This window comes from Syngnathoides biaculeatus, chromosome 5 (assembly GCF_019802595.1).
Source record: "Syngnathoides biaculeatus isolate LvHL_M chromosome 5, ASM1980259v1, whole genome shotgun sequence".
Taxonomy (NCBI): domain Eukaryota; kingdom Metazoa; phylum Chordata; class Actinopteri; order Syngnathiformes; family Syngnathidae; genus Syngnathoides; species Syngnathoides biaculeatus.
This window is the reverse complement of record NC_084644.1, coordinates 2,415,427-2,559,605: the sequence shown is the minus strand read 5'-3', so window position 1 is coordinate 2,559,605 and position 144,179 is coordinate 2,415,427. Positions and strand designations below refer to the sequence as shown.

The window sequence follows — 144,179 nt, the reverse complement described above, 5'->3', positions numbered from 1 at the left end:
AGCAAAAGTAGGTTGAGTAATGGCGTAATATAGAAGCGCTTGTCTTGTCTTTGTGTGGACGCGACTGAAACATCTTTTGACAAATGTTCAAGTGTGCATACAATTCCCCACTGTCAAATGCAAAAAAAAAAAAAAAAAAAAAAAATGTCAAAATGGTAGTTTACCAGGAAGGAAAGAAAAATATAAAGCATATATATTTCCCTGTGTCAAAAATCTGGAAAAAAAAAAACACTTTTTCGAGGCAATTCAATACTTTTTTTGAGTTTGCGTGACTTCTTGACAGCAGCACGGCGCACGACTGTGCAAATGTTCGTCAAGCAAAAGAGATCAACTGGATGAGTTTTGATGAGACAGAACATGAGACGCAACCCTGACCTCGACCCCTTCAAACACTTTTGCTCTTAACTAAGAATAGAAACCGTCACATACTAGACCCTCAAAAAATCTGACTTCATAAGTGTTCCTCACGACGCATAGATGAAAAAAAACAACTACACACACACATACTACAAGTGGATGCTATTATAGTAATGAAGTACAACAAGCAAGGGCCCTCAATGGCATATTTTGATTCATTTTCACTCCTTTTGGTTAGAGTGTCGTTTGGCTTTCACACAACTTGATCATGTTGACAGATTTCCTACATTTACATGGACACGGGCTAGACAACAATCAGAGTGTAAAAAAGTCAATGATCAAATTGCTACCACAGCAGTTGGGGTTTTGCTACTGCATTCAGAAGATGATGACCATATGCTCTTGGCATAAATTTAGTTATTTTGGGGAAAGGGCAATCTGGAAAGCAACAGTGCTTGTGCTTTTGTGGAAAAGATGTGACACAACTCATCAGCAGGTCTCATCAGACATCGCAAATGTACCTCATGCAATATTTGTTGAGTGCATAATGTCCAAAATAGCTAGACTATGGGGATGTTACATCATCACAGTCCAAACTTTCAGAGAGCTACACATAAACGCTAATTCACCGCCGCTTGACTCTCGTGGTATCGTCTAACCAAGAGGAGTTCAACATTTGCCTCATGTGAACTTTGTGCGCAAACGTGTGTTGTGAGTGAATTTGCACTCTTATGGCAAACTTCATATCGTAACTCCGCCGAGTGATGGCTGAGATGTTTTTGTTGGAGGAAAATAGCGTGATTGGATCATTTTTTAGCTGACTTTTTGTGAGCCCATGTGGTCCTTACCTGGGAAATTGTTTAAATCAAACTCCGATGCAGAGAGTTAAGGCCTAATATAAAGGGAATGATAAAAATGATGATAAAACAGCCACCTAGCATGCAAGAAGCCAGATGACAAGCCATGTCCTGATGTTTTTTTTTAAACTTTATTCTTACCTCTTTGAGAAGAACCAAAAACCACCACCAAGTCAGGCAGAGGCAGAGGTGACTGTACCAAATTAAAATGGCAACACTACAGCACATACGGGGTTTATGCAACTGCCCGAGGAGATGACAGGTTAAAGGTTACTCGGCGGGGAAAATAATTGCTAGAGTAACAGACACCCAAGCCAGGCAACATGCATCCATAGAGAAGACGGAAAGACAGACGTAAACGGGGACGATTCCAGGTTCCAGAGAGGCCAGAGCGGTGTTGACCAGGTCAGAGAGGATATTGACCACATGCCGCTCAACGGTGGATAGGATCAGCGTTGAGGTGGACACCAAAGTGGCCAATCAGTCACAAGCTGCACGGTAATTTTAAGATTCTACTGAAACAAAACACATTACTAATATGAGTAATGTAACCCCCACCCCCCAAAATTAAGCCAATGTTTTTGGGATGTGGGAGGAAACCGGAGTGCCTAGAGGAAACCCACACAAGCATGGGGAGAACATGCAAACTCCACACAGGTGGGTCTGGGATTGAACTGTGAGGCCATCGCTTTACCAGATGATCCACCGTGCCGCCTCGTATAGGAATATTTTGTGCAAATTCCACTCTCGGCTGTTTCAAGTTATGTCGGTAAACCTTGGAGATTTTTTATTTTTCTTCAAGGAATGTGTGCCAGCAGTCTTGAAAGTCTTGAGACAGTGGGAGGAGTTTGCTCGCGTGGAGTGGACTGAAATAACCGTCGACTGGTGCAAAATCTCATTGAGGAAGACAGGAATCGTTCGATTGCAGCAATCACTTCGAAAAGTGTTGGAACATTTTGAGAAAGAAAAGAAGAAGTTTTGTCGAGAACAGTTTTTGACCACAAATATAAAACAATTCCTGATTTTGATCAGCTCATTGTTTGATATTTATGCATTTTTTTTTTTAAAACCATTCATTATTTTGTCAGTCTCTTCAGTGAGCATTATGTGTTTTTCTTCCTGCAATCGTACCTGTTCGTGTCGTAAAGTGACTTTGGACTTCTGATTGGAAAGAAGGCAATCTGGTTGAGCTGGTAGTGCAACACTATTAGGCCACATATAACCTTGCTTTTTCCACCCGCGTCATTTTGACCAAGACATACAGAACATATTTGAGGCCAAAGAACAACAAATTGAATTTTAGTTCTGAATAAATGCGCACGGTACAGAAATGGCATTTACCATGTCAAAATAGAGTCACACCAAACGTCTCCAGTCTATTCTAAAATGAAATCAAAACGGCCCTATTCACAAATTCACAATGTTAGCCAATGCCGCCTGGTCACTAACAATCAGACACATAAACTGAAGTACGCATACAGTTCATCTTTGATGGAGAACCAGTCTCAATTGAGTGCAGTTCAATATATTGTCATTACCCTGTACAATTGCCCCCCCCCCAAAAAAAAAAAAAATGTAACGATGCTTACAGCAGGACTCGCATGGTCCTCTGTATCTCCACATTATCAGTCCACAAACGATGTGACATTCTAGTGAATCACGCTTGTAGCAAAATGTCTTCCTAACATGCGTGGGCCGCTGATGCCGGCCCACTGCTGGACTGTGTATCAGTACACAAAAGGGGAATGTGTATATGTGTGGTGCTGGCCCCGGAGGACATGGCTGAGACCAAATTACCTGTCACTGGTTGACATCACCTACCCCCCAGCCGCCCGCCCACACACGCAAAGGACAACCAATCCCAGGGCTGAGCTGAGGCTACTGTGAACTATCAGCTCAACTTGCTTCTCTTTCTTTCTTTAGATTCAGCACAGACTGAATGAAAAGGTACTGAAATGTCTCCCTCTGGTGCTAGTTACTACGGACTCTTGTTCAGATATAGACACGCAGGCATGCTTTTATTCAGCAGATGGTCTTTGCCCCTCTGGCTGTCTCTCTCGTCATTGCCACTGTCATCAGTTGAGAATCAGTACACCCTGTAAATTGCCCCCTAAAACGAGATCCCTAACACATGCACACACACACACTTTAAGTCACCCATGTGGCAAATATTCCGAGGTTGATATACAGTAACCAGAGTGAGGCAACTGAGGTCTGCTTGGGAGCGGATTGTCAAAACAACAAAAGTTGTTATTGGAAGCTGTCAAGAATGTGTGTCTTTGAAACCATGTTGTTTCTCTCCAGAGAGAAAGAATGAACTGATTGATGACTGCAAACACACCAGCTAATGTGTTTAATATATTTCACGCTGAGGCTGAAGCAGTCAAAATTGATTCTGCATTTCAGCCATCAGCGGCATCAGCACCAAAAATTCTGAGACCCCATACATAAGCCTCTTAAGGGAGCCCCCAAACTCGGCTGTGCCAAGCCACACATACACAAACTCTGGTATATTTGAGCTCTCAGTATCCGATAGCTAAAGGCAGGCCTATTAATGACCCTCCAAGTAGACTGGAGCACAACCATTACAGTTTCCTTCCTACAAGTCGCTTCACAAATCAGGCAAAGGCTGCGGTACAACAAATGTGCTACTAGGTGGCTTATGCTATTAGTGAGTCTTTTTTTTAAATCTGCATCAATATTGTCAGTAATCATTAATTACTAATTTCTCAATACAGTAAGTATTAACAGTAAAAACAAATAAAATACAGGAAATAATGATCTTAGAATTAACCAAATGACAGAAAAATGTGGTCCCTCAAAATGACACTATGCTATACTATACTTTACTTTACTATACTATACTATAGTATACTATACTATACTATACAGTATTTAAGTAATTACATATTGTCTATAAGTTATATGATGAAGGCAGTTCTCATCTGCAACGAATATTATATGTCCATTATTGTAATCCAAAGCATGATAAATTGAAGACTCCTTGAAGGAATTGTGGTTGGGTTTTCTTAAAGGAGGCAAATTATGCTTCTTGTCATTGATTTCAAACAGTTCCCAGCAATCTCAATACAATGTCTGTGTCATCCAGTTGTCAAATTAGCCCAGGACCAAAAATTACAGCACTCTTCATAGCCCCTATTTTGTGCCCCACTGAAATGAGCCTGTTTTTAGGGGGCAGTCCATCAGCACTTCATCATTTGGTTGCCAAATTGCTCTGGTGTGGATGTGGTGCATGCAGCTGACTCCCCAAACACAAAACACACCTCGCATGCTACCTCCATGTCTCAGTTGGGCACTTGTTTCAAAAGCTCGCTCACAGAGGTGGTTGTGGCAATAAAGATTTTCTTGGTTATTTAGAGTACGCACTCGATGCATCGTCAGGCCTCTCATCAGAAACTTCACCGGTGAGCTTACGTCTGAACATGTGGACATGACTGTTGGCCCACTGTAGCTCCTTAAAAGTCTTTTAATTGGGTGTTTTTGTTTGTTCTGATGAATAAACGTCTAACAGTGCACCAGCAACCGTTGTCCTCTTTTTTCAAACTTCCCTCAAGCAGAAGCGTTGTCTAAAGCTCACTCGTACTTCGTATTCTTACACGCAGACACTAATCCATGGTTTGTGACAGAAAAAAATAATAATTTTGGCCCCTCATCAGTTAAGGGACCACCATTTTTTATGACTGCGATATGCTTTAATAAACTATAATAATATGCCCCTTTTAATCCCTGCCAACTGCCAAAATATATTGCGCTTAATGCCTAGTTGATTACCTCTTAGAGCATACAATGGAAAGAAAGGGTCATAAAACTCAAATCTAACCTCCTGCATGAATCTAATCTTATCTGCACATCCCTCCGAGCCAATCTGTCATGTGAACACAGTTGAATGAGGTGCATACATGTGCGCAAAAAAAAAAAAAAAGTTGACAAAATACCGTATGCTTACACACATGGCTACACAAAGACACCCATACACACAAGGGGGAAAAAAATAAATCCTCCTTTGACCTAACAGGACTTTAGACAGACACCCATGTGTAAAGAGGTCTATCCATTCATCCATTCACACAGCCGGTGATCCAACCGTCCATTTGTTCATCCGTCCATCTGTCTGCCAATTCGTTTATCGGTCCATCGATCGCCCCGTCCATCTGTCTGTTCGCTCATCCATCAAACGTGCTTTGGAATTAGGGCCCGAGGTGGCGGCCCCAACCTTGAAGCCTGCTACAAACTACAACATTTATTTATTTACCCAAATGTGTAAAATGGCAAGCCAGAGCTTCAGAACCTGTAGGATGCAAAACCGTCCAACTAATTATCCATCCATCCATCCATCCATCCATCCATCCATCCATCCATCTATCCAGTCCATTTTCTTAGCCACTTATCCTCACAAGGGTCACGGGAGTGCTGGAGCCTATCCCAGCTGTCAACGGCCAGGAGGCGGGGTACACCCTGAACTGGTTTCCATTCAATCGCAGGGCACACAGAGACAGACAGCAATCGCACTCAAAATCACACCTATGGGCAATTTAGAGTCTCTGATGAAATCATGTTTTCGGGATGTGGATTGAAACCGGAGTGCCTGGAGAAAACCCACGCAGGCATGGGGAGAACATGCAAACTCTACACTGGCGGGACCCGGGATTTGTACCACAGTCCTCAGAACTGTCAGGCCAAGGTTCTACAGCTGTGCCACCGTGGCGCCAAAATGCACATATTATGCCAAAATGCCATAATAGTTGTTGTTCTTTCCAAAACAACTATTAGCGTAGAAGCAATTTACATAGATATTATTTTCTTGGCAGACTTTCTTGACTGTCTTTCTGTCTGGGACACTTGCCTACCGACTTGGTGGCTCTCAAGTGGCTTGCTATCGCATTGTAATTATGCTTATCCTCCTCTTTTGGGGTGAATCCCCCACCCCGCCATCCTTTCCAGCTCTATTTACCCCTTCTTTATAATCTTTATAGATCCCAAGCCAGTTGTCATGGAAACAAGGAGTACGCCAGGCACATGCCCACCCCCCCTCCCCTGAATACAATTCATTTGTAGTCTGATTCAAGCCTCTTTATTTATTTTTTTGGGAAGGGGAGGGAGGAGCAGTATTAACAGGGGTGTCTGGTAATTGTGCTAAAAGGAAATGGAGAGCTGGATGGAGTAAAATTAGAACTTTTTATTCATGCATTGAAATTATGAGGCCCGAGCGCAGAGATGAGCAATGATTGGTCGGTTTAATGCGGAAAGGAGAGAAAGAGGATTAAGAAGGCGAATGAGAGGATTTCAGCCTTCCTGTACCTTTCTCCCAATTTTCCTTTTGGAATTGGCAAGCACACAGACGTGTGACGGCGTGTAAAATGAAAGCGGAATGGCGTGCTTTCATCAGTCTAAATGTACAGTCGCTTTTCATCTTTCATCCATCCACTTTCCGAGATGCATATCCTCACAAGGGTCGCGAGAGGCAGGGTTACACCCTGAACTGGTTGCCAACCAATCGCTGGGAAACCGGAGTGCCCGGAGAAAACACAACCAGGCACGGGGAGAACATGCAAAAACCCACATAGACGGGGTTGGGATTTGCATCCCGGTCTGCAGAACTACACAGAGCTTTGCATCCACTCGCTTAAGGAGGGGTCACCATTTTTCGGTCTTTTCACAATCTACAGCTGCGCCACCATGCCGCCAGCTTTGCAGCCATCTCACCAAAAATATTTAAATATGTTTTGCTGTACACAATTTGCATCAGAATACATAAGAAGAACAAAAAAAAAAAAAAAAAAGGATGCGATGGGCCACTGTGAGTGCGATCCTCATATTTGTTCAAATTTTAAATTTCTGTTGTTATCCTTTGAAATGTCCTTCCACGTTCTGTCCAATGATGTGAAGTATTTTTCACCTCTCGCCTATCCATCAACCAGAACAGCACAGCACACATTATCCTCTCTCATTAAACACGAGGTGAGAGCTCTTCAGCCGCAACGGAGGGCTTGATTACGAAGGTTTCCAGAGCACGGAACGAGTATGTGGGTGAAAGAAGGAGAAAAGAAGAACAAGGAGAAATGAGGAGAGCAACGAGAAGAGATGACGAGCGCGAGCGCCAGGTGACAGCCGCACAGAGGCAGCCGGCTGAAAAGAGCCCAACGCTCGGGCCAATTAATTCCTTCCACGTTTTTTTTTTTTTTTTTGAGACAAAGGCCGCTGCACTTGACCCCCCGCCGAGCAGAAAGGAGAGAGTGATGGGTGAAAGCGCCGTGAAGGAAGAGCAGGTGACAAATGGAAAAGTGCTGCGAGGATCGAGAGGCTACGAGAGAGAATGATGAGAGAATGAAACAAATAGACACCCGGAGTAAAGATGGGGGTGGCTGCTTGGCAGAAATAGGTCGAGGCAGGAGAAGGTGGGGACACCGCAGCACAGCAGTGATATCAAAATCATCAAAACAAAAATATAATAAGAGAGTTAATCGATATGTCTACAATTGTTGTTGTTTTCTAACTGTTCCCGGTGCATTTATTTATTTTGTATTATACCACCGAAAGGTTTGATGGCACTTATAGTTAGTTGTTTTTATAACTTTTTTCAGCCGATTTATTGTGAAATACTAAATAAATGGACTGACCCTCCAATTGGCTTGAGCAGAAAATGTATTACATCTGCATAAAACACCAGTAACAGCAATTGATTTATTTGCAGTCAGAGTGACTGGGAACCATCCTGGGCGGGCAAAGTAGCTGGCCTAGAATCGTGCGACGCTGAACGGGATGAGCAGAAGTTGATTCAAGAATTAGTGCATTTTCATACAATGTGGCAATAAAATTTTTAGACCTTCCCAAATTATAATGGCAGCACCCGTATGTCAGTCATCCACGACTAAGCAGAAGATTCTCCATTTGTTCACATTTCAGCTTTAGCAAAGATCTCTCTGAGTGCAGTTCTAGTTTTAAAAAGAACAAAAGACTGACAAAAGTACTGTATATGTACATAGATACTGTAGATTCTGTCGATCCGGTACTTTGATGGACTTTTATTATCTTTGGCTATTTGCAATAATCAGAAAGACGACGAGTCAGCTGCCGCTGTATTACTCCATTTTCATCTGCGACAGGACAACAAATTATTGATTGAACTTGATTTTTGATTACAAATGATGACGCTATACAGCATGATAGCTGCTTGCATAATGTGGCATTTGGTTAACTCAAGCTAGCCTGACATCAATATGTACCGTAGCCTCTTGTTGCTGGATATTTATTACGAGATGAACTATATTTACTTCTTAAATTAATCTGCATAATAAGACAGAACTGGCAAGTGGATTTTATGTTCTTGCCAATTTGCACTCTCGTGATTGTGAAAAGGTATAAAAATGGTGGATGCAAAGCGCGAGAGAGAGAGAGAGAGAGAGAGAGAGAGAGACAGACAGACAGCGTTTGAGGATCCGGGTTCAAACCTGGTAACACCTGTGTGGACTTTGCATGTTCTCTCCATGCCTGCGTGGCTTTTCTCCAGGCATTCCGGTTTCCTCCCACATCCCAAAAAACATGCATTCATTGGAAAATCCAAACTGCCCGTCGGTGTGATTGTGAGTGCGACTGTTGTCTATCTCCTTGTGCTCTGTGATTGGCTGGCAAACAGTTTAGGGTTTTCCCCGTCTCCTGCCCAATGACACCTGGGATAGGCCCCAGCATGCTGACCATTGTGAGGATAAGTGGCTCAGAAAATGAATGTGTGTGTGTCTATACATATAGTTTAGTTAGCTCGTAAGAGGCTTGCAAATAATATTGAGTTTCAATATTTACACTTTGAAAGACAGTCAACTCAACATGTCGTATTATACCTGGATTACAAAGATTGCCATGTAATTATCACGTTGAACAACCTAACAATCACACCACACACAATTCAATCAGAGAAAGAAAATCCCAAGCTTATTTGACCAGGATGCTCCCTGATAGAACAGACCGAGCATGCATTGCTCAAGAGTATAAAATGCATGTTTTCTGACCTGGCAGCAAGAGATGACAGCATTAACCTGAGCTGAGATCTTCAGGTGAGTCTATTATGTGGCTTTACTTAATTCAACATGTAAATAAAAGAGTTATTTGCAGAAAAAGTGAAGCACTGGGACACAAGCGCAGGATAATATTTCCATTTTTTTTAATTCGGAAGTTAGGAAATATACATTGACGTTGTTGGAATTAACAGGCTATAGACGGAACACTGTAAATGGATACACATAAATAACTTGTCGATCCATTTCCATAGGATGATCACATTCGCCGTGGCTCCTCACCTTGTTGGCTAATCCAGAAGAGGCAAGCACTTTAAAGGGTAGGTGTCTTTTGTCCCCTCGTCTTTCTCTTTGGTGACTGATCTAATTGCCTACTGGCAAATTGGGCAGCAACAAATGAACTCCGCACTTGTGTGTCTTGAACTTGTCTCTGGTGGGTTCCCCATTTTTCATTCCGGGCTTTCAGCTGTCCAACTGCTTTCTGCCATGTTTTGTCCAATCTTCTGGGCTCTGATGTAACGCTAACCTTGAGGCGAGTTCTTCTTTCCGGAGCAGCTTTCCTATTCATTGCCGCCTTCTTCTCAGCAGGGTTGCCCCCGATGATTGTGGTCTGCATCTGTTGAGAACTTCTTTGTTGACAATCTTTGCTGGCTCAAACATTCTCATGAATCCTTTTAGACAGCTCGTGTGAAATGCTAACAGTTTCTTGCAATCTGAACTAAACAAAAGAGCTGAAGGTTCAAAGCTCTCCCGAATGTAGTAAAGCACTTTTGGCTTTGCTGATTCATTTTTGTATGCCCGAACCTCCCTTTCAAGATGCACTTAGATAAACGCACCCAGCGTAATCCTTTTGAGCCATCTTCCGCCGTTGGTCTCGTCACCCCGTCAAAACTGCAACATTTAAGAGTTACACGCGCCTCTGCCTCTGTGCATTGCTCAGTAATATTTGTCAGTGCAAACATTTGGTCAACGCATCGCCTTTCCTTCCTGAGTCTACTTGCTTGTTTTTTTTTTTATTTGTTGATGAACAGCATCTGAAAGGCTTCTGATGATGATGACCTTTTCTAGTATCTTACTTGGTACAGTTAAACGGGTGATTCCCAGCCAATTTCTGCAGACTCTCAACGTGCTATACTTTGGTATCCTTTCAATGGTGCTGTGTGATTTCTTCTTTCTTTCTTATTTTGTTTCTTTCTTTCTTTCCCATGCATTTACACAGACAATTTCTAACCTGTCTGCTTCAAGTGACAGGTCGCCTGACATTTTACAAAGTAAAAGAGAAACCCACTGAAAGACTCCAGTTGAAAACATTTTTTCGATAATTGTGCAATGTTTGCTTCAATACTAGATTGCCAGTGTTGGTTGCACTTACATACCTCTAAAACAACGGAAATGCTAAAGTTATTCCATTTCAGGTTTGACCAGTTGTGAGCATAAAATGTTAATTTAACTCTACAGGCAGTTTTGAACTTGACTTACCCAACAAATGAATACAGTAGGCCAAACTGTTACAAAAGTGAAAACAGAAAACCAAAGAGTAACACTTCAAATGATCAAGCCATGAATCTTACATATGATTGTTTTGTTTCTTTTAATCATGTCGAATTACAAATTGTAATACTTTGGGCCTTATGGGGTGCTCAAACGTATATACTTCCTGTGCAGTATTTTAATTCCTTCCAAAAATAATTTCTTTTTCTTTAGGTAGGTTGTAGGTTTTGTTGACACATATTGTATTTAGGTCAATCTTCTGTTTCAATTTGCTGAATTCGCTGCTGAAAAGAATCGGGCCAAGTAGAGTGAAACATAATAAATGATTCTCATCTTTATAAATTCATTTGATGTCATTTTCATCTCCACAACTACTCATTTTGGAATGAAACTTCTCACCACAATTGCTTCACTGTATTATAGCAGCGCAATCATATTTCCAAATTTTTCACTTGCTGTTTTTACTATCAAATATGTCAAATTATCGCTCAGTCGAGCATCGAGGAATTCTCAATCACTGAGCGCCTGTCAGAGGCGGGGTGGAGGGCTTCACAAGTCTTAACTATTACCCTTTACCCGATTTTACACCCGCACACAGGCATTAGATTTTTTGTCATTCTTTCTTCAACTTGATTTGGGCTGTGTTATATCCATATCTTACACACTATTTAACTTGGGAAAATGCAAATACTGTAATACATTGTGGTTCCTCATTTGGTGACAATTTAGTCGGACTGTGCATGAAAAGTACTGCAGTTAATTTATTTGCTTTAAACTGCCACTGCTCCCAGTTTTCTCAAATTGTCTTATAGTGCCAATACAATGCCGCTCTTTGACAAATATTTTCTTGAATATGTTCATAGATATTTTTTTTCAGCTTTTACAGTCACATTCTTTTTATGTGCTGCTTCAATCTCTTCACCGGTATAAAAATCACATCCGTGATGTTGGACAAATAAAGTATTAAATATTTTTAGACTTTTTACATGAGCAAATTGATTGAGGTGATGTGAAATTAATTATTTTGTTTTATTTTTTTGCTCTGAAGTTGTATCTAATTTTTCCAACATTCTATTGGAATTGTGCAGTATACTTTTATACTACAGGCAAGTTTAAAAGTCCAAGTGTGAGGCTTCGCAGACTTTACGGCTTTTAGCGACTGTTGTATGGATTTTGGTAAATATGGCTTTCCATCACTTGTCTCATTTTTGATTCAGAGAGTGAGAGGATGAGACACCAAGGGAAATCTTTCTTCTCGCCATTAGTGCTTCATGCTTCACTTGGCATTTAATCACCTTACTGAAGACCTGACAGGGAAAAAAAGCAAATTGTCACGCAAGAGAAACGTGCTACAAATGCCATTTCATCAGGACCACAAAAGTATTTTGTTTCACTCATTGAAAGTTGGTCAGGCCCCAGACCAAATAAATAAGAAGCTTCAGATAGGAGATATTGCGCTTGCTTGAAAGGTTTACATATGGAAACATTTTTGATGGTCACGCGATAAAACGACGTACACACACTTAACGAGCCGTCAGTGCAAGGTCAAGGCTGACAGCAGGCAGATGAAGAGCCACTTAGGGGACTCGTCTCCTGTCCGCGTCCCGGACCTTCCTCAGAGAGCTCTTTACTCAAAGAAGATTTCTATCGGGAATAAACAAGAAAGTTATGGTGGTACTCAATGTCAGCTCGAAAATAAATAATATATTGAAACGTGAGGCAGAGTAGTACTGCACAATAGTACAAGTAAGAAGTATCACAGAGGAGGAGGATTTGACAAGTACGGCCTCGGTGTTTTCCGCCTTTGCTATATTTATGGTACCGTAAAGCTTAAGAAAGATTCCCAAAGGTGTGAGGACACGATCACACTGGGGACCGAAAGGTCATCCCAAAGAAAGTTAGATTGTCTTTGTTCTCAGCATTTGATAGGATATAAAACCATGAACATGAAATCATCTTTGGTGCTAATCTATATTGAAATACAAACTTATTTATGATGAAAAAACAAACACCTTTAAGGTCTGAGAAAATGGTGTAAAAAAAAAAAAATGAAAGCAGGGAACAGGATGTTGTATTTGTGACCTATTTGTTATCCTAATTGATCTCTGACTTCCACTTCCACGTTGCACCCAAACATGTTTGCAATGCTGTTTGTTTTTTTAAACAGAAGATACAGAATAATTTTAATTCAGGACTGAATTTTGCATATAATACGATCAGAAGCAAAAATTTCTACATAATTGTAAGCAACAGTATCATACATTTAAATTCCATTCAAACTTTATAGCACATCCAAGATATACAGGCAAGAGCAACCATGAGTAGGAAGTTATTGTGCTCGATGATCGGAGGGGTGGCGTTACGCACTTGAATTCAGATCCATCGGGGAGACCTGTCAACCCTGAAACCATTACATCAGAAGACATAAATATGCATGGAAATCAATACTGATTTGGCTGTGGAGGAAAGGAAAACACATGAAGAGAACAGCTCCACGAGAATCTTTATCTTCATGAATGACTTCTATTCACTTTCGATCTCGTCCCTCCGTTGCACGTGATTCATTCTTGGGCAATATAAATACACACACACCCAACAAGAAAAAAAAAAAATGCAAATGATAATGCCTAATGGCGATCGTAGAGCAGACAGATGACAGTTTGACCATCGGCTTTGACCCTTACTACTGTTTGTATGTTTAGTAACAACATTGAGCTGCAAGAAAAGCCAATATAACACAAGCCTTTGGAATTAATGGCATTACTTTAGACATCAGTCATAATTCTGATATGATCTTCGTCTCAGTCACAACAACGGGCTGAACGGATCTGCTTCCATAAAGTCCACATAAATGCCGGAGTGAAGTGATCGCAGACATTTCACTCGGGAACGTAGCAATTAACGGATTGGTACATATTTTTGCTCAATGTTTGTGCCAATTTCAGGTGTGTGGGAAGCGCAGAGTGGAGAGCAGCACAAAGTGAACAAAAACTTAAAAAGCAAGCACAGAGAGAGAGAGAGAGAGAGAGAGCGAGAGAGATTCTTTGCAACACTGTCACACAACCAGTCACAAAGGAGATTAGAATATTGACAACAGTATATATATATATATATATATATATATATATATATATATATATATATATCTTCAAGTTGATAATGTGTTTGGCGCAAACAAAGCCATCATTCCTCTGTTTTTCCAATTTTATGATGATGGCTCTGCTGGTTAAGCTTCACGCACTCGACACCGAGCGCTCAATGTGTAGTTTGATGTACTTTAGACCATCAATGCCCTAATACATCCTTACAGAGTAGCCGCATGACCTTTATGCAACATTACTTTCTGACAACAGGCACTATAAATTCATATTTGTGATGTCGCAACTTGTCTTTGCTCGGTAATTGGTGATCCCAGTCAGAGAAAGTGCAGCCCGGGGGGTCATTTGATACGTTAACGACAGCGGCGTGTCAGTGTGTTTGCCTCGTTCTCTCGTATCCCCATCAGTTACTTCCTCAGATTGGAAAATTCCTTCTTGCACGGTGGGCAAACTTGAAACTCAATCTGGTTTCAATGTCGAGATTTTTGTTTTTCCGTTAAAGTATAAAGTATGCCTGTTATAATGCAGGTGCTGTAACGTATCTTTAAAAGTCTTTGAAATGAATAGAATAATTGTTTTCATGATCTGAACATATTTGAAGTTTACAGTGTTTTTAGCATAGAAGCTGAGCGATATGTAATGAATGGTATCGTGTTATATTGACTTACTTTGCCTCTTCTGAATCTGTTAAGATAAACGACATCTGGTACTCGGCTCTGTGTGTGCGTGGCGTCTTTTTGCCATTATGCAAGATGAATGCCTCCCCTGATCGTGGTACTTTATTGTCTTTTATGTGATCCATTCTTTGTAAAGGCCATTAATTTATAGTAAACCCAAGACAATGGTCTCTGTGATACTAATATATGCATTGTGGCTTCCATGTACAGATTTATTAAGTGCTTCCAGGGAGCAATCTTGGTATATAGATTGTGTTGTCCAATGATTCCCCTTGACCCCTCCGTGGTGATATCCTTTATTGTATTTCATCTAATACCTCCTCCTGGCATTTCGGTTTCCTTCGTCTTTACTGTTTACACAATTTTCTCATTCCATCATATACGCCCTCTCGCCATCACTTTTAATTTTTACTTTCCTCTGACAATGTCTCCCAGTCTCCATCTCTTAATTGCCTCACATAGGAGGCAACCATTTGCCTTTAATGTATACCTCACATAGCACAAACGGAAGTCTCATTCGTCTTTGTCCTTTGCGGCGCAAGCTGTGTATCAGTAACTGGGCAAGACGTTGGTTCCTATGTGAGCAACTGTACCCATATTACAGTATATTTACCACCATCGCTTGATAAATTATACCTCTAGTAAAACGGTGCTCATGCATGTGCTTTGATATTTCCCACCTGTACATAATGAAAATGTATTCTGTGTGTGTCTACTTTTCCCTTACGCTCCCAACTGACATGAATTTCAGCTTTCCCCGTTTCCAAGAGCATGTGTTTAAATGATTTTAATAATTGTACAATTTGGTTTTAAAACTTGTACTACAAAACCAACTCTTGGGTTAAGTACCAGCCAGTCAAGTCAATGACCACAGCAAATAATTGGATAGAATCCATCAATTAATCATCAATTTTTGATACCATCGTTGTTAGCCTACGTATAAGAAACAGTACATGTCTTGTAGGGAGGCCCTGTGCCCAAACCACATCAGAAAATCTGAGCAAGCTGCCAAGTGATTTTGTGCCCCATTTGAATTGACCAGCAAAAGCATTAAAGTGAGACATGAAAAAATGTGGATAATCTGTATTTGAAATATGTAAATTATGCAACAGAAAGGCACATTTCTTCGGCAAACAGCTGTTTAATTATATTTGAATACAACTCTGGGCTCGCAATCACTCTGGCAACAATCACTGAAAACACTGCAACAATTTCATTACTGCAATTTCAAGATAGAGTCAGCAATTTGCATTTAAAAAGGGAAACATGCATAATACCCTTGCTAGTGCCATCAATTGCATTTTCTCTTCTTGTTAATCATTTGAGTTAGGGTTTTAACTTCCACAACCCTTATGAGGATAAGGACACACCTTGGAAAACGGTCACGGACATGGATTTTGGAGCATGTACTCGGTAGTAGACTGCAACTCGTCTGGGAGTGCACATCACCGAGGACCACTCCTGGATCAGCAACCCCTCGTCATTGGCCAAGAAAGCTCTCCAGTGTCTTTGTTTCCTGTACAAGATGAGAAGATCCAGAACCCTGACTCCATCATGAACTCGTTCTCCAGAGGGACCACACAGACCGTCCTCATCAAATCCATTACGGTCATCCAGCCGCAACACGCTCTACGGTATAATGAGGGCACCTGAGAAGATCGTCAGAACCTCTCTTTCCCTCCTGCAGGAGATTAACCTCATCCGCAAACCCTTCCTCATCGAGAGGGATGCCACCCAGCCTTTACACAGCCCCTTCAGTCTGCTGCCGTCAGGGAGGAGACTGCCGAATCTGCGGGGCAGGACTACCTGACTGAAAGACAGTTGTTTTTTTTCACCAAGCTGTCAGGACTTTGAACTCTGTGGCCCCTCTACCTCTTCTATCCTCCGCCCACCTGAACTCTCATGCCCAACAAACAGGCACAAATGCACACACACACACACACGAACACATACACACATATCCCTAGACAGTGGTACCTGTACTGATGAAATTAAACCATTCTGCAAGTCATTTCATAATGTGAATTTTTCTTAGTTCATTTCTCTTGAGGACAAGCAGGATAGAACATGGAAAGTTAATCATAGCACGGTGGCTCCAAATTGAGCTGAGAATGCTGTTTCCTCTTTGTCAAGGTCACAGTTTAACATCTGGGTGATGATCTCTCTCTCCCTCACACAAGCAACAGGTGACACAAGAAAAATACTCCGCAGAGCTAAACTTTATTATTCTCATTCTATTCTCTATTTATATGATATCCATTTTTGTTTATCAGTGCGCCGTGATATCCATCTATGATAATTCCTAAACGAAACAAAGGACAATAGAATGCTGAAGTTAGAAAGTTCAATTCAAAGGCCATTTACTAGATTAACAACCCATAACACCAGTTTGCCAGAGAGAGAAAAATAATCAATGAATTAGCTAATTGTTTCCAATCATGATGAGTCCTGACATTGATCCACGCGCACACACGAGTGATCTCATGCAATAAAAAAGCAACAGAGGGAGTGCAGCAGGGGGAGGCTGCCTTGTAAAATACGCACAATGTGCTCAAAACAATAAAGGTCGTCGTCAACTGGTAAAACAGCAAAAAGTGGAGAACTGCAGAAGGATGGCAGGCTAGCGCACTAATGGTAGCAGTAAGTGACTAAAGTTCATTATTATTATTATTTTAATGACTATACTGGTTTTTCCTCTATTGGTTACATCTAAGTGTTAAAAAAGCAGTTCTGAAAAAAGTCACTAGTTATGGTCCAGCTCACATCCATAAACTGTTTCAATTTTGCTGTGGGACGAAATGAGTTTAGCTACCAATCACATCTTTTGTTATTGTAGATATAGTTAATACTTTGCATGAATATGAATAACAGAATAATCGATATTAATTGCATCAATGTATATGTTTCAAGAGCATCTGTTTACATGGGATGTGTATCCCTTCTCCAATCCGTATTCAATTGGCCTAGTGCTTCAAGTCCAAACAATGGTGGCACGTATTCCACATCATAAATGACTGCCCCCCCAAGAAGTCAAGCTTCATTTGCGTAGGCTGTGTGCCATTGTCTTCCTCCACACAGCTGAAAGCGGACTCTAAATTCAAAGAAGCATGTGGCGGGGTGAGCAAATTCGTGTTGGCGCCTGACCAATGGGAGTTGGGGTTGATGCCACCCGCGGTTGGACGTGAAGGGCCTCCGCTGGGTGAATGATGGTTCTCGGGCTGGCTCAAAATGATCTCGAGAAGTGCTTTTGCTCATGGCACAGTCTAAATTCTTACATGAGTTCAGCACGTAATGTCTTTACGTCCAGAAAAGGAGGACTGCTTCAACTGCAGATTACACCTTTCAAGTTGTGTACACGTTCAACTGGAACTTTGATTGGTTTACAATAAAATTTGAATCTACCAAATGACCGAATGATTCAATTTCATGCAAAAAAAAAAAAGAAAAAAAAATCATCACAGCGAATTGATAAGTCCACAGTTATTTGTCAGTCTGCAGTCTCTCCAAGCACACACAAACCACTTTAAACTTGACCGGAGGCCAAGCCAGCAGTAGAAGCGAAACATTTGGCCGCCACATTAGGCTGCTTCCGTAGTGTTATTCAGATAAAAGCCTGTGTGCATCTGGAAAACGGCCTTTTAAATGACACCAACCGCGCAGCCTGCCTTCTAAATGCTCTGTGGACATGTTGCATGCAAATTGTAAAGACACAAACTGCTCTGGAAGGTAGATATCTTTAAGCATGTGTTCATCATAAATTATCTGTGCATCAATTAGTTTTCCTAATTATAAGTGCACAGTTTCATCCATTCTTTTTACTCATCTGGCAGTAAAGATGTTTCTGACATAGGAGGGCCATTTCCCAGTTCTGTAGTTGAACCACGTAATTAACTATTCCCTTTTTTTGTCATAGCGTATACTAGTTTTGGCATCAGTCATCACAGCTCAAATATGCCACGGACTTTGGATTTAACAGAACTCTTTTCTACTTTTTCTATCTTTCTGATCTGATTTGAATAAGATAAAATAGGATAAGTTAAGATAAGATATCAAGATGGAATGATGGGCATTATAGATGACAGAGCACCAGTCATCAATTTGAGATAAAGCAACAGCCTAAACCCAGGGGTGTTATACTAATTTCTCTTGCGGGTCCCGTTGTAGTTCGGGTTTCCCTCAGAGGTCCGTTTTGACTGTGAAACATTACAAAATGTTTAATCGTCTCATCGTGTTTACATAATTTATGAACCAGAATCCAAATCAGAAATCAGGGGTCACGTGTTTTTCAACTATTCATGTTCGGTAACACAAAAATGCTTGTAATATCACATCTTGATCATTTATGATATATAACAATTTGAAATTTCAGAATCATGGAAATGGAAAGTCTAGATTTGACTTTCCGGGCCACATAAAATCACATGGTGGGTCGGATCTGGCCCCCGGGCCTTAAGTTTGACACATGTGGCCTAAACCATAATACAGGTCTTCATTTGGAAGACCAATTTGGTGTAATTTTATTGAAACACAATACAGTTCTTACAATAACCGTATCGATCGCTTGCATTCTACCAATATAGTTTTTGCAATAATCCTTTTGACAGAAAGAGCAAAAAAAAAAAGAAAAAAAAAGATTACACTTCGTAAATGAAACTGTATAAGAAACAAGAAATTCTAAAATGCATACTGCTGGACAACGTGGTTTTCTAAACATGTAGTCATATGAATTTCACTCAATAACCTTTCAACATTGCATCACTTGCTTTCTGTGACGTTTCACAACAAAAGATAAGTGGATAATACGAGAAAAAAATGAACAAGCATGAAAGTATACTTTGGCGTTGGTAATGACCCGTGGCTGTTCCAGCCTGTTTGTAGTGATTGTGACCTACCTCTCTGATGACCTGGAGACTTTTAACCCTTTTAAAGATGATATATTGCAGATAGGAGGTCTCTTTTTTTTTTATTATTTTCCTGCTGCTAAGGTGCACGGCAGATTTGTATAGCCATTAAAGGAAATCAATACTCTGCTTTTAGGTGATGATTTAATTAATGATGTGTGAGTTTACTGCAAACGGGCGTCCATTGATGAGCAGAGATAGAAGTAGAAATAGAGCAGCACATATTGCATGCAACAGTGGATCCATATTTTTCAACACATCCAAAAAGATTTTTACAGGATGTCTCATTCAATGCCGTGTCTAAATTAAACATCCTGTGGCAGAAATGACACCATTTCCCCCCCCTGAACGTCCAGTATCTCGCAACTAATAGTCTCCATTATTCATGGCCCTACAGCAGAGGTCACTGCCATGGGGTTTACTTTCTTTTTTTTTTTTTTTTTACCTCTCTAAATTGGAAGTCAAGAGAAAATGAATCGAGGCCCCCCACACACGGAATGAGCTATAGGTTTGACTTTGACTTGTCCTCAAACCGTAAAGTGAAAAGATAGTTTCATATGTCATTTGGATTGTTAAAGCTCATGCTGTATGTCAGTAGGGTTTATTGTTTATTTTTTTTGTTTTTGTTGGTTTTTACTTTAGCATCCTGATATTGGTACTTGAAATTGTAGTGTTTTGCCATATCTTCAAATAAATGCGATTTAATCAAGTCCAAAAACTATACAGAAGGACATCGCTCCACACTGACATGTATGTATTCCCGCACTACAGGGCACGTTATAATACATACTTACAGTACTCTCTGAATTTTTGGCATTATTTTGTTGTTTGGATGATTTCAATATTTGTTAAAAAGGTGGCTATTTTCTTGTAATACAAGAGTGACTCTGACTATTGGAGACAAAATTATTTGTGAATTAACAAATATGGTCAATACTGATTCTGATGTACTAGGTTGATAAATATCCTAAACAGATACCAATCATAAACTAACATTGAATAACGTGAATTGCAAAGTTTTCATCTTGAATAAAGTACACATAATGACCAAAGGGATAATTGGATATCAGGAGTTTGTGGTCTAACATGTAATTAGCAAATTATTCACCTCAAGTATTACATGAGCCAAAACTGCAATTCTAAATTAGTGACTGACTATGAGTTGCTGAATTAAGGTGACTTGGAAATGGTTGTCATCTGAGAGGTTGAGACGATTTGGCCATCAGGTGAAAAGATTCCTTCGGGCCCCCAACACTTTCTTGAATTAGACGAGCTGGTATGTTCAGTACATGTGCATAGAGTATCACAAAAAGGAGTCACGATAAACCGGACTTTCTGGTGCGTGCAACACCCTGGCAACTTAGAATTTTTATTTCATTCCATATGGGCAATTTAAATGTATCACTTAAAAATCATCGCAAAACATTGGCTCATTCAGTTATTCAGGCAAAAGCATGCATGCAGACGCCTACACACACACACACGCTCCTATGAATCATTGCCCATCTGTAATTTTAAAACATTTCAGAAGACAACTTGTGATCGAAACGAAATTGCCACACCACGCTGTCTATGATCAATTAGAATCCTATCCATATATCTCGGCCCTGATATAATGCTCACTCAACCATTTCATTATATTTCTAATTACAGCCGAATGGTGAGGTCTGATAGGCTTTTACGTCCTTCTGTAACTCCAATGTCTGTCAGGCAAGATGAATTTCCCCAAAGGGAAAGCTACATATCAACTTTTGGAAGTCCATTTACTGCATTCTCTTAAGCATGAGGTAATGTTGCAATAATACTTCCCGATATTAGTCAGTAAATTTATAGGGTGTCAGGAGAACTGCATTCCCAATCCCAGGTCCTGTATTTTTAAGTTACTTATAACAGCCCACAGTCAGATTTAGGATAATACCAGTACCAGTCAAATACCATAAACACCATAATACCAGTCAAATCAGTTCAGTCACAAATCATACAGTAACTTAGTCATTTGAACATGCATTCCATTAACATTTATTTGGAATGTGCATGCAACGCATCTTTACTATAAAAGATATATGAATGTGCTTACGCTTGAAAAATATGATAAACGTAATCAGGCCTCAGAAACATAAGCCAACTAAATACATTCACAAAGGTAAATGTGACAAATGCTTTTTGTAGCACTTCACGTTTACAGAAGAAAAAAAAAAAAAAATCAACCGATTAAAGAGCATTCTGTCAAAAGGTGTTTTCAGTACAGGTCAGTGCATTTTTCTTTCAAGCTTCACTTCTCTCCATGCAAATGAAACTTAATAGTCTTGCTATATGCTCAACGAAGATCGGTATGAAGAGTTGACTCAATCGCTCAAAAGATGTGAGAATGCGATCTTTCATAAAACCTTAAAGATTTGTGCTACGAGTGCAGGCACATGCACAGGTAGACTCCATGGCGGTGCTGGCCAAATACGTTTCTCAGCAACTGTGACCGCCGTGGCCAACGTTTTGACACTTTCAGCTCTTGGGGAGAGCATCCGCTGCAGTCACGACCTGCCACATTCTGACCCCCCGGGTGGTCACACCACCACTTTTTGGAAAGTATTACCTGCCCTGAAAAATGGAACTTTGCATGGTTGCTACGAGGTATGACAGAAGAGAGAAGACAAAAAAAAAAAAAAAAAAAAAATTCAAGTTCATGAAGGCTGAAGCAGGAGTTCAAAAGGACTGTCATTTAAAAGTATAAACAGTATAAAAAAATAAAACAATGTAATATGATCCATTAAAACAGTTTAACAGTTACAATCAAAACGGGTAATGTGGGATAAAATGTGAAAGGAAACAGGTGGGACTGGAGAGATTGAACCAGATCAGACTGACCTAGCGAGAACGTTTGACGGGCTATTCCCAAATTTAATACCAGCTCGGATTGTAATATATATTTATGAAGCTCTCCTCCGCACACTGATACCACAGTGGCGGGCGCCCACCCAATGTCGTATCCAGCCACAAACACACACATACTGTACACGCAATGCGGCACGCCGATGAAGCATCACATATTACAGCGAAATCAAAACACACTTGGATCTCAAGCACACATTTCCTCGAGGTTGGCGAGCTCCACTTCCCGCCACTTGCAAGGTCAAAAGTAACTCAATGTCTTGCTGCAATCTACAGGTGATTGAAGATTCACATCCCGAGTGTGCCACCGTGTTCATGTCTGCTCTTTTGTGCAACACGAGAACATGTCTGGCATGTGTGTGTTTCCGTGTCCCGGAATGGGGAAAAAAAAAAAAAAAAAGCCCGACAAGTACGGCTAAAGGGCTCTTCCCCTCTCACACGAGATAGATCAAGCCCGAGTGCACGAGGTTGTGCTGCCGTGCCACTGGTTGAGCGTTTGTGTGTTTGCCCTCTGGCACCAAGCCTTTTCCGATTTCTATTGCGTTCAATTGGAGCGAGATTTTGTAACTTTTGACATGGCCAGAGTTGAGGATTAATTTAACAGGCTTCATTAAATATATATACCAGTGTATTTCAAACTGCCTTTGTGTTCTCAATTATGGAGTGGAAATGTATGCAATATCGGCAGATTATTATTATTATTTTTTTGGTCTATGAACACGTGGTGTATGTATCCTTTTTGTGTATGAGTACAGAATGAAATCTAGTGGTCGACAAACTATTTTCACTCAACTGAATAGGTGAAAGCATCAATTTAACTTTAAATTTTATGTATTCATTGTAAAGATCTGCTGGCTTTGGAACATAAACAGGAGGCTGCTGGTTTGAAATTCCCTGTTCTACAAAGCAAACCCAAATGTATTACATTTAAATTATTAATGATTGATCATATTTCATCCATCACTTACCTTATTCAGGGTCACGGGGGAGCTGCAGCCGACTGGAGGCCAAAAGAAGACGTCACACTGGACTGCCGGACGGCGGCGCAAAAAAATCCAAACGTTCACAAGGTCACAAAGTGAGAATTGAAACCGCTGCCTGCACACAAGTCAAGTGAGTGAAGCGTTACACTACAAGTGATCGCACTACGACATTTTTAACGTGTGCAATTTGTGTGAAAAAAAATATTTGACCCACCAGCTTTTTATTGGACAGTAAAAATGTCAATCTCACTTATTCTACAGAAATGGAAGAATGGATATATATTATAATATGTCTGCCTATTTTGTAACGTGGTGCCTTGACATAAAATAGTTTAATTTGTCCTGATGCCACACTCATGACCCAAAACACATCAAATCATCTTTCTCCATTGAAATACTTGAAAATGCAATGATTGTGTTCCACCCTCCCCCCCAAAAAACACCAACATTAAAATGTTTTTTTTTTTTTTTTTTAACAATCCAGAGCAATGGTGAGTGTGGTAAGGAAGTGAAGAAACAGGTCCAAGTAGGTTGGGACAGCTGGCGGAAGGTGTCTGGTGTGTTATGTGACAGAAGAGGAAGATGCAGGAGATAGGCTTAAAACACTTAATAAGGGGACAAGCCGAGAGGAAAATAAGAAGATTGAAGATGGCTGGATACATAATTATTGTGTATTGTACTGTACATATCTGTTTTTAAAATTAAACTGCAACTTGCCTACGTTCAGTACAGACTCTTCAATGGATTCATGTATCATTCTATTCAATTACTAGACATGCAATAAGCGAATTCAGTATGCACACAACAAGACCGCATTTTGACTTCTCTGTCTGACTTTCTGCAGTGCTTGTTGGGATTGTGTTACATATTTCCCTTGTGCCTTCGCTCTGTTTCATATTTTTTTGAAAAGAAAAAACAAACAAAAAAAACAGTTGCTGTGTATTTGGAAAAAAGAAAAAGCCCCTCTGGAAGGAGAGTATTGCTTCTTGGCCGAAGCGCGTAGATTTGTTGCACAGAAAAATAGCAGGACAAAAATCAGCCTTGATTACAAGTAGAAACTTCACAGGAGCAAAAGAACAAAAGCTATAAAATAGTTTAGCAAAGTTTTCCTCATTTAAGTACCTATCAAAACAGTTTAGCCTTCTGTATTGTAAAACCCCACCGGTGTGCCATGAGAGCTCTTCTGGTATGCCCAAGAAATTCTCAAATTTCACCAAATTTGGCAAAATATTATTTACAACAAATAATGTATTTTTGTTCATCTCTCTATGGCAACGGCATATAAAGACAAACAACAAATGATTGTGTTTCTGTTGGATGGCAGAAAGTTTATAATTGGCTTGTGTATCCGCTTTGGGTGACACTTTTCTTTGGTGGTGTGCAGTGAGATTTTTCAAATGCAAGATATGTGCCTTGGCTCAATCAAGGTTGGGAATCACTGCTGTAAAATATTATTGATGTATTAAATGTCCCATTCTACAACACGAAAGCAATACATGAAACGTGACAATAAGTTTTGGCTGAAAATAAAATTCTCCAAATGAACAAATATGAAGAGAATCTGACTGAAACAATTACTTTAGCTATCAGAGGTTGAAGTGTTCTTTGTAGTACCGTTTGTGTACTCTGTCGCATTAGTCATCTTTTGGATTGACCAATATATTATGTGTAAATGTAATTGTGAGAAATATATTTTCTCCTCTACTTACTTACGAAGCGTCTTAAATGTAAAGTATGTAAAATGTTGTTTATGCCAATTTTATGTAAATGTTAAGATAAGGGAAGGAATACTACAAACTATTGTACTTACTGGGATTAGCAAAAGATGTAGATCCTTATTATAGTTTATTTCCTAAATATTTTCCTCTAACTGAGTGCTTGAATTTTAAACAAAGAAATGTCAATTTCCTGTTCCTGTATATAATGTTCACCGATTCCCAATCTGTTCAGCGTTATTTTCCTTTGTGAAAACGCACAATACCCATCGGTGTTTTCACTGATTCTGGCTGAGGGCAATATATTTTAATGATGAGCCGATTCTGCGAGCGCTTTGGCAGCCCGCGTAGCGATGCCTTTTGCACATGTCAGGGTCGAGGCCGAGATGCAATCGGAGGCTCATTACAGCCGGTGAGGCCAAGAGCAGAAACAGAGCACAACTTCTCCCTCCAGCACTGAATTACTTTGCCACCATTGGGTTTCTCTTTCGCTCATTCACTGCATCTCTCCCCGTCTGAGCCGCGCCACTATTTGCCTTTGATCTCGCTGGTTCCCGGCTTATCCGTTGCCTCCGTCTCCCTCAATTTCAATATCGTGTTCTCCCCCATCTGCTTCCTTACAGTATTTATTTCTTGGTGTGTGATTTTTGAGCTCTTGCCTCCCTCCATTTTTATTCCCCCTCAACACCTCTCGAGAGCACGCCAATGGGTTTGGAGTTTTATTGCGTTTGCTCGTGGTATTGAAGAGGTTTATTCACCAATAAGGTCATGATGAGCTCCAACAAGTCAAACAGTGAATCTTCAAATCCCCACTAAAACACTGCCACTCTCTACAATGTCCCCACATTTTACAAGTACAGTAAATTTTGTAAACTGTAAAAAAAGCCTCGCAAAGGAGTTGTTCTCAGTTGCCATATCTGAGCAAATACACGTGAAATGCATACAAACAAATATAAGTCAAAATGCATCACATAGCAGATACACAGATTAATGTACACTTTGTTTACTCCTTGCAATGTTTCATGTAACTGAAGCATTAGCTGGCCGTGGAGGACGCGGAGAGCTTTAAAAATAATTCTTGTTCAGAAGACTTTCTCCCATGTTTCTTAATATTGCGACTTTCGCCTCATGTTACTCTCATAATTTGTTGGGCATAGTTTAAAGAACAAGCAATCTGACCTTCAGAGATCTGACAAAAAAAAAAACATTCCAAAAGAACAAGACCAAATCCTGTGGACTTTAATATTGCACAGCAAAATGCAGACAAAGTACACAAGTATTTACATCAATGTTTAACACAACCAGATAGCTTAATAGTTGGGCTCGTTATCATTCAAAAGACTGAAAGGCCGGCCACTTGGCCCCAGCCTAAAAAATATACAATTATTGTTAAATTTCTACAAAGATGAATGGGAGCTTCCCCAGAGTCCAAGAACCATTTATCAAAAAGTTTTCCATATGTGAGGGAGACGAAAATGTAGGATTATGTTAAACGGTGAAACTTTTCTTGACTCCTTGGCCCATGTAGAGATAATGCATCCTTTACGGGGATTTGCGTCCGTCAAACAGGAGTGACATGTTATGTGAGAACTGCATACTTGGGGGGAATTTATTCAGCTGGAACTGAGCAATTGCTTTGCTCAGCCTTTTTGCTCATGCTATTTGACATAATAGAACAGCTTTAGACTGAAACAAGAATGGACTCGTAAAGACGGATTTTCAATATTTGAAAATTTGCGTCTGTGTCAGAATAAAGACAATACAGTTTGTTAAATATTTACATTTACAGACATAATGGACTTTCAGTTTCAAGTCCCGACCTAAGACAGGGGGATAATTTAATAATTTTATTCTGGGAATACACTTAAAGTAGTAAAAATAAAGGATACAACGTTGCAATTGTATTTGACATCATATTTGTATTAATTTTGATTTTATATTGGATTATGATATGCTGTAATTGGGCGTAACATACACGAATGATCGTGCCTGGGTGGGGATAGATTCATGAGGTCTGTGGACATATTTGACCACCTCATATGGTATCAAATCAGGTTGTGTTTTACAGCACCGGCCACAAGACGAAATCCTCCAATGACGCACGGCTCACGCTGTCCACGCATGCAAGACCGTCATTGCCTCTAACTTAAAGGGAATGAATGGATTCTTTGACCGGAGTTGAAGAAACCCCCCTTTGTTAAATATGACAGCTGCGCATGTCTGTGAGATTACGACAAAGTGGTCTAAAGCCTGACTACTGATCAGACTACTTGACAAATTTGGTCTTTCCCAATGGCACTATGTCCGAGTGTTCTGATCAAATCTGGCTGGCAACAGTCTACGACATCCATCCATCCATCCATCCATCCATCCATCCATCCATCCATCCATCCATCCATCCATCCATCCATTTTCAAAACACCTTACCCTGGTTTTCCGGCCATGGGACGCTGGAGCCTATCCCAGGCAACAATGGGCGAAAAGCAAACTACACCTTGAACTGGTCACCAGTCAGTCACCGGGTACATATAGGCTCCGTCACTGAATGGGAACTGAAAACACGTTGCCTGCACCAAAGTCAGGCGAGTGGACCCTTGCAGACATGACATGTGTTCCGATACCACTGCATCTCGTCTTTTCCAATATCCGGGGCTTTAGCTTGTCAAATCAAAGACTGTTGGAGAGGTTGAAGCCGGAAACGGGTCACTGGTCGAAGCGACTGGATACGCTCATAACCATGGTGATGGCAGAAAAAATACACCATGTGGATGTGTTGTGTGTGTGTGGGTGTGTGTGTGTGTTGGAGCGGGGGGTGCCTACGTATCACTAGCAGGCCACAAAACATTATGTAGCCAAGCAAGCTAGTGCTTGCACTAACGGTTGTACGTAAACATCCCGGGATCATGTCGAATCCTGTAGTGAAGTTTCGCTAAACATTGGCTTGTGGACAATCATTTTGCTGCCGTACCATTAGGTTATCCCAAATATTTCAATTTCATTGAATTTTTTGGAAGCGGCACGGTGGGGCAGCTGGTAGAGCGTTGGCCTCACAGTTGTGAGGACCCGGGTTCAGTCCCAGCCCCGCCTGTGTGGAGTTTGCATTATCTCCACGTGCCTGCGCGGCTTTTCTCCGGGCACTCCGCTTTCCTCCCACATCCCAAAAAACATGCAACATTAATTGGACACTCTAAATTGCCCCGAGGTGTGATTGTGAGTGCGGCTTTTTGTCTCTATGTGCCCTGCGATTGGCTGGCAACCGGTTCAGGGTGTACAGGGTTAACAGCTGGGATAAGCTCCAGCACTCCCCGCGACCCTCGTAAGGATGAGCGGCAAAGAAAATGGATGGATGGATGGAGGATACGCGGCAAGGAAAATGGATGGATGAATTTATTTGGGAGGCCAGAACTTTGGATTTCCTTGTAAACGTCCTTGATGTAATATCTGACACACAAATTCTCTTCAGGTATGTGAATTATCAAATGCTCTAATTGTGGAGGAAAACGATTGCAGGTACTGAAACAGTACAAACCAGTTAGTTGTCTGATGTTTTGAGCGCCCATGCCAATGCCACTTAGATGGCTACAAAATGATTCGGGGTTTTCTGAAAGAGCGCGCCTCCTTATGAAGAAATCCATAAATTCATGAGCATTCACACAAAAGAGATTGAGTTGAAAACAGTGTGTGATGAATAGCAGTGGAAAAGAGTGCAGGAGGGACCAGTCAAAAAATGGGAAGGGACGCAAAATAGGTGGGAAAGAAGAATGAGAGCTTAAACAGCAGCGTGAGTACTTGGAGGGACTCAGCATGAGTCTGCTTTTAACCACCAACAGATTTTGAGCCGGAAGACGCAAACACAAGACCAAGCCGATCAAAATTCTTTGATTCCACACACACGCACAAACACAAAAGCACAGAGACAAAATCAACTACCGAATAGGATTTAGTTAACACTAGAACAAAATGTCAAGAGCTGATGGAAATAAAAAGTAGCCCAAAAATATGTCACACTCAACATATATTCTCATTTCTCATTATGACTATTGCCTCATTGTTACATTAGAAACAATGTTTTCCGATAAAGTGGAAGTGCTGTATATAAAGTACTTTAAATGATTATTAAGTAATTATTTATGAGTTGACGCAATAAATGAACAAGCTTTGATTGACTTGTGTCTGTGGATGAAATTCTACAGAAGGATTGAGTAAGTAGTCATGTATATGAAGGCTCAATATTGTATTAGAATGGGTTGTCATTATTTTAACTTAACTATCGTGTTAATAAAATATTATATAACGTATGGCCAACGCTGACTTAAAATGACCTTTGACGTAACTGGTATGATTGACTTAATGTAAATTTACGGGGATGCTGACTAATTAAAGCATGTGCATGAAAATGTCTTTCAGCAGTTAACTGCTACAGTTAAATGATGACGTTATTCTTTGACTCTTCTTATAAAGTCCTTGCCTGCCTCCCTTAGGTGTATAATCAAATTACAACTTTTCTCAACTTGAGGTACATTGAAAATATCGTGCCTCTCCTTCGTGAGACAATGGAAACTTTTTCGTTGTCTATCTCGTTTGATGCTGCTGTCATTCTTTCAGAGGTCGTTTTTAGAGGTCGTTACCCGGTGGCTGACATTTACAAAAAATGATTATATAACATCCCTATACTTTATAGGGTGTCAAAAAAAAATGCCAAAGTCATACGCAGACTGATAATTTGTGCAAATCAGTGTCTGAACCATTGGTGTAGGGCAGGGGTCGGGAATCTGAAAATGTAATTACAAAAGACCCATACAATGGGTATAATTAGCATTTATGTAGAACCGACACTTTTAGAGTACAATAAGTTTCTGAATCCTTTTAAACAACATTGTTATAATTTTGCAAACCAACGATGACAAAAACACTTTTTAACCATGAATGTGACTACTGGTGCTGCACGGTTTTTGCTGATGGCTTTATAGTCTTTCATACGTCGTTAGATGAAGTTTCATGCAGGCGTTGAGACTTAAATCCGTTAATCGTGAACAGAATTAAATTTCATTTCATAATGGTACGATGGTGAACAGTTCTCGCCAACAATAGCATGTCTTTTATTCGTTTGATTATCTTGTCTTTATGCAAAAAGTTGTCAAAAAGTTCACTGGCAACATCAGGCACGAATGCTTCGGCATACTCGTCCATCTGTGAATGGCTTTCCAGTCTTGCTGAAAACTGTAGAACTCTCCATCTTTTTTCCTTTGAGCGATCGTTTGCACAATTAGTTGTTGCCACCTGCTCTGCGTCGGACCCTTCTGCGCCTGCGCACATTGTCTGCTACGGTGAACTACGGAAACCCCACACGGACAAGCTATCTCTGCGTCATTTGCGTTGCCTGCGTGACAGAAAACACATTGTACAGTATGCGAGCCATATGCAAACATCAAAAGAGCCAAATATGGCTCGCGAGCCATAGCTTCCCGACCCCTGCAGTGGGGTATGGTGTTCTTCCTTGGACTTCATTCTTATCGATGACATTTGACATCGGCCTGAAATGAATGAATTATGAAATGTGTAACTTTCCCACTAATGATATACATTGCAAAGTTCTTGGAAAGATATTAGCATCTCATCGGGGGCACAACAATCTCCACTGAGGACACAAGATGTGATGTGACAATGTAATTACTAGAATGTTATATGAGTTCTTTATTAGCTGGAAAAATGCTGTACTCTATAGGGGTTCGGGTATTTATAGCAGTACTCAAAACAACCTCAACCCAGCCGTGAATTAATCTATCGAATTGTTGTTACACTGCCATTATGCAATACAGCAACTGCAACATTTGAGAGTTCCATTTGATAGCTTACTAACGGCTTATTGATTTTTCCATCTATTGAAATCTTTGATGAAATCAAATGATGTTCTGGATGTGATGCTTTTGGACAGTTTCATTTTGTATTCATGTGTTCCTTTTTGCCATATCATTATTTTCATTTTTTATTATTTGTTCCTTTTTTAAATGAGTACTATTATTATTATTATGATTACAGATGAGACAGTATAGAAAATTTCTGTTCCTTTTCTCTTGAATGATTGTTAAGACAAACAATAATTACTATAGCTCTATTTTTAAAAGGTTATTATAGCAAATATATTTAAACGTTATAACAGGTCCTGGTTTTCGTATCAAGACCATCTAATTAAACCCAGGTCAAATAGTACATGTCACAGACTATAAGATGGAGAGCAGTCTTAAGGAACCGTGGTTGAGGTTTTATTTAATATCAAATGAAGATTATTCTGTCAAGTAAAGCCTTACTGGAGCGGGGCTGACGCTACAGAATTGGCTGTGAGAACCTAAGCGAATCCACTTCAACACTGGCCTATGCATAATCCCGTTACCAGTTCCGGTTCACTGTGTAATGCGCAGGACCAACGGGGAGCTTTAACCCTTTCAACCGAGAGCCGGTCTGGATTCCCTTTATTCCAAAATACTGGGGTGAGCAAGGTCTGACTCATTAGTTGTGATATATTTTTTTAGAATGCATGATTTTGCTTATACCCATATGATCAAAACATTAATTACTACCTGAATTTGTAAGAGAGGTACACTTGAACATGAAGACATGAAGGCCCAAGAGAAACACAATTCATTTTATTTTAATGAGATTCAAATTAAACTGTCAAGGATTTCAGAAAAAACATGACCATCGAACAAAACATAACCAGAAATAAATTGAAGGTTCGTGTTCTGTCATTCATCGGCTTTGTAGAAAACAATACTTCATAAATTTTGTCTGGGTAAATAACTTTTATAAGCCCAACTGTACATTTTATGTAGCCTCGTACGTACCCCTGTCATATTGGAAAGAAAGTGCAGGCAACATGTTTTTCATAACCTCTCGGTGGTGGTGGCACATTGGAATGAAATTGCATAGCTTTTTCATAACCTCGACATGTGATCATACATTTATAAAATGTGATGATTTTTTCATTTTCCCCCTATACCGATGCATGATGTACATTACTGCCTTTTGACCATTTTTGGGGGGCAAAATTGAGCATTATATATTAAAAATCCTTGCTATAGTCAATAACTGGATCCAGAAAATGTGTCCACCCTTCAGTGACAAGACGTCGACCGTTTGTTCCTCCTCCCAACTCAGATTCGCCTGAGTGGCATTTGGGTTCCCAGACTACATGGAAAAGATAATATATTTTCACGTGACACATTCAATCTCAATAACTGCAGATAGAGAGAGATAGCCAAACCCACCCAAATTGGAGAGTTGGAGACAGAATATAGGCACCTGAAATCCGCCATCCAGCTGACAATAAATGCCTGATGTAACCTCTGGCTGACACCCCAGTGGGACTCTTCGCCTTCCTTGCTGTTTGCTGTTTGTGCAAAAGGCAAAGTCAAAGGCAGATCGGTTTCCTGAGCTACAGAAGAAATCTAAATATATATATATATATATATATATATATATATACAGTATATCTGTTGTTCATCTGAGGCAATGTCATAGGTTTGGATTGCCAAAGTCAAATAAGTATGTCTGTCGCAGAGATTATTTCGTTCAAAAAATGTGACATCATTTGTATTACTAAAGAAGTTAAAGGCTCCCTGATAGATAGAGAGCAGGGATTGGGTCTGCACCCATGGGGCCCAGTTGAGCTCAGCCAGATAAGGCAGCGTAACGCCCCATCCCCTTGGGCTCACCACCTGTGGGAGGGGTTAAGGGGGTCGGGTGAACAGAAAGATCAGTGGCGGAAAAGGTGAGCTATTTTGCACGAGCGAGGGAAGAACAGAGGGTTCGGTCGACAGGCGGCTGCATGGAACATGTGCAGTGATGCGGACTCTTCAACAGTTTGTCCTGGTGAAGAAGGAGCTGAGCCAAAAGACAAAGCTCTTGCTTTGGCGGTCGATCCACGTGCCTACCCTCACTTGTGGTCACGAGCTGGAGACCAAAAAGATCGCTGATGCAAGCTGAAATGAGTTTCCTCCGTGGTGTGTCTGGCCTCTCCCTTAGTGATAGGGTGAAAATCTCGGTCCTCACACGGAACGAATTTGCATAGAGTGTGACACATATTTGTCCAAGTCATTTTTCAATGCCTCTACGCATACCACTGTATGAAAAATGGTTGTTTGGAGGAATTACCTTGGAATGTCCGTGTATTTCGAGAGTTAAATTAAGACTAAAGCACATGTTTTGAATGAGTGCCCACTAAGGCCAAGACTCATGTGTAAATTTACCAAATATTTTTCAGTTCTGCTGCAAAGCAGAGTGACGCATCCACTTCTACTGACCAAAAAAAAAAAAAAAAGTCCTTGTTGTCAGTCAAGACTGGGAACGAAAAGAATCATAAAACAGGCATGCAAAACTAGCATTATTATATTCTATCGGCATGTTATATTTGTAGGTCGAAGACAAAGAAGAGGAGGAAACCGGATCCAGCGTCAGAAGAAAAAGAGGAATGCACAGAGCCTACAACTGAGTGTAGGGACTTTGAATGTTGGGACTATGACAGGAAAAGCACAGGAGTTGGTTGACATGATGATTAGGAGAAAGGTTGATATTCTGTGCATCCAAGAGAGCAGGTGGAAAGGTAGTAAGGCTAGAAGTTTGGGAGCAGGGTTTAAATTATTCTACCACGGAGTAGATGGGAAGAGAAATGGAGTAGGGGTTATTTTAAAGGAAGAGCTGGCTAAGAATGTCTTGGAGGTGAAAAGAGTATCAGATCGAGTGATGAGACTAAAATTTGAAATTGAGGGTGTTATGTATAATGTGGTTAGCGGCTATGCACCACAGGTAGGATGTGACCAAGAGTTGAAAGAGAAATTCTGGAAGGAACTAGATGAAGTAGTTCTGAGCATCCCAGACAGCGAGAGAGTTGTGATTGGTGCAGATTGTAATGGACATATTGGTAAAGGAAACAGGGGCGATGAAGAAGTGATGGGTAAGTACGGCATCCAGGAAAGGAACTTTGAAGGGCAGATGGTGGTGGACTTTGCAAAAAGGATGGAGATGGCTGTAGTGAACACTTATTTCCAGAAGAGGGAGGAACAGATAGTGACCTACAAGAGCGGAGGTAGAACCACGCAGGTAGATTATATTTTGTGCAGACGATGTAATCTGAAGGAGGTTACTGACTGTAAAGTAGTGGTAGGGGAGAGTGTAGCTCGACAGCATAGGATGGTAGTATGTAGGATGATTCTGGTGGTGGGTAGGAAGATTAAGAAGACAAAGGTAGAGCAGAGAACCATGTGGTGGAAGCTGAAAAAGGAAGAATGTTGTGCAGCCTTCCGGAAAGAGGTGAGACAGGCTCTCGATGGACAACCGAAGCTCCCGGAAGACTGGACGACGACAGCCAAGGTGATCAGAGAGACAGGCAGGAGAGTACTTGGTGTGTCATCTGGTAGGAAAGGGGAGAAGGAGACTTGGTGGTGGAACCCCAAAATACAGGGAGTCATACAAGGAAAGAGATTAGCGAAGAAGAAGTGGGATACTGAGAGGACTGAGGAGAGGCGAAAGGAGTACATCGAGATGCGACGTAGGGCAAAGGTAGAGGTGGGAAAGGCTAAACAAGAGGCATATGAAGACATGTACACCAGGTTGGACACGAAAGAAGGAGAAAAGGATCTCTACAGGTTGGCCAGACAGAGGGATAGAGATGGCAAGGATGTGCAGCAGGTCAGGGTGATTAAGGATAGAGATGGAAATGTGTTGACTGGTGCCGGTAGTGTACTAAATAGATGGAAAGAATACTTTGAGAAGTTGATGAATGAAGAAAATGAGAGAGAAGGAAGAGTTGAAGAGGCAAGAGTGAAGGACCAGGAAGTGGAAATGATTACTAAGGGGGAAGTCAGAAAGGCACTACAAAGGATGAAAACTGGAAAGGCAGTTGGTCCTGATGACATACCGGTAGAGGTATGGAAGCAATTTGGAGAGATGGCTGTGGAGTTTTTGACCAACTTATTCAACAGAATACTAGCGGGCGAAAAGATGCCTGAAGAATGGCGGAAAAGTTTTCTAGTTCCCATTTTTAAGAACAAAGGGGATGTTCAGAGCTGTGGGAACTATAGAGGAATAAAGTTGATGAGCCACACAATGAAGTTATGGGAAAGAGTAGTGGAGGCTAGACTCAGGACAGAAGTAAGTATCTGCGAGCAACAGTATGGTTTCATGCCTAGAAAGAGTACCACAGATGCATTATTTGCCTTGAGGATGCTCGTGGAAAAGTACAGAGAAGGTCAGAAGGAGCTACATTGCGTCTTTGTGGATCTAGAGAAAGCCTATGACAGAGTACCAAGAGAGGAACTGTGGTACTGCATGCGTAAGTCTGGTGTGGCAGAGACGTATGTTAAAATAGTACAGGACATGTATGATGGCAGCAGAACAATGGTGAGGTGTGCCTTAGGTGTGAGAGAGGAATTTAAGGTGGAGGTGGGACTGCATCAGGGATCAGCTCTGAGCCCCTTCCTGTTTGCAGTGGTAATGGATAGGCTGACAGATGAGGTTAGACTGGAATCCCCTTGGACCATGATGTTCGCAGATGATATTGTCATATGCAGTGAAAGCAGGGAGCATGCAGAGGAACAATTGGAAAGATGGAGACATGCACTGGAAAGGAGAGGAATGAAGATTAGCCGAAGTAAAACAGAATATATGTGCGTGAATGAGAAAAGTGGAGGGGGAAGAGTGAGGCTACAGGGAGAAGAGATAGCGAGGGTCGACGACTTCAAATACTTGGGGTCAACAATACAGAGCAATGGAGAGTGTGGTCAGGAAGTGAAGAAACGGGTCCAAGCAGGTTGGAACAGCTGGCGAAAGGTGTCTGGTGTGTTATGTGACAGAGAGTGTCTGCTAGGATGAAGGGCAAAGTTTACAAAACAGTGGTGAGGCCGGCCATGATGTACGGATTAGAGACAGTGGCACTGAAGAAACAACAGGAATCTGAACTGGAGGTGGCAGAAATGAAGATGTTGAGGTTCTCGCTCGGAGTGACCAGGTTGGATAGGATTAGAATGAGCTCATTAGAGGGACAGGCAAAGCTGGATGTTTTGGAGACAAGATTCGAGAGAGCAGACTTCGATGGTTTGGACATGTTCAGAGGCGTGAGAGTGAGTATATTGGTAGAAGGATGCTGAGGATGGAGCTCCCAGGCAAAAGAGCGAGAGGAAGACCAAAGAGAAGGTTTATGGATGTGGTGAGGGAAGACATGAGGGCAGTTGGGGTTCGAGAGGAAGATGCAGGAGATAGGCTAAGATGGCAAAAGATGACACGCTGTGGCGACCCCTAACGGGACAAGCCGAAAGGAAAAGAAGAAGAAGATGTTATATTTGTAGGACTATGAATGTAATTGTAAACCACAATCCACCAATTTAGGCTGTCATAAAAAGTTAATTTTTCATCCTAATGAATAATATATTTGTGTGTTATAAAGTGGAAAAAATCTAAATGAATGGTCTCCATGGTCATTGCATGTCAATGGTTAATTCATTTTTTTTCGTGAATCAAATTAGGCAAAGAACTAATTGATTGTAATGGATATGAGTTGAAGTTGACCACTGTTGTCGTAAAATGCCGTCGCGCCGTGGCCCCAATCTCGCCCTCTTGCCACTGTTGGCTAATTGTTAGTCTGATTTGTTTGGCTCTCCAATGCTGCGGTTCTCGATGCTAATAGACTCATTACCGAACAACAATGTACGTCCAGATAATCCCATTACTGTAGACATTAATGAACATGCCATCCAATAACCAGCACTCGCTATTTTAATTGTGCAGCTTCAGTATTTACAGAATCGAAGTCAAATAGCAGATATGCCGTACACCAACAACTGTAACTAACAAAAAATTAAAAATGAGGAGCCAATGTGGCAAAATGTCTCTTCTGTGACAATATACTCTTTTTAAAGCTACATTTATTAGTTCAGTGTACTTTTTATTGTATTAATGCATGGCAAATCAAGGACATTACTAGATTTTCCTGAGCTAACCAACTACTCTTTGATTTGTGTTCAACTGTAGAAACTAAAGTCAAATTCCATTTCTTTCCAGAAGTCAATTTTATACTCTGTGTGCCTTTAAATGCCACTTAAGATCAGCATCCCGATAAGTGTGATTATTTTACACTTGAATTATGTGCTCATTGGCAACCTTCATAATTATTTTTTACAATCAGGCATTAATTTTTTAGGTGGTACTCAGTTTTCGCCCAGAAAATGGGCGATTTTTGTATACAAGAGGACGGAAAGGCTTTTCATTAGAGATAGGGTGAGAAGATCGGTCATCCGGGAGGGTATCGGGAGTAGAGCCGTTGCTCCTCGGTGAAGTGGCTCGGGAAACTGATCCAGATGCCTCACCGGTGAGGTGTTCTGGGCATGTCCCAAGGAGACACCGGGATGACCCAGGACACGCTGGAGAGACTACGTCTCACGGCTGACCTGGGAACACCTCAGGATCTCTCGCAACAGTTGGATCAAGTATCTGGAGAAAGGGAAGTCTGACCGCTCGTGCTCAAGCTTCTGCCCCCGTGACCTGACTCCCGATAAGCAGTAGCAGATGGATGGATGCATGGATTAAATGTTATCAGGTAATAAGACGTAAAATGACAATTTCATATCCCTTCACTAAATCGCTATATTAGTGAATTGTTTGACGACAAAAGGACTTCCTTGCTGCTTGGATGAGATTTTGTCCGGCAGATGGTTTTGACGGCCCATTCTGTTGAAATCAGAATCAGAATCAGCTTTATTGGCCAAATGTGTAAAAACACACAAGGAATTTTTCTCCGGCAATCGCTGTCCAAATGGGGTCTAAAACAAATCCAAGTATGACTCTACTCCCTTTTGACAATAGCCCATAACGCAATCAAGCTATGTACAAGCTTCTCCTTTGTTTCTGCTTTAATGTTCATGGGGTTACAGCAATATTTCTACAAACAAAGTTCTATCATTTCATTTGAGTGACCCAGCAGCTTTTTTTCGTCTCCCAAAATGAGAGCATGGTGGAATCTATTTGTCCGTGGACTTGCTGCTGATAAGATAATTGCTGTGAGAGGGGAAAACTAAATTCTGCCGTCCTGAGAGATACATAATGTAATATTTTAGAAGACACAAGGCTCTCGTAAAGCTATGTTTTGGTTTCAAAAATAAATGAAATAAAACGTACGAAAATAGAGTGGACTTTAAAAACCTTTTTTTTTATATCTATAATGAATCTCTGGTTTGCAAAAGAAGGCAAACAAATTTTATGCTGTATTTTAATGGAGATTTTTAAAGTACACAAATGCTTAAAGCTGCTGCGCTTCCAAATCAAGACAACATTTGAAGGGAACCTACAACATCTGAACTTGATGCAACCAACTACCTGTCAGTACACACACCAAAAGAAAACCCCAAAAAACTTGCATTGAAGAAACACACGAGTTACTCAAGGCTGGGGGAGTTTTGAGATGCTCATGCTGTAAAGCGCATGAATTCATGTATACATTCTTATATTCAATATTGACCTTATTGACTATGTGATTGAAGGCTTGAACAATTGTGCCGCAACCTGTGTACCAACTTGTGTTCAAGCATTCGGGCAGTTTTTTACCTTCAGAGAAGAGATCTGAACAGAAAAGCCGTGTTTCCTTTAGCACCATCAGTCGCCCATTCTCCTTAAAAAAAAAAAAAAAAAAAACAAGAACAAAAAAAAATAAACATAATGGGATACTTGAGGCTGTCTATCCATTTTTCTGCCAAAAGAGGAGGGAGCAAAAGAGAGAGAGTAAGTGAGAGAGAGAGAGAGAGAGAGCAACAGTGAGCTCATCATCCTTGATTAGGCCTGTCACCGCCAGGTAGGAGGCAGCAATTAGCCCCGGCCAGGCCTGTTCCAGTGAGACATGCTCATGCACACATGCATAATTACGCCGCCGACACAACTGACACTCGCACAGGCGCACACCCGTACACTCGGGAGGCCGACTGAATGAGGCCGGCATCTGTTAGAGAGCGATTTGGCTGCTGAATTGAAGGGGGAGAAAAAATGGCTGGATGGATGCATGGTGAGCAAAAGTGTGGCATCATGGCAGGGAGGGATGAGGAAGAGGAGGGAAAGTCACAGTGAAGGACAGAAGACGAGGAAGGCGGGGAAAGTTGATCTGAAAAGGTGGAGAAGAGGGGACAATGAGAAGAGACGATGAGGGGAGGGCCAAGGTTTTGAATAATGTAAGGCTTTGGGACAAAATTAACAGGCAGAAGAAAGGCCTTTAATGAGTTAAAGCAGATGGGAGCAAGGAGGAATCGGGAAAGAAATGAAGAATGCGACCAGAGTGAAATCGATTGAATTGGGACAAAAGAGGGGATGATGAAGAAAGACATGGGGGGGAATGAGTGATGAGGTGGTGGTTAGAGGTGGGAGGGGGGGGGGAGGGGAGCAGTGGGGCAACAGTGGGACCTGAATTTGAGAGGACAGATGGAGTAAGAAAACGGGTTTGGATTAAAAAAAAAAAAAAAAAAAAATCCGGTAGGCGAGGGGTGGGGCGACAAAGAGAGAATTGCCGAGATGGACAGCAGAGAGGAGATTGGCCATTTGGTTTTGATAGCATGTGCCAAATCGATTGGAGCTGACTAATCCAGTTATTGATGGCAGAGGCATGCAGAAGCGATGCTTATGTGGGTGTTAGGTGAGAACGTGCGTGTGCATGCGTGCGTGTGTGAGATGCTCCGCCCATTTGTGATTGGGTTACGTCTTCGATCTGAACGTGTTTGCAAGCGTGTTGATTTGAAGCTTGCCTGGACTGACGTGAGGCAAATTTGCCGCCGAGCATGTTGGGGTTTCGCTCTCTTAAATCCAAACCGTGTTACACAAATATTTACTTTAATAGAATGAGTGAGATATGACTGAATTAGGGTCAGAAATAATCTTTTTGGTTTGTTTCTATGTTTAGACTTTGACAGTGACATATATACATGTCCGTTTTGCAAAATAACAAAGAAATCACAAAAAAATGTGCTTGTAGATACACACAAAACCTTTACAAAATGACCTCATATGACATCAGCTCAGCAAATTGTGTTATTTTAAACAATATACATAATATTTTTATCCCCACAGAAGTGGGGAAAAATTACTAGAATTGATTGCAGCTGAATGCAAAGTGCATAAATCAACAGTAAGTGATGAACGTTTGTGTATTCAGTCTTCATGTGAAGGCACGCGACCTTTACGTGGTGATTGTTGTACAAATTACTTTTACCTTTCCGCCATTGAAACAGAAGCGGAGTGTTATATCAAAAAAACAATGCGTACTGCTACATTGCGACTACTTTATACAAGCTATCAGAAAACATTTCAGCATCAAGATTGCTCCGGGGGACTTACCAGGATCACCATAAGGCGACTACGGCCTGCAACGTCACAAAGAGCCACTTTTGCTCAGAGGGAGCGCTGGAATGTTAAATCACTTCATCTATAATTGCCTGCATTTACTCCCCCTTCCAGGGCAAAACATAGGAAATGCTCCCAGGTCCAATAAATGATACCACTGAACGTATTTCTGATTAGGGTCTGGGGGGGGGGGGCTGGCGAAAAGCTTTGACGCTCATTTTTCACAAACAATTTTACCGGTTTTCTTTTTTTCCCCCTCTACAGACAGTTGGCATTAGATTAGGGCAGGCTTAAGAGAGGCATAGCTGCCAGCAAATTGTGTAACTTGAAGGGCAAATGCCCCTCTGAATTTATCAACTTATAGCTCCAGTGAGCTGTGAGGGATGCTGATGACCTTAAGATACCCTCCGAAGAATGTTTTTTTTTACCGTCATTCCATGTTGCATGCACGTTAAAGTCCACCCCCACACCACCACGGCTGCACAATTTAGTCCTGGCTGTTCATAAGTGCGCTGCAAAATTGTGGTTCGCTTATTGTTCATTATTTTTCATTTGGTACTTTTCATGTTTTATTATGATATAAAGTATTGAGTTTGTAATCGCTAACTGTGACATTATCGTTAATGCACCACAAGGAAATGATTTAGACCATCAATAAAAAGTATTAAAAAAAAATCAGAACACTGCAGTTACACCTGCCACCACACACCACTCGTGGCAGAATATAAATATGACAACCATACCAAAAAAAAAAGAAAAATAATATGCCTTTCACTCACTGCTGCTGTATGTAACAATCTGTGCAAATCACTTTCAATATTATTATTATTATTACTGTTATTTATTCAGGCGGAACTCACCGTTGACCTGACATTCCCTGAAAGTATCTTGGCAAACGTCCTCGGCCAATTCAATCCGTTCATCGACTTAGCCATTAAAGAGGTCGACGTGACATGACATACAATTTCACACGGAAATGACACAGTATGGAATATCTTTTTGACAAAAGAGGAATGTGATGCCTGGCGCTTGTTTACATCACATAAGTCACAAAGGACACAGCTTTTCAATTTCAGCTGTCCACTGAGAAGATGGGAAAAGTATGACAGCATCAAATAACATCACACATGCCCGTCAGTTCCCCAACTCAAAATCGAACAAATGGATCTGCTCATCAATTGTATCAACGCAATAATTTATCAATGCACGTACTGTTCAAGCAAACAACACAACTCTAACTAAATAACAACATTGGTAACCAAAGACGCTGAGTAGGATGCAATAAAAGAAATGTCATTTCATTTCAGGGAATTTCTAAAATGAACACTTTTACAATATTGAGTGGAGGAAGAAAGATAAAAATAAAAATAAAAGTTAGAAATTGCAAAATGTTTATTTGTATCATCCACAATTAAGAACAAGCAAAAGCAATGCCCATGCATGGAGGGCATCACATTCACGGACGATAGCGCATGGACCGTATTCACTGAGGAGAACCACCACGACTGATAACTGCATCATGACAAGAACGTTAACACACATAAAAATATGACATGGTTATGGTGGCATTACTCTTCTGCCCTCATTTAATGTGACTTTGATTATCCTATAATATAGATATGGTCCAACGAACAGTTTGGATTTAATAAATAAGAAAAAAAAATAATAGGAAAGACATAAACGGCAGGGCTGGAAATATTTCTTCAATGGCGCTTGTCATCGGGCGCTAGGAGAAGTTCGCCATGGAAGAGTCAAATAGTATTTTTTTTATGGGACACCGTGGCAAGCAGCACACGGGCACATCACAAATGACAACAAAAGCAAACAAACGAACACACAAAAACAAACAAGCTCCACCATAGACAAGATTCAAACGCAGAAACTCTCGACTGTGAGAATGTAGTACGTCTTATATTATGACTTTTGCTGATTTTGTTTTTAAAACTAAATGCGTAACAAACTCTTACTTTGGTCTGTAGTTCTATTAATGTATATAAATAAAAAGAAAAGAATAGTGAGGTTCAAGGCGACATTGTGGATCAGCTGGTAAAGTGTTGGCCTCACAGTTCTGAGGTCCCGGGTTCAATCCTGGACACGCCTGTGTGGCATTTGCATGTTCTCCCCGTGCCTGCGTGGCTTTTCTCCGGGCACTCCGTTTTCCTCCCACATCCCCAAAACATGCAACATTGATTGGACATTCTAAATTGGTGTGAACGTGAGTGCGACTGTTTGTTTCGATGTGCCCTGTGATTGGCTGGCGACCAGTTCGGGGTGTACCCCGCCTCCTGCCCGTTGACAGCTGGGATAGGCTCTAGCACTCCCCGTGACCCTCGTGAGGATAAGTGGTGAAGAAAATGGATGGATGGAAGGATGACAAATGGATTGTTCAAAGACTTGTTTAATAATTTGAAGATAACGTGTGCTTTTACATGCATATGCAGTTGGGCGCCTGAATATAAGTTATAGGAATGCATTGTTATATATATTTAATAGTACTGTACAACGTACACCATTACAAACAGGTTTTGCAGTTTCGTTATTTTCACCGGCATGATATGTGTCCATGTTTTGTGTGTCACGTGACTTCCTTGATGACCTGTGACCCTTCTAATAGCGAAAAGAAAACAAAAAAATGTGTGCGCTAGTGGCAGAATGGGCCATACAGACAAAACCAAGACCCTTTTTTGAATGTAACAATTGCAGTTGGGAGTCAAGTTCCTTGAACTAGTGATGGAGGGGAAACCCACATGAGACTTGCAGAACTTGGTTAATACAAGCCAACTTGTTTGTTTATGTTTCACAGGCACCCGACAGTGTGTGTAATTTGGCTGACGTTAGATGAGCATCATTCTTGAAAAGAAAAAAAAAAAAGATTTGCTGGACAAGCAAGATATCTGCAAAGATCTTGTTTTTTGTGTGTATTTTCACTTATTAATTGATATTACTGTACATTATACTATAACTGTAAGTCTTCAATGTATCGTTGCATTTTTTTTTTTATATACTAAACTCAAACTAAGCATACTGACTGAAACGTCTCTGCTCTTGAAAAGATTACACAGATCTGAATAATTGGATCATTTGGAAAGAGCTAAATGAATAAAGCAAGATTAAGCTGTAGAATTTCTGTAATCAACGAAAATCATGTTATTGCTGTGGATCTCTGGGAAGTGAGTGAACAAAATATGAATCTTAAGCGCACGACTGCCCTTTGCTTTCGATGCCATTACGCCTGGATTAAATTGTGCGTCTTCAATCATAACAAGCTTTGCAAAGGGTGGTTTCATTCACAATATAAAAACCTCGCACAGGTCTGAAATCAATGGATCATTTGCACATTTCCGTGTCCTGTGGTCCGCGGAGTCAGATGAAATCAAAAGTCAAACGTGGCAAAATGTGCGAGCGTGCGTGTGCGCACACGTACTTCATCCTGCCACTCAATATCCACACCTCGCCCTCACTGCACTCCGCTCAACAACAAAACGGAACCGACCGCTGTGGCGAGGATCCAATTTTCAACACTCAGTGGGTGACATATGGCAACCTCCACTATGCCCACTCCGCTCGCATCGTTACAATTCAAACACGACTTCCACTTTGTCCTCGTTAAATTAGCGTTTAAAACAATGGCCGAAGGGATTTGGATGGCTGGCTGGCTGGCTGGCTGGCTGGCTGGATGGATGGATGATGGATGGATGGATGGATGGATGGATGGATGGATGGATGGATGGATGGATGGATGGAGAGAGAGAGAAGAGTGAGAGAGCATGTGAGATATATAGACAGACAGACAGACAGACAGACAGACAGACAGACAGACAGACAGACAGATAGATAGATAGATAGATAGATAGATAGATAGATAGATAGATAGATAGATAGATAGATAGATAGATAGATAGATAGATATAGATAGATAGATAGATAGAGATAGATAGATAGATTCAGAAGTTGTACATCAGAACTATTAGGTCTCGGTCACCACATAATTAAAACTTGATATATACATAAATATATCTCCCATATTTTCTTTGAGAGATTTTTTTTCTTTTTTTTTGTTTTTGTGTGTGCTTGTTAATGACATTACATCTCTTTGTAATGCCTCGCTGGAGCAGACAGCAGTCCCTCAGTAATTAAGTACAAATGCTGGAGAGAGAAAGCGAGTGAGCGGGTGAGAGGAGGAAAAAAAAAACAGAAAAGAGGAGGCTCAGCTGGTTCCTTCAACATGAAAATAGGTCTAATTAACAGTGTTGACTTCACACATGAGATTGACTCAAAGGGGAGTGAATTTCAGGCAATTACTCATACAGCAGAATACCTTTTAAAGACAATTCATTTGGAGAATTCTTCCAATTTAATAGCCCCGAGTGCTGGGCGGGTTTCAAAAGAAAATAGATGTCCTACATTTTATGAACTTTTCATGTATTTTGCCTCCGTCTGATGGAATCATCTCCCGACATGGAACATTTGAAATCAATCATGTAAAAAACACAACATTCAAAGGTAAAACACAATCATGGGAATAAACTAACTTGGCGATGCCGGCGTGTGAAGTCGTCGCATTTTGCCTGAAAAGGCCAGTTTTCAACTTTTGTTTTACATTTGTATGGAATTCAATACTTTAACATTGTGAGTGGATTTCCCCTTGTCAGCAAGTTTGTCTGACATGAGATAAACTTAATTTTTTATTTACAGTCATGTAAAAAAAAAAAAAAAAAAACATTCAGCATTTTGTGCCTCTCATTTTTCTCCATTCTTGTATTTATATGTTTGCAAGCAAACTTTGTTTTTAACCCTATCTTGCCCGAGTGCGGGACATTCATATCTCACACCTCTCTCGATCACGCCCCCCCATCCCCCCACGACCCCCCCAACTCCAAGCCAACATTATACTAGCAGAGGAAGCGATGAGGGTTAAAAGGCGACCGCGGCCTAGTCTTCCAGGAATTCAAAGGAAAGAGCTCGGGGAAGCGGGGGATAAAGACGGGGCCTGTTTAAAATTCTGACACCTCTCCGCTATAAAGTAGGATTTCTGAGCCACTTGGGGCTCGGGGAGGAGGAAAGAGACTTAAGCAGATGCAGAGGGTAAATGCAAGCCTTTGTTATTTCTGACAAGCGCACAGAATTGAAATGTCATTAACTGACTGCAAATATTCAAACTCCATCGCTCAGCCTCTGATGGAGCTTTTTACCATGTTGTTTTGTCTTTAGGCGTAAGCATAGATAATCCACGTTGTGCACGGGGAAGACGTTCTTTGAGTCTTATATCAATAATTCAGGCATATAGGTGGAAAAAAAAAATTAAACACCTACCCACATAAAATTATTCATCCCCATGCTTTTTGTAAGTTTGAGCCTTTTACAGTTACAGAACTTTTTTTTAAATGGGAGCAACGTCTTACATGTGGTAAAAGGCACTATTCATGAAACTGTATGCTTGAAACTAACTGCATCGTGTTATGCTGAAATTGTCATAAGAATATTTAATATTTAAAAGGCCAAGTCTTGAGTGGTGCCTTTAGGGTTTCCGTTAAATGCGTGCGGCACACTCAAGAAGATAGAAATGATTAGCAGTCTCGGGTCTTTTGGACTGAAATAAATAATATATTTTGCCTTCCCAAAATAATCTTTGGCTCCAAGGTGTATCATTTTTACTGTAACACTACATCGCAGTATTGGTTAAATCCTTTCCACTCAAAAGTTTGACTTTTCGTTGTGCTTCATTGAATATCAAAGTGCGATAATTGTCATTTGGCTTTGGAGAACCTTTTTTTTTTTTCTGTGAGAACGTTAAAAAAAAATATCTCAAGTGAAGGGCTCAGCCACCGTCCTCAACCTCCGAGAAATCTTCAATACGGTGAATTTGTTGAAAATTATGCAATTTCAGCAGGTTTGACATTGTGTTAGCCACTGCAAAAAGAGAATTAGCACCTTCTCTAACATACAATATTCTCTAAGAGTCATGAGGGGAAAAGGAACTTTAGCAAATCAGCTGTCACATTATTTTTCAACTTCTTAAGAGAGTTTAGTCGGTTTCTCGGGACTGCTTTGAATAGACTGATATATTGTGCGGGCATTTCAATACTTTATCATACTGTATTTTGAAAGCGTACGTACAATAACTCCTTTCTTTTGTGAAAATTTGACCAATTGATCTCCAGCACATCATGACCACAGCATCATATTCCACCACATTATCTGGAAAATGTTGTTGGTGGTGCTTATTCCCGAGTGTGATTGCCATCTCTTGACTTGTTTTTTCGCAAGATTATGCAAAACCAAAGAAGTACACAACTGGTTTCGATGGAAGTATTGTAAAGAGGCGACCCTCGACATTTTTGTGCAAAACTTGATATTAATGGTGATAAAAAATGTATTTTTCTCAATAAAAGTACATTTAACTCACTGTATATTATTTTCTGTTTTTGTTCTTTGTAAAGTTCAACAAAATGTGATACTCACCCAGAAATACGCTCCCTCAGTGATGGACTGATGTCCATCCATTCACTTTCTATCCCATTTGTGTCTGTTGGGGGCTGAACGGTGTCTCCCCTGATTTTCGGCAAAAGGCAAACTTCATTTTGGACTGGTCACGAGACAATCACAACTTCACCGCGTGGAAGTACAATTCATGCCGCCTGCACAGAAGTCAGGTGAATCAACCACTAACAGCATGTTATAATGGTGTTTTCACATTTTTCTGTGATTGATCAGACTTCTTGTTTTCTTTGAATGATGGTGGATTTTATGTGACTGGAGAAATATGTTTTTGTTGCTCTCATTTTTGACTGAAGTGAACAGTTCAGGCAGTTATCGCGCTCCGCTGCGGGTGAGATATTCAAACAACTTGTTTGGATTCATTCCATAACGCTGTCAACTTCGTAACTGTCGGAGGAAAATAAAATCCAGGAAATAACGAATAGAAGTCGACAAAACACAGGTGGGAAGAAAAACAAAAACATACTGTATTGTGCATATAAAACGACAATTTAATCGAATATCGTAACACCCCCCCCCCCCCCCCCCCCGCACAGAGAGTAAAGCAATTGGAAGTCAGGACTGTGCACACAATAAAGCAGGAACAAAAGAGGCAAGCCAAGCAGATGACAACATTTTCAGCCAACATCTTGAAGGACAAATAGAATCGTGCTGGCAGCCACAGAGCACCTGAGGGCAGCCGGCAGAATCGCTCTCCACCACCAACAACATATATTTGTCATTTAGCCCGTGGCAATTCGCCTCCCTCGAGACATTTGGAATGCCTCACCAAATGATGCCGATGTTCCCTTTCGCTGGCTTTGTGTCGTGTGCCCAAAAGCTGTGAGGCACATTCGTCTTTGGAATAACCCAATCGCGTTTCCACTTCCTCCCCTCGTGGCTACGTCGGCAGATGCGGGATGCGGGTTATTTTGCCGAACGCGCGGGATGAGAGAGTATTTGGGCTGCTATTCTTTCAGGAAATGCTAATTGGGTTTAATAGTAGATTGGAGTAGTAAGTATCAAAATGGGCCAGGGGTATTTATGTAATACATATACACTGTTCTCTACTGTTCTAATTATATATATGTTGTGCATGCAAAATTATTGTTTCATCCTTTTTTCATGGTCCAAAAATACCCATTACATAATAAATTCTGATAAATAAATGTGAAAAAAGTTTCACAGTATTTGAAAAGTTTATTCAAATTGACATCACTAGCGGATGGGGGGGGGGGGGGGTTGAGTTCTTGCTGAAGAATTTTGCCAGTCTGTTAAATCTGAAGTCTTTTAAATTGCCGTCCATTAAATCGAGGTTTCATTGTATTTCTGACCTATTGCACAGTTACTTCACGACACTTCATTGTACAAATGATTTAGATATTTCTAGTTTATATGTATATAAAAAGATGAGAAGAAGAAAAGATGTCTTGGTTATGCTACAGTTGTGCGATTTACGAATATTGTTTCTTTTTTTTTTGTCGCAATGCATCTTCGGGGGAAAAAAAATTCCAAATAAAATTAAATGCTCTCTATCAAGCAAAAGCAGCTGCAAATGAGGAGCTGTCAGCACAGCACCTCTGGACAAAGATCTGATTGGAACAAGATGGCATAAAACATGCACACAAAGGCAGTTATTATTATTATTATTTTTTTTTTTTTTGAATAGCACTGTTGTGATTATGAGCTGTTTATTACACAAAGTAAGGTTGAATTGAATTGCCGCTCTGGCTTAAATATTAAATACATGTTAGAAACATCGGCAACAGGTGGAGCACTGCCACTGAGGCCCCCTCACCCGCCGTATTGACGTTTTCATCACTAAGTACTGAACTGAGCAGCTTCGACTCCTTGACTCAACCATGTGTAAAGCTGCTGATGGGAAACGCTTACCACGTGTTCTATACTTTAGCATTACTTCTCATGCCTTAATTTTCCAGCACAGGTCTGTGGTATTGATCTACTAGACATCTGATCGGATGGAGTGATGAATGACCTCAGATGAAAGAAGTAATCCTCCGAGCTCCATCTCCTGAAATGCCACGAGATTACATCCAAACCAGAGCTTTATCATCAGTACGGATGATTTCGGGGCAGGAGGATCGCACAAAATGAAGACCCCCGTGTCAGAAGAGAGTTCCTGTAAGGTAATTTTTGTAAAGAGTCATCATTCATTCCCTCACTCGTTCTCCATCCTGATCTCGCTGTCCTACATCTCCACTCCCTCGCTTTACTTGCCCCTCCTTTTTCTCCCGCTCAAGTCCTCAATTATTTTCTGAGTGCCAGGCAAGGCACTGCGGGGGCACGGGGGACCATTTGGACTTAGTACATTAAAGAATTCATGATTTGAAACCACCACAGCCCACCCTGACGACTTTATGATATGACTTTTCGGTGCCTGAAGCTCCTTCCTGTCCCCACACCCTTTTCCACCAGACTGGCTTTCATTCCCCCCTGACGACTGACATTGATCTATCCTTGAGTCTTTTAGCTGGGGGACTTCCAGACTGTAAACTTCTGACTCCTGACCATTAAAAGAAACGGAGCAGCTGATATTTATGAACGTGTCCGTAATGATTCCCTTGTCCGTTTCTTGTGTCAGCGTCCGTAAATTGGCCTGTTGGTAACAGGCACAAATAGTCACATACATGACAGCAGACTGCTACAAAACAGATGGAGTGTCCCAGAGTAGGGGGAAAAAAAATCAATCACAAAAAAAAAACAAAAACAAAAAAAAACAGCTAGTGTAAGACAGGAAAAATCAAACAGTGCAAAATAGTCCGCAGAGGACGGCAAATACTGGTCTGGTGTGCTTTTTGCCTGTGATTTGTAATTAGGAATGAGCAATAGTTGAGACCCAATAGCAGGCTGAAACATATTTATACACTCACTCCAGCCTAATATTAATCAGAATCTGACGGGTTTAGGCTGACTGAAAATATACAGTATTTTGTTTTGGAAAAAATGCAGAAGATTGCAAATTGACAAAGAGTTGCAAAATGAATCCTCGAAAAAACCGTCCCCAATGTTCTAAATTTAGTGACTAAAAATGCGCTAGAACAATCTTCACTACTTGCGTGTCAGATGAAGAGTAAAAATCTGCCATGCCCTGTAAATACATTATATGTAAAAAGTCATACATAAATAAATTGAAAAGGAAAACACCCTTTCATCCATCCAAGCTTTTTCTTTGCCGTTTATCCTCACAATCAGTCGTGGGGAGTGCTGGAGCCCATCCCAGCTGCCGTTGGGCAGGAGGTGGGGTACACCCTGAAGTGGTTGCCAGCCAATCGCAGGGCACATCAAGACAAACAGCCACACTCACAATCACACCGACGGGGCAATTTAAAGCGTGCAATTAATGTTGCATATTTTTGGGATGTCGGAGGAAACTGGAGTGCCCGGAGGAAACCCACGCAGGCACGGTGAGAACATGCAAACTCCACACAGGCGGGGCCGGGATCGAACCGGGGACGTCAGAACTGTGAGGCCAACGCTTTACCAGCTGCTCCAGCGTGCCGCCCAACACCCTTTCATGAATGACAAAATATTTTTGCCACAATATTGTTATTATATAACACAAATGTGCATGAATATTAACATCCATCAAATCAGTGCACTAAAATGAAAGCTAAATTCTTGAATGCAACTGGGACACATCTTCAGTGACGTTCCTGACATCACTGGAAGTGGTTTGCGGTATTGCATATTTTAGTATCCATCCCATATAATGTGAATACAGGGCACCACCGATTCCATTACCGATACTTTTCAAAAATTCAAGTAGCTGCATCATCAAATTGCTCAGTACCAAATAATTTTGGGCAGAGTCAGCGGCTTGCTTGCCAATGCTGCTCGGTCACGTGACTGCCCGGCAACGAAAAACAAGATGGGGAGGAGCTAAGAGCGTCTGCTCAAGAGTTTTCCACTGGCCAGTTGATGTTTAGCGCTGACTGCTGCTAAGTCATGTGACAGCACAACATCAAAACACAAGAGGCACCACGAGCAGCGAAGGTCTCTTCTGTCCCAAAATGTGAAGTCTGGCGTCAACTGTTTGATGAAACCAAAGCAGTGCATGCAATAGTGAAACTGAATCTACTGTATCGATATTTTCACGCAGGTATCGCTCCGATGCATTACTGGCCTGAGATCAATAATGAAGATATTTTGGATTGAGCCACCATCACACTTATAGGTTAAGATGGTCTCGACCTAAGACGTTTCGACTTTACAACGCCTGTCCCCGTCCGCCATTTTGTCTGGCTAATGCTTGTCTGTGTTGTCCGGGAGTAGCTTCACATTTTTTGCCCTCCATTTTAGACATTATCGCCCCAAAGAAGAAAGGTGTGTCTTTTAGCAATGCTTCTGCGGCCAAAAGAAAATCCATGACCATGGAAACGAAGCTCAAGAGCATAAAAAGATTGGAAAAAAGAGAGACACCAGCACCACAAAGGCTTCAGTCGGTCGACCGTGGTGAGAATTATTAACGGCAAATCCTGTATTTTACTTCATGTGATGAAGGGTTCCGTTCCTCTGTCTGACACAATGATCACAAAACGAGATTCTTTGATACTTGTCGAGATGGAGAGGATTGAGGACCAGGTTCCTTCGCAGTAGCTAAGCACAGCCTCCCCTTCTTCTTCTCCATCCACGTCTCAGCAGTAATGCTAAGTACATCATCCTGTTTATTTCAATCTATTTGTTTTTTATACAAAGTATTTTGATGTCAATTCTGACTTTAACGATGGAAACCGACTTAAGTTGAAATTTGAGTTAAGTCGCTACTCTAGGAACGGATCTCAGTCGTAGCAATGAGAAGACCTTGCAGAGTGTACGGCCGACAAAGCCCCTTCACCTCACCTCGATGGCCTCACAGCGTGTCTTCCAGCTTCTTCGTCGGCACTGCTCTACCAGCTCCTGGTACTTTGAGCACTTTCACTAATTGGCTTCCTCCCTGAGATCCAGATCTGTAGAACTTGGCCTGAGGAGACTGAGGACAGCACTACATGATCTTGATGTTAACATGGTCTAGAAACTTGACTTGGCTTCACAATACCAGTCCAACGCTGAGGTGAGGAAGCCGGCTCCCGCTTTGGGGCGTGAACGAGGTTTCTCTCCATCCCTGACAAAGGCGATGTTCCATTTGCTCTGCTGTTTCCTTTGGTTGTTATTGTTGCCCAGCGCATTGAAAATGGCTTCAGCAATTGGCATCAGCACCTGGTCGTGCCTCCAACTGCAGCGGCCCTCCCCCGAGGCCTTGACTTACCACCATCCAATATTGTGTCTTTTTAGGGAGTGTGATGGGAAGCGTTTCCCATCACGCTTTGCAGGGTTCTGCCGCAACATGTGTTAGGTTGCTGTTTGCACTGTGACTCAAATCCTCGGAAATGCGTGACCTTCAGGTGCTTTGTGACTGCGTGCCAGTTGGCCTCGTGTTGCTGACTCAGCAAATAAGCGGCATTTCTTTGTATAAACTCAGCTACCTTCCAGCCGACATTCCACCAAAAATCTCGAGCTCGTCACAATAGCATATTTAATGATCACTTCACTGACGTCATGTTGAACCGGCCTTGGCGTCGATACGCGAGGTACAAATACAATCAAAGGAAGGGAATAAAAGTATTTGTCAGCGTTTAGACAATGTAGCAATTATTGGACATCACAATGTTTTTGTTTTAATGTTGTAGTGACCCTGACACATTCACAATCCACTGACGCAGGAGTTTGTTTGAATAAAAATGGTAATATTGAATTCAAAACAACAAAAAATAAAACATTCCACATTGCATGTAAATTACATAATTAAAGCACAGTGAATCCAGATAAATGAACAAAGAAAGAAAGAACAAACACACGATCAAGAATTCTATATTTCGCCCTACTGTCCGTATTTCATCGTCCTTCTTCTTCCGGTTCATGACGTCACCACAACACATCAACTCTGTAGCAAACAACTGTGCTTTTTGACAACCACAGAAAGCAATATGCTCATAATCGGCAGCATACATAACAAACAATTCACGAATAATGTATCCTATAAAATGAAATCTGCGGAAATATTTCACCGTAACCAGGCACTAAGCACTGGAGCCTACCCCAGCTGTCAACAGGCAGGAGGCGGGGTACACCCTGAACTGGTTGCCAGCCAATCACAGGGCACATAGAGGCAAACAGCCCCACTCAGAATCACACCGAGGGGCAATTTAGAGTGTCCAATTAATGTTGCATGTTTTTGGGATGTGGGAGGAAATCGGAGTGTCCGGAGAAAAGCCACGCAGGCACGGGTAGAACATGCAAACTCCACACTGGCAGGGCTGGGATTGAACCCGGGTCCTCAGAACTGTGAGGCCAACACATTACCAGCTGCAGCACCGTTCCATTCTTTATGTAATATGAAGTGTTGACTTAATGTGGCAACACTGCATCTGTGCCAACTGCACAAATTTGTGCTTCTCATGAGGGGATGACATCAGCAGTATATATCTCTTGTACTTTATTTTAAAATGTGCCTGCAAATGTACGACATCAGCGACGCAGTTGGGCAGAGCCTTGCTCAAGGGCGACCGCCTGCCAATTTCAAACCTGAGCCTCCGTTTCCGTCCTTGAGACACTTTGTTTGTACTGTATACCGCATCTCTTGAAAGTAAGTAAACTTTAATTTCTCAAACAAATAATTGAAATCATAGGTGTGCTGATTGCTTCAAACAACATTGACAAATTTACCGCTGGTTTGGTCAATATTGGTTTTGCATAAGTACTGTACGCTCATATTCAATTCCAACGGGTTTCTATGTCAAGATGTTGAATGCCGGAGGGACAGAAGTGTCGCGCATTAAGGCAGCGTTTACCTTTTCATTCAAGCCTGAGGTGCACCAAATTTGAATGCCTCTGTACAGGCAGTTTCACTTGAGAACGTGAGATCTTTGAAATACAATGGTTATACAGTGGCATCTGCTGGCCAAACTGAGTACTTTCATTCCCATTCAAAAGTTCCGTCCATTAAAGATTGGCTGCTGGTGTGTGACATCTGGTTGCAAATAAACATTTCTCCAGGGGGTCTTTGTCGACTCTGCAACACGCTGGTTGTACTTCGCCGCGACTTTGTGAGGGGGGAAAAAAAGAACATTGATTTTGAAGAAGTGGGAAAAGAAAGACCCGCAGCTCATTGCCGTCGTCAAATCCAGTACCGCATGCCCCGGTGTGTCTCAAATATAGGAGACTTTCTTTCTTGGCTTGGCTGGAATGCCTCATTCAATACAAGCTGTCCTCATTGTGGGCGGCGTGCTACTCTCAGTGGGTCTTCCTTAATGACCATAATGGAGGACAAGACCGTTTATTACTGCAAGGGGTAAGGTACAGTATGTATACAGCTACAATTAAGGAGAAAAACATCCCATGAGCTCGTGGAGGACAGTAATGCGACGGCGCGAGTGATGAATGTTTAGGGAATGAGTCTCACATACCAATGGGAACGTCTTATTACCTGAAGAGAGCGGGGGATCGGTCATTGGAGTAAATTTGAAGAACGAGTGGAGGACTGAGGATAGGAGGGAGAAGAAGAGAAGAAAAGATGTTTTATTTTTGTTTTTTATAATAAGAGAGTTACAGAGTATAAACTCAACCAACAGAAAATCTCTGCAATGCACAAAATTACTCCAATCTTCCCAAAGTATTAACATGTAGATACAATCACTTTCACATAATGAATTTTACAATCATTTAAGTTTACATGCATGCATATATTTGACCTAACTCTCTCTCGCTCTCTCTCTTTAGTCAATCTACGTTCCTACCCTCACCTATGGGCACGAGCTGTGGGACCGAAAGGACAAGATCTCGGATACAAACGGCCAAAATCAGTTTCCTCCGCAGGGTGTCCGCGGTCTCCCTTAGAGATAGGGTGCGAAACTCGGTCATCTGGAGGGGCTCAGTCACCACATAGAGAGGAGCCAGATGAGTTGGCTGAGGCATCCGATCCGTATACCTCACAAACACCTCCCGAGTGAGGTGTTTTGGGCATGACCCACCGGAAAGAGACCCCGAGGACGGCCCAGGATACGCTGGAGAGACCGTGTCTCTCGGCTGGCTTGGGAACGCCTCGGGATCCCACCGGAAGATCTGAAAGAAGTGGCTGGGGAAAGGGAAGTCTGGGTATCTCTGCTGAAGCTACTTCCCCCGCCACCCGACTTGGAGAAGCGGTAGAGAATGGATGGATGGATTGATGGATCTCTCTCTCTCTCTCTCTCTCTCTCTCTCTCTGGATATATATATATATATATATATATAGCAAGACAGAGAGAGTGAAAGAGAGAGAGAGAGAGAGAGAGAGAGAGCAAGACAGAGTGAGTGAAGGAGAGAAAGAGAGAGAGCTAGAGAGAGAGAGAGAGAGAGAGAGAGAGAGAGAGATTTAATGCTTATCTGTCGAAATATTGCATTATGTATTGCCATGATTATGCTCCTTGTTGCGTAATCATGTAGTAGTAGGTAGTAGGTGGTCAGTGAAATCGCAATTAATCTGACAGGTGGCCGTGAATTAAATATGTTATGGTACCTACAAATGAAAACACAAACCTGTGGCCATGCATGCGTGTCTAGGTGTGTATGTGTGTGTGTGTGTGTGTGTGTGTCCCTTTTTGGCACAAGCAGTGTAGCACGGATAAATATTTCCGAAAGGACAGCAAATGCCAATGAGCTCCTTAATAGCACTATTAGGCTCTGACAAATGAAAATAGTAACTTACTTTAAATGGAGATTCATGAGGGTCAACAAGTCCATTCCTTGAGCCTTTTTACCAGAACATTCTTTTAATTACGTATGGCGGTGACATTTTGAACTGCAGCTGGTCCAACTCGGACATTCTTAGGTAGGTCGATAGGTCACCGTGATGCAACCTAAAAAAAGGAGGTGAGACTGTGGAATTTGAAAGATTAATTGTTACTGTTCTTACACTCACAATATTTTACAGAGCCTTAACAGAAAGTATCTAATTGAAACAAATGATAGAGACCTACAATTGAGCAAAATCAATAGATAATTTATTTCTATACGTACTAAACTCCTAACTTTATCACGAAACAGAGGGAGCAAATAAATGCAAACAACCTGTTGCTCATGAACTTGTCAGTTTGAATGACATTTTCTTTTCTGTGAAATGCAAACAAGTTATGCACACGCTCCTTTCATCAAAATTGGGCATGTTCACAATAAACTATTGATGCATTTTCCTTGGAATAAAGAAAAGACTGTGTCTGAAAAATCCACCTTTTATGTAACAGCAGTTGTTCTCTGAAGTGACTGTATTGTGTCTTACACAATCAGAATCATGCTGGAAAGTTATTTTATGGTCCTCGAAATTAGAGGTTGAACTGATTAGTCGACAACATTACGACTCCACACTCGTGTTTTGCGGTCAGTCAATTTACAGGAGATGACATTTTACAACACACGGCGTTGCTCTTTGACATGTTGCGAAAAATGAAAATGATTCCTTTAAAGAAGGAAAGCGTGGAAAGTCGATGGGTGAGGAAGATCCCATTTGCGGCATGCTGATATGCTGTCAAGGAACGATGCAATTTATTTCCCATTGATCCTTGTCACGATAATCCGAAATTCCGAAAACGAGAATAAAATGTCATGGTACTTTAGCCAATGTGACATTTCTAGAACAGGGGTTATGATCTTTATCGCCACGTCTGTGTGTGTAGAATGCATGCATCCACCGACACATGAATGTTTCTCTGCATTTAACATTTAGGTAAACTGAATATTTTTTTTGTGCATCAAAGCAGGTTTTTATTGTATTATTGTTAGTGTATGTAGGCAGATTTTTTTCAAAAAGAAAGTGTACCCGACTGTGTGCCACGCAGAGCATTTTAAATGTTCGACTCGATAATCCCCATATGGATGCGGCGTGACAGCAAAGCTTTCCATTGATATTATTGTCATCTTCCGTAAGCAAGGAGGATGGCAGCAAAAATGGGAATAACATTCAGTGGAAGAAGCAGAATAAGTCACAACTAACATCAGTTATCTGCTGTATTGTTGTTGTTGTTGTTGTTGTTTTCTTTTCCTGAAATAGATATGCTAATCCAATGATATCTTTTTTTTTTTTGATAGAAGGGGCAAAACTGCCAGCAGGTATTCCATCTGATTTTGCCCAGAAGAGAATCACATTGTTGTAATCTAAATGCAAGCAAATCCCATTGTTATAATGGAAATGGGATGGAGAAAGTCAGTATTGATGACCTCCAAGGTACACAATGTTACTCATTTAGTAAGTTGAGGCAACTGGGAACCATGACATTCATGTACTGTTCAGTATATGTATGTATATGAACTATTTCTTAGTGTCGCTAGGATTTGTATATACGGGTAATTATTGGGTGTTTTAGCACTCGTGTTGCATATTTAGCCTTTCAAAATACAAAATAGAAATTCAAGCAGACAGCGAGTGAACTTCAGATTCCACCAGGAAGTCAACATATCAACATTAAATGTGAAAGTGATTCACGCAGAGAGACGTACTGTAAGTAGACCAACATAGATAGATGTATAGACATCTGTGGAGACCCAGCAGTCAGTCAGATGTGACATCTGGGCGTGGTTGAAATACATCTTCCAACCTTGGTCCAGAGGAAATATTGCTTATCTCCTTCGCTTAATGGGGGCCAGTGGGTAAATATTCCCGTGCCCAGACCAGAAATGTGTCATTTCAAACAACAGAGATGAAAAAAAAAAACTTGATTCATCATTAACTATATACTATTTCTCCTTCTCATCCAATAATATGCATAGTTATATTCCTATTTATTTTATTCATCTTGTCATATTTTTCCTTAATTTTTGTGTTTCCAAAGAAAGCAAGAAGATGACCGCAGGGCATCACCCAAGCGCCCTCTACTGACGAGCCACCACCGCGTGCAGGACTTTATGAGTCATCTTTCGGAAAAAAAGCGCTTCAGGTGTAGCGTTTACTTACTTACCTTGCAGTGTGGCACTATAAGAGCACATCATTGGCACTATGACTACTTCAGACCCAAATGGACAAAGCGAATACAGTATCATGTACAGTCGATCCATCACTTACCTACAAATATTTCTCAATTTTTCACTCTGTGTTTTGGTCCTTTTCATTTTTTCTTTCCTTCGTTGGGTGATGCTGGCCTCCATTCATCTAGCCCTGATGCTCAGCCACCTCTCTAATATCACCCCCCCTGCAGCCATGTTTGGGACTCTGCAGGGAAGGAATCAATCTTAGATTTATTTTACCTCCAATTTCCAATTTGAGAAACCCCCGCTGCTGGAGGCGAATCGTCTTCAGGTCTGATCGAGTGAGTCGTCCCGTTAAATGAAAATACGTCTCGAAGAAAAAAGGCAAACAATTCCATGGTGCGCTGTGGAGGTAAATAGAGTAGCAAGAGTGCAACATGGTTTGTGTTTAATACATGGGCAAAAAAAACAAAAAAAAAAAAACAAAAACAATTACTAAAAATCTATGTTGCTCGTCTTTGCTACATTTCAGTTTGTGTCATTATTTTATGGCTTTTGTCGCTCTTAGGGCATTGGTCACAACAGTAAAAGCTCTCTTGGTCTAGTGTTAATATTTTACCACTGAAAAGACTTCAGCCTTCCTTATGTCCGAAAGCATGACACGCTTTCTTTGTGCCGTGCAGAACTGCAAGCTTGGTTCCATACATACATGATCATAGTACACAACCATAGCATCCATTCTGAGATGCTCTGTATTTGCCAGAGACAGGTGTTGGATTTGCTTTCTGAAAAAAAAAAAAATAATAATAAAGATCACCTTTGAAAAGACTACAGCTATAGCTGCCCTAGATAGGAGGCAGCAGGTGCACGATGACAAGAAGGAAGCGAGAGGAGTCAGGCATGTATTTTCGTGCATAGGAAGCAGCCCAGGCGTCCCGGCTGTTGAGAGGCGAAGAGGAAACTGTTGGCATCGTCAGGCTCCTGTAATTGGACGCGCTCTGGTGCAGCTAGTGAAGCGTGGTCGCCTGTCGCCACGCGGTGACAGTTGCTTGCTTGTCTGCTTGTATAATAGCAACTGAAACGCACACAAAATTGATTGCATTCACTCAACAAACAAGATGTTAAGATGACCGCTAAGACTACAGAAATGTTTCCAATAATCTGGACCGGTCATCGACACAGCAAAGTTTCGATTGCAGACACACCCGTAACCACGGCAACGCAATGCAAAGCAAAAGGGGGGGGGGGGGCTGCCTTCTTACAGATGCTTTTGTTCTCAAGCGCATCCCTTGGAGACTCGCACGCATGCAACTCTAATCCCCGGTTTGAAGCTTTTTCATTTAAATTAGCAATTACAGAGATAGGAGCACCGAGAGAAACAAAAATCACAGTGGAGAGAGGCTGCAGTGTGAAATCAATGACAGATGCAAGTGCAAAACATGAAACACTTGGATCCAGAGGTACTGCTCAGTGGGATGTTTCATACAGACCAAATGAAATGAGGATTTTTGGAAGACTGCCTTACGCTCAAGTCAAGTTCAGCGCATCTCAGTCTAGCGACGGAAACGGAAACTTTGTGTTTATGACTGCCCTGCGAGCCACGACATTGAGTCGCTCAGTCTAAAGATAACCACTCAGTCTGGAGGTGTTGCTAAAAGCAGGTGTTAGTATGACTCTAAAAGACCGCCCATAAAACAGACTTACAATATATTAATACAAAAAAAAAAAATGTGGGCTTTCTTGCTACTTAATTTGCCTGTCCTCAGCAACCAATCAGAGGAAAAATCCCCCAAAAAGTCTCGGTTGAGAGATGACTGGCGTTAGAAGCTCAACATTGACCAAGGCCATCAACCCACGATGACCGTGAGTCATGAAAGTTGTCCCTAGCAACCCTCAGTGCACACGTGCAAAATACACCATAGAAGAGTCGGCTCTTTAACTGCTCTTAACGCTTGATCACAATCCGTTCCAGAAAACGGTTTGAAAAGTGAATTGTTCGAAAACTGAATTGATGTTTCCCATTACAATGAATTTAAAAAGAAATAATGCGTTCCAAGCCTAAAAACAATGGCTTTTAAAGCAATTTTTTTAGCTTTTCCTGATAATAAACTGTGTAGTAAAAATACATGTATAGTTTAAATACTTTATATGATAAAATAATTTAAGAAATATATTTATTTTTTGCTTAAAATGTGTGCTTTAGTAGTAGAGTTCGCTCGTATGGGAGTGCATTGCTGTATTTGTTCAGCTGGCCTGGCCGCGCACAATATGTTATTTCGAGTACCAATTTTCGTTCGAAAATGGAAGCAAAAAATCTCAGAATTTTCATTCAAAAACTGATTTTTCTGAAAATGGGGACATTCGAAAACCGAGGCTTTACGATAAAACAATATTTTGAGACGGTGTCTGCAGTATCAGCATAAGTGGCAAGGAAATGCTGCAGCCACACAACTCTGTCAAAAGAACTCCCTTACTAGAATATCGATCTTTTTATATTTTTCATCCTCCTTTCTAACAAAATTCCAATTAAAATTTACATATGAAAAGTTATAATTTGGAATGTATTTGATCCAGTTAGGCCCCATTTTATACTGTTGAACTTATACTACTATGACCACTACTACTAATACTCCTACTATTAATAATAATATATTAATAACTACTATCATCTGCCACGCTATATTGCATCTATTAAAAAACATTTTCTTTTCAATGTAAATTTCAAGGTTGCATCCACACAACCACAGTAGTGTTCCGCACAAGATTATGTTCAGAATGTTTTCAGTGCTTTGTTTGAAAGAACCCTCAACAGTGTGGCTGCAAAGACTGTAAATGTCATAACATTTTAATTTCCGCACAACTTTTGGCAGCTTTACCCCCATCAAATGCTCCCGTCCATCGGAGCATCACAGTGTTGTCCCCTTTGGTCAGCAATATATGAAATACTGCGGAAGTCAGAGATTCCTGCTGCGGAAAGATGACAAAAAAAATAAATAAATCAATAAGATGAAGAATGGACACCGTATCCAAGGATAAGGTTGTTCGGATGGATAGATAGCTCTGGCCAACATCTCATCCATCACCAGTTGTGGCAAACGGGACTGCACCAAAAACAATGCAGATGTAATCATGCACTTAGCTTGTCACATTTTTTTCTATAAAGAAAAAAAGTGCATTAGTTCACAATAAACTATCAAAAATATTTGTTAGGTGAAGCAATGCAAACCCAAATAAAGTCAAATTCATAATGACACAATGTTACAAAGGACAGCGTAAATTATTGCCAAATTGTGCGCCCGTGTGCGTACGTGGGTGCAAGAATATTTATGTGAAATAATGATAAGTAACTCTTACCAGGACAACGTTATTACCAGATTACAAAAGGTTGTCCAGTAGATGTCAGCAATGTTGCCAAAAGGAACTTTTAAACTGTTCACTGTCTAGAATACTGTATTGTACTTCTACAATAGCTCACAATATATATATATATATATATATATATATATATATATATATATATATATATATATATATATATACATACAAGGAAACTGATGAGACAACAAGGCACACCTGGACAAGACACGAATGGACGGAGGTACCTGATTGGTTGACACAGGGAAGAGGGCTGACGAAAACAAGCCTAATGAGCAAAACAAGAAATTGACAACAGGAGAAAAGCATGACATCATTTCCTGTGCTGCTTATGCTCACAAGGGTCACCGGAGTGCTAGAGCCAATCACAGCTGTCATTGGGGAGGAGGCAGGGTACACTCATAACTGGTTGCCAGCCAATCGCAGGGCACATCGAGACAACCAGCTGCACTCACAATCACACCGAGGGGCAATTTAGAGTGTCCAATTAATGTTGCATGTTTTTTGGGTGATGTGGGAGGAAAACGGAGTGCCCGGAGGAAACCCACTCAGGCACGGGGAAAACATGCAAAGTCCAAACAGGCGGGGCCGGGATTGAACCCGGGTCCTCAGAACTGTGAGGCCGAAGCTCTACAGCTGTTCCACCGTGCCGCAGAGAAACATGACATGATAGAAAAAAAGCTAAGTCTAATCAACAATAAAGTTGCAAAATAAAAAAAATATAATTTCTCCTAGTGCGTTCATTCTCCATGACACTAACACAAATCCATCTCAGTTTCTCAAGCATTCCTTTTTTGTCGACACCGCTCATGTTATCAGCATTTTATTACAATGCACCAGAGGGATCTGTGAGCCGGGATGAGGCCGTCACTTTTCATTCACACAAAAGCAGACAGAAAAAAATAATATTAATAATATTCATACACTCCAGTGCCGGCTCGACTTGCTTGTATGGCTGAATGAATATTACAAACTTGGAATGGCAAAATACAGCATAAACAAACTCATAAATCCATTCAGTCAGTCATCTTGCGTTCTGCCTCATGTGAGTCGCGGGTGTGTTGGAGCCCATCCCAGCCATCGTCGAGCAAGAGCTGCGGCAGACCCCAAACTGGTCGCCACCCCTTTGCAGGGCACACATACCGTGAAGAAAATAAGTATTTGAACACCCTGCTATATTGCAAGTTCTCCCACTTAGAAATCACGGAGGGGTCTGAAATTTTCATCGTCGGTGCTTGTCCACTGTGAGAGAGATAATCTAACGAGAAAAATACAGAAATCACAATGTGTGATTTTTTTTTAAACTATTTATTTGTGTGATACAGCTGCAAATAAGTATTTGAACACCTCAGAAAACCAATGTTAATATTTGGTACAGTAGCCTTTGTTTGCAATTGCAGACGTCAAACGTTTCCTTTAGTTGTTCACCAGGTTTGCACACACTGCAGGAGGGATTTTGGCCCACTCCTCCAGACAGATCTTATCTAGATCAGACGGGTTTCTGGGGTGTGGCTGAGAAACACGGAGTTACAGCTCCCTCCAAAGATTTTCTATTGGGTTTAGGTCTGGAGACTGGCTAGGCCAGGCCAGAACCTTGATATACTTCTTAAGGAGCCACTCCTTGGTTTTCCTGGCCAGTCTTCAGTGAATCGACCAGGCATGTTTGGGGGAAGCAGGAGGAAACTGGAGTGCCCAGAGAGAAGCCAAGCACGCGTGGAGAGAACAGAGATTTGAACCCCAGTCCTCACAATTGTGAGGCAGATGCGTTTGTTAACTCGTCGCCCACTGTTCTGCCCAAACTGAAAATTTCATTTTTTTCCCCAACAGTGTCTTGACCATGATTGATTGCATTATATAATCTGAAAATGACACATACATCCCGGAGGGCGATCTCTTTACCGATTGGTGATAAATGATGTTAACTCTGTGGGGTTTTGTGTTTTCAACACTTTTGATTTGATATTTTTATTTCCCCAAGTTTGGGCTAAATTATTATTCTCTGGTGCACATGGAGCAAGACTTTACAGTAAATCTTGTGATTTTCTCTCCTTGTTACCGATCCAGATTGCCAACCCCAAACACTCACAAGCCACAAACATACAGAACATACCTGAAGTGTAAATCCTTTCTTTGCTCACCCACTAATTATCTCTCTGGAAGCCGTGAGCCATATCTGTTTTTTTTTTTTTTTCTCCTTCTCTTCGTGTAATGAGCCGTGGCCCGTTATCAGTCATTACAGGAAGCCTGATTATTGGACTGGCATTCTGCACACGTTTCCACAGAACTCCCTGAAGGTGACCTTTTCGTGTCGCCATAGAAACAGCCTCAGTCTACGCTGGGATGCTCACCGTGTGTAAACGCGACAGAGGGAAACAGACAGCGAGAACAGGAAATGAGTTTTTGTTACAACAAAAACTGCATCGGAATATTTCACTGCAAATATTAATTTTCAAATGGTAAGGCGAGGTCTCCATATGCAGTTTACTGTGTGCATTACCGTCCATTATGTTGAAGGTAAACGTGTACTTTTGCAGGCAGCGACACTCATGAATAAATCACTTCCTGGCCACAACATGAACAACGTCTACACATTGAGATTCAATCAAGAAGTCAAATTTTTGAGACACTGCAAATATCGTGAATTAATACATAATTATTTTAATACATCTCTGATGGCGTGAATCAAAACTGATAATAGTTTTCATTTTATTTGTCACAACTGTATACATTGGCTTCAATAGATTGGTCCGGTTCAGCTAATAAATATAATACAATAGCAATGAACGCTGACTTATTGAAGCTATTGTATATTGCTCATGACGTTGATTGTGGTGCAAATGTCACTTTCACAGCTATCCCGAGACGAGGACTTGCTGAATCAGCATCGTGTACTTAGTTGTTAATTCTCGCGAGCAGCAAAAGATAACAGCAGGTTTAGGACCTCGCTCCACAGAGACTCAAATCTTATCCCCACACGAGCGATCCCTTAGCAACTCCACTTAAACAGGAACAAGCATCCAACGAGCCATCTGGTCCGTCATTGTACTCGTAGCCATTGTCTGCAGTTCTGCCGAGATAGAAAACATCAGAAACGGGATATGAAAGTGAATTACACTGCATCTTCAACTAAAAACATGTTTGATCCAAAATCTAGGTTTAAAGTCACTTTTTCAACATAAAACCTTCATGATGTAGAATTATTCCATCCATTTTCTTGGCCGCTTATCCTCACAAGGGTCGCAGGGAGTTCTGGAGTCCATCCCAGCTGTCAACGGGCAGGAGGCGGGGTACACCCCGAACTGGTCGCCAGCCAATCGCAGGACACATCGAGACAAACAGCCGCACTCACAATCACGCTGAGGGGCATTTAGAGTGTCCAATTAATGTTGCATGTTTTTGGGATGTGGGAGGAAGCCGAGTGCCCGGAGGAAACCCACGCAGGCACACGGGGTCCGGGATTGAACCCGGGACCTCAGAACTGTGGGGCCAATGTTTTCCAGCTGTTCCACCAATGTAGAATTATTTTCAAATCCTAACAAACAAGGCTGGAAACGTATACATCTAATGTTGAGTGGATACAGCAAGTATAAGACATTATTTCATGAAAAAAAAAAAGTTTGCACGCAGCTTTTATTTAAAATTACATTGCACAGTGAGTTTAAGAGGATTACTGATAGATTAAGTCAAGTCAGCGCTATTAATTGAAAAAAAATCTTGGTAGGTCCTTTATTTTTGGGGAGTAAAGGCAATGACAAGCAATACTGTTGACTCGATGAATGACTGACTGAATGAATGAAAAACAGTCCATGTCGGCGCGATACATGGATCCTTTTATGTTGAAAGGCAAACGCTGTCCCTGCCAGTCTCATCCAGTCGTTGCCTGTTTATTTATACACGTCTCTGAATCGTGATGTTGTCATGGAGCTGGCGCATGCGCAGTAGCCACCACGCCGAGTGAATCACCGGGGGGGGGAGAAAGAGAGAGAGAGAGAGAGAGAGAGAGAGAGAGAGAGAGAGAGAGAGAGAGAGAGAGAGAGAGAGAGAGACTCTAGAGTGATGGGAGCCGGCTGAGCAAGCGGCAGCAGCAGCGAGTGATCGCTCTCCGTGCTGCTAATCAGGTAAATTGCGGTTTCAGTTTTTTTAAATGGTTCTTTTTCCGAGCGACTTGCGTGCAAATTGAACTGTTACACTTGCTAAAGACGTCGTTGATACGCGCGTGTCCAAATAAAAAAAAAAGAAGAAACAGAGTGCGTGCGCGCGCGCGCGCCCGAATCATCTCGTCCACATCTGGTTCTTGCGTTTATGGTGCGGAACATGTCCCGCTTTAAATATGTGCGCTGTTATTGGCTGGAATGCATTCAAAAGTCAAATTTGGAGCATAGCATATTAAATAAACCAATCGAGAAAAAGACACACGGGGAAAAAGATTGCCCGGAAGTCAGCCAGTCGACGATCGGATTTGCTCGAAATTTAATCGTTGGAAATGGAATTGAAAAGGCGTATTGTGTGGTCTATTTATGTCTGATGGTGGTCGGGAGGACGTCTGGAAGTCTGTTCTCAGACCAGCGTCACGGATTACGTGGGCGACTCGCGTGTGTGTTTTCGTGATGGCGTCATGGCGTTCAGCACCAAGGCCAGCTCACACAAACGCTAAAAGGAAGTACAACGAGTAATTCAGCGGATTTTGCAGGGGTCGACTTTTTACATTTAGAAACAGATATGTGTACGTCAGCTCCTTACTTTCAAAAGACCAAAAAAAAAAAAAAAAGAGGTGGCCTTTAGATTGCAACCTTGGGGTCCTTACGGGCCCCAAGACGAGAGGCGAGAGAGTATATTGGTAGAAGGGTGCTGAGGATGGAGCTGCCAGGCCAAAGAGCGAGAGGAAGACCAAAGAAAAGGTTGACAGATGTGGTGAGGGAAGACATAAGGGCAATGGGTGTTAGAGAGGAAGATGCACGAGGTCGGCTTAAATGGAAAAAAGATGGCACGCTGTGGCAACCCCTAATGGGACAAACCGAAAGGAAAAGAAGAAGAAGAAGAAGAAGGGGTCCTTTAGGGCAAATAATGATAACAATAATCACAGGGGAAGCAACAACATGTAGAAAATGAATCGATAACTAAAGTGACAGATTAGATGAAGCAAGGCAGAACCCACTTGTTGGCCACAAGAATGGAGCTCCTGTGGCCATCCATCCATCCATCCATTTTCTTAGCTGCTTATCCTCACAAGGATTCCAGGGAATGCTGGAGCCTTGCCCAGCTGTCAACGGGCAGGAGGCGTGGTACACCCTGAACTGGTTGCCAGCCAATCGCAGGGCACATGGAGACAAACAGCCGCACTCACAATCACACTGAGGGGCAACTTAGAGTGTCCAATTAATGTTGCATATTTTTGGGATGTGGGAGGAAGCCGGAGTGCCTTGAGGAAACCCACACAGGCATGGGTAGAACACGTAAACTCCACACAGGCGGGTCCGGGATCGAATCCAGGACCTCAGAACTGTGAGGCCAATGCTTTCAACCTGAGTCAACGTGCCGTCCCATCCTGTGCCATCTTTAAAAAAAATAAAAATAAATAAGTCTGGTATGATTTTTAGTTGTTTTCATTTGCGAATGTAGTTGTTAGTTCACAATTTTACCCGGGAAACACGTTTTGATAGCATGATATCAAATCATTATCATTGATGGCCTGAGCTAGCAAGCCCTTAGTTTTATTTTCTTTTTGTCATTGCACCAAGTTATCAAACTGAGTAAAGAATTAAGAGTATAACGTAACTATTACTTTTGTACTTAAGTATATTACAAAGTCTACTTTGAAGTACACGAGTTGAATATTTTTTTCCGTCTCTGTACTGTATGTGTACCTTTGATCTTAAAGACGTGAACATTTAAAAAATAAATCTTTCTTTTGAAAAATGGAAGTTAGTGAGTGCATATGCCTCACTGTTCAGAGGTTGTGGGTTCAAATGCAGGCTCCTGCCTTCCTTTCTTGAGTTTCACTTGCACACTGCTCAAAAAAAATGTGTAATATTCATTGGGACCATCTAATGGTGTCAATCACATGCAACGAGGCATCCATCTCTGCTCTTTTTTTCTTTTTTTGGAGAGATCAATTGACATTCAAAAAGTAATGCCCTCCCACTTTAATGCAACTGTTGTGGAGCAGATTTAATGATCAACATTTCAATTCCAGACGTATTTATGTACAACCAACGCATCTGTGTGACATATTTAATGTAGCCGTTTTGAATTATTTCAACATTACCCGTTAGCTATTTCACACTTACTTTAATTGCTCTAATGCTTTTGTTGTGATTGGTTCGAGATTATAGCAATCTTTTAAATGAATCTAGTAAACTGAGCGATGACAAAACAAAAGCTAATGTTTTGGATGGAGTCGTTGATTTTCGTCGTGAAAAAGAAAAAAAATATATTTATGAGACCTGGTATCGTTATTTTATAACCCATCTTATGTGGTTAGAATTCAACAGAGAGAGCAGATGAGGGTCCACGGAAGCTGAGAAAAAACATGAAACCTCTTTATTTTTGTCTATGTGTGAAGGTAGTGAGTCATGAAATTGCAGAGGGCATTCCTGTACCCGACTGGACGTGTCGTCGTCTAAACTGTTCTGAGAGAACGACAGAAGGATACCCGCCAGAGTTGTTTGTTTCCTTCAAATGCGCCCCGAGCGTGCTCCGCAACCTCTCTCAGTATGCCGGGCCTCAATATAACATCAGTTGTGAATTGGATTCATAAATAAAAATGGGCTTGCAGAGTTTGACGTTAGGAAATACAAAATGACAATTTAGCATCCAGAAACTGAGGTGGGGAGGAAAGATACATTTTGGTGAAATAATAAAAAGAAAGATAGAGCAGAAGTCAGCACACTCATCTTTGAGTTTATGGAATACTGCAAAGCTCTTTTCTCAATAAATGAGAACGGACCATTGCTTCATTACACATTTGCCGTTGTCGTGGCTACGTGTTATATAACTTTATGCGAGTATGTGGGAGATAAATGTCTTTATGAATGCATAAACGTGTTATCTTGAGATGTGTGCGAAACTGTGTGGGCAGCTTCATTCATGCGTCTCTTTCCGTTTGTTGAAGCGGGCAGACAGATGTGAAGGATGGCGTCTTGCTCAGAGATCTGCGGCTCGGAACACGGCGAGCAAGCCCAAGTCAGCGGGAACTGCCAGCAGTACGGCGTCCGCTCCTACTTACACCAGGTAGAGCAAAGACGCGTCTTTCCTCACGAGAAAGACCTTTGAAAATAAAAGACAATTCACCTCTCCGTCATTCAGTTTTATGAGGAGTGCACAGCCTCCATCTGGGAACGTGATGAAGATTTTCAGATTCAGAGATCGCCGAGCAGGTGGAGCTCTTTACTCTGGAAGGTGGGATCAACCGTCACTCTCTGCTCATCGCTCAACATGAAGTGCTGTCACATTTCAAACTAAAGCCGACCTGTAAACGTTTCCTGTTTTTTTTTTTTTTTTTTTTTTCCCCAACCTCAGGTCTGTCTCGCGTTTGGCACCCTGATCCTGTTTGCAGGCCTGATTGTCATCATCGTGGGCTATTCTACTCCAGCTCGGATTGAAGCGTTTGGTGAAGAGGATCTCCTCTTTGTGGACAGGTATGTCGTGCTTTAGGGAACAAATTATTCAGATTTATGGCATTTATTTACACTCAATCCCACATAAAACTATGCCGTGTGAATAAGCAACAACAGGCATGAACAGTAAATTGAAAAGGCAACACAAGTGTTCTTGCAGCAACATCCCAAATAGCAAATGTCTACAGTATTTAATCACATAGGACTGAGTGAGATATGATGAGATTTTTGCAGTTTTTGCTCCGTCTGTATTTTTGTATGACATCTCCGCACGTCTTGTTCTTCAACAGCCAGGCAGTCAGTTTCAACCGCGCGCTGGATGTTTGCAAGCTCACTGGGGCCGTACTGTTCTGCGTGGGAGGCACCTCCATGGCCGTGGGTCTCCTGCTGTCTGTCTTTGCCAAAAGCTACTCCAAAGAGGAATTATATCTGCAGCAAAAGTTTAAAGAGCGGCTGGCGGATTTGCACTCGACAGCCGGTAAGGTCGAGCTCTTCAGCAAGAGACGCGCTACTGTTTAAAATGCGGTTGAAACGAACACAGTAGCTGCGCTTTTGTCACAGGTACCCCCATCACGAGAGCACCAACTCCAGGGGAGGGAAAGGTGCCCGTCACACTTTCCAAGGTCCAAAACATCCAACCGGTAACCCCAAAGTCAGAAACCTGACATGAGTCTGGTTGAAGGGGGAAAATGTCGTTTGTTGGCTGAATGGTGGCTGTGCACTGCGCAGCCTTTGAGTGAGTAGACTGCGTGTATTGTGCATTAATGCAGAGACGTTATCACCTAAAAGATCAGCTTACGTGACGTATCGGGTCAACTCTTTTCACTGTTGCTCGAAAAAAAGATATCCAAGATTACAAAATTGACACATCGTGTGGATCAGCTTCTTACCAGACTCAACATATATATATTGAAGCAAGAACATAGCCCAAGAACAAATCAATAGAACGCAGCCTCAGAACAAGTCAACATTTTTCTCTTAAGTGGCTTCACAATGTGTTGGAGACGAATGCGCTGCTGCCGGAGGCGAGCAAGCAAGCCAGCATCATTAAGGCTGAGCTCCCATTTCACAACGCCCAAAGCAATGGACACGATAACCAATCGCAGCTGCACCAAATACAAATAGACGGTAGGCTCATGAAATCACCAGCACGACACTGTCGACACGTGAGAAGAAGAAGAAACTTTGTCTCTTTACAATCTATGCTCGATAATTGTGAACCGTTAGTGTAAATTAGATGATCGAGTCAGGACAGACTTCATAGTCTGACATTGTCTTGAGTAAAACCTCTGACAGGACGAGTAAAAAAAAAAAAAAAAAAAACACAGCCAGTCCGACGTAATCCACACTGGGTGGGTTCTATCAAACTTACGCAACACAGTTTGACCATTAAATAGCACAGATTTTGGAAATTCTCATCAGTCAGCTGTCATGGTAGCGTTGAGTTATTTAAAAAAAAAAAAAACAACTATGCCATCTTCTACTTTTGTTACAGCAGGGACTCTCAAACGGGATTTTCGATAATATTTTATCCTCATCTAATAGTTTGTACATTTTTGTGGAATTTGAAAATGCAGGTTTATTTTCCCCTTAACTTCAAAAGTAGCTACGATGGGACCTTACCAGTTTACCACCACAGAGGTCACCCCACTTGAATTGCACTGATTTAAAGGGGAAGGTCACGCATTGAAAATAATGTATCAAATAGACCAAAGACAAAAGGAAAGAAGAAGATAGGTCATACCATTGGTAATGTAACTTTAAAATAAAGATTTTCATCAGATGTCATTTAAGGTTGCTTATATCGGCAATTTTGAATGTTCCTGGTCACTGAGATTTTGGCGAGTCACATGACCTACGTGCACGGATGTGATGTGTCAAGTGCTCAACCTGAGGCTCGGTTACGTTCCTACACAGTTATTGTCAGCGCTGATTTCTCGGATTTATCCTCATCTGGTGAAGAAATCTAAATCTAATATATTGTTATTTCCAATGAGTGGGCTTCCCCTAAACCAAAGCATCTGAAAAGTCGCATTAAAAAAAAAAAGTCAAAAATGAAATACAGAAAATAAAATGAAACAGATCAAAGTGCCATCAGGCATGAAGTCAGCAAATTGTACCTGCGTTCACTTAAGACAACATCATGCAAAGCAGAAAGCAAAACGAAGCCCATCCGGTACACGTGAAAAGCAGTAAGACGTCGCGGTCACAAGATGAAAACATAAATTAAAATTCCATTCCATTTCCATTCTCTTCATCAAATGTCGATGGTATTTGTTCTGTCCAATTAGCGCAACGATCAAGAGTTGCGGTGCACACTTACGACTATTTGCGCAGCACTTTTTTTGTTGTTTGCTTGTTTCACGTAAACCAGCCACTGCTCACCCTGCGCCACAATCGAGAACACAAAGCTGCTTTTACGTTACCATGTCAACGGGGCTGGAGCTGCCCAAAAAAAAAAAAAAAAATTCAATCTTTCTAAATTTTCTGTTTGTGGATTCGAGGTCACTATTGTGTTTTTTCATTTATTTTGTGATTTGTATTTTGTGCATCACTGGTGTAAAAATTGCATTAGCCATGAAAATATTTGTGTAAATTGACCTTTTACTAGCAGTCCTGTTGCTACAACTACTACTCTTCATTTCTTTATCCAGCATTTTTTTAACACACAAAACACAAAGCTATAGGATCGATATTTTCAATATTAGCCAAACACAAGTGAGCTGCAATCCTCCCGTGAAAAGAGCAGAAGCCAAGATTTTAAAAGGTTGAGTGAGATTTGAGTTAGCGGGTGATCAATAAATGTGCTCACTGGTAGTTCTCATGCTGTGAATTGTGTGTTTGCTTTCATCCTTTTGCTGTCCAACGGCTGCAATTGCCAAATACGCTATTTTTTTCTCTCTCAGGATTAATGTATCTCAAGGTTGAATTGATGTAACCTAATTCAACATTTCAGTGTGTCTCCTGATGTAACTGTATTCTCTGAGGGAACTATAACAACAGATAAAGAACAACTGCAGTCAATATCCACAATGTAGTATTATATCTGTTTTCAAACAAAATAAAACATTGACTATGCTGGTCAAAGTTGTATAGGACTGTATTCACATTTATGCAGAGTTCTGAAACTGAGAACCTTTTCTCGCTCTCGCTCTCTCCTTGTGTTTATATATTATTTAAAGCAACTTTACTATAGCGGTACTTTATTACTACAGTTCTAACATGGTGTCGGTGAGCCGGCTTCATTAGTGTAGAGTGCAGTGTTCACTGTCATCATTCAGCACGGTCATTTCGAAAGTTTGCCGTACGGGATGATAAGTGCACTCTTCGAGGCCTCATTAACACAAGCACATGTGCACACACTGAAAGGGACCGCTGGACTACATGGGACGCAATTAATGACAGATCTGGAAATAGCGCCCAGAGGACTATCACCTTCGGCGGTCAGAAGTGAGTCATGGAGACCCACCATCAGCACACATACACACACACACACACACACACACACACATGCACACGCACACTTGGGAGTCTTCTGTTGCATGGATGCCAACTAAAGAAAACTTGCCGATGAGCGAAAGTACACCCATCACGCTCATACGATCTAATAATACAATTGTATTTCATTAGATGCCTGTCAGCGATGTTTCTTTGGATTTCAAGGCACCCATGCATTGAAAATATATAGTTTCCTCCGTATCATATAATAATAATTAATGGAATGGGAGTAAGAAAGCAAATTTAATTACACAATGAAGGTAATTAAGTGCATTTGGCGGAGGTTGGGGAGTCTGATAAGGAAACAAAGAATGTGCTTGCCATTTCTGCATCTTTCCTCAAGTTACAATAACGAGAAAGAAAAATTATATATGCAAATTTGCTTGATGTAACACATTGTAAAATGCAAATTCAGCAGTACATTCATTCCATTACTCACATCATGATGATGATGAGGTTAAACATTAAAGACAAAACTTCATGATAGGTGAAAACTGTTTGTACATAAACAGTGGTGAAAAGGGTAGAAATCCACTGAGCCCCGAAAGGGACATTGGAAAAAAAAAAAAAAAAAAAACTAACTGGGTTCTTATTGTAATGAGAAACTTTCTCATTGTAATGAGTAACTAGTCAATTGCATGTGTGAATGTATAAAAGACTTATTTCTTATTCAGGTAGCTACCACTAGCAGGTAAATAAGCTACGGCTACCTGAATGCAGGAAGCTGCCACTAGCAGGTAAATAAGCTGCGACCCACAGGTAGCCGTTTTTGACACTCTCATTGTAATGAGGAACCAGTTAGTTGTTTTATTTTTTTCAATGTCCCTGAGGGGATCTGTAGAAATAAAACAAAAAAAGTTTAAAAAAACATATTTGCCAAAATGTACTTGTAAAACCACTACAACGATGTCCAAATGTGAAAACTCTTTCCTCATTTGAATGCACTCATGTCACAAATGAAGATTTCCATGGTTGAGGCAAAAAACTGCAGGGGGAAAAAAAACATTTTAATTTCTAAAATGAAAAAAATAAGCCAAGCAGGGAATCCAATAAAATAATAACACAAATCACCAAAGTCTAGAAAAACAATGCTCAAAGTAACAAAAAAAAAAAAAAAAAGCAAGATTATTTGGGGAATAAAAAGGAAACAGCACAACGTACTCTTCTCACCACATCAATGAACAGACACAGACGGAAAGAAACCAGCCAATTAAAGTACAAGCTGAGCAAGCAGACAACGAGGCACCCCTGAACAAGACACAAGTGGCCGGAAGAGCCGATTGGTAGCCACAAGGAATGGGGCTAACCAGAACAGGGGGAGCAAAAGCCTAACCAGCAAGACAAGAACAAAATACAAAACCAAATCACGTACTGTACAATGTACACAAAAACACAAACCAAGGCACTCGGGAGTCTCACTGCTCAGTCTGGAAAACGACGGTGGCACAAATGTAAGCAGTGGAGCTTTTCATCATTTGGAAATCACTTCAAACCTTGAATTTGTTGGGTCTCAAAACCTTAAATGCTCTTTTCACTCTCTTGAAGCTCTATCCCAGAGCTTTTGTTGTAGTCGTTCTCCAGGGGAAGTAACAGTTGGTGACTGACCCAATGCAGTCCACTGTGGCAAACAGGTTAAAAATCCAACCGAGCGTTAATTTTTACAGTCGTTGTTCACAGAATCACATTGGGCCAAAAATAGACAAGCTGGTTTTATGGTTTGAAAGAGAATACATTACATACACTACTCCAAGACCTTGTGATTTTTTGTTTTGTTTTTTTTGTTTATTGTTAATATTCTTGTAAAATGTTGAATCCTTTCATCCAACTAACCTGTCTTTTGTTACTTGTCCTGCTTTTCCTGACTGGTTTTATGTCAATCCCAAAGATTCATGCACTTTTATCTCTCCATGATGTGGAATCTTGAGATTTCGATTTGGTCTGCAGCTCTGTTCCCAAAATGTTGGTCCTCCTATCATCCTTTCTCTGGTCTACCTATCTAATTAAATCCTTACTTGATCACTGGCTTTCTTTCTGTTCATTACCAGCGTGCTCTTCCTCGGCATCTCCATTTATGTTATGTGACTGCCCAGTTTCGTGGTCACCTGCAGAAGATGTAACTGAATTATTCTGAGCTGGATTCTCCTCCCTACTCTCATTTGAAACCTCTTGGTTGCTCTCGTCTGGACCCTTGTCATGAAGTTCCTCCCTGCACCCATTGGCAACCTCGTCCTTTTTCTCATTGGCACCTTCATCCGTCCTCTCACTTGTACACTCGGCGACATGCTCATTCTTACTCTCACTGGCAACCTCATCTCCCACTTCCTCCTTCCTCTCGTTGGTCTCCTGATCCTTGCTCTCACCGTCATCCTCCCTCTCGGACGGAACGTTATCTGCGAGCCCGTTGCTGCTGCCATCGGGAACCTCGTCTTTACTTTCATTAGCGACTTCCTCCTCACACTCATCGGGGTTCTCCTTCTGTCCATATGAAGTCGTGTCCTCGTTTGCTGCTGCCTCACTCTCATCTGCAACCTTCTTCTCCTCACTCTCATCTGACATCACTCTATTCTCATCTGAGGCCGCCTTACTTTCATCCTCGAGTTCGTCTTTCACTTCTTTTATCTCCTCTGCCTGCTCATCAGACTTTGCTGTTGCTTCACACTCATCTTCATTCTTTGCCGCTTCATTTTCCTCTTCTGCACCTCCTTTTGTGCCACTCTGTGTCTCCCTATCTGTTTTTTCTTCTTGGCTGACTGAAGTGTCATTTTCGGTTGTGTTTTCGTCCTTCTCCTCAGCCTTTTCGCCATTCTCCTCTGATGATTTGGTATCATATGAAGGAAGGTCCTGGCAACAGAACAGAAATGGTTTGTCTCTTTTAAGTCAACTGGGCATTATGTATGATTTACTAACAAATACTGTACTATTAAATATTCAGTAAAGCAAAACAAAGCAAATTTCTTTGTATTGCACATATCACACACAAGGTAACGGAATGCACATTTAAAAAGGCATTTAAATACGAGGAAAGAAAACCATATAAAACAGAAAAAATGGATAAAAAAGTGGAAAAACATCAAAATAAAAGTACAATTAAAACAGCATGCAGTTCAAGAAAAATCATTTCAAAATGGAAATACTCCAAAAAGCATGAGAAGAAAAGAAGCCGGATTCAAAAAAATTCACAATTGGGGCTGACGTCACTTCTGTTGGCAACTTATTCCATTTGTGTGCAGCATAATGGCTAAAGGCTGATTCACCGTGTTTGCTTTAGATTCTGCGCGCCACTATTTGACTTGAGTCAATCAATCTCAGAGCCCAACTGCGTTTAAATTCCATGAGAGTTTCTTTCATGTATTCAGCACCTAAATAATTATCAAACAGCTTTATAAATTTAAAATCTATTCTAAAGCTGACTGGAAGCCAGTCTGACTAAAGACTTTAGGACTTTAGAACTCTTTGTTCTGGTCAGAACCCGGGCTGCAGCATTCTGAATGAGCTGCCCCTGCTTAATGCTCTTTTGGGGGAGTCCAGTCAGAAGACCATTACAGTAGTCAAGTCAACTTGCGATAAAAGCATGGATGAGCTTTTCCTGGGCTGTTTAACCAGCTAGTGACTTGATATGTTCTTCAGATAGTAAAGGGCAGTTTTTGTCATTGATTTGATATGACTGTTGAAAGTCGGGCCAGAATTTTTCAGAACACCATGGTTTCGGACTTTGTCTTTGATTTATAAAAACAGCAAGTTCAAGTATTTCCCAACGGCTGTCATCTTTTCTTTATTGTCCAAAAACAATTGTCTCAGTTTTGTTGTGATTTAGTTGAAGAAAATCTTGGCTCATCCAGTTACTTATCTGCTTTAGACTGTGCCACAACACCTCGATTGAATTGTAGTCATCTGGAGATACTGCTTAATATAACTTTGTGTCATCTGTATTGCTATTATAGTCAAAATCAAAGTTCTGAAGAATTTGACCCAAGGGTAGCATATACAGGCCAGACAAGAGGGAGCTAAGAACTGACCCATGAGGGACCCCCAAAGGTCATTGCCATTTGTTGAGATTGAGCACTTCCAATGGTTACAGAGTAACTCCGTTCTTCCATGTAGGACTTGAATTGTACTAGGATACTAGTCCAGTGTGACTAAATAGCCATCTACTTTAGCCATTTTCAAAACCTTAGACATCATCTGATGGCTGCTCAGTGGCATGGTGGTATCAAAGGATCACCGTACTCCGGTCAAAACTGTACCTCTTCAGTTGACTGGTTTGGAGATTTAACATCAGCATTTCCATCATCAGTTTTGGAATCTACATCATCTGGGAAGAAAAAGGTGAGAGGGGAAAAAAACTCAGATGTTAACATTTGAGCCAACAACTTCATCTCTATATATTATAATCTTCTTCGCTATATCAAAATCAAACAACAAAAAGTAAGAAACGGATCATTATTATTTCAACATTACAATGAATCCAAGCAGTGCTAATTTTCCAAACTGCAAGCAAAGGGTCACTTAATAAAACCTCACAAGCCGTTTTGCAGTCCAATCGCTGTTGTCCATGACGACATTTTAGACCGCGTTGCCCATGTTCTTCAGTCCATTTGAAGGTTCAATCAATCCTGCACATCATCAACCGCCAAATCTTTCCCGGTGCATTGACTTGTTCAAATCAGAAACTTTAAGGTTAGCGCAAACACAGCACAAGAGGGACACCTGGTGGGCGTGAGGAAAACACTGCTTGTGTACATGCGAGTAAACAACTTGTCCAGACAATAGAATCTTTCCAGAGAGAGTCGTGAGCATCTTCAAAAGCTCACAATGTGCGAGTTGAAGGTCGAAGGCCAATGAAAAGTGAAAATGTCACTTGACCGTTGTCATGGTTGAATTCACTAAATGTTTCAACTCACACATACTAATATATAATGTCAACTTTTTCTTTAAGGCCATCGTTTAGCTCCCACTTTGTGTATGGTTATACAAAAAAGACATTTTCCTTCATGTTAAAGCAAACGACTTGCTTTGGTTGTAAACCTTTTTTTTTTTTTTTTCCTGGCCCAATTAAGACAATGCCCTTCTTATAGGAAATTTAAATAAATAATTTGACAAAATTGGTTTAATTTGAAGATTCTGCTTCCTTTCACTCTTGTTACTACTGATAATGTGTGTGTGTGTGTGGTGTGTGTGTGTGTGTGGTGTGTGTGTGTGTGTGTGTGTTGATGTCCCCGATCCCTTAATGCCAATCTTCTTAATGAAGAGCCCTTTTTCTTAATAAAGCTCTTATCGCGTCCTAATGTGCAACATAAAAAAAAAAAGAAGTCCCCCAGTGCGAGCAGCTGTCAAATATTTCCTGTCTGTGCCACTTAAAGTCCAGACTGAATAAAGACACCCCACTGCAACACAACAGCAGCAACACACTGATTTTCTTATTTCAAGAAATCCTGAAAAGAAAATGTTTGTTACCAGTGCAATATATTCAAAATACAGAAAATTCAGCTTTTATTTGCATCAAAGGTCTGAGGTCATCACGCACGTGCTTGGAAACACATCATGTGAGGGAATTTTCCAAGCAGCAAGAAACTGCAAAAGACTGGGAAGGGAAAATGGAGTCATTCATGTTTGTTGAAATGAATCCCCATATGCTTTATGTCCGACTTTATTTTATCCATCCTTCACGAGCGGTGATGCAATTGTATGGTGGGGGGTGGGGTGGGGGGGGGGCAATTGTCCATTTATCACTGTAGGCGCACAGTTACTACACTGACATCTTGATGTAGCAATTAATGAACCTAAATCATTCCACAGGCACATCATCACACGGCGCAAAGTATATTTCTCATTTATGCCCAGTTGGATTCCTCCAGCAAGCACGTAGCTGAGTTATGGCAACGTGTAAAACAACACAAGCGCCTGCTCTGAATGGCGACTAAGAAACGTCGCCACTCAGCAAGTGGGGCTCCTTTCACTGACCAAAGTCCTGCTAAAACATTTCATGAAGAGTATCGCCCGAAACCACAAGAGACCCTTAACTTGTTTATATCAATTTGACACGTTGAGAAAAAAAACAAAACAAAACAAAAAAATCCATCTGCTGGACACATTTTCTGATGGATTGGCCGCGCCATCTGTTATAGTCGCTCTCACAGACACCTAAGGCTTGGTGAATGTTATTGCATGAGCAATACTTCATAGGAATAAATACATAAAAATATGAGCACCTGCAGCATATCACGTAATATGGGATTAATGTTTACTCTCTATCGTTCTGTCGATCATTAGTTAAATTCAATCATATTAGCATTGACTTGTTTTGCACAAAAATACCAACAATATTAAAATAAATTAGAATTATAATAAAGACGTAATAATCACAAGATAATACAAAATAAAGCCATTACACCTAACTCAAAGTTTAATTGTTCTACCAAGTACGATCATGTGATGCTGAAAGGTATGACTGTGTGTCTTTGTTGTTGCATAACATCTTGCTTTTTGCGGACATGTTGTTAGGGGATGCAACATGGCTCCATTCTTAACACCATTTTTTTTTTTTTTGTAACATACTGTAGCTTCCTCCAGTCTTCCTAAAACACGTGCGTTGGGTAAATTGTTTCGAAAAAGTGTTTTAAAATTTTTTTGCCCATGCGTTTTTCGTCTAGGCTCCACCTCATTCTCATCTTTTAGCCTTGGTCGAGCCCCACTAGGTGGGGTGAACATTTATTTATGTTAGTACTTCTAAGACAGTGTCACTTAAAACTGAGCATCTGAGTTTTTGATGCAGCACTTCAATTGGATATGATATGAAATTTTACCTGGTGAAGTCTCCTCTGAGTGATTTTTATATAACGCAACAAAGATTGCCTGGTAGAAATTTAGTTTTCTTTTTACGCACATGCATACGAGGTGTGCCACAAAATATTTGGAATCCCCACTTTAATTTCCAAGTTGTTCCCTTTGAAGAAAAACCCCAAGCATCTTCTACGCTTTCCCAGCCTCCTCTGCCAGGCCTGCATGCGCTCCTGGAAGGATTCTTCGGGGATCCCTCAGAGGTCCGTCCTCTAAGCCATTTCGATGTCGGGAAAGAGGTTGAGGTCACAGCCGTATGAGTTGTCATGCCCTAACTCTCACCTCACCTCTTCTCACGCACTGAATTAACCAAATGCTGCGGGATGTCTTTGTCGACCATCTAACCCAAGTTGAAAGGGAAACATCGTTTTGGATCTTGGATTTAGGAAAGTATCTTTTGTGATAGCAGTCCCAAAACTTTTCTGACACACCTCTTATGAGCCTTTACCATTCCACTCCAGAATTAAGCGCTGTGCAATGTATGATGTGACATAAACATTTGCAATATTTCGCCCTTTAGTTTATACATAAAAATCCGTTTGAACATTCCGCGCTGATAGCTTGTGAATTCGATGTGTCTCTGTGAGCTGTGCAAAGCAGCTTGGATTTAAAATGACAGACATGAGCAAAAAAGTGCGCCCGTGGAAGTGTCAGATGCTACACTCTGCACGTCACAGTTAGCGCCCGTATACGTCGCTGCTGAAACACTTGTTAAGAGATAAATGTGCCAGATTAGTGCTACCACACTGCACTTTAATCCTCTAATCCTGCATCAAAGGGTCATAAAGAACCTTTTCCTGCTGCAGTAAAAAGGGGAGATGAGAGGCCCCGAATAAAGGAGGCGATACGGAACCGCGGCCATTTTTTCCAGAAATGTGAAAAGCGTGCGCACACAGTACACAAAAATCCCTTCAAATGATCTGTGCAACAGGAGAAAAAAAAAAAAAAAGTCATTTTGATGTTGCCGTCCCTCATCCTTTAGCTTCTGAGCCTCTTTTTGACTCCACTACAACAAGCCTCCTGTCCCCCAATGCTCTCTTGCTCTGACAGGCATTATAGATACACATATGCTAACATGGATCATTCCCCCTGGCAGCATCGCCTTCGATGTAACACCAGAGGTACTGTCTTGATCTGCCTGGAGAACTTGTACAGGCGCACGCACGCTGTTTTTGTCACAAGTCTAAAATAAACTGCTAAAGAAAAATGAGATTTTACATGAGAATTTAAATGGATTGACTTTCAAAACAGTCAGTCTGGCATTTTACTGTTTTTGTTTGTTTCTGTTACATGGTTGAACGGTGCATTCACAGGCAGTCAGGTATGTGCCAATGCAACAGGTGGGAAAATACATTTTTAGAAAAACTTAACATTTATAAAAATGCAAATTGAGGAAAACGAGCTTCTGTCGGTTTCAACTTAAAAAAAAATTGTGACTTTCATCCTATGATATAATGCCTCTTGGGGAAAAAAAAAAAAAAAAAGTAAAATCAAACCAAAACAGTAATAATTCGTCGCTTTTCATGACGCCTCGTGTCTCTTTTCAAGTTTCCATGTGGACAACAGTCCGCTACGTGTTTTTAAGGTTTTGAAAATACTGTAATGCTTGGCTGCGGGCACGGCCTTAATTTCACCTTCAAACTTTGATATCTGTCCTTGACTGGCAAAGGGAAATAACATAAGTGGACATAATGGGGCACTGTCATGTGACATTCGGTAAATTGAATTTGTTCCTGCTGTATTAAAAGAGGGAGCCTCGAACATGAAAAGGAGGCAGCTGGCTTTTCAGAACATGATGTTTTTGTGCGAGTGAATACCCTTAAGGCTTCAATGCTGGCCCTGATGTACCTGGCTCTATTGGAAAAATCACTCTACACTTCCACTAGCTCCAAAAGGTCTGACACAAAGGCGCTGTAATATTGTAAAAGAGAAAAGGAAAAAGAAGAAGAAGAAAAAAAAAAAGATTCTGCTGCAAAGAAGACCTTGGACTATGAGTTACTGGGTCTCAAGCAGCTCACCTTCTTGATTCGCAAAGTACTCATATGTTCACTATTATGCAGTTTTGAGGTGTTATGCATTTATTAGTTAGTATTTATGAGTTATGAGCCACCCCAAAACAACAACAATATTGTGGAAACATTAACTGAATGGGTGGCACGGAAAGCGTTGACCTCACAGTTCTGAGGACCCGGGTTCAATTCCGGTGTGACGGTCTGACCGCTCCCGGTGCTGAAAAGTCTCCTTGTGATTAATGTGCATGCGTGTATATTTTGTAAACTTCTGGCCAGTCTGAAACATCCCCTACCATGCTTCAACCTTTGCCATTTGACAAGTTGTCGCCGAGTGTTCATGTTCGCTGTGGACACCTCAGAAAGACGAACACAGCGAAAGTAGATATATGTGCATATCTTTTTATCAACTTTTGTTTTAAGGTTAGGGTTAGGATGTAAAGTAAAGTATTAGCTCCCTCTATGGAGAAGAAGGGGAACTGTGAGACCGGGGGATTTCCCAGTAAGCGTCTGCTACGTACCCAGAGTTCCCCTGTTAGTAACGCATGCGCATTCTTCACAAGGAGACTTTTCAGCAGGGGGGAGCGCTCAGACCGTCACACAGGCCCCGCCTATGTGGAGTTTGCATATTCTCCCTGCGCCTGCGTTCGGTTTTCTCCGGGCACTCCAGTTTCCTCCCACACCCCAAAAAACATGCAACATTTATTGGACACTCTAAATTGCCCCGTCGGTGTGATTGCGAGTGCAGCTGACCTGAGGGCGGGGGAACAAACGTTCTTTTTCCAGTCCACTGAGCAGTGGACGGCCAGCTCGTCTTGCTTGCCTATCCTTCATCATGTCCACATTTGCGGATTTCAGTAACATGTTCTTCTATTGATCTGCAGAGCAGCAATTTGGTGCCGGCATGGAGCAGAGGCACGTTCACATCCGCTTTGACGATGCCAAATTGAGGGCTGAACCAAATAATGGGCAATAATCGAAATATCTTCCCTTCTCCGAGCTTTCAACATGAACATGCATTTTTTTTAAATCATTGTACATGTACCCTCTTTTCTTATATTCCCTCCTCCATATCTGAGTCCCTTAACCCTTTAATAACAATTCATGTGCCCTCACTCGTGGTAATCTTTCTCTTCACTTATTCGGCTGTCATCTTCAATAAATGTTCACATTTTAGAGAAGAAAAATAAACCAAAAAACATCAAGACTGCATTTCTCTTGATGGCATAATAGGATCGGCAGTTTGGTTGCCTCCAAGACGGAGACCGAGAGCGAAAGAGAGAGCGTGAGAGAGAGAGAGAGAGAGAGAGAGAGAGAGAGAGAGAGAGAGAGAGAGACGTACTCCATGACCTTTGCTGCATGACTTGTTGCACTCGTGCCAGCCTTTTCCTCGTGTTCACTGTCACTTGCATCTGTGTTCACTCTAATGAAGCGGAAAAGTCGCAAGCTTTCTGCATTTTTTTTTTTCTTTGCCAAATTCCCACCGGATGACAGACAGTGAATAATGGCATCACGCACAAAAAGTGACCTCTCTGTCAAATCACGCGAGTTTCCGAGTTGCTTATTTCTTATTAATTCTCCGATTCCTATTTTACAATCTCCACTCTTGCTATCCAGCAAGCCATGTACAGTATAACAACCTTTTTTTTTTAAATTTCTCACGTTCTCGTCTCGTGTTCTGTCGTTTTTTGTTTTTTTTTTTAAGTCGGAATATTCAGGAAAGGTTGAATATAACAACTACACCTGAACCAGAAAAGTGGACACAATATATACTGAACAATAGCTTTTTCCCCCCTTTTTTTTCAGCAATCTAACATGTTTCTTGTATGTGTATTATTTGCTGGATATATATAGCATCACTTGCAATGTGCAATGACAGCATGAGGGCAGGGGGGGGGGATTATTTAATTTAGCTGTTGCTTTAGGTCAAAAGAGTGAAGGGTAAAGAAAAAAAATACCATTTGTAAATGATTCAAAAGATTGTGTCTATTGTCTGGTCTTGTTCCCTGAGATTTTTGTCTCCCAATGTAATCTGTGGTCAAGGTCACACAAGGGGAAATGAAACAATGTCATCTAGATTTACTTTATGGCAGGTCTAACGATTGAAGGCACAAAGACGATTTTGGGGGGAGGCACATTTAAAGGTTTTTCAGGAGCTTGGATTGTTACAAATGCAGAAATTCTTTACAAAACCTGTCATGCGCACACACTGATTTGTTCAAATGACAAAAGCCTGATGAAAGAACAAAACAAGCAAGAATCTATGACGAGCCGCAAGGTGATGTTATTGTGACTCCTGCGGTAACGGAGGTCACGCCGAGGTCAGCCAAAGCCTGTCGAGTCCCCTTGGCTGTAAATTTGCAATGAGTGTACTTGAACGGTAAATTGCGGGCACATTTACGGTATGAGAGCAGAGTGAAGGTGACGTCGTGTTTCTTGTAAAAGTGCTTCATGTCATCGTTGCCTACTGCCGGCGTCTGCCGCGGAGCAACTGCTCCTCTTAGCGGCCGTTTGCCAAGGCAGCAGGTTGCGTAAGACTGCAAGGGTGCAATGATGTCATTGCAAGCTCCACAAGACGCGTGAGCAGCGGAAAGCCGTTTGAGAGTTTCTATCCGGCTTTGTCCTTAGTAGCGAGATCATTTATTGTTCATTACAAGTGGCACTTTTGGTAATGCTGGTGGGGGCTGAAACAAGATGGCAAGAATATTGAATAAATGCACAAACATCTTGCTGTATGCGACTAGGAGGACATTTCTGTGACATGACTGACATTTCTGCACACGAGTCGGCTGACTGTGGCATAGGAAAACTACATTACTAGTGTAGGCATAGGCACACATAGGCGATAGCTGGTGCTCAATCACCTGCTCTTTTGCTCCTTTTTTCCTGGATCCTTCATCCATCTATATCAGGGGTCGGGAACCTATGGCTCGCGAGCCATATCTGGCTCTTTTGATGGTTCCATATGCCACACAGAGCCCTCGTAACGACATAATGTGCCTGTCATTTCTGTCGCGTTAGCAACGCATATGAGGCATTGTCAGTTTATTCTAGTGGGGTCGTCGTAGTTGGCTGTGGCAGTCATGTGCACAGGCACTTCTGGCAACGATTGCTCAAAGAAAAAAAAAAGATGAGAACTGCATTTTTTGGCAAACAGGACAGCCTTTGTGGGGAAAGAAAGTTCTCTGTTTCTACTGTGTCAAGACAAAATTGCAGTGATGAAATGCTCAAACATAAAGCGCCACTTCAACACACGCCTTACTGTGTATGGATGAAAATATCCTGTGGGGGACAACAGGAAGAAAGCATGTCAAGAGCTACTGCCCAGAGTCCAAGCTTGTCAGCAGCTGGATCCCAACAAGTTGAATGGAATTCCGATAACGTTGCTGGCGCTGTTGTCGTGTCACTCGAGGTGCCTGAGAATGGTCCTCAGAAGCACTAGACTCGCATGAGGGAGGCTCCGTAGTTCTCCGAAGAGAAGAAGAAGTAGAAGAAGATGACAAGAGAATGTTGGGAGCAAAAGGATGACGGGGTGATAGATATCGAAGAAGAAGGGGTGCTGTGATCAGCCTACGCCACCGGGGCTAGCGGGGGAGAACCCAAGAAGGAACTCTAAACATAGCCTTGAAGTCCCTTTGAATATCGGGTCTGGCCGGAGCAGGTCCTCGTCGCTGGTGGTTTAGCAATTGTGAGAAATGGAAAACCATTCACAGACGGGGAGTACGCCAAAGCATTTGTGCTTGAGAACTTCGCGTAAAGACAATCAAACGGATAAAATACATGCTTTGTCAGCAAGAACTGTTCACCATCATGATGGCAAATGAAAGTGAATTATGTTCACGATGAACGGATGAAAGTCTCAACGCCTGCGTGCAGCTTACGGCTGACGACATATGAAACAGAGTACAAAGCCATCAGCAAAACCGGGCAGCACCAGAAGTCGCATTAATGGTAAGAAGTACTTATGTCATCATTGGTTAGCAACATCATAACAATGTTCTTTGAAAGAATTTTGTACTTATTGTACTCAAAAAGTGTTGGTCTTACATAAATACGCAAATACACTTGTATTTAGTTTTTAAAATATTGCGTGGCTCTTTTCAAATGACATTTTTAAAATATTTGGCATTTATGGCTCTCTCAGCCTAAAAGGTTCCCAACCCCTGATCTATATTAAAGTAAAAAATAGCTTCTGTGCCATCAGTACCACCCAACATTTTTTGATATCAGACGGGCATTTCCCAAAATATGCATGTTCGGTGTATTGACGACTCTAAGTTGTCCTTACGGGTGAATTTGACTGTGAACGGTCATGTGTTGGATAGCCTTTCCACAGATCATTTAAAGATCAAGATATGCAACAATATGAATGTGTCTTACCATTGTCACAGAGGGTCATGCTCTGTCCACTTCTCTTCAACCGAAGAGAGAGGAGTCTGGCTTGAGAAATCTCCCTGACGACGGAGGACAGGGGCTCCCTCTGGCCGCCGTTGTGGTTTGGAGGCGAGGCCTTTGACTCGCCGTCCCCACTCTCAGTGCTTCGGACCAGCGACTTTCTCTGGAGGGAGATTAGGTCAGGATTACATCGTCTGTCAGGAGCTGGACAGTGAAAATGAGATTGCTGAAAAACATGCAACCATATTAAAATTAAATTGTTTATGTAGTGTCAGATTAACTTGAAAAAAGGTTAAGGTAACCACACATTCCATCTTAACCGTCATATTTGTTTTTGTTTTTTTCCCCAAAATGTGTCCAAAATTCAGGTTCAGTAATGAGATGAAATTATTGTAACAAAAAGCACATCACTCTTACATTTCCATTTTGCTTTGGAGATCTGTTGATTGGTGGCAGAGTGCCCATTTTCATCCTTGAAACAAACAAATCAATCATCATCAGTATTAGTGTTAAAAGTGGTACCATGACTGGTAGTGGTAGTAGTTGTAGTTGTCGTAATAGTATCTTTATCCCCAGTTACAATTATGGGATTTTAAATGTGATTTAAATAGTGGTGGAGCGGCCAAATTGCACTACAAACCAAAGCAGAGCAATTCACAAGTATTTCCAAAATACAGGTATTGCATATATTATTCTAACATATAATAGCAGCATGATTTTTAACACAATTAAAGAAAACAATCATGCACTGTATCATTTGTATCTTTTAAGAATTCTGCTTGCATAAGGATTGGACAACTGTTGGCGCAAAAAGATGCTCTCCTCACAAAATATTGTATCATTGAGTGTGGCGTTTACCCGTTGACCCGCCGTGCCCCTCGAGGTTTGCTGAACAGCAGGTCGGTGTAGGAGAGCTTCTTAAATCTCTCCCTGCCCACGGCCACGTAAAGCTGGCCGCTCTCCAGCTGAGTGCCGTCGGTCACCTGCTGGCCTTCATAAGTGTAAAGACTGCCACAAAAACACGGAACCAGGCCAGTCCAATGGATTCAGCTTTTGAAACAATTGCAAGATTCCAAATATGACACTTTCTCTACACTCATTCGTAAGAATACTTGTGAGTTCAGAGGTCACCAGTGGGAGACCAGAGGCAAGGACTGGTTCATCGCTTCTAACTTATCACAACAGTGTTGAATTCTTCCTCACTACACTCACCCAAATCATCCGTTTTGTACGCTTGGACAAAGTCGTCCTAGTTCGAGCACAAATGGAAAGACAACAATTTACACTTAACTACTTCAGAACTGGAAGGAAGACGTGCAAATCTCCACTATCCTGCCCTCCTGGAATGAACAAACTGATACAAAGATGCATCCCAAGACTTTCTGCAAATGGTTCCTTAGCCCAGGGCACGCAGCGTCAGTCACGCAACGTAGATACAACGCAAACAAAGCACTCATCACGATACCTTCTCACGCCGCCGAGGACTCTCAAACCCATTTTGTCTGTGATCATCTCGAGGATCCTCTCAAACTGGCACAGCAACCTCTGGTGGATGAGCAGCCTTATTGCTGGGTTCAGAGCGTCCCCGTTTGCCACCACACTGAACACAAAAACACACAAGTATGAGCGTGCTGCAGAACCGTTTACTCAAGAATTCACGTGCATCTATACGCAGATTGAGATAGCAATAGACCAATTATTTTCCATCCTGTCTGCATATATATTATATAACGGCGCATCCATGACACATTTAGTGGCACAACAACGGAGTGACATGAGGGGTACCTGCACTCACAATATTGGACATGGCTCCTTAATCGGTTTCAAGAACCGAGCAGAGACAGAAATTCGATTTGGGGGAAGTGGTTTGGCCTGGGGAAAAACACACACACAAAAAAAAACAAGTTACAAAACAATATTAGATGCACAACTAGTAAACATTCAGTTGCTCTGTGGAGACAGAAACGAGCCAACTCGGAAAAAACAATCAGAAATAACAAAAGTAACATCAAAGCTTGTGCAATGGAGACCTTTATTTTGTCTTTTTATGCTAGAGATTTTTTTTTTTTTTTAATTCCCACAGCAAGGGAAGTTGTCTCCTCCCTAAAACAAAGTCCGCTGTAATATCATTTGGGGATTGTATTGAAAAAGGTAAGGCTGGTCCCATAACAGCAAGCGACCCACACTGACGATACATTTGAGTCCTACGCAGATGTCTTAATAATGTACAATAGGAGGGCAGAAAAATAAATCTTACGTATCCTATAACTAATTATCATATTTTGCAGATAATAGTAATCTAAAATTTATATAGTACAAGGTACAGGATTCAGGAATACCAAGGAATATTTCAAAGGTTTTAAAATAATCCCTAAACACAAAGAACTTGTCAGAATCTGAAACACAGCTGCCACCTACTCAGACAGTCGAGAGTTCTTACCGCTGATTGACACAATCAGCCATGTTAAATGGGGGGTGGGGGATTTGCGGTCCTTGCGTAGAAGATTGACTACATTAATCTTAACAGGTAATCAAGTCACCACAAGCGCTCAAGGATCTGGAACAAAAGATGTCTCACAAGCAGACGGGGCGGAAAAACAAAAAGAAAAACTAAAGCAGGAGCACAAAGAACGTTTACATTTCATGCTCAACACGTTGCAGGAAATAATAAAAACGTTGGTCCCCCTCAGCTTTAAACGATAGGCGGCTTGCACCCTAGCACTTTGGAGCTGTTGTTTTTTCAGTGCCACCGTCTTGAATCCGAACATCATGGCCGGCCTCACCACTGTTTTATAAACTCCGCCCTTCATCCTAGCGGAGACTCTTCTGCCACATAGAACACCAGACACCTTCCGCTAACTGTTCCACCCCGCTTGGACCCATTTCTTCACTTCCTTACCACACTCACCATTGCTCTGTATTGTTGACCCCAAGTATTTGAATCACTCTAAAGAGGTCTAAAATACAAGAACCGAACTTAAGACTGAGTGCCAGATTTTTATGAACGCCGTAAATCCAGCGCGGTGGTCGGCGCAATCGTGAGCGAATGAGACCGGCGCCAGTCATCTCGTTGACCGTACGATAATGAGCGGGCAGGTCCATTATCGGAGTGTTCAGCGCCGACTCTTTTGCTAACAATCTTCCTATTCAGTGTGGCACAACAACAGTCTCAACAGAGACACGGCGCCATTCTCTGTGGACGAGTGGACCATTGTTACTGCTCTTAGCCGGTGTGGCAACAGACAACAATAGCGAGTGGATTAAATACAGACTCAGATGGTGATAACCACTGACAGATTAAATAGAGCCTAGCTCCTTTTTACCTACAGTCCATGTCTACCTGTACCCCAAACAAATTCACCAAAATCACATTAGACCAGCAGTCTAGCCTGCAGCGGGTGTTCGATGTTGCCTCAGCCGGCGTGAGTTTAAGTTGTCCCTCGACCGGGGTGCATCCCCAAGGGCCCATCCTCGCTGCGCCGGAACATCTAGCTAGTCACAGACCAGTTACAGATCTCTGGCAAATTGGCAAACACGTGCATAAAGCATCACACGTGTGAAAATCAGGATGCACCGGAAATTTCAGCCAAAATAGATTTGTGACTGTTTTGTCATTTTTAAGTGGACAGTGGATAACCTATTTTTACACTTCTATGACAACTAATAATTTTTAATTATTCCTTTCCTGTTAATAATGTCTTTGTGGTGACCATAGTTTCACTGTGTTTGGGATTAGGCCTATTTCCATAATCGAAGGAGACCAATTTTGTTTCAAAATTAGAAGGAAATGGAGGCTGACTATGACTTTACACTCTGCTAACATTTTTTTTTTAACTTTATTTTACCGGACGTCATGCTGTGTTTCATTACAAACATGAAACTGGAGAGCAAGATCATAGACTGGAGACTGAAATCCTGCAGTGTTGAAGTATCCGCCTGACACAAATATTCAAAGGCGCTGTTGCTGGTCTTCCCAAATGGAGGAGGGAACTGCTTGTGTTGCTCCACTGAGGATCCCATTTGAAACTCAATAAACCCAACAAAAAAACATATGACCAGCTTCAAGTTTTTTGCTTACCTGCAGCGGAAGCGACTGTAAGAGCCTTCGCTTTCTAGAGCTGATCTGTGAATAACTACAGACAAGAGAGGTACACAGTGAGTTAATGTGATCATCTCACATCTTATTCCTGTCAACTAAAGCGCTTTGTTTCACCATTTGGGGATGAAAATATCACAAAGACTGAGCGCAACCTGGACTTGACTGAATGCCTAAGTAGCAGCAAATTGATCACTTATTAGGAAAATTACAGAATTTGATTTCTGAATTAATATTTCCCATGTCATACATTATCCCAGAAATGCGGCCCATTGATTACAGATGACATTGACACTCAAAAATGCATTTTTCTAACATTCGTTTTTTTTTTTTTTTTTACAATGTTGCTCAAATGAGCACACAACGATGGAAGTTATAAATTAATTATTACATTTTGTTTTAATCCAAAAGACTTCAATCAGAAGTGAGTGGAACATTGTCAAATCGATCTGTTCACTTCGAAATGGAATTGCAGTAACCTTACTTGCCAAAAGGTCCTTATGTGATTTTTTTGGCCACTAAATTAGATAACAATTCACGTAATAATACCCTTGCTACAAATTTAACAAAAAACCAGAAGGCTCAGTATTTTGGGGATGCTGTCATAGGGGTATTAATTTAACAATGTGTTTATTATTGTGGTTGTTTTTACAGAGGCCTTTCTAATTTTTTGGCTACATGATTATTTGAGTGGCTTATAATTACCTCTCAGGAGTGCACTGCCGTGCAGTTCTACACCACTGCAAACAACAAACACGATAATAAATATGATGTTAATGTAACTCTGATAGTGTCAATCAAAACTGAACATTATTATCCTTGTAAGCCCATACATTTTTATATACAATTGCAAGAAAATAGATGTGAACCCTTTAGAATGGAATTACCTGAAAGTCTGCATAAATTGATCATGAAATATGATTTTAACAGGGTCACAACAACAGACAAGCACGTTTTCCTTATATGTAGAACACAAAAACAATTGTTTTCATTTTTTTATTGAACACAGGTAAACACTCGGCATGTAAGGTGGAAAAGGCATGTGAAATATGGCACAGAAAACCTGTTTGAACATTACCTGAATGTGTCCTGTATTTTCAAATCAGAGTTGAATAAAATCTATTAAAAAAAGACGAAAAAAAAAACCCTCTTGCATTTCAGCAATATATCCTTTGGCTTGGTGTTCACTTCTATCACTCGTCTTCTGTTAAACTTCAATCAGCACACAGATGAGTTTAAGTTCCGTCCAGGCCCTGTGCTAAAAAAGCAAACCCAAACCATGATAGGCCATGATAGGATAGATAGAATGATATTTCACAGTTTTCCCCACATAGAACATTGTGTTTTCCTTCGAAATACAGTAACTAAAATTTGCTTGTATCTGTTTATATAATATTTTGCCTGTCATGATGTGGAACATCCAAGTGCTCTTTTGCAAACAAAGCTATAGCATAGTTTTTTTTTTTTGTTTTTGTTTATAACTTCAAACATGTGGCAATTTTTTTTTGGGGGGGGTGAATAGGTTTGTGATGAGCTCTATTCGATAATTGTTCGGTGTTCGATCGCTTAGTGCTGCACTGTTGCAGACGTCGTGACAGGATGGCCACTCTCAAAGGAGAGCAGCAATAATTTTTGTGTGGTACTGAGTCTTCATGGCAGTTCTCGTTTTGTGTGAGGTGTGTGGCAATGCTTCTTGACAACAGGCAACTCAACAAGAGTTTTCTTTTCGGGCAGGCCAGGTATAACCAACACATCCAATCTCATCACATTGATTCGACTCCATCTTGGCTAACTCGGGATAAATGATGGCGAAGTCGTCAGCCTAAGGCAATGTTTCCCATCCTTCATTGATCCAAGGCAGCCCTTTCGAATTAGAGAAAGGCGACGGACCACCACCGACCAAAAATGCCACAACAAGTAGAAATACTGATATTATGATGATCCTGACTCCCAAATGTACTTGCTCAATGGGAAATAATTTAACACAAAGGTCACACACTCACAGGAAGCCTCATTTTGTTGCATGAATGACAGCACCGGTTGTACCGAGCACCTTTGAATGTTAGAGCAACAGATCGATGAACAAAGACGTGTTTGCAATGACGATGATGATATGATTTCCACAGCGGCCGTGATGATCTGGTGTGGCACATGAGGCTGCGACTGCAATCTGGTTGGGAATCAGTGGCCTCTCAGTGCTCACATTCTTTTTCCAGTCAGCGCTGTGAATGTTTACAAGGTGTGTCCAATAAGAGCAAGTTCTTGTGCAATTCTGTGAAACTCTTGAACGATAAAATGGTTCTCCGCTGTTGTGACTTAAAGGAGAATCAGGCCACATTTTATGACCAAGAAACTTACATCATCCCAAAGAGTTTGCATCCTTTTTTTCATGCAACTCAAGCTTTTGTGTCAGATTTCAAATTATGACACACAGGTGTTGGAAATCTAAGTGCATCAAACAATCACAATCAATTTGATTGAAAGGGTATGACAAAAAAAATCATGATTTATAGCAAAATACCTTAATAATTATGAGCCGCTGCACAGTAACCTTCTCTTGCACAAATCTCATTAGCCGTAGCAAGAGCTTTCTTATTTTTAGACCACAGTGATGCAAGCATCTCTCCTGATCTAATTTGCCTAAAGCTGTGACTCAGCTCGGCTTGGACTTAGCAAGTCACCGTCCGACACCACTTAGACAACGAATGGAAACAATTTTTTTAATCCGTGTGAGAAACGGAGATCGCCATTCATTTGGTTTCGATCCATTTCAAAGTGTTTTCTAAGTGGTGTGGCTAATGACAGATAAACATGGAATATTTCACACGAATTTACCCTGCTAAAAAGTTTTAATAGAACGTTTCTAAAGAATTTCTAAAGAACAATAGAACTTTAGGACCCAAGTCCTATAGAATTTCTTGTTCTGTAGAAATTCTACAGAAAATCACGGCCAAAGTTTTATAGAACAAGTTGTTCTGTACAAATTCTATACAATTCTATAGATTTCTATAGAATTTTTTTTTTTTTTTTTAGCTCGGTACACATTTTGAGACAAGATAAAGAATTTCTACATTTTATTTTATCTGTTATTTCGCTACAATGGTTGTGGAGTAATGTGATCTTTTGGCTCTTGGCACTTTGCAAACAAACGCGTGTCAGTGTGCTCAACAAAAGCAGCGATGAAGGTTTTGTCATATAAGTGACAAAACATTTCCAAACTGAAGAACTTGTTACTTACTCTAACTTTTTAAATCTCTCTCTCCCCGCAGCCACGTAGTGCTCCCCGCTCTGCAGTTTGTCCAGGCAGTCCACTTTATGTCCCCCCTTTGGGGTGTAGATGTTCCTGACGGCTCCAAAGGGCGCCTGGATGCCCCCCGTCACCTCCCTCAGCAAAATCTCAAAGTTGCTCACTCTCTTCTGGTTAATCACGAGTCTGCGGGCTTCGTAGTACGGGTCACCGTTGCGGAACATGAAAATGTTCTTCACCACCGGTTGGGAGAGAAAGTTCGGCCTCTCCGAACCCATCCTTGTGCGTAAAAAGTCCTTTTATTTCCGATCAAGTCTGATTGGAGCAAAAGATGCGCGATAAGAAATTACATGCCATCAGAAAAGCTTCATCAGAATTCCATTTTGGCCACACGGTGGTGTCAAATGATTGAAAAATGCAAAAAGAACAGAAAAGCAAGTCATGTCCGCTTCCTGCAAGAGAGCGAGCGAGCTGCGTGCGCCGCCGCGGAGCCCAAACGCGCCTCAACTTCGCGCAAATGCCTCGTGGGAGCTCATCTGTTGGGGAGGCGTTGCTATGGGAACGCAATCAACATGCAGGCTGCCACTCAGCTCTCGAGCCGGACGACCAAAAGGGTCCTAATTAGGCGAGCACGCGCTCCCCAAAACCACAGCGGCACTGCGCGAAGCTGTGGAAACGAACCACATCGGTGGTGGTGCTGGTGCACACGCGATGTTGAGCTTGAGTCCAACGCTGCAATAAAAGCTAATGAGGCATCAAGAGACCAAGTGGAAGGCTGGCTGCATGTTGCTAGTGACATCCCAAAAGCGGGACAAAAACATGTTTGTCGTCCACTCGCAATTAAAGTGCAGCAACAGGGACGGGGTGGGGGGTGCAATTCATCGGGGTCAAGTGCCACGTTAGGTGTTGCATTCATTAACAACACAGAATGCAAGCTGTCAACATCAGTTTTTCCATTTCATATACAGTAAAGTCGTATTATTATTATTTCAAATTCTAGCATGGTCGTATTCGCACATAAGGCTTATCAAAAACATATCTCGAAATAAGACCATTCCTGTCATGCGTGTATTCCTTTTTTGGACTTAACCACTTAGGTCATGCCATCTGAAATATGAAAGCTTTAATGTGGTGCATAAAATCGGACGAAAGAAATTCAAATTCGATCGTATGAAGTGGCTTTTTTTTTAATTTTTTTTTTTTTTTTGCCAAATATAACGTGCATGTAATTTGACTTTAAAACCACTTGGCAGTGCCAGAGTACAGACTATGAAAAAGCATTCTCTACTGTTCTCAAATTCTGATTATTTTGGAGAAGCTCTTGTAAGAGTGACATGAAACTAACGATGAATAATTCATTGCATTAAATAGTCAGCGCACACTGCATTACTTTTAACCCCTTCGCCAACAAAATTATCTTAATCCCAATAAATTAGATGACTGTAGGAGATTCCATTGCAATTCAGGATTATAATTCCAAAAATGAAACTCATAAATTGTAAACATTCATTCAACACAACCGAGGGTTCATTTCGACCTATATTCAAATCCATCCATCCATTTTCTTAGGCTCTTATCCTCACAAGGGTAGCAGGGAGTGCGGGCAGGAGGTGGGGTACACCCTGAACTGGTTGCCAGCCAATCGCAGGGCACATTGAGACAAACAGCCGCACTCACACCTTGGGGCAATTTAGAGTGTCCAATCAATGTTGCTTGTTTTTTTTTTTTTTGTTTGTTTGTTTGTTTTTTTGAGGAAACTGGAGTGCCCACCTGGAGAAAACACACGCAGGCAAAGGGAGAACCTGCAAACTCCACACAGGGAGGGCTGGGATTGAACCCGCGTCCTCAGAACTGTGAGGCCAACGCTTTACAGCTGCACCACCGTGGCGCCTCTATTAAAATTGTTTTGACGAATTCTTGCGTAACATTCTAACTTCCACGAAATGGTAAAAAAAAAAAAACATAAATAAGGTGGGTTATCATTAGCTCTAAGGTAAAGTCCTAAATATTTTACTCAGTGGTGAAAATTTTAATAGAACCAAAGAAATGCATGAAGTTTTCTCAATCGAAATTGTCAAGATGATCATGTAGTAATTATAAAAGATTAAAATGTCTGAATATCATAAGAATGTTGAAGGGTACTTAATGCTGCCCCTAATGCTCAAGAGGGTTTAAGGCTACCTAGGAAGAAGTAGTGTACAGAAAAAGACTACCCCCCCCCCCCACACACACACACACAAAATGTGGCATTATAAGTGTATTGGCGCAATTAAAATATAACTTTATACAATGACATTGTGAAGGTCAAAGTAGGAATCATCTCAAGACAAAATACAACAAGACATGGGTACACTTCAGGACCTTTGAACTCTTTAATGTGTTCATTGAATGCAGCACAATGTTAAACCACAAGAAGTCATCATTGAAATATTTAAAGAATATCATATCATATTTTCTTCAGGTTTTAGGTCAGACAAACGCTTGTTTGGATTATCCATTTAATAGTTGTCAAGGTCCTTAAGGCTAATTTGTATCAACTTCACAGTAACAAAGTAAATACTGTATACATACATATTGTATATACTGTGAATAAACTTATCACAACTATTGTAAAATAGAATACAATAAAATCTGTTGTTGATACATGAACTCCTAGCTACATAATTGAGCCCATAATTTACATTTCACACCATCCATTCGCAGATGAGCGTTTTATTCGATAAGCACAGTTAAAGCTTTATGCTTCCTTTGATTGAAACATGCTCTGTCAAATTAGAGATGGAATATTCAACATGAATTATTAATCGATAGAATGCAGCAGCTCAGTTAAAGTTCAATCTGGAGTTTTGTGCGTCTTTGGTTGCTGAAATGAACAAACAGTCTTGTTGGTGAGTGTGTTCTGGCAACAAAGTACCAGTGTAGATGTGGTATTACGTGCTACCGTGATATATTATGTATGCAATATTACTGTGTTGACAGAACAGTCAGCGACGACGTCGATTGCGACTTCCTGACAAACGAGCCGATTTGAGTCCCTTCCGTCTCGGGACACAAATATTATAAAAATTGCTACTTCTGATGCAGTCGATGTGTCAACGATTTCAAATGACAACTTTTGATTTTCTTCATTTAGGCACATAATACTACAAGTTCATTTTGGTAAAATTGCCCTTTTCCTCCCTTTCACAATATCGTGATTTTATCTTTACAATATTACTGTATTTCCTTGCAGAGGTGCTCATGTATTCTTAGAAATGATGAGAATAACAATAACAAAGTTGAAATATAATGTATACGTATAAAAGAAAACCTTGAAATACAGCTTAGTGATTTTCAACGTTATTCGAATTATTTGATATTCTTATAGTACAAGTGTACTTTCTGTTTCAATGTAATAATGTTGGTAGTCCCTTTTCACGTGGATGGCATTTGACACCGTACTATGCATTTATTTTATGAACATTTCAACACACAAGAAAGAACAGTTCTTTAGTTGAGCTGAGTGTTGCCTTTTTCTACATATTTTTTGTGTTCTAATTGCTTTCCTGTAAAGCCTTTGAATGTAAACAGTTGCACGTGTTTTAACAGTCATTAAAAGAAGACAGGAAAGTTATTGAAATCATATGATGTAGGCTTGTTGTAAATATTTCTAAATGATCCAATCAACACTCGACAGGTTTTAACCCCGACATTGTAAATAAACAATCTGTACTATTTCTCATCATTTGAAAAAAAAAAAAAAAAAAAAAATGAAATTGAAATGCCTGCCAGATGTGTGTGTGTGTGTGTTTTTTTTAAGGACACCGCATCCCTTTCATGTTGAGAAAATATAATATTTTTCACATACACAGTACTGCAAATATTTATGATTTAGGGGTCCCTTCTGCACCGCACAAAGAGTTTCTTCCTCACATTTCAGCTATTATTATAAGATATATGAGGTTCCTAAAACTATGGCGTGCAAAGTGAAGATAAGCAACATACTGAAAAGTTACACATCATTTCTCTGAGGAGGATTGTATTTTCAGAAGAGTTGCAGGTTAAACACCACAGTACCAGTTTCCAGTTCACTTATGTCAAACCAAAACGGGTTTACGCACATCTTCACACGGTTGAAATGAAAATCACACTACAATTTCTTACAAGGTTTTCCCCGGCACTTGAAAATGTCTCCTGCATCCGAGCGCCCCCTCTCACCTCACCTCATCTTCAAGTTTCAGACCTTTGCCGTGGATGCTTTCATCCTCCTTTCCTTCTCATCGATTTTCACCTCAGCGTTCAGACAACCAGCCAGTGATGGAGCTACGGAGGGGTGGAACAAAATTAAGGCAACGGAATGAACAAAGTAACAACAGCCACCTGACCAATGAGACGAGCACAAATCAGCCCTTACCGTGAACTGCCGAACCTCTCCATTGTCCACCAAATGATGTTCGGGCTCCGGGGTGATGGCGTAAGCCAGTCTCTGATCCGGTGAAAAGGTGGACATATTCAATATAAAGCAGAGTGTAAATGTTCTGAAAACACGACTGACACTTGACAGCGACGCCCGGTGGCCCGGACTTACGTCGCAAAACTTCCCGGGCAGGCTGCAAAGTTTGTAGATGGCGTAAAGCGGCACCATGGTCATGGAGGAAGTGGCCAGGCACCATCCCAGCCGGATCGCCCACGGGGGGAACGTGTAGCTGCCGTAGTTGGGCGGATTAAAAGTTGCAAAGCTCACCACCACCATGAACTAAGAGAGAAGGTTGTTGTGGAAAAAACACTCAGTAATCCGATAAAGTCCCATCCCCCAAAACATGCATTCTGTGTTCACTGAAAGAAGTCGCTTCCAGTTGCAAAACTTTCAGTAACTCACGCTCTTCTTCTTCTTTTCCTTTCGGCCTGTCACAATAGCGGTCGCCACAATGATCTGAACTTATTTCCTGCATCATCCTCTCTAACACCCACTGCCCTCATTTCTTCCCTCACAACATCCATCAACCTTTTCTTTGGTCTTCCTCTCGCTCTTTTGCCTGGCAACTCCATCCTCAGCACCCTTCTAACCAACATACTCACTCTCTCGCCTCTGGACATGTCCAAGCCATCGAAGTCTTCTCTCTCTAACCTTGTCTCCAAAACATCCAACTTTGGCTGTCCCTCCCTCTAATAAGGTCATTTCTAAACCTATCCAACCTGCTCACTCAGAGCAAGAACCTCAACATCTTCATTTCTGCCACCTCCAGTTCTGCTTCCTGTTGTCTCTTCAGTGCTACCGTCTCTAATCCGTACATCATGGCCGTCCTCACCACTGTTTTATGAACTTTGCCCTTCATCCTAGCGGGGACTCTTCTGTCACATAGAACAGCAGACACCTTATGCCAACTGTTCCACCCCTCTTGGACCCATTTTTTCACTTTCTGACCACACTCACCATTGCTCTGGATTGTCGACCCCAAGTATTTAAAGTCGTCGACCCTCGCTATCTCTTTTCCCTGGAGTCTCACTCTTCCCCCTACACCCCTCTCATTCACGCACATATATTCTGTTTTACTCGGCTAATCTTCATTCCTGTCCTTTCCAGTGCATGCCTCAATCTTTCTAATTTTTCCTCCACCTGCTTCCTGCTTTCACTCCATTTCACGATATCATCTGCGAATATCATGCTGCAAGGGGATCCCAGTCTGACCTCATCTGTCAGCCTATCCATTACCACCGCAAAACAGGAAGGGGCTTAGTGCGGATCCCTGATGCAGTCCCACCTCCACCTTAAATTCTTCTGTCACACCTACTCCTTCACTGTTATGCTGCCCTATGAACTATTCCAACATATTTCTCCGCCACACCAGACTTTCACATGCAGTACCACAGTTCCTCTCTTGGGACTCTGTCATAGGCTTTCTCTAGGTCTACAAAGATACAATGTAGCTCCTTCTGACCTTCTCTGTACTTTTCCACTCGCACCCTCAAGGCAAATAATGCATCTGTGGTACCCTTCCTAGGCATGAAACCATACTGTTGCTTGCAGATACTTACTTCTGTCCTGTGTCTAGCCTCCGCTACTCTTTCCCATATCATCATTGTATGGCTCATCAACTTTATCCCTCTGTAGTTCCCATAGCTCTGCACATCGCCTTTGTTTTAAAAAAATGTGAACTGGCACACTTTCCCCCCTTTCTCCAGACATATTTTTCACCCGTGAGTTTGCTGTTGAACAAGTTGGTCAAAAAATCCACAACCCCCTCTACAAAAAAAAACCATCCATCCCTCCACAGGTATGCCGTCAGGACCAACTGTCTTTCCATTTTTTTATTCTCTTTAGTGCCTTTCTAACTTCCCCCAAATAAAATGAGTCCTATTTATTGTTTTACTACATCCTGTAAAAAAAGATTACCCCCTCCCAAAAAAAATAAAATAAAAGAGAAAGAAAATGTAGCCTCAAAACAATAAGAGACGCTCACCAGGAGGAAGCAGGGGCTGACAAATTTCCAGCACAGCCTCCAGTACCTGCCCGGCCGCTGACCTATCATCTCTTCGATGTCGTCACTGAAACGGTCCACACCTGCAAACATAAAACAATTTGTCCAATAATTTAGTCTACAACACATTTGAAAACACAAAGACTTGCGTTGACGTCAGGACCAACTCAGTTACATTTTACTGCAACATCTGATTTTGTGTGTCAGCGTGGATTCAACATGCTCAATGCGAGAATTTCTTTTGGAAAAAAAAAAGCATAAGCACGATCTCACCTGTACTTTTTCATGAACTTATATTAATTTTCTTTTCCCTCCTTAAAACACGGAACGCACACTGTATCATTAGTTATCTGCGAAATAGTTTGTCAACTTTCTCAAAGAAATCCTTGAAAATTCAAATATTCCAAAAGTGTCTCAAAATGATAGATAGCAAATTTTCAGAATTGTATGCATCAAAAAATATAATTACCACTTCCAATACAGTTTTTAGAAAAGCATTTTATATGACAACAGTTTACTTTTTCTTTTTTTTTCCAGAGCCTTCCTTCCCAGAAGGCATTTCTCGCTGCTGAGGTTTTTATTGAGCTGGACACCAGAACGAAAGACCACAGTGGCCTGGGTTCAAAGGTCCTTGTCAAAGCTCTGAGAAAAAAGGAGGATGGGGAGGGTGGGGGTGGGTGGGTTTCTCACCGAGGCCTCAGGCTTGATTTATCAGGCCTGCCAAGGTCGAACCCTCCAAAGTGGGCCACTCTACCGGCCTCGCCGCCTCAGGCTGCATTAGCATTAAGTGAGCTGGACGGACATGTGAAAAGTAACCCAAGACACAAGTTCAAGTCATTCTTTTTTTCCCTCTGATCCTCAGATTTTATACACACAGAAAATACATTTGTACATTGGCAGTAAGGTAAGATAAATTCTAATTCTCCCTCTAGAATCGAGCTGATGTCATCCTGAATGGGAGAATCAAAGAACCCACTACGACCCCTAATGAAAACAACGCAGACGTAAGCAGTATTATTAATCATTGTACTCAATTAAAATACATTGGACAGCTTTCCTACTCGAAGCGACCTCGCTATCTCTTGTCATCGCAAGAACGCCGCTATAATGTTGATGTGGCGTGCAAAAATCAAGCTAAACGGCATGTAACAATGCGGGTGACCTGTGTAAAATTGAGTAGCAAAGGTGAATGGAGGTCACCTGACTTCTCAGCCAGCTGACTCGTTCATGACGAATGAGAATTTCAACTGGACCACACGCACTTTGCTAAATTCAACTCCCACAGCGGGGTTACACAACGTTACGCCGGCAGACGTCAAAAGCTGAGCAGAAGGACTCAAAATAATAATAATAACCCAACCACAAAACGATTATTAATGTCCAACCTTGATAATTGTATCCTAGTAGCAAGCAGATTCACACTTTTGTGACTGCATTTCCAATTGTTTAAGACTAATTATAATGCTAATAGTAAACATAATTGCACATTTTAGTGGAAACATTTCCTTCAGTATGTAGATTTATTTTTATTTCATTGAAGAAAAAAAAAGAAAATTATTTGTTTTATTGTTATGAATATGCACTTCAATGGCATAATACATAGGGGGCAGATCTATTCTTAATTATGAGCCCGATTTTTATTATTCAGTGGTATCATTTGATACCTATACTGTTGAGAACTTTGAAAGTTAGTTTTCCTTTTCTGCTTACAATCTCCAGAAAGTAACAACTTTGTTCTCGATCTTTCCTCCTCCTTGTTTGTAAGGAATAACTGTGACATATTCGAAATTGATTGCAATTTCCTGGAGCCTGACAATAGCCCTCAGAAGATGACAAGATGATAATGATCATTTAATAGACAGATTATGTCCCAGCCAGGATGCACGTTGGGGAGGCCGAAAACATTTGTGTGTGTTGACATTTTCGTTTCTTTACACTTAGGCCTAATGGAACTGGGTCACACCGAGTCACAGCACGTCCATACTGACGGATTTCTCATCACGGCCCTAATGTAACATCAGCATTGCTCAGCACGACAACATGAATCATCTTTTTTTGTTCCCCCCTCTCTCATCCCTCCATCTCTGCGCTCCGCTCTCAGCATGGCTCTCACCGTAAAACCATGCAATACCGATGGTCTCGATGAGCACTCCGAACAGAATGGACGTCCCTGCGGCAAAGTGGTCCAGCAGAGTAAACACGTAAATCCCACCCTGGACACAAAAAGACACAAAGTCACGAACAAAGACTTCAGTTACGTAACTCCCAGGGTTTTCATTTCATTAAATTGAGAAAAAAAAAAAAAACAATTGTGGAGATAATACACAACATAACAGTGTCAGTGTGATGATACTTGCGTTTGTAACGCAGAAGAGAGAGATGAGGAAGGTGGCGACCACAATGAAGAGGGTGAAGAGCTCCCGATGCTTGTGGAGGCATTTGAATTCATCAATCAGACCCGTAATGACGGACTCCATCCCGCCCATCTTGGACAAGAGGAGAGCACACAGAAAACCTTATACGTCATTATGAAAATCCACAGCTCATTTCATGCTACGTTTTCCCGCAGTAAAACACAATGTCAAAAGAGTAAAATAAAGTGTGGAAGCCATTGATCATGATTTATTGAATCTTTAAAAGATAATGTCCACCATAAGTATACTGCCGTCACCCAAAGCGTGCTAACCCTGTAAGAAGGATCGAGTAAAAGGCCACCTGATATTTTTCAAAATTCAGCTTTGATAAAAATAAGACAACCCAATTTTGCGCCATGTGGAAATGCATAAAATTACCAACTAGACATTTTATTTGTAATAATATATCACAAACCATAACTTTTGCCTATTAGCAGACTTTTATTTCTTAACCTGTCCTCCTGTTTGTTTGCTTGGTCATGTAGAAAGCTGGATCTGGGGGGTTGGGGGCAACATTCCCCAAATTTTAGGAAACCTCCCACCATATTAGGATGGTCACCAGGTCCCAAACTGCTGACAGTTATCCCTGTTCTGTAAATGTAGCCCTCAGTGTGGTGTATTGTATTCAAGATAAGATGAGATAAAATAAGATAAGCTGTCTTCCATAATAAAGTCCCACGTTGTAGATGTTTTAGGCAAAAAAATAAGGACGGTACGATAATATGCTGTCAGATAGGCATCTTAAATGAAGACGACTGAACACTCACAGCGCTGTCGATGCCCAACGTCAGGAGCATGATGAAGAAGATCACTGCCCACACTGATGACCCGGGCAACGTGGCAATGGCTTCCGGGTAAATAACAAACACCAATCCAGACCCTAAATGGCAGAAAGAAAGAAAAGTCGGTACAAATCATTAGAACTTTAAAACTCAACTTTACTTTTCAGTGGGACAAAGTCATTTTCTAGTCATTACAATTCAAGAACTACAGGGTATCGCATCACTTATGCTGCACTGTCCTTCACTTCCACCCACAACAGTACCAGTTGAGAGCCAGTACATCAACTAGAACCCAAAATGCAGTTGTGACAAGAAAGTAAGAACATAAATTTGGTAATTTGGTAAGGTTAACCCCTATTACTCTTTGAAATGGTTATATTCTCATAGATCTTATAATGAAAGTATGCTGGAATTTACAGTATTTGAAATACAAAAATACAGCAGTAGGCTGATATTTCAGCACCGCGGACAGCTCAGGTAAACTGTTGACAAGACACAGAAACGGTTTTGAAGCAAACAAAGATCGAAACTTGAACCAAGTTCAGATTGTTAGCAACTAACATGGACCACAACCGCGACTTTTAACACACACTGCTGTCTTTGCAACACAGATTTTCCAACACTGCAGCTGCATGACCAGTTCTTGCGTTTTGCTTCAGTCACCTGTCAGCTGTTTTTACAAATCTACATCTGTTACATTACCATGGGTCATTCTATTTGTTTCCCTAAAACTACTCCATCTTGTTTTGGTGATAACTGATGGATTATTGAACATCTGTAATAATGAAATATTTTGAGAAGGTCTGCTGTACTGTACTGAAACATCTGTGCAAAAATGTTCAACTTAAATAACTTTCACCGCTATGAAACAGTAAACATCAGCAGATGGATTTATGATGTCCGGACAGGCAGACCTCATGTAGTTCAGGGATGAAAAAGAGTTGTCCTCATGGCTGCTGATCCTCAAGGTTGCTGTCTCAGTCCATTACAAAGCAATCTTTTTAAATATGATTGTGTTTGAAAACATCATAACTTCAGAGTGCAATTTGCCGAAGACAATTGGACAATGGCGAGGCTGCCGAGTGCGCTCAGATAAGTGACCTGCCTGTCATTTTGAGTCTCGCCAAAGCTAAGGAACAAACAACTGATTTGCAACTTAGCTTCTTTTTTTCTTCTTATTTTAATAATACTTAAGATGTGAAACCTTACAACATCCTTAATTTCCACCGGTGAATTTTGACACTAGAAAGGCCGGGCAATCTAAAAGGCACAACATCGCCTTGTGAGGCGTCTCAAGTACAATGACTCTTTCATATTCCTTCATATATAACCGTACATATACTGTACAGTATATATTTAACCCAACAGAAGCTTACCGTCTTTAGCGACATTGTCCAGAGTCACATTGTGCTTGTATGACATGTAGCCAAGGAAGGAAAAGACAACAAAGCCAGAGAAGAAGCTGGTCAAAGAGTTGATGGAGCTGGTGATGATGGCGTCTCTGCGTCATTGAGAAAAAAAAAAAAAAAAAATCAGATCAGATCAGGTGACGATTGAAATTTAAAAGACAGAATGCAAGATTAGTTGTGATTAGTCCAACATTGTTTTAACACAATTGATCAATCAAGGTCTGCATTAGAATTACAGGAAACATGAAAAAAAGGAAGTTGGTTATAACTGCCACTGCATTGTGAATTGGTAACGTATGTGTGTTATTTTTTTAATGGGCAAAATTGTTGAATAACCAGGTATAAACTGATAATAAGCTTTCAATAAGACACCAAAAAAAGTAAAAAAAAAAGGAAAAAAAAAGTTGGAACATGAAAATTGAGCATGCAGGAAGGACCCTTTGTTCACCAAACATAAAAATAAAAAAATACTAGTACGGGAAAGATCATCTCAAATTGTTTATTTTTTTTTTTTTTTATATATTCTGATTACACAATAAAATGTGTATTCTCACATAACAAGCAAGAATTCTGAAGCATATGCAGTGTCATGTATCTCCTATTAGAATGATAAACTGATCAATAAGCAAATACATTAATCATTTAACAAACGACGACTGGCTGACACTCATTTTGTGTTACTAGTCTATTTAACAGCACTTCAAAATACGTCGTAGTTCACCCGCTGCCTTGCGTGCGTGCATGTGTGTGACGAAACTTGACGTGCGAGACGCTTTACCTGTAGCAGTTGTTGCTGAATTTGTTGTAGCTGGAAAAGGCGATTAGCACACCAAACCCGACTCCCAGCGAGAAACAGATCTGCGTGGCGGCATCGATCCAAACCTGGGGAGGATGGGCGACAGAAAAGGCGCACTTGTGTGAAGCGGCAAACAAAAGGCACAGGAGAGGAAAAAAGCCATTATTAGAGATAATTGCAGGAAACTCATTCAAGGGCGATAGATGAAAGACGCTGGTGAATACAGGGGTAATTTTGCAAATTGCGGCGCCATGCATATATCTAATCTAATTCTCCAATTCCCTGCAACGTGTTTCTCTCACGTTTATCTCTATTTGATATTTGGTCGCCGATACTTGAGGATCTCGTTGGCAAGCAAATTAAATAACTGGTAAGGGTAGGTTGGGTACAGTAAATAGAAAGATTGGGTCAAAACAAAATGATTGTTGACTGCATGGAAACACAAATGTTAAATTTACTTGTTTACCAAATAGAAGATGTAATTCCATAGTTGCAATAAATGGCCCATGTTGACTGTCTGTCTTCCTCTTCTGCTCGGTCATGATCAACTGAAGTTTCTGAGCCCCCGAATTTTTTCATAAGAGGCTGAAGAAGATGTTGTCTACATAATTAATCAGATCAATCCATCCATCCATCCATCCATCCATCCATCCATTTTCTTAGCCGCTTATCATCACAAGGGTGGCGAGGAGTGCTGGAGCCTATCCCAGCTGTCAACTGGAAGGAGGCGGCCCTGGGGTGCATCGAGACAAACGGCCACACTCACAATCACACCTCGGGGCAATTTAGGGTGTCCAATTAATGATGCATGTTTTGGGGGATGTGGGAGGAAACCGGAGTGCCTGGAGGAAACCCACGCAGGCACGGGGAGAACACGCAAACTCCACACAAGCGGGTCCGGGATCAAGCCCGGGACCTCAGAACTGTGAGGCCGACGCTTTTCAGCTGACCCACCGTGCCGCCTCAGATCAATGAATCATGACAATTTCAAGGACTACACTGGTACTTATAGTAATTCCTTCTGGATGCTGCTTTCCTACGTTGATAATATAATCAACACTGCTCTAAATTGTCTTATATATGACCATTTGTGTATTTCTATTCTATCCGATATCCATCCTTTTGCTGTTTAGCAAGCCGACGAATCAAATCCAATGGTTATATGTTGCAGTCATACTGCTGCTCCTCTTGTGGACTCCTCTCGCTCCCTCCTGACTCCCGTTTCCGGCGTTCCACTTGGCTCTCACCTTGGCATCACAGAGCTTCCCGAAGTCGACAGACAGGTAGGCCTTAATGCCATCCTTGGCTCCGGGCAGGGTGACCCCTCGAATGAGCAGCACAGTCAAGACCACGTAGGGCATGGTGGCCGTGATCCACACAACCTGAGAGGTGCACACGAGGCAAACACACACGTAGGTGGGACGCAGCAGATGCACGCTACAAACACAGCGAGATGACCATGCAAGAATTCAATATCCAGTTCAGACCTTTAAGCATATTGTACATATGAAAAACGTGTTCCGCCGCAACCATGCCATACATTTTAGGCTCCACATTGGCAGCGTTCGGAAGGTTGTTGTCCTCCTTTTCTAATGCAGACAATTCCCTACCTTGCCAGATGTCTTGACCCCCTTCCACAGACTGAAGTAAAGCAGAACAATGACCACCCCGAGACAGGAAGTCAACTGCCAGCGGGGGCGACCGAGATTATCAATGCCATTGCTGTCCTGGATGTGGAGCACCCCTCGCCTGTAAGAAGGATTATTCTGGTGAAAATCAGGACGATGGCGCTTCCCTTGAAAGACCCTGATTTTGTGCAAATTTAAAAATAAAATTGAATTCAAGGATTCTCAAAGTTTCCATTTGACCAAATAAAACCTTTTCTAGGTATGAAAACGCAGAGGTGACGTCAATGCGACGATTCACATTATTCCAGAGCAGTTGTGACGGATGACTAGAGATGCAGTCACGTTGTCTGCCGGTGCCTGAGTGTAAATAGCACAATGCAATTCCAGCTCAGCTTGATGCAAGCTCCAAATGTCACAACAAAACAACCGTGGGCTCGCTGGAAGAGAAAACATCTGGCTAGGACCTCACCTGGGCACATGTGCGCTAAATCAAAATGCGTACAAGAAAAACGTGAAGGAAAACTTTGCGACATAAACATCGGAGACATCTCAGCATGATGCACAGGTCAAAATGACAAAACATAGTGTCACGGACGAGACTCGGGGGTGGACCCAAATGCACGACTCAGGTGAGAGGTAAGCAGTGCGGAATAAGCCTTTATTCGTTCCAATGTCGGTTACCAGGGAGTCAGTCCAAACAAGCAGCAAGATCAGTAACGGCAGGCTTACGGGGTAGGTCGGGAGACAGGCGTTGGTCGGTACACGGGAGGTAGACGTCAGGAGTACGGTAGTGCGGGAACGAGGCATGAGAGGCAACGATCTAGCAGAGTCTCAGTCGTCCCCCGGGTCCTATACGTACTGGGTCTTAATCAAAGGTCATGAGGCGCAGGTGTGCACCTTCAGATTAGCTGGCCACGCCCAGCCCTGGCTGGAATCCAGGAGCATGACACATAGAATTACAATAATAACTGTGTGACCATGTCAATAACTCCATCCATCCATTTTCTGAGACATGTTTCCTCACAAGGGTCACGGGAGTACCGGAGCCTATCTCAGCTATCATCAGGCAGGAGGCGGGGTACACCCTGAACTGGTTTCCAGACAATCGCAGGCCACACAGAGACAAACAGTTGCACTCACAATCACACCTAGGGGCAATTTAGAGTGTCCAATTAATGTTGCAATGTTTTGGGGATGTGGGAGGAAACCGGAGTGCCCAGAGAAAACCCACGCAGGACCCCAGAGAACTTGCAAACTTTACACAGGTTTTGCCAGGATTTGAACCCAAGACCTCAGAACGGTGAGGCCAATGCTGTAACCAGTTGGTCCACCGCGCCACCAATGCCAATACTTACTGGTTATAACTGGATTTTAAAGTTTCAGTGTTCTGGGGAATCACAATTGCGTACATTTAGAAATAAAATATATTGGACTCCTTCATTCAACACAGTTTGGAACAAATCATGTACCAATAAAGGTTGTAAGACAACTTAGAATTCCAAAAACAACTACTGGAGGAAAAACACTGACTCATTATGTAATTGAAACTTAGCATGCAATGCCTCAGTCTTGGCCATGAAAGGTTTTCGGTGCTGTCAAACAAATATTAGTACGTGAAAATGAACATCCAAACTCACTCTGGTGTAGAAATGGTGAAGTGGAGCTAACTTACTCAAAGTACTCCTGAGCTGGAGTGGCCTTGTAAATGTCGCTGATTGTGCCGTTGTCAGCCCATTCGGAGCAGTTTGGACTGTTCCAAGTGTTGTTGCAGTGCACCCACGGGAGCTCAGCAGTGAACGACGAGAAGAGGTAGAAGAGAGCCCAAGAGATGATGACATTGTAGTAGAAGCCGACGTACAGGGAAATGAGGATCACTGTAAAGCCGACACCTGCCAGACAAAAAAAAAAAAGCCTGGATTGAAAGCAAACATGATGGCGCCTTCTGTCCGCTCCTCTCGGGCAGGAGGCTACGGAGCATCCGGTGCAGGAGCACAGATCTGAGGAGCACCTCCTTTCCTGAGCTGTTCGACTATTATTAGTTGTATTACTGTTATGCCAATCCAATCCATACACGATGAACACTTTGTTCACTTCAATAAAACGAGAAGTACGAAAATATCGTGTCAATAATATGTGCAAATTAAGCCTCTGGCATTTACATTTTTGCTGCAAATCCTTGTTGCATTCACACCTTTGCAAAAATTCACAACTGCAAAAAAAAAATAAAAAAGATTTTCTTCTTATTTATTTATTGTTAAATAAAAGATTATTTTTTTAGCTCACATACAGTACAGCAACGAGCTTAAAAAAAAATTGAAATGCAGGACATACCGGGGGGTTCTACATACCTCACTAAGAGGCAGTGGCATTGCTTTTTTCCCCTACAAATATAAATAAAGGTATATAATAAATAATACATTTAAAAAGTTTAGGCAAGCCATAGTGTACGGAATTCATAAAAAATGTTATGGATGTAATAGTTGTACAATAGCAATGACTTTCTTAAGATACATTGATCTTGGGAGGACAGCGGCTTGTTGATCAGAATAATTAGTCAATATTGGCATGCGAACGTATGCATTTGAATAATTACTGTCATCCCCCCCGCTGAGAGGCAGAGAAGGACATCGTGCGAAGAGTGTGATTAGATCGTCAATGTCCTGTGCGGAATCCTGACAGACAGCACATGTTCGCTGACGGGAGGCCCACGCTTGCACACACACACACACACACACACACACACACACACACACACATGCAAGGGGGAGATACACAGCAAAGAACCACCTTCAGCCCGACAAGGACAAAACTGGACATGGGGTGGAAGTCTGGTGGCATGCTGAAAAGCAACAGATGGTCTTAGCGATGCTCCGTCAATAGATTTACACAGCATGGTAAATTCAGGTATCTGCATACGTAAACAAAATAGATCAATAGATATAAAAAAAAAAACCCAAAAATATATATTAAAGTAATTAAAAATAATCCAGAAAAATTGCAATCCCTCAAAGACGAATTTGTCCTCGTCATTGTTTTGACAAGTACCTGGCGAAATTGTTTGACAAAAAAATGAAGTAAATCGAATAAAATTGGACAATCAGGACAACCGTCTAAAAGCCTAATTTTCATTTGTTTTCCATCCGAGTGGAACCAGAACCTGATGTTCCGCGAGGATAAACAACGCCTGTCGGCGGCTTGACAGAGACGAGCGAACAAAAGGGGGGCTGGCGTGCGGACGGGCAGGCAAGCAGACACACGGACGTCTAAGTATGGAAGGGAAGTCGACGGGTTGACAGTGCAGTGGGAAGCCGGATGGACACGCGCGCGGGCATTGATGGATGAAGCGGATCAACACATGCAAAACGGGTGACGTGAGGCACACCTACACAATACAAAAGGGCTACAATAATTTTAATGGCAAATAAGTATCACCAAGAAATGTCTTTGGTGTTCCCATGAAAATCTTTCAGCGGGATAATGAAACTGATTGAGGGGTGTGGTTAAATGATGCTCAGGGGAAATTAAAAAAAAAAAAGAAAATAATTGTACATGGTTTTAGTGACAACAGCAAGTTATGGATTAAAAAAAATGGTTATTGTGAACATTTCGATCCTACGGTCTTTATCGTTTTGCATGTGTCCTTCTCCACTCTGTTATTACAGGGTTACAAACGATAGCAGGCATATTTCAAGGTATCAGGTACCTGTGTAGGCTGCTGATACCAGCCACTGATACTTATAAAAAAAAATGACTTACATAAGTCCTCCTTGCCAGGAGTTGGCGCTACACTCCAGTCATTTAACACATTTATGAATCATCATTTGTGTCAGAAAGAATCCTCTTTGTTCACAATTATCTGTCATTGTTTGAAATTACATTTTATGTACCAACGACATTAATATTGTATTGTAACTCTATCAGTGAGTACTCATGAGTGAATACTCGTCTGAAGTTTTCCGTGGCATTACCACCGGCATTTTGTTTTTCTTCAATGGAGGTCCAAAAATATTAACAATTTTGTGATTTTCATCATATTGCATGTATAACTGGATGTTGTGAAGCTGGAAATGTCCACTTTGTCCTTGGGAAATGACATCTATTGATAAGCAAACGTTTGAGAAATTTGAAGAACATTTGTCAAACAGTACAGAGTCAGCAAGCTAACAGAAGAATGTTGTGGTGTGAAAGTCGGCCGTGCCCTCATAAATTGCTAACGTTGGCCAAAAATGTCCGCTCTGTCAGTAAGCGCACATATTCTGCTGTTTGCATGAACGCTGGCTCGATAATAACAATAAAAAAAAGAGCAGAGGCGTGATCAATACTAATCGTAATTTCTAACAGGAAAATACTTACCTTGTAATTAATATAACATACATGAAGTTCAATGGAAAACACTTATTTGATTTTTTTTTTTTTTCAAAAGTTTAAGTCTCAAAGGCCCCCTTGTGCTAACATTGAGCCTAAAAGTAATTGTAATTTGCAGTGATTTAAGATATCTGGATTTGGAAATTAGGGGAGAAGGATTATTTTCGTGGGCGTTTTGCCGTCTTACCTTTAAATATGGGACATATTTTCCAGACCCCTGCTGCTCCCTCTCTGTTGTACTGTCCCAGAGCCAACTCCATGTAAAATAGAGGCATGCCCGCTATCACCATAAAGAACAAGTATGGCACCAAGAAAGCACCTGTACACACACAGACAGACACATTTTTAGCTAGATTTGCAGACGTATTGTCAGGAATTCATGTTTCGAGGCACTGAGCATCCTTTGCTAACAGGGTGGGCGCTCGCGCTATTGCTACAGCTTTAAAAGCTAATGAGAGAGGCATGTTCAACAGCTATAATTAGTGACCATAATTGTTGGGGCTAATCTATTCAGAACAGCTGTGGTTGCTGTTTTATCCTTATTTTGATCTCTCAAAAAGGGTTGAAAGAATTGGGAGGGGAAGAAAAAAACAGGAGATGATGCGCCACTACAAACACAAGAAACAACTTCCACCGTTATCATTTCTCTGATTTTCTCATGAAACTAAAGACATAAACATTGTCAGCCTTTCATGTCGACAACGGGAAGCAGATTTTGCGTCAAAGTCACCTCCTCCATTCTTGTAGCAGAGGGAAGGGAACCTCCAAACATTGGCGAGGTCCACCGCAAATCCGATCACCGACAGCAGGAAGTCAATTTTTTTGCCCCAGGTTTCCCTTTCCTCCTCACCGCCGGCGCCGGTCTGAGACGTGGTCGGAGCCACGAGCGTGCTGGAGGTAAACTGGACTCCGTTCTGCTCCTTGACGAGGATCAGTTCCACCTGCAGAATGTGCATAATCCATTAGTTACCACATCTATGATGTCACTGCTGTTTTGGCATTTCAACACACTTTTTGACTTTGTTGTAGAATACAACTTGACTTTTTTGATAGCACGTACCACATGTAATGTTTAATGGTACTTAGGGACATATTTACAATTGTGGAAGCATTATATATTAAATATAAAAAAATCATTGACAAAAATGGTTAGCTTTATTTTTCATCTTCTTTATGAATGCTGCTAGCGTGCACTCACGTAGAACTACACTGGAGCAATAGAATCACAACATTTTGTATTAAATTAGATATTTTGATACAGTTCATATCCTGAGCATAATTATGTTCAAATACAGTAGAATGTAAATAACCGGTGAACGTGTTACAAAAGTTACAAAGGTTTCATGTTCTCTCACTTTCCACACAGGAAAACATTTCGTGTTTTAATGAAAAAAAATGTTTGAATCATTTCTAAAAAATGAAGTGAAGCATACATTTACTCTGAAACATATGCTACACATCTGCACTGACCTCTTTGAGACCCATAGCATTGGAAGGGTTCTTTTCTGGGGCCACGACCGATGACATCAGGCCGATGGAGACTTTCTCCTTCAGCGTGGAAAGATGCTCAGCTTTTGGGAATGGCGAAAAAATAAAATTTAAAAAAATGCTTATGGAATACAGACACAGTTGACTGCGAAGGAAATGTAGACAAAACGGAGACCTCACATCCTCTAAAAATTCAATGACGTTTTTGGCAAATTGAAATTTCAGCAAGAATCACGGAAGGCAACAAATATGATTTGCTTTCACGGCTTTTTATGGTTGGCCAGATGTGACCCACAGGCCTTGAGTTTGACACCAGCAATTTAGCACTTTCAATGAAGCCAACGTGCGTGTTTTGGGATCACGGGAGGAAGCCAGACTACCAGCGAGAGCACACCAATGCACGAGGAGAACATGTGAATGCAACACAGGCAGGCTGGGAACGGGATTTGAACCAATAGGCATAAAACTGTAAGCCTGCCGTATCAACCACTACTCCACAGTGCAGCCCGGATGTTTTACATTAAGCAAAACTGAATTCCATTTCAACACTTTCGTGCTCTTACTAGGGACTACATTGTGACTACTTCATTTTTTTCTTTGGCCTGGCGAGCAGCACTTGGGCGCGACATCGAAAAGGACGCACTCGGGAGGGAGAAGGCAACGTCCACGTCGTCGCCACAAGGCCGTCGCCCCGCACTCGTTGCACTTCACACTTGTTGCTCGCAACGCAGCTTAACAAGGTCGGCACATCATTCAAGCTTTGTTTCAATAACATTTGCACTTGTGGAAGACATTGAAATAAACTATTGTACATTTTTAATCGTACATTTTCTGAAATGTAACGTCTAGATTAAATACTTATACGATAAAGAGATTTTAAAAAAAAGTCTAAAAAGTTCATTCTAACCCCCTTTCTGTTTAGTTAAACATTAACATGCAATCAACAAAGTAAAATGAACCTTTCGATTTCACGGCAATTCACTATAAATTAATATCCACTACAAACTTGTCATGAAACAAAAGTGACGATTAAACAACATAGTATTACTTCCATATGCAAGTACTTGCAGATACTCACCAAGTGAAGAGCTGCCTCAGTTGACAATGCGCTCAGTCGACGTTCAGTCGTGTTGAGGTTCCTCAGATGGCTACAAAATCAGTATCGAATGGCCTAACGTGTTACAAGTCAAACCAGCCCAAATCAATCGAAATGATGGAATAATAATAATTTCAATAATCACAGTGACAGATCTCAGGCTAAACAGAGATAAAGATGAGAGGTGGCAGCCAAAGATGTAGTGGCAGCCTCTTTGGCTACCAGAAGACTGCGTGGTCTGCTGTGGGGATCTGTGTGCAGGACCACCCCTGAAATATGAGGAACAATCAACAACACCCGCCCCCCTCCCACACCCGGTCTCTCTGACCCCTCCCTCCCTCCCTCCTTCACGGCTTCACTATTGCTCCTCTTTACAATCCAAGTCGGTGTCAATTTCCTCTCTGATGAGAAGCGTCCACTCCCTCTGAAAATCGAGCTTGCTAAAAAGGAACATTGATAAGTAATTCGGGTTAAATTAAAATTTCCAGAACTGTTGTAAAGACTCCTCCAGAAGAGCAGATTTCAATCAAATCTTTATTTTTGTCGGCATTGCATCGATAAAGCATATGTGACCTCCGAGGAAGCGTGCAACGTCGTCCAAAGATTACAATGGATTTTATAAACTAACGTAAAAGTCACAAGAACCTTTGCAGGTGACCTGAAATTGACCCCGTCTAAATTTGTCTGCACTTGTTTAATTATTCAACATTTTGATTCTCAGAACTGTTTGAGTGTCATCGTAGTTTGCAAAACAAAGACTGGAAGAGTCACAGAAAGGCATGAAGGAGGACATCCTAAGAAATGGATGACTTGATGCTTAAGCATTATACTTCTTACAGGGGTAACCACCTAAGAAACAAACATAAATATTTTTTTTCCTGTTGTTGAGATGTTATGCAAAGATATACCCAAAAAAAAAAAAAATCAGCTAAAATAAGAATTTTATTCATAAAGCCGCAAGGAATAAAAATCTGTTTCAGATGCAAATTGCAAAAACTGCAAAATGCTGTATTTTCTGCACCATGTCAAAGTCTACTTTGTGAACTCTATGTGTCACAGTAATAATCCTAATAAAGTAAACACTCCTCTAAAGGGTGTCAATTTTCTCTCTTTCAAGTGTTGGTTGTAAATGTGGACTCGATATCGATATTCATGTGGGAAAAAAATCCTCAACGATTCGCCTTTTCACCTTCAAAAGAAAGCTGCGACGCAGAAACTTTTCCAAAATAACTAATAACTAATAATAATAATTCACAGTACTGATATAGCACTTCTCAAGGCACTCAAAGACACTATGATAGCACACATCATTCATTCACTCCACAGTCACGGCTTGGCTGCCATTCTGCAGCTACGGCCACCTTCAACCAAAACCATCAACAGTAATATATATTTGCTCGTTGGGATTGGTGTTCGGGAGTCGAATAAAAAGAATGTCAAAATGTAATTGCATCCTTTGAATTGTCTTTGTGCGGAAAGATGTTTGACTACTCGGGTGAAATGTCTTCTGGGGCTCTTTGGGTCTAATTATGCGCTACACTGTATCTATTTTGAAGTTCCGACCAATACTTGTACATACACGTATGGTCAACCTCAAGATGTTGTTGTATCTGAATTCATCTCCTCTAACTCAGTCCCAAAATATGTAACAATGACACATGTACCCATCTCGTTGACTACAAATCTCATGAGTTGCAATGTCCAGTTGACCTAGAGTCAGTTCTGACAGCTCCACCTCACCAATTTCTGGTTAAACCATAACAAGACATAAAGCCCTCCAAATAACACAATCAGCCGGCTCCCCACGGACAGATTTACGATCTTTATGTTCGGAACGACAGCCTGTTGCATGCAAGCCAATCAAAAATGATTAAGCAGCCACTAAACAGCCGCACACCCTGAAAGAACAATCATCCATCGAGCCGCTGGCCTCATATCAAAAATCATTGGGTCGATGTAAGCTGTGCTGGGTGTGAGGGTTTTTTTTCCTCCCCCTCCCCTGATGGTTGACAGACAAGGCTATAATCGAGTATCTTGTTTTGCTAAACGCAACAGCTGTGACCCAGAGAGAGGAAGGGCAAGGGAGGCGGAAAAGAGCAAGACGTGAGGTAAAGGGACAGAAAGGACACCCCGAAATACGAATGGCGAGTGAAATGAGGCAGAAGGACAACAAGTGGCGCCATGAACGAGCTCAAGTGTTTCACATTTTGTCACAAAGAATGCAATCTCATGCACTCAACAGTCAGAAACAGCCTTGCAATCAGTGATATTCCAAATATTGCAAATATATACAATACAGAGACAGTTATTGCTTTTGTTTTTTTGTTTTTTTTAATTATTATAACATGTTGGACAACTGAGAGATGTGTGTAAAACGCGGAGAAAGACGCATGTAAGGAATGAGGACACATTCCTTGTCTATTGAGGCTGTTCTAATTTAGACAATTAGAATGTTGGCCCAAAACTCAAACTACCAGATTACCTGCTGAGCAACCCAGTGGGGGCTCACCCATTCGGCTGCAGTGATTTAAGGGATGCTGGTGGATGTAATGAAAATGTCCTCTCATCAATACCTTCAGAAAACACCAAGGGTTTGTCTTGCTTACTTAATTCTTGAGAGATGTCAAGAAGCATACAATCGGTTTCAGTTTCCGACGGTAAATAAAAAATTTAGGGTTAGAACAGAAGAGCAGAACTCAAATCTTAACCGTCTCCATTTCAGCAAATTTCACACAGGCATTCCTACAAAAGACAGTCCCGTCTAAGTATGTTTTCTTTTGAAATTTAATCCAAGAGCCACATTCACAAGTTACATCATTGCAGCCCTTAACAGACAAATGCAACGTAGCTTGCAATGACTCCTCATCAGAACACATTTCTAAAATAAAACTCGAGTGTACACAAAGAGGTGATGTAAAGCGACAGAGGAAACCACCAGCAGTGAACCATCAGAAAGACGAAATCGCCCTGTCGAGAGTACACAACGTCTTTCTTCTTCGGCTCGGTGATGGCCAAACTGTGTTTAGCCAGCAGCGTGAATATTAACAAGAACGGCAAGATGGAAAATGCAGGAATAAAAGGGTACATGTATACAGGAACTTTTACAGGTGTATGTACAGACAGAAACACAAAATGTACACAATAGTGCTAAATGAACACTTCTGCGAGTATGAAATTTAAAAAAAAAAGGGGGGTACTCGTGTGATTTAAAAACATTCGATTCAAAGTCAAGTCCTTGCCACTGTGTTTGAGTTGTTCATAGTCACATCTCCTCTCCGGATGTAAAAAATATTGTTTCCTTCACATTTACATTGAAATTGTCTACCTAAACACCCGCTAACATGAAATACATTTCCACTGTGTGGTGCAAGCATTTCTTACTCATTCAAACCTAATAGATGTTGCCAAGTTTGCAAAGTCATTCATTCTCATGCCGTAAATGTTTGTTCCAAGACAAAGCAGCAAAGTCTCTGTAAAAGCTGGACTTTAGGCATTCAAACAACCCAAACTTGCTCTAAAATAAGGGAAATGGTGCCGCTTCATCTAGAAATACAACAGATATACTATTGCTATTAAAAAAAAAAAAAAAAAAAAAGAGTAAACAAACTTAACATGCTTTATATGTGAACTTTCTTGACAAAATAAACAGAACTAAAGTGCAAGCCCAAAGACTCGGGAGAAAAAAAAAAAAACAAAGCCATATCGAAAGTATTGCGACTCAAAATCAAAACTTCATTTGATAATGCGGAGGGTTCATTTGTGTCCTGCGGCCCGTCATCCGGTGAAGGCGCCACCTCAAGGCGGGACACTTTTGTACACGCAAAGCCAGTCGACTTTAACCCACACCAGTAGAGCGACAACAACCAAAAAAAAAAAAAAAAAAAAAAAAAAAGAGGATAAAGTGTATTGGTTTTTTTTTTTTTTTTTTAAACCAAAACTAAACTTCAGTTTGCTTTGAATTGCTTCTGATTGTGACAAGATTGTCGATACATTCTCTTATCAAGGATTAAAATTAGATTCAAGGCGACTGGTTTCTCTACAAAGTCTGAATTTAGATTGGGAGCAGTCAACTAAGCAATAAATGGAATATAATAATTGGACATTACATTGTGGTTGAAAAAATACAGCATTAAGTTGTAGAATTACATGAAGAAGAAAAAAAAATGTGGCTCATTTTTTTTCCATCAACAATACAATCTGTAGAGATCACAATGATCTTAGTCATGGCAGTATTAAAAAAAAAAAATAGACATACACATCAAATATTCACAAAATGTCCTGCATTTGGAATATTCAACATACATAACAGAAGTCCTTGAAAGGCTGAAAAAGAGGAATATTGCTTGACTGAAAGCCATTACAGGAACATGCGAGCATAGTCTTCAGTGGTATATAATCTACCATATTATTTATAAGGATATGCTAAAGTAAAAGCAAACCCTCTCCGCCCCCAAGTTTAACCTGCTCAACAGTGTTGCTAATATCCCTTTTATATTTTTAAACAAGGAAACCACGGCATACATACAAAATTACGTTTCCATTTTTGGGCAGTGATTGAAAATAGGATAATTGCATCATGCTTAGTGTAATTTCAGGCTGGTTCTAAATATGGTCTTCGTACTAGCCTATAGGGCTTGCATGTTAGTGTACTGAGAATTTATACAAAAATAAGTATTAGCATATTATTTTCTTCAAGTGATTGAAGAGATTTATATTCTGCATTGAATAGGAATGATCATAATGTATGGCAATGTAAGGCAGAAAGGGAATTTGGAATGACGTGTCCATTTAAAAAAAAAAAAAAAAAAAAAAAAAAGCCACCCAATCCACAAAAAAGACAAAATATACGTACTTTCACCGGTCACATCCTTGCCCCCCTTCGCCTTTGTAAAGCCATTACACCACCGACTAAAAGGGACGATACAGACATAACAGGTGACATCATCACCAAACACATTTTTGGTCCACATTGTGTCATTTTTAACAATAAAAAAGACACTTGAATAAATGAGGGAGTGATTGGGCAGAACAGTTGTGATGTCCTACCAAAAAAAAAAAAAAAAAAAAAAAAAGACATGCACAGAACCCAGTCAAATATTTTGACATCATATTTGTCTTTTGTGTTCCTGAACCCTGAGCTAAATCAAAATTATTGTAGAAATATATGTATATAACAAGCTTGTAGCAAAACATTTGATCAACTCAAAAGGTCAGAGTACACCTCAAATGTACCTTGACGCGGAAAAAACACTTTGCTTCAAGTGGTACAATTGTCACTGGTATACTCGCGTGGACCTTTGTCATGTAAATATTCCTCAATACTGCCCAAAATTCCTCATGTCCACACTCTCTCGCCAAAAGGCAGCCACCATTACAAAAGAAAAAAAATAATAATCAAAATGTGTTGCTTTCATTGTCAAGGCTTGGTTTCCACTCTCTTGAAACATGCACAGCCTATTCCGCTAACAAAAACAAAAAAAAATGCCCTGACCTTTAACAAGTGCCCTTCAAGTATTTATGTATTTGAAACAGCCAACGTTGGCCCTTTAACAACCCTGACTATGAAAAATAATAGTAATTAATATACGTCATGTAGAACCCTACTTATGAAAAGTATCGGACACAACACTAGCAGAAGGGGAAGGTAAACATCTCAGCTGTCGTTACTGAAATATAGTCCCTTTCAGTTGAAAAAAATGCAACCGTCTACCGAGCGCGCGCCACATGACACCATCTTGCCGGGAGAGATGTTTGCTGCCCCACGAGCGCACCCTCAACGCTTTCAATTGTGTTTCTTGAGGAGTCCGTGGACTGTGCTGTCAGGATCACTGGGGCTGAAGTCGGGGCACATGCCGTTAGTCATTTTGTTGTTGGCAGTGTCGTGCACGTGCTGAGAAGTTGCCTGTTGGTGTTGGCAGGGACCGGCGAGGAGGTCAGAATTTTTAGGGTACAGGTACTCCTCGGCAAAGTCAATATGTTCTTCCACAAAGGTCTGGAAATTCTCTGTGGACACCACGGGAGGGGACAAGAGAAGAGAAGAAAACCTCAGGACTTCCCTTAGTGCTGAAAAGGCTTAAAGGTCAAGTGTCATGAAATAGATGATTTGTAGTATGTTATTAATAAAAAAAAAAACGGCAGCCGGTATGGACCCATCCGCTTTTTCCCCCACCACACTTTTTGTAACCCCCGCCATGAAAATCCTCTCGAGGGATTTGTTTTTGACAAGAAGCAGGAAGCGACATTGGAGGCAGTAGCGCGCTCAAGCGGACTCGTTTGTTTCTATGCGGGAAGATAGCTCGTTGTTCCTTTGTCTTTGCCAAAATGCCGGCTCGTTGCATTGCTGGATATTGCTCGAACACTCGGGACGATGGATTTACCCTTCATAATTTTCCGAGAGACCCGGTTCGTCGTGAAAAATGGATTGCACGGGTGCAAAGGACGAGAGCTTCGTGGGTTCCAAATGACAGGTAGGCGTGTTTCCAGCTACTAAAAAAAAAAAAAAAAAAAAAAAAAATGGTTTGGGGGAAACCACGTAATCCGTTTCTCATAACATAACAAAAAATCCTCGTACGTGTGACACAGATGCTAAATGTGTCGATGTGCGCGTTGGACGGCTTCCGTTTCAGGCTCGCCGGCGAAGGCTTCGGCGTCGTGCCTTGTGGACGAGCACGGCTTCGGCCGGGTGGCTCATACATTATGTCTGGGAGTCTGTCACTCAGAAGTGATCCGCATATCATCTAAATATGGCTCGAAACAATAGGGTAATATTTCCCCGGGCACTTCACTCGATTGTGAGATGTTCTCGTCTTCGAAAAGAGCTTCCATGTCTGAAGCGGCGTGTCCCAGAGTAGGAGCAACAGCGTGTTTTCAATGGCGAATGTCGGGGGTGATGTCACGGACAGTAGATGAAGCCAATATGGTGACCACTTGGATGTCGAATGACAATCCCGCAATTTTGCGCATGGGTGATGCGCTCCCCGCTCATATTTATTTTTTCATATGGACATTGAAGTGAATAACGTTATATGTATTTTTCATTTCAATATCTATTTTAGAATGTTTACAGGGATGACACTTGACCTTTAATAACGCTTCATTCCTCATTTTTAGACGATGGTGCTTTACTTTTAGACCAAAATTAGGCTTCATTTTAAAGAGTGATTCATTGAGTTCTCACCGAATGTGATTTTTCCTGCGCCTTCGCTGTCAATGGCAGTAAACAAGCAGGTGACACTGAGGTGACTCACTCCCAAAGCGGTCTTGAGAATAACTGCCAACTGGGGCTCTGCGATGGCGCCGTCCTCCTCGTCCTCAAACATCTGAAGTGTCACATTATAGACAAATTGTTAGCTGATTGTCATCAACTATTCTTCTCACCCTAACTGACTTGCTCTCTGGTTTTGAGACTAAAGGGCAGAATGGGATTAGGTGCCTATTTTTTTTTTTTCAAATAGAATTTATTCCAAATGCGCTTTGAAAACTGAATGAAGCCCCGCATCAAGAGAAGCTGACTTGGCTTTAAGAATTGATGTCTCTAAAAACAGACACGCCCCTTTCACCAGAATCCATTTCCTTCTTCTGTTGTATGGACACCTTCGGGCAAAATAAGTCTGTAAGAGCAGCAATATAATTTCTGTGCAAATGTTTTCAGTCTGAATAATTAGTGAAATAATTTCAGCTAAGTTTTAATTATGTAATATCGAGTATTCACAAATTGTTTATCACATGTATGCTGTGGATGATGATTGTATTGCATTCTGTGTTATTTAAAATGAGGATTTGAGGTTTGCTACGTAGCTGACACGTTGTGATGACGTAATGAACCGGAAGAACAACAAAGGTTAGACGGACAGTGAAAGTATGGACAATTGGGCGAAATTGTTTTTTGAACATCATCAACATCCATCATCACCCGCAATCCTCATCATTTTCTTTGTGTGTTTGTCCATTGACCTGGATTTGCTGTGCCCATGCGATGTGGAAACAATTTTGTTTACTTTATTTTTGTTGTTTGAATTCGAGTAAAAACATTGTCTTTGAACAAACCACCTGCTCATGAATTACTTTGGTTTCCCCCTTTTTTGTGCAAGTAAAGAAGGAATGATGCGTCAAGATCAGCCCGATTAGGAAATTACAAGGTCTATGAAATGCTTAAAGGCTGAAACCTACGTGGTTTCTCAATTGAAGCCAATAGCCATCGAACAACAACACTGCAGGATGAGATATTACCAACGGTGTTCCGATACTTTTGTCAAATATTCAAGTACCTGCCCACTTCACAGTTGGTAGCCGCCCATTCAACTCGGCAACGTGGCATTTCCGGGCTTTAAGCGAGCAAGTCTCAGCCACTGCCGAGTAATCCAAATACAGCGTATAAAGTATACATGTTGTGTTTCACGACAACACTTGACTAAATACCCTGTTGTATGATTTGCGCATGCAGTGTGTAAATGTTAACACACGATCAAACAATGGAAAAAACGACGTTCTCAAATCCCAGGTGGGGAAAAAAAACCCAACAACTATCTTAAAAAAATACCTTGAGGGTCTTGCCTACAAAAAATGTTTTATAAAACTAATAAAAAGACTATCAGATTATAGAAATTAATTTAAGAACAAGCTAGAATGGGACCTTTATAGCTATTTTGCAAAAGTTTCTTTTTCATGACCCTACTTAAAATTTTAATTGATTGCAATTGCAGATTTCTTGCAAATTTGCAGGCTGAAGCTGAAACAGTATGTTTTGTTCCAAAGACAGAACAACAAAATCACACATAACATAACTATAAACCATATTCAATCTATTACTTAGGTGGGCTTAAATCTTAAAAACAGAACTTACCTTGAAGGCCAATTTCAGCGTTTCCAGAGTTTTGGAAGGTCTGCATACAACAGATAAGGCTATCACATATTCTCTGATATCCACGCTGTTATCTTCACACTAGAAAAGTGAGAGCAGCCCAAATTACAAAAAAATGAAGAAAATGACCGTGACTGTGTCCATCCATGTTTTCATTTCATTTGTGCAAATGTCCCTGAAATGCTAGAAACGTGTTTTGGAGCGCAAATATATTTCTCAAGCTTTACAGCAAATGCTGACCTCGTCAAAAAGGGCGAATGTGTCTTGTAACATATCTGAAACAGGCACATCCAAGAACTGAGCAAAGTCTTCCAAGCACAGCTTCTGTCCTTGCAGCTTCCTGGATCTGCTCCCGTAATCCTGAAGAACCTTTTCAGGGTTTCGGGGTTTAAGCCTATGACAGAAAATTAATTAGCGTTAAGAGTGTACACACAAAAATATGAGACATTGGATAGTGGTACAAGTTGGTATGATAAGAGCAGCAGCGGCAACAAGAACAACCAAGACCACAATCCCACCTGCATCCATTGCTGAGTGAGCCTTAAACGACTTACCCGAGCCTCCTGACAAGTTTGGAAAACTCCAACAGGCAGGTGTCAACTGGCAGTCTTAACTGGCCTTCTGCCATTGCCAGCTGGCAGTCCTCAAATGAATAATCGGTGATGGGGACCCCCAGGGCCCTGTTGCAGTGAAAACAACGGCAGGTCTTTAATACATAAAACACGTTGCGAGGGAAAGAAACGCGGCTGTGTACACGCTAAACGCTGAATAAAGTTCTAAAAACTATTTGAGCTCTCATTCATTATTATTTTTTTTTTTTTTTTTTACACTCAAAAGACGAAATGCTACAATGAATTACACAACTAAAATTACACAACTTACTTGGCCATGACATGCCTCACATTGATAGCGAACAGAACAGGATTCCTTTTCTCTTCCTCAGAGGGAGTGTAGATTGGAAGGAACTGCAAAAGGAGATTTAATAGATCATAAGAGTGCATTTTCATTTAATGTCCACTGTTATATGCCCCACAAAGATCTGGAATTTAATGCAGCATGACATCATAAAGTGTGAGATGTATGAGCTTACATCCACTTACCTCTATTTCAAACACGTTGTGTAGCTGGCATAGTGTCAGCCACAAGATTTTAAACCTGGATTAAAAAAAAAAAAAAAAAAAAAGCAATGTGACTAGTCGTCATGAAATTTGTGGAATTTTCTAAAACACATGAAATGGAACGCAATAGAAAAAAAAAGTATTGCTAACGTACTTGACCGTGTCGAGTGTACCCATTACACCTCTTGTGAATGATGTTCCGTTTGCACATTTTTAGGGCAAGTGACGTAGTTTGAAATATTATACGTTGATTTGGAGAACACCTTGGAATTTCGTTTTGTACGAGCGTATTTGTGGATTTTTTTAAACTGAAAATGAAAAAGTGGCTCTAACTTGGTTGCACATTTTACAAAAGTTGAGATGATGTGTTGATAAATGTTTCAGTAAGAATGTTTTACTCTAATTTCAATTTCTTTTGGAGACGATATCACAAAACAAAACATTCCACAATTTTGTTTTTTTTTAAAGACAAAAAAGGCCACCGTATTTGCAAAATTGTCCTGTTAAGGTGGCCATTCTGACCAGACTCGGCATTTACTCGTGTTTGGGAAACCGTGTCCTTTTGCTACTTTAATAGTAGATGTAGGAGAAATATGCACGTTGCCATACAGCAGGTATTGCTTTCTCAATATTCTCGGAATTACTGGGTGACATTTTTTTTTGCAAGTAGTTTTATCATCAAATAAATGAGAAAATACTTACGCTCCAGGTCCTTGCCACGTCCAAGTGATTGTGTCCTGCACAAGACAAAAAAGGTCAATAAATGGAAGAAAGTACTTTCTGTTTAATGGCATTTCTAATGCAGTTTTCAGTTTGCTTTGCAGATCCATACTTTGAAATATCTGACATCAGTGAATGATATTGTCACGTGAGTTTTACAATATCTCTAATTTCTCCCAAATTTTGCAACCAGAATTCCAGATTACAATTAACTCATCATAAATCAATTTAAAACCGCAGTGTGCTCAGATTGCTACTTGGGTTCCAATGCATCGGCAAAAGCGGCCACCAGGTGTCTCTATAACAACAAACGTCAAAGACTGCAATAATTGGTCCATAATTTCATCTTAATCATGTCCATGTTGGAAGGAACAGATATGATTGGTTAGGTGACCTGAAAGTTCAAGAATAATCTATACACTCCATACCAAAAAAAAATCTCATTAAAAAGTATCAATAGTATTATCATGAGTGTGCTGAAATCAGAGCTTTGTTTCCTTATTTGCAAAAAAAAAAAAAAAAAAAAAAAAAACAACATACATATCTGTTTAAGATGCAAAAAATCGTACCAGTTTGTTTGGGTATCGCATCACAACTGGCTGTACTGGTACCGCTGGGATGAAGGCTCCTACAAGACCCAAAAACTTATAGGTTATGTTTTTCAAACCAAAAGCATTCACGTTTTCATGTCACTAAAAAGGAAAATGGGGATATCCGTTCACACTGTACTTAAAAATAAAAGAAGAATTATTGACACAATCTGTGTTGGAACGGAGTTCCGTACACACATCTGAAATGAGGATGAAAAAGATCTTACCTGGTTTAAAGGTGATTAGGCAGGATCGATTTGTGCAGGTTCCTTCTGGAAAAATCATTATCTGCATGAAAGAAACGCAGGCATCATGTAACAAAGTGTATGTTGTGAACATTTTGAAAAGCGGTGCAGCTTCCGTACAAAATTAATATTTATCCCTGAAAATGTAAACGCGCTTCACGGTATACAGCACTCCAGGTGCAGAAATTTAATACAAATTTGAGGCAGTCTACAACAGGAGGCTTTCTTCTCAGAGATATTTCCTGCTGCTTCCAACACTGAAGTGGATCCACACGTGGCCTGATTTACTAAAACGTTTGCGTGTGCTAGAATGGACGCAAACTTGATTGCTGACGCAGATAAGATGTGGGATCTGATCTACTAACTGGGCACACAGGATTGTGTCTGCCAACTGGGACATTTTAGTTAGGCGGTTCCTTTTGCACATTCTGGGAGGAGGATATGCAAATTGGCATATTTGGCACGCGCACTGCGATTTATCAAACCCGCAACAAATTCCAACGCAAGTTTGATTGAGCATTTCTAAATACCATCTAAAAGGCAGATGTAAGTGACAACACTAACTGACTTAGAAGTGCAGGGAAAATAAGAGGCAACGGGGAGAACAGATGTTTTCCAGCTCCTGTAAATATTTTGAAATTCCAGAAACGAAAATGATGACAATCTATCATCTATATAGGTTTTGGAGCTTCTGAGTGAGGGTCAACTTGGAGCCAGTCGCATGAAGGAAACAGATGACTGACGACAAAAGTCATTTGCATTCGGTCGTGGCCAAGTTTGGAAGAAATGGAGGCTTTCTGCGACACGCTCTTTACCTGTGGCCATTCACCTCCAGCGTGGGCTCGGCGTTTGATCTCTTCCACAGTCTTCTTTCTGGAGTCCTGGTCTGATCTTGATACAAACACTGGCCTGATGTACTTTATCAAAGCTGGAGGCAAAGAAAGAAAGATAACGGGCTTTAGCTGGACTCACTTTTAAAATCACTTTGACAATAGTGAGAGTAGCGGAATCTAGTTACGCTAGTAATTTTATGACTGTTTAAATGTGTTGACAAAATTGAATTAATTAAAATTCAAGCACAGCTACAAAGTGTTGATTTAGTTCACTCAATTAACAACATAAAGGAGAAAACAATCATCTCTCTCAGGCAAGTATCTGCTCATCTGATTACACATCATCAATAACTTGATAACAAAAAGACCGATTAGGACAAGTAACACACAAGCGGAAAAAAATAAAATTTACTAGGATACTTGGGTTGCAAAATATTGAAGTAAGCTCTGCACGGGACAGTTGATCTGCCATTTAGTTGGCATCAATGCTTTACAGTTAAAAATCCTAATGGGTAATATCCTATCGCTGTTGTTTGTCCCCGCCACGGTTTCAAATAGATCCAGTTTCAAAGCATACAGAAGTAGATGAAAAGTTAAAAAGTAACAATATACTGGCAGAGTGCCAAAAGAAATCTTTGAATCAGCACCAGCTTCATTCAAATCTCTGGTGTGGATTAATTTGAGTTTTACAAAATTGTGTAAAGATATTTGACTGTCTGCAAAGATTGCTTGAAAAATGACCCTTGCTTAAAAGGAAACAAACAAATATATATATATATATATATATATATATATATATATATGAGCAAGCATCTCCAGCATAAGCATTCTGATACGGTAAAACCTTCCTGGACCACGCCGGTGGAGCAACTCCAAAAGATGATTAATAACAGTGAAACAATTATAATTGAAAATTCTTTTTGAACACAGTTTCACTTGAGATGAAAAAATAATACATGAAGTAAATGTAAAAGTTTTACACTTGCAGCTCTTTTCCATGGTTGAAGATGTGGGCTTTGGTCAGTCACTGAAAACGCCTGGCCAATATTTTGTTTTGCCCTGTTGTACACATTTCAGCAGCAATGGAAATCCCAACCACAATGACGAGACAACTTGTGTGTTTGGGGTGTATTATTTACGTTTCAGTTGTTAGACTTTTTATTCTACTGTATCGCAATGTGTATACAAGTAGTCAAGGAAAATGAGGTAGGTTAATTAGGTTAGGTGTAATTACTGTGAACTTGAACCAAAACTTTTATTTAGTACACAATTGAGACTGGATTTGTTGACTGCTAAAACCGTTTTTGGTGAAAAACAAAATTATCTGTCCAGTTGCACCCCAATCATAGAAATTGTATCCAGCTTTTAAGGTCTTAACTTGACGCACATAAAGGGAAAAGTACTATGATTTACAGAAGGAACCGAGAGCTGATGTAAATTGTCTTAAAAAAAAAAAAGGCATATAAAGGCTAGCATAGCACGAGTCGTGCAGTCATGCAAAGAATGAATTGATTCCAACTGTGAGCTGATGGAAGGGGATTAAGACTCCAACTCCAACCTCAAGAGACACTCTGCACACGTCACCGTGGCTGAGCAGGTCTTAATACCTTGTCTGGATTCAACTTGCTCAATTTGGGCATTGGGTCTGGATCCTCCAACAAATCTGACCAGCAAACCTAATTTGCATGATTACGTGGAGTTCTAAAAAAGTCGTTGGGGGAAAAAAAAAAACTCATTTTAAAAAATTAATAAAAACTGGGCCCACACATTCCTTGGTGCAGAATGTTTATATCATATTCTGTTTTTTTTTTTAAATGCACATGTCAATTTTCAGGGCAATTGCATAAAAATATCATTAGCGCTTAGTTAACATGAAGCCACAGACTGCTACTACAGGACAGCCATGCATGATTTCTGCATAATCTATAATTTCAAAAGATAAAACTCTGATCGTTACTCACTTCCCCAGACGGGTATATCCTTGCTCTCTGCTTTCATGACGATGGAGGCCATTGTCATGGTGACTGGTATGGCATCAAAGTAGGAAGAGTGGGGAGCCAGAGTGAGAATTGGCGCTTCGGCGGGCAACGCCCGCTGCCCTTTTACGGTCATCCAATGGAAGCCGCCCGCAAACCACATGACCCGCATGATGATCTTCAAAATGACGTCAACCAGTCTGAAAGCAAGAGGAATCAAGTTTAAAGGCCACAATTGGCATGATCAACGGAGATCAAACGCATGAAACGGTGATCTCCATGTACCACAAAATGGAAATCCTTTTCACATCAGAGGCTGCCACCGCGGCCGGTGCAACAGCAACTGCCACAACGTGTCGAAATCCGCTGAGCGAATCGCACTTCAAACATTCGCGCACACACAGCAGGGCACTCACCGCCTCCAGAGGCACTGCGGTTCCACGGCAGTCTCAGAGCGTCCCGCCGAGGCCAGAAACGCAAAAGGCCAAGCCAGCAGCATCATGGATGCGGCTATGAGTAGACGGATGGGGAATAGCGTGACTGTCATGACTGCGATCTGAAAAAGGTGAGAGGAAGAAATATGGATATGTAAAACATCTGAACAACGCATTCAGGGTGATTCATTCTACTAACTGACTGTGCAAAAATCCTCTGGGGTACGGTCAATCATACTGGAAAACAGCAAGGTGCCGACCACAAGGTGACTAGCATATAATTTTTTCGAATGTTGTCGTATGTAAAAGAACAAAATCACCCCCCCCCCCAAAAAAAAAGAAAAAAATTACCAATATACTCAGATTTGCAAAATGTACAGGTGTGGACAGGTAACGTTACAGGTGTGATCAACCAAAACTCCCTCGCGATCGACGCATTGAGCACCCCTGGTGTAACTGAATTTCCTTTGACACAGCTCATCATGTTGTTGACTTTCGACGTAAATGCGCTCGCAGCACGTGAAGCAGCTCGGAACATGCGCTTTCGGCATCACTTCCGTACATGCTCAGTACGGTTAACTTGCATTTCCTGTTTCCGGGTGAATATTGATTGTTTAGGAGCAGGCTTGTTTTCTTCACAACGTTTATGAAATAAACACGTAAATTAACGTCCACACTACACAAAATAAGCGACGTCTTTCAATGTCTATTTTTTCTACTCGTAACAAATTTTACGCGCGTGATTTTTCGTGCTCGACTGTGCAGATTTGCGAGTGCGATGGTGCGCGGGCGTGAACGCTCCCGTCAATGGTGTGACTTCTTTACGAACTCCATCCAATGTAGAAAACTAAAAATCTAACAAAAAAGGTACATACGGGAAGTCGCTGTTGTGTTAAAACTGCAGAATTCAATAAGTACGAGTACATATGAGATTTGAGGGGGAAGACGAAAAACAGGTGTGCTGCATGTACGTACGTACTGTACATGGGCGTGGGCGTGAGCTGGTTACCGCTATCAGATTACACTGCACTTTGAAAAGGTCACCGTTTCAACACCAAACAAATTTTCCTATTTTATGAGGGGTTTGGCAGATTGGTTTTTTTTTCGCATGAGGACAACATCTTCAAATTAACATTTGCAACCAGCTGTGAGCATTGATAAAAGGAACTGCATGTTACCCATGCAGATCCTCACATCTGTTTAGCAAGAGTTTGGCAATGACAGCCACTTTCATTTTGCATTCTTTGTCAATTTGGTTTGTTCAGCACAATAGTGATTCATTTGACAATTTAATGAATTAATTAAACAAACAAAAATTCTGAGGAGCCACTTGGGAGTTGAAAAAGCTGGCTTTTTTTAGGAAGCTGAGCCAAAAGAACCGCCGCATTAAAGAGAGCCTAAATTCCCATTACTACAAAATATCTGTAATGAGATTATTAGACGTGGCGGCATTAGCCTGACAGCGACAGTTGCTTACAATAAAGATGACAACAACTTGGGAACAAGTTGTAAATGCCAGGCACACGTACACAAAAGACGATATTGATACTCGCATTCACACATATGAACAATTTAGAGAATTTGATTTACTAAAACAATTACTTTTCAAGATGAGTCTTTTAAGCCACTGATTTAAAAAAAAAAAAAAAAAGGTTAAGATTAACCATTCTCACAACAGATCCCCGAGTTTATCTTCTGTCAATATTTGTCTAGAGTAGAGAACTGTATTGGGTCTATCTGATCTGGAGACACTTCTTATCATCATCATGGACAATCAGTTTACATTGTACCCAAACAGTAGAAAACGATAGCAGACGGAACACATTTAGCTGAATATGCATTTATTATAAATTAGCGATACGACAGCAATAATAATACATTTTAGCATGCTACAGCAGCCTTTACAAATGAAAAGAGTTCTCGGTTTTGATCAGGGTTGTGTTGGTCAATACAGTTGTTTACAAGCTTGGTGTTTACAGCCTCAATGTGTCATCCGTGCCCCGCACATCTCTGTTAAAAAAATGAATACCATTGACATTATTCTTCATATAACAATGAGTGAACGGTTGAATTCCAACTGACGTTGTTAAGTCATGGTCATTGGTATTGAATGAGTGCTAATATATTTTTGACATTTAAACTTCACTTCTAATGGTTGGACATTTGATGGGAGCTCTTGTAATGGATATATTAATAACGTTGTGGCTGGTCAGTGTATTGGAGACAGAACCGTGCATCCCTTGGCTATCAATTGGTGAACAGTTTTAAAGAAAAGGACAAACCGGACTGAATTCAAGTTATAATGTTAGAAAAGCCTTTCTCGGAGTATCCGGGCAGTAACGACCTACGCATTCGCTAAATTGTGTATCCGTATGCAAAGCATGACCTGTCGTGGATGACACATTCTGTAGAATCAAATTATGGTTAATTTCCTCAAATATGAGAGTTTTATGATTAGTGTGGTATGGAAAGAAAATTATATGAAAGCCGCATAGCGAGGGCTGCATGCAAATGAATTAACGACAACAATAAAAAGTATAATAATCAATAATAAATCATAAAACACAACCACAATCTATGTGGTCATAAACGCCACATGGACTCTTCTTGTAATCTTTTGCTGTGACTGTTCAGTCACACTTCACCAAATGTTACCAAGTCATGGTTTGAAATATGGAACCCATTTTGAACCGTTTGTCTAGATTGACAAATGTATTTGTTTATACATTATAAATATTTGTACCATACAGCATATACTTAGAATTAGCATGATCAACATTGTGTAAAATCAGTTTTATATTTGCATTTACATTCGTTTGAAATATTATTATATGTATTTATTTAGCAAGCTAACCTCGTGAAAAACCGACACTGAGATACAAATCAAATCTTAATGTTTGTGAAGTTACAGCCTTAATATTTACTATTAGCGACACTTGATGAGATTTTTCTAATGTAAACCGTGACTAGACTATTACGGTTGGGAAACTGTGATCTAGTTACCTTAACAATTACCTTGTTAACACGGCGAGAAATATGACTAATAGCTGTGAAAGCCAAGTAAACATCAGAAAGTGTGATCACATCACACTAAATTAGGCGAAAAGAAACAATCAATTCAAGTCACTAAACATCAGAAGATTCCAGATCACATTCACGCATGTATCCCGTACTAATGAATAATAAATACTTTCATCTGTGTGCCTTATTCCATGTCAGGAGATAATGACAGTTAAACCATGCAACTGGATGTTTAAAGTAAAATTGTGACAAGACACGTGGATAATATTCAACTTTGAATGATTACATTGTCATCACAGAACACACACACACAAAACAAAAAGGACTGCGTAGCTCAATCGGGTAACCTGATGATGAGTTATAAATTTAAAAGACCCTTTCCGGTGGACAAGCGGTTAGAGCATCGCCCTCACAGTTCCGAAGAGCTCCGCCTGTGTGGATTTTGCATGCTTTCCGGTTTCCTCCCACCTCCCAAAAACATGCACGCCAGGTTAATTGAAGACTCTAAAGTGTGAATATGAGTTCTAAAGGTTGTTTGTTCGGTGTGCCCTCCGATTGGCTGGCGACCAGTTCAGTGCTCCCCGCATCCTGCCCGAAGAGAGATGGAGGAGGCTCCAGACACTCCCGCGACCCTTGTGAGGATACGCGGCTCAGATAATGGATGGGTGGGAATACCATGTTCCTCTCTGAACGTCAACAAACATGGTGTGAAAACTGTCACTGATCAACAATTTTACTACGACGCGTGTGGAATGGGATGCGTGAAGCAGCAAAGCAGAAATAAAACTGCATTTTTTTTAAGGTAAATAATTGCTCCAGCACTGATTAAACCTGAACGTGACAAGAACTAATGTTTGAAATAACCAAAATGTGAGTTTAGTAGCAACAAGCTAGGCCCATCATCATCATGTAGGGACGGCCATGCTCATAATTATTTCATGCTTCAGGATTCCTATAATATAGCCAGTTTTGTGTTTTGGACGTGTTTCTGCACATTGCAATACTAACATATAAATTGGATATGTCTTTTTTTCTTTTTTTTTTTTTTTCCAAAACAGGCGGAACGCAACACGCGAGTAGCTAGCGTTAGCCGAGTGGCTAAGACTCGCACAGCTGACTTCCATCCTTTGCACAAACCGGAAAACGGCCGTCACGATTCGTGGTGGCAGCCCGGCTGCATTATTTAATCACAAACACGTCAGTGCATGAGCGCGAGACATTTACTCACCTTGGCCTTTTCCATGGGGGTCAATTTCAAGACGTGAACAAAAGGGTTTCTGAAAGGAGGCGGTTGGTCCATCTTCTTCCCGTCGGCGTCCGTCGCACGTCGTCCGCGAGCCCCCAACCTCATTGCGACCCACAAATATTTGTCAAGTGCACTGTCAGTATCCAAAACGCGGACGCGATAATAACCAGGCTCCTGAAGAGAGACTTTCCACGCGCAACGCAGTCCCTTTTCGCCTGTATCGCGCTTCTGCAGCTAATTACGGCGACGGTGCGTATTCATTAAGGCTATCTCCCTTCTTCGGGCACCATGGAGGGATAATGGTCAGCTGGGGGATTAGGCGGGGTTATTCGAAGTCGGCTTTATCTGGACGCCGAGTCGTCTTTTTTTTCCCCCCCTTCAGCTCCGTTGCGCAAAGGCTAAAATCCGCTAGCTGGGGATGCTAACGGGCTGGAGCCACGATTCCGCTGCCCTGTCTCTGCGCATGCGCGCCGCATCCTTTCAGCGTCCGACCCCACTTTCAGGTTACAAACGACAACAAATACATACTTCGATGACCCCTTTTGTTCGTTTACGTATGTACATATGTCGAATCAAAAATAGGTGAAAATCATAGTCCAATCTGTTTGTATTGGTATTTGGTTTGCGCAATCTACTCTATTATAATATCATTTCCAAACAATATTACAACATAATTTCTAGCTGACCGCTGAAAAATTATTCCGCAAACATGGCTCCACGAAATTTAATTTTACAATTCACGTGGTTTACAACCAAAATACGTATCGTTTGGTGTGCGTTTCCATTTGCATTGGTGCATTTATGTGCACGGGAGGCAGTGACGCAGGCAAAGAGGAAGCACATAATTTACGCAATTTTGTAATTTAAAAATCCCACTCGACAGGTGTGGACCTCAAGCCTGTACAGTATTGCATATCCTGTAAACTAGCAAATGATATTTCCAAACCGGACATTCCCAATCCACAGCTACTGATGGACTCGATGAGGCAATATTTTTCAGTCATCATTTGCTCCCCTCTAGTGGGGATAAGCTTAATAACACATGCACCGCATAAGCAAGGAAGCGGACCCACCGCTTTGTGGTAATTATATTTCATAATTATTTTTTGATTACATTTTTTCACGTCCCCATTGTAAATGCTACATTATCTATCTATCTATCTATCTATCTATCTATCTATCTATCTATCTATCTATCTATCTATCTATCTATCTATCTATCTATCTATCTATCTATCTATCTATCTATCTATCTATCTATAAAACTCAAAACAAAGTACAGTACTGCTTACAGCGTATCATCGGGACCTTATCGAGACAAGGACCCACGTTCTGTGGATTGCATGACTAATTTAGCTCATGCAGGAAGTTGTTCAATTAACTGACTCACACATTCACATCATCATCATCATGTTTGCACACATTTTAAAAAAAAATATTTTGTAATTTCCAATAGATCAGGAATCACCTCTTCAACATTCATACACATAAGCAGACCCACTACTCGCTCCTTTTCATTTTTGTCGAGCATGCAGTCCAAGTGCCCCCGTAGGCTGACGTATGAGGTAGTGACATTTGCATTTGACAGGAATCACATCAGACATGGTTAATACTGCTGCGGATGCAGGGACACGGAGAAAAAAAACAACAACAAAAAAAAACCCAGCAGAATCGCTTTTCCCTCATACAACCTGCCACCCCCGCCCCACAGCCACCCCCACATTCCTTCGGTCTCATAGCCGAGGTGCTTAAATTAAAAAGGAAGAAATGCAATTTAAAGACATGGGGTAAACAATCACAAAACACTTGTTTCTGAAGGAGACACAATTTGCCGCTGCCTTGTCCAATTTCTTATGGCCTGGAGGGCCGCGGCTGCACTTTAACACCCGGTTGTACGCCTCTGATTAAAACTCTAATGTCAGTGTTGAATCAATCCATATGACATTTTCCAACTACACGAGTTTCAGGACATTATATACAAACAGCATTTTTTTTCCCCCCTATTGTTTTTCAGTTGGTAACAGCAAGGTGACTCACACTGTGTTGCAAGACCAATGCCTTCCAACTATTTGTGAGGGGAAAGGGAAGTTACAATATCCAAGACAAGTGTAAATATGCATGTCACTATCACTGGTTTATAGTTTTTTTTTTCATGTTTTTTTTTGCCAAAGTTGCATATAGGCACGAACCAGATTAACACAATGATTCCTGCTTCAGAGAACATTTTAGCTGGTCAAACAATTAGGTGCCTGTCCTCTTTCAAGATGAAATGTCACAAAAACAGCAAACAAACAATTTCCATTTTAAAAACGGCATATGAACGCGTTCTTGCCGCTTAAGAAATTTAACCACTCCGAATATGTCAAGCCTAAATGTGTCTTTTAGTTAACAATAGTCTTGGAATTTGACACAATGATGGCTACTAATGAGACACAAACACATATTTGGTGCATCCAATTCATTGGTGCCATTGTATAGCAAAGAGAAAAGGAGAAATCAAGCTGAGAGGACGTCCAGCTTTTTAAAACATTATTAAACCCGGATAACCCCCCCGGGCCAAACATCTGAGGCCGAGTGACATACGGACCATTGTTTGCCTCGCACCACAGTAATGTTTTACTAGCCCTTGCGCCCTTGTCAATCAATGGCCGCCGTGTTCCGAAACATATTCAACACACAGAGAAAACACTTTGGCTTGAGGAAATGGATTGTGCGCATGATTGGCAGGCGACCCGGTGGATGTGTCAATCAACTAAAGCTCTTTGTTTTTGCTCCTGTCCCCAGCCGACAGGTCAAAAAGAGCTTTACTATTGTCGTTTCTGGCTTGCTCAACACAATACTGACACATATATGTATTTGACAATTAGTTCATGCTTGAATACTTTCTCTTATCATTATGTATTTTATTAATCTGATGAGATTTGAAAAGAAAATTAAACCTAGCCTCCGGCCACTATGGGTGTTGATGGTGGTGGATGAGAGGATAGCCTCCCACCAAATTTGGGTTAGGGCGGATGGGGACTGACTCTTCCATGTGCCTATGCGCCAAACAACTGCCAAGGGTACCCACCCTTTTTGAAGTTCTTGGAGAGGACCCCTGCTCGGGACTCCCTCATTCTGTTCGGGACTTCATTGCTCACATGGGTGATGCCAGTGAGACTTTGAGAGAATCTGAGCAGTGTCAATTTTGGACTTTTGTCCTCAACAAAACACCATGTTCACACCGAAGGGTGTCTATGTGGACAATTGGCGCCTGGGCGCCCTAGACTGCATTTCGATGATCGGCTTTGTGGTTGTGTTTCGTGACCACACATCTTAGACAGTAGGGAGCGTGGGGCAAATCTGTCAACCGATCACCACCTGGTTGTTTGTTGGCTCCAACGGTGGGGGAAGATGCCTCTTCGACCTACAGACCCAAATGTAATGTGAGGAGATTCAGGCAATGTCTGGTTGTGTCTTCTTTCAGAAGTAGCTTTACCTCCCACCGATAGCACAACTTCGAGTCTGAATGGACCGTGTTCCCAACTCCATATTCCGACCGTTGCTGTGGCCATAAGGTGGTCTGTGTTTGTAACGGGAGAGATGCCATCAAGATGAAGAAGGAGTTCTATATATGGCCTTTTTTTGTCTATAGGACTCCAGAAGCAGCTGACGGATACCGGCAGACCAAATGAAATACAGCTTTTGTATTTGCTGAGGCAAAAACAAAAACTTGGGTGAGGTCTTGGAAAATGACTTCCTGCCCCTCCTATTCATGGGGGTTAACGTCCTTGGGGAAATTAACCCTAGAGAACCCATAGTCTCACATATTTAAAAGAGGGTTTGGATAGATGTCTTGGGTTCTCTAGGGTTAATATGGCCCCCGGTGGCAGAACGCCAGGCGTGGATGAGAGCAGCCTGGAGTTCTAACAGGCTCTGCACGTTCTGGGGTGTCCTGGTTGACACACGTCTGCAACATCGTGTGGACAGGGTCTCTGGATTGGCGGACCGGGATGGTGGTTTTAAGAAGTGGGACTGGCGTGTCTTCCAAATGTAAGGAGATCCCACTTCTAAGCCTCCCTGGAAAGATCTATTAAGGGATTCTGGAGAGGAGGAACTCAGATTCAGGTGGAGCAGTGGAACTGTGGACAACCTCAGCAGAGTTCTGGTGCGTGCATGGGCGTTCACCCAACCAGTCTAACTAGTCAGCCCCCTTTGTTGCCTCTTTGCTTCCCAAGAACGTCTGTTTGCATAAAGTTCCACTGGAGAGTCCTCGGTCTTCGCTGTCTCCCAATCGCGAGGGGTTGCTCACGCAATGGTGCAAGACTCACCTCAAGCAGGCAGTGAGAAGTTCCAGTCAGACTTGAAGAACAGTTTCTTGTACCAATCCAGTTATTATTACAGAGAGAGGGAGGCTGCAGTTGCGTCAAACCGAAACCAACCAACACCTTTGCTGACTCTTGTCTTCCTCTTCTTTGATCACAGACACTAAGACCACTCGTCTTCCAAGCGTGTTGACATCGCATTACCGCAATGAAATGTTAAATCACTCGCGATTGCTGAAAAAAAGATTTCACCGGAGTGGGAAATTGACAACTTTGGAGCAGAACTGCACCCGTGTTTCCAACGGCAATAACTTTCCTTAAGCTTTAGACTTCATGTTCTGTGTTCATTATACATATTTTCCCTTTTTGTCATTGTTCCTGATTTATGTTGTCAGTAGTTAAGTTAATAAAGCCTTCTTATTTAAGTATGTGTGGGTGAAATTTCTGTAAACCACAAGGTTACAAAACTCCTTTAGTTTTCCCTTTTTTTTTTTTTAAATTAAAATTGTGTGGCGCTGCGAGGTCAATTGGAAGTAACCTGTTTAAGAATACCTTTGTTCATTACGTGAAATGTAGAGTGCTGGCATTATGATCCTAATCTCTTATTGAATTAATCATGTATTATTTAATTCCTGATTCATGCGACACACTGAGCTGTAGTCGCATGCCGTGGGGGGAGAGTTCATACGATAGTTGTGAGGAGGTATTCGTGAGTAAACTCAACTCCTCATCGTCACGCAGACTTTTGAAATCTGAGAAAGCAGATCGTCTCTTGATTGGCATCAAATATAAGTATCTTTTTTTTTTGTCTCTCATCATCGCCTTGTCCTTACATCCTGAATGTTCTGTGCAGGTGCCCCCCGCCATTTCCCCGGCTAAGACTTGAATCTGTGCACCGCATACATCATCATGAAAGAGGGAGACCCTTTCCAGATCGTGTTTGGAAGACGCTCTCCGTCATCCGTCGCATTCCAGAGGGAGACGAAGGGGCTTCTGATTGGAGAGGCTACTTTTGTAACAAAACCCACATGTTGGGCAGGACACAGGCAGTTGTAAGACAGGAAAGATCTTTGTGGCAAACACAAGTGCTTGGCTGTCCTTGTGCATGCTCGTCTGTCAGCTCTTTTGCTGGATTTGGGAACCTATGCAGCTGTACTACTGTAATAGTCCACTGGCAAAGCAAAATACCTCACAAAGGCGGGGAGGAGGATTATCAAGGCATGTGTTTGGGTCCTGATTTTCTGCACAAAGTCCGATTCAGGCTCTTCTCCTGAGAGATTGAGAGCGGTGAAGCCGACATACTGAACCATATAAGACTTTTTTTGGCTAACCCTATCTGTCCACAACATGATGGCAGCATGCATGAATTAGAGAAGAGCTGTCAAAAAAATAAAAAAAAGTTTTAATTAAGATGCTTACTTTTTGACGGAGGCTCCAGTTCACATAATCTTAGTGAGGATACGTTACAGAAAATGCTTTGGGAGGGTGTTGGTGGTGGGGGGTAGTTCTGCATTGTTTAACCTTGATGGAGTGTTCACTATTTTGCTAAACAGTTTCCCATAAGTTTCACCGTTATTTCACTTTAAATTGAAGATGCCGTATACAAGCTGATAGGAATTCATTTTTCTTATTTAGAATTTCCTGTAACGACGCTCACTTGGCCCTGTGCCAAACTATCACGATCCAATTCGCTCTCGACAAATGTCACAGCGGTTCCCGGAGTATGAAACAACACCACCAACAGCACAGTGTGGCAGGTGTTATGCTTCATAATTTAGTAGGAATAATCCATTATGCATATAATTTGGCTAAAACGCATCACACTAAAAGGCCCGGCAATCACATCAGCCCACTTCTCTTGAAGAATGAAGAAGTGGCCAAAGATTTGGATAGCGCGTCCTGTTCCTGTTTTGCCGTAGACATTGTTCACGTGCTTAAATACATCGCCACGCATTTTGTCAGTTGGTGAAAGACTGAGATCACATTTCATGTTTTGAATGAAATCTTCTATGTAAACCTTTGGAGGGGGAAACGTCTCATCTGCTCGTCAGTCACCATCGCCGCATGTGTCTCGTTTGCCTTTTTCCCGCTGACCCCTTGGTCAACATGTGCTTTGCTGTTCGACACAGGCAACTAAGTCGAATTGACTGATGATCAAAGCAATTCAGTTTTGCTTTTGTGCTCTTGTATCGCGTCATCTGTGGAGTTCCACCCCCGACTTTCCCATGGAACTCGGTCTTTATGTCAGTGATGACAACTTGGAGGTATTATACAAATTCTCCAATTCTTAGGATCAGACCTGGGAAAATTTTAGGAATGTGAATGTTGATTTTGATTTGTTCCCATTGGCGGAGGGATGGGGAGGAGGGGGGGGGGGTCATTCAATTTTATTGAGTATTATTTTTAAATGATACATATGTCTTTTGTTGGACCTCCTGTTGGCGCATTATAATATTTTGACTTTTATTTTCATTAGATACTCCAAACAAATAATTGCCCAAGTTAAGACTTTTGAACTTCTGATTTTCAAATATTAACAACATGGGTATGAATATACTGTCACCCTTTCAAATAATATAATTCCCCACCACCTACCGTTTTTGCCCATTCAAACAACCCCCGATCTTGAAGTCATACTGTACTCGCATTCATGTACAGTATCCATATTTATTGAATTGCTGACATATCTTAGATGAAGCCTGACTCGAGCAAGTGCGGGGAACTGGGATGCAATACTAAGAGTGATCAAATGGAGGCACTCTAGTGATGCTCTTTCGACCATTGGGGAAGCTCATAGGACAGCAAAGTGACACCGATAGTGCGTGAGAACATCTTCTGACGTGCGTGCGTGCGTGTCGTTGCCTCCAAGTTATGGAATGTGTGTTATTGCATTTTGCACATATGCTCTGTACACATCATTTGCCTTGCTGAGGTTGAATATGCGTGTTCTTGCATATATTTTGTCATTGCACAAGTGATCATAATATTCCCATCAGGAGCTTTTTAAAATAGCATTTTCTTCTTTTATTCACAGTGAGTGCCATCAAATATACAATAAAAAGATAAAATATGGACATAAAATAAAAAGCGAGGTGGGAACTGTTTCTACAGTCAACACTATATAGCATATAAAAAAATATAGATGTAAAATATATTGTAGTGGAGCCATCTAGCAAAAACCTTTAGCTCCAAAATGATGTGCAATGTTATTGGTATTGCACTATGGACGCCGCATTTCATAACTTAACATTTTATTGTTTCACTTGAGAAACTGTTTGCACTCACTACTGTGCAAAAGTCTGAGTTTAATTTCTTATTTTGGCAGAATTTGTAATGACAGCTGGAGTAATGCTGGTGACTCGTTCTAAAAAAATAATAATGAAAAAAATATTCCTGTCTGTGTGGCCTTATCCAGATCCTCACCATCTTTCTCTCATTTCTGTCCCTGTGGAAATATTGCAGCAATTTTGCTCAGTTTGTTTCCTTTTTGTTTTTAAGTCTAAATGAGTGCTGTAAGAAGGAATGGTTAGAGGAGCAAAACATTTTCTCAGCCTAAAAATTTGACAACACAGTACTGTGTGATATGGAACTGTAACACATTCAACAGGCGTAACATTAATCTAAAAAATCTCATTGAGTAACTCTCAGTACGATACACCATAGCAACGTAATGATTAAAATGTATTAAAAAATGTACACAAATGAGAACTGCACTTTTCTTACAATAATATCCCTCTGACATTGTCATCAGACCCCCCTCCCCATACATTTTCTCTCCCGCTTATCCTCACTAGAGTTCCAGGTGAGCTGGAGCCCATCCCAGCTGACATTGCGCCGGAGGCCGCGTATACCCTGGACTGGTCGCCACCCAATTGCGAGGCACATACAGTACAGACAGACAAGCGCAGTCAATATTTTCACAAACGCAGACATTCCGATGCAGCTCTTGTATACGATGTCATGATATTGTGCTCTGCAGTGGAGCTTTGGCGTCTTCAACAAAAAGTTGCACATTTGTTAGAAAACTTTTCATTCCCTTTCGGATTCAGTATTCTACTGCAAAACACTTGATTGATTGCAAAGAGTCTATATTTTTTAAAATACCAAATTAAATTAATGTTGGAATGTTGTAAAAATTAGCACATGGTAGTGGGCGTCCAACAAAGCTTAATTTCAGAAAAATGTAAAAATGTAATTGTGATTATCATCATCATCAAATGTTTTAGAATATTGTGCCTTCCAATTGTGTAGATCAAAAAGTCTTGTTCCAAAACATATGTATTAACTAATTTTGTGGAAACCAAAAATTTTGTGAAGAAAATTGAAATAAAAACAACCCCATATTGTTGAATATGCAAATTAAATGATTTGACTGGTGTCTGTGCAATTGCAGCAGCCATTTCGCTACATGATGTCTGGAGGTACATTTTGTGGTAAAAGCGGATTAAAAATAATAATAATAATTGTAATACGTAACATTGTATATGACAACGTGACTTCTTAACAACTTCAACTTTCCATTTCAATTGGCATTCGAAAGCAAACAATGTGGAAAGATATTTTCTTCTTAGCGAAACACAACTGTCGGTCAGCCCGAACATGGTGTAGAAGCTGTCATGGGACAAAGTTTGACATTGGTCTTGCGCTAGAAGAAAAAAATAAAATAAAATAAAATAAAGTAAACAATGGCCCTACATGCTTCTACCAAACGCTTGCTTAAATCCCCTCTTTTAAGGGGCTTTCATTGGGTGTCATTCCGCCTTCTATCTGGAAGCGACTTACAAGTCCCTGGCTGTGACATCGGGGATTTGGTGTTGTCCATTTTGAACAGATTACACAAGGACACGAGACAAAGGGACAGACACTTGGCCTGTGCATTTATTTGCCTCCGTAAAGAGAGCGCGACAGGAGAGGGGTTGGCCGGGGGAGGGGGGAGAAAGTGAGCATTTTATACTTATGGTCCCACAGACTGAAAGACGAAAAAAACTGAATTGAGGAGTAGAAAAGCGAATGCATTTCTCTCCACTTGGTGTTTATCGCCAGTCCAAGCCGGCATCTTTATTCTAGGAAAGGAAAATGCTAATCATCAATCTCAGGCTGCGTACTACGTCTCTGTTTAATAGCTGATAGGGAGTCTCCACAGGCTGCTTTGCCTCTTTGTTTGAAATGACATATAATGGGACTGGGCCTTATCAGTGTCTCGGTGCCTTCTCCCTCTCCCTCGCTGGGTTTGTGGTCTCTGCGAGAAGAATAAGGGGACGCGAGCCACGATTGATTTGGAGCCAGGGATAACTTAATCTATCAATTTAACATGACATGAATATGCAGCAGCCGCGACAGGGAGCGGAGCGCGGCAAGTGCGACCTCTTCGGCGATGACTAAAGAGGGCCGACGAACGCTCGCGGAGAGGCGTGGTATTAATTGTGAGTTGGAAAAGTCATCCTTAGACCTACAAGATGAAGCCATCGCACTACCTCATAACGACAGGTAAGGCAAGGTACTGCATCCAAATCACGACTGCGCATGGACTTTGTCCATTACAGAAGCACATAAATCAAGTATCGGATGTACAATACCATTTGGTGCTATAAAAGGTGGTATCTAAGGACAAAATATTTTGGGGTAAGTCTCCCTCTGATAGACATAAATATTTGGAAATTAAACGTTACAAAAATATCAAAACATTTTACATGTTGTATCAGCACACATAGTGTATGAGAACACAATGTATTCAAGAGCAAATGAAACATATTTTTGCTTTCACTTTTTGTAGTGAATAATTACTTTTTTTAATTCAGTTTTGTCGTTGACAGTTTTATTACAACACCCTGCTAATATAAACATGATTTCTAAAGATCAATTTACATAACCTTGGGTTTTTTTTTTGTGCGGGCAGCCAGAAATATTAGTGTACATGACTCTTTACCATATGCACATATTATACAAATATTGTTCCTCATGTGGTAATGGGTTGAGTTGGTGGTTCCTTGAGAAGTTTGGGTCCCCCCCAAGACATTTATTTTTGAAATTGTTCATACTTGCTTCCATCAAAGTTTCTTACGAACCCATGCGCCTGCACATGGATTTTGACTGCTGGAGTTTGTAATAAAACATGAGGCCCTTGGGCGGCATCGTTTGTTGCCCACTGTCCAATTTATAGTCATGACCGCTTAATGACTTTGTGGCTGTGCGAAAAGCTCATTTTGCTCCGTGAGGTTCTAACTGTGCATAAACAGCCAATCGACCCAGTTTGTTGCTTTTTGTCCCTTCACTGAATCCACTGGGCGCGTTTCTGTCCACTGCACTGAACGCAGGCTTACTTTTCTTGTTGATGTTTTGGTTTCTTTTCAGTCAAACCACTCTTATCAGCACATAATAATTCTAAGAATGATGCGTAGTAAGACTTTCCCTGATCCTGGATCCATTGTAATACACGAGTACTAATACTTTGGAGTTATTTAAAGTTTGCAAACTAAAGTGACTTTAAGGCCGGCTAAGTGATAAACAAATAATCTCGCAAGATATTTCCATTTCATGGCCATCATGTACTTAAAGATTGGTTGTGTTTATTATGGTTTCGGGTCAGCTGCTTGTCTGTCACATGATCAGGGGGGGGAGAAAAACATTAACATGGAACACGGGCTGGAGCAGATGAAAGCTCTTGGCCTGACTGTCAGTGCTCTGAGGTGATGAGAGATGTCATTACTTATTCATGAGCTCTAAATGCAGAGCTGGGGAGATGGGCATGGCTGACCAGGAATCATAAGGGGCTGAATTATGTTTGAGTGTTGATGGGGGGTCTAGGTTTTGGGACGGGTGGGTGGGTGGGTGGGGGGGGTTATATTAGATGAGAAAAGTGTGATTGAATCAAACCCACGACATCAGCTGTGATGTGAACTTGAGCCATCGCACCAAATGAGATAAGACAATATGGAAATTTTATTTAGAAGACACACTATACCAGTCAACAGATGTTCAAAGTCACTTTATCGCCTGTGATATTTGTAACTTTACATCCCACAGATATATAGTATTGAGAAGATCTAGTAGATGCCTATAAACACCGACCTATATATATAAAACAAAAAAACTCAACTGTGTCTTCAATTTTGTTTGACATTTTGTGAGACTTAATTTTTAATTGCTTTCAATTCCGTAAAATGCAAAAAGCCCAACGCATGTAGCAAGCCTGTTTTATTGTATTTTAATGTGCAACGTTTCAACAATTTTTTTCCAGTCGTGAGAAAAGCCCAGTTAATTAACTTTTGTAGCATAGCAATATGTATGTTGTTCTGACTATAGTCGGCAGTGGTGGGAAATTTCACTTATTTCTGATATTTTGCTGTCCTTTGTGGTGATATGGCATGGCACAATAAAATTGCTAAATTCAAGCGGAATTTGACAGTGGCCATTACAACTCACCTCTATTATCTGAGTAAAAGCATCTGAAAAATTGTCGAGATATTCTTAACTTTGTGAGGCAAAGTAAGACAGAG

The 144,179-nt window shown here is 41.1% G+C and overlaps 4 protein-coding genes and 1 long non-coding RNA gene across 5 annotated transcripts; 1 reads left to right on the top strand and 4 right to left on the bottom strand.

Annotated features, from left to right (window-relative positions):
* Window positions 1-31,553: 31,553 nt before the first annotated feature.
* LOC133501069 (uncharacterized) lies at window positions 31,554-52,090 on the bottom strand. Its single transcript, XR_009795092.1, has 5 exons — window positions 51,895-52,090; window positions 51,699-51,828; window positions 46,824-46,999; window positions 38,586-38,649; window positions 31,554-32,382 (listed from the first exon to the last, which is right to left on the bottom strand). It is a non-coding gene; the product is annotated as an uncharacterized LOC133501069 (long non-coding RNA).
* A 13,159-nt stretch (window positions 52,091-65,249) lies between these two features.
* On the top strand, window positions 65,250-71,843 carry nrsn1 (neurensin 1). The gene is made up of 6 exons (XM_061820227.1): window positions 65,250-65,320; window positions 68,314-68,432; window positions 68,508-68,600; window positions 68,721-68,839; window positions 69,109-69,296; window positions 69,380-71,843. The coding sequence occupies exons 2-6, from the start codon at window positions 68,334-68,336 to the stop codon at window positions 69,481-69,483; spliced, it is 603 nt and encodes a 200-aa protein (XP_061676211.1). The 5' UTR covers window positions 65,250-65,320; window positions 68,314-68,333; the 3' UTR covers window positions 69,484-71,843.
* A 1,331-nt stretch (window positions 71,844-73,174) lies between these two features.
* Window positions 73,175-93,402, bottom strand: LOC133500934 (doublecortin domain-containing protein 2-like). Its single transcript, XM_061820226.1, has 9 exons — window positions 92,892-93,402; window positions 89,636-89,690; window positions 87,353-87,429; window positions 87,023-87,157; window positions 86,416-86,565; window positions 85,975-86,029; window positions 85,543-85,720; window positions 76,561-76,628; window positions 73,175-75,157 (listed from the first exon to the last, which is right to left on the bottom strand). The coding sequence occupies exons 1-9, from the start codon at window positions 93,176-93,178 to the stop codon at window positions 74,333-74,335; spliced, it is 1,830 nt and encodes a 609-aa protein (XP_061676210.1). The 5' UTR covers window positions 93,179-93,402; the 3' UTR covers window positions 73,175-74,332.
* Window positions 93,403-96,670: 3,268 nt separating this feature from the next.
* slc6a3 (solute carrier family 6 member 3) lies at window positions 96,671-113,380 on the bottom strand. The gene is made up of 16 exons (XM_061820550.1): window positions 113,319-113,380; window positions 112,223-112,323; window positions 111,483-111,693; window positions 110,940-111,071; window positions 108,060-108,276; window positions 106,370-106,508; window positions 106,007-106,141; window positions 104,742-104,845; window positions 103,931-104,055; window positions 102,540-102,652; window positions 101,716-101,844; window positions 101,472-101,571; window positions 99,341-99,441; window positions 97,468-97,635; window positions 97,294-97,365; window positions 96,671-97,202 (listed from the first exon to the last, which is right to left on the bottom strand). Exons 2-16 carry the CDS (start codon window positions 112,277-112,279, stop codon window positions 97,179-97,181), a joined length of 1,827 nt encoding a protein of 608 aa, XP_061676534.1. The 5' UTR covers window positions 112,280-112,323; window positions 113,319-113,380; the 3' UTR covers window positions 96,671-97,178.
* A 5,009-nt stretch (window positions 113,381-118,389) lies between these two features.
* Window positions 118,390-132,847, bottom strand: LOC133501099 (lysophosphatidylcholine acyltransferase 1). Its single transcript, XM_061820551.1, has 14 exons — window positions 132,362-132,847; window positions 128,095-128,234; window positions 127,664-127,878; window positions 125,685-125,797; window positions 124,852-124,912; window positions 124,604-124,662; window positions 124,017-124,051; window positions 123,297-123,351; window positions 123,079-123,161; window positions 122,751-122,876; window positions 122,437-122,590; window positions 122,179-122,277; window positions 120,514-120,655; window positions 118,390-119,339 (listed from the first exon to the last, which is right to left on the bottom strand). The coding sequence occupies exons 1-14, from the start codon at window positions 132,482-132,484 to the stop codon at window positions 119,119-119,121; spliced, it is 1,626 nt and encodes a 541-aa protein (XP_061676535.1). The 5' UTR covers window positions 132,485-132,847; the 3' UTR covers window positions 118,390-119,118.
* Between the last annotated feature and the right edge of the window lie 11,332 nt (window positions 132,848-144,179).

Excerpts from the sequence above, each read along its gene's own strand:
- slc6a3 (XM_061820550.1), bottom strand. The coding sequence starts at position 112,279 with ATGTCATCGGTCGTGGCCCCAGAAAAGAACCCTTCCAATGCTATGGGT. Across the intron at positions 111,072-111,482 it reads CTGCTACAAGAATGGAGGAG|GTGCTTTCTTGGTGCCATAC; the intron begins GTGACTTTGACG and ends GTGTGTGTACAG. Across the intron at positions 97,636-99,340 it reads TCAGCCCCTGCTTCCTCCTG|TTCATGGTGGTGGTGAGCTT; the intron begins GTGAGCGTCTCT and ends CTTCTCTCTTAG.
- LOC133500934 (XM_061820226.1), bottom strand. The coding sequence starts at position 93,178 with ATGGGTTCGGAGAGGCCGAACTTTCTCTCCCAACCGGTGGTGAAGAAC. Across the intron at positions 89,691-92,891 it reads GAGAGATTTAAAAAGTTAGA|TTATTCACAGATCAGCTCTA; the intron begins GTAAGTAACAAG and ends TCTTGTCTGTAG. Across the intron at positions 87,430-89,635 it reads TACAGTCGCTTCCGCTGCAG|GCCAAACCACTTCCCCCAAA; the intron begins GTAAGCAAAAAA and ends GTTTTTCCCCAG.
- LOC133501099 (XM_061820551.1), bottom strand. The coding sequence starts at position 132,484 with ATGAGGTTGGGGGCTCGCGGACGACGTGCGACGGACGCCGACGGGAAG. Across the intron at positions 124,052-124,603 it reads TGCGATACCCAAACAAACTG|GACACAATCACTTGGACGTG; the intron begins GTACGATTTTTT and ends TGTCTTGTGCAG. Across the intron at positions 120,656-122,178 it reads CGCTGAAATTGGCCTTCAAG|ATGTTTGAGGACGAGGAGGA; the intron begins GTAAGTTCTGTT and ends GTGACACTTCAG.
- nrsn1 (XM_061820227.1), top strand. The coding sequence starts at position 68,334 with ATGGCGTCTTGCTCAGAGATCTGCGGCTCGGAACACGGCGAGCAAGCC. Across the intron at positions 68,601-68,720 it reads GGAGCTCTTTACTCTGGAAG|GTCTGTCTCGCGTTTGGCAC; the intron begins GTGGGATCAACC and ends CCCCAACCTCAG. Across the intron at positions 68,840-69,108 it reads GATCTCCTCTTTGTGGACAG|CCAGGCAGTCAGTTTCAACC; the intron begins GTATGTCGTGCT and ends GTTCTTCAACAG.